General features: G+C 48.6%; 7 protein-coding genes across 17 annotated transcripts; 2 read left to right on the top strand and 5 right to left on the bottom strand.

Moving 5' to 3' along the window:
• Window positions 1–2,324: 2,324 nt before the first annotated feature.
• Window positions 2,325–12,327, bottom strand: WDR4 (WDR4 tRNA N7-guanosine methyltransferase non-catalytic subunit). Of its 2 annotated transcripts, none has more exons than XM_078856190.1 (11): window positions 12,179–12,327; window positions 11,553–11,612; window positions 10,553–10,687; window positions 8,644–8,875; window positions 7,674–7,786; window positions 6,868–6,928; window positions 5,387–5,473; window positions 4,139–4,203; window positions 3,500–3,704; window positions 3,189–3,255; window positions 2,325–2,723 (listed from the first exon to the last, which is right to left on the bottom strand). In XM_078856190.1, the coding sequence occupies exons 1-11, from the start codon at window positions 12,325–12,327 to the stop codon at window positions 2,614–2,616; spliced, it is 1,284 nt and encodes a 427-aa protein (XP_078712316.1). In that variant the 3' UTR covers window positions 2,325–2,613. The 2 variants fall into 2 exon arrangements, with proteins under 2 accessions (XP_078712316.1, XP_078712317.1); XM_078856191.1 differs by having other exon boundaries at window positions 3,636–3,704; window positions 12,179–12,278.
• A 17,321-nt stretch (window positions 12,328–29,648) lies between these two features.
• Window positions 29,649–39,128, bottom strand: LOC144932602 (uncharacterized). Of its 4 annotated transcripts, XM_078856835.1 has the most exons (7): window positions 39,088–39,128; window positions 37,282–37,534; window positions 36,431–36,512; window positions 35,968–36,189; window positions 32,947–34,697; window positions 32,004–32,904; window positions 29,649–30,848 (listed from the first exon to the last, which is right to left on the bottom strand). In XM_078856835.1, the coding sequence occupies exons 1-7, from the start codon at window positions 39,115–39,117 to the stop codon at window positions 30,590–30,592; spliced, it is 3,498 nt and encodes a 1,165-aa protein (XP_078712961.1). In that variant the 5' UTR covers window positions 39,118–39,128; the 3' UTR covers window positions 29,649–30,589. The 4 variants fall into 4 exon arrangements, with proteins under 4 accessions (XP_078712961.1, XP_078712960.1, XP_078712963.1 ...); XM_078856834.1 differs by having other exon boundaries at window positions 32,004–34,697; XM_078856837.1 differs by lacking the exons at window positions 35,968–36,189; window positions 36,431–36,512; window positions 37,282–37,534; window positions 39,088–39,128 and having other exon boundaries at window positions 30,725–30,848; window positions 32,947–33,303.
• Window positions 39,129–44,564: 5,436 nt separating this feature from the next.
• HPX (hemopexin) lies at window positions 44,565–59,606 on the top strand. The gene is made up of 13 exons (XM_078856840.1): window positions 44,565–44,718; window positions 45,694–45,779; window positions 47,905–47,933; window positions 48,315–48,442; window positions 48,818–48,998; window positions 49,802–49,888; window positions 50,747–50,892; window positions 52,780–52,933; window positions 54,133–54,339; window positions 54,857–54,973; window positions 55,739–55,869; window positions 56,526–56,679; window positions 58,476–59,606. The coding sequence occupies exons 2-13, from the start codon at window positions 45,712–45,714 to the stop codon at window positions 58,763–58,765; spliced, it is 1,692 nt and encodes a 563-aa protein (XP_078712966.1). The 5' UTR covers window positions 44,565–44,718; window positions 45,694–45,711; the 3' UTR covers window positions 58,766–59,606.
• Window positions 59,607–62,225: 2,619 nt separating this feature from the next.
• LOC144932329 (uncharacterized) lies at window positions 62,226–65,847 on the bottom strand. Its single transcript, XM_078856269.1, has 4 exons — window positions 65,742–65,847; window positions 63,918–64,043; window positions 63,090–63,193; window positions 62,226–62,379 (listed from the first exon to the last, which is right to left on the bottom strand). The coding sequence occupies exons 1-4, from the start codon at window positions 65,790–65,792 to the stop codon at window positions 62,226–62,228; spliced, it is 435 nt and encodes a 144-aa protein (XP_078712395.1). The 5' UTR covers window positions 65,793–65,847.
• A 1,292-nt stretch (window positions 65,848–67,139) lies between these two features.
• SH3D19 (SH3 domain containing 19) lies at window positions 67,140–92,961 on the bottom strand. Of its 4 annotated transcripts, none has more exons than XM_078856829.1 (19): window positions 92,839–92,961; window positions 85,578–85,617; window positions 83,498–83,538; window positions 83,130–83,184; window positions 82,670–82,751; window positions 81,437–81,782; window positions 78,731–80,470; window positions 75,945–76,007; window positions 75,122–75,198; window positions 74,865–74,935; window positions 74,206–74,422; window positions 73,739–73,807; window positions 73,467–73,625; window positions 72,845–72,884; window positions 72,172–72,305; window positions 71,698–71,729; window positions 70,516–70,712; window positions 69,480–69,550; window positions 67,140–68,441 (listed from the first exon to the last, which is right to left on the bottom strand). In XM_078856829.1, the coding sequence occupies exons 1-19, from the start codon at window positions 92,948–92,950 to the stop codon at window positions 68,334–68,336; spliced, it is 3,654 nt and encodes a 1,217-aa protein (XP_078712955.1). In that variant the 5' UTR covers window positions 92,951–92,961; the 3' UTR covers window positions 67,140–68,333. The 4 variants fall into 4 exon arrangements, with proteins under 4 accessions (XP_078712955.1, XP_078712956.1, XP_078712958.1 ...); XM_078856830.1 differs by having other exon boundaries at window positions 83,498–83,535; XM_078856832.1 differs by lacking the exon at window positions 92,839–92,961 and having other exon boundaries at window positions 83,498–83,535; window positions 85,520–85,585.
• Window positions 92,962–96,066: 3,105 nt separating this feature from the next.
• On the top strand, window positions 96,067–102,925 carry MRPL22 (mitochondrial ribosomal protein L22). The gene is made up of 7 exons (XM_078856828.1): window positions 96,067–96,159; window positions 96,291–96,327; window positions 97,872–97,995; window positions 99,091–99,156; window positions 100,053–100,130; window positions 100,983–101,052; window positions 101,568–102,925. Exons 1-7 carry the CDS (start codon window positions 96,138–96,140, stop codon window positions 101,828–101,830), a joined length of 660 nt encoding a protein of 219 aa, XP_078712954.1. The 5' UTR covers window positions 96,067–96,137; the 3' UTR covers window positions 101,831–102,925.
• Window positions 102,926–103,003: 78 nt separating this feature from the next.
• On the bottom strand, window positions 103,004–124,087 carry AADAT (aminoadipate aminotransferase). 4 transcript variants are annotated; one of them, XM_078856826.1, is made up of 15 exons: window positions 124,004–124,087; window positions 119,970–120,043; window positions 117,517–117,709; window positions 115,367–115,499; window positions 114,690–114,764; window positions 113,696–113,905; window positions 112,584–112,649; window positions 111,981–112,063; window positions 111,618–111,714; window positions 108,940–109,001; window positions 108,102–108,166; window positions 107,315–107,421; window positions 106,582–106,683; window positions 106,141–106,176; window positions 103,004–106,045 (listed from the first exon to the last, which is right to left on the bottom strand). In XM_078856826.1, the coding sequence occupies exons 2-15, from the start codon at window positions 120,034–120,036 to the stop codon at window positions 106,007–106,009; spliced, it is 1,335 nt and encodes a 444-aa protein (XP_078712952.1). In that variant the 5' UTR covers window positions 120,037–120,043; window positions 124,004–124,087; the 3' UTR covers window positions 103,004–106,006. The 4 variants fall into 4 exon arrangements, 3 of the variants coding, with proteins under 3 accessions (XP_078712952.1, XP_078712953.1, XP_078712951.1); XM_078856827.1 differs by lacking the exon at window positions 124,004–124,087 and adding an exon at window positions 122,416–122,454; XM_078856825.1 differs by lacking the exon at window positions 124,004–124,087 and adding an exon at window positions 122,005–122,032.
• Window positions 124,088–128,761: the final 4,674 nt, after the last annotated feature.

Genomic DNA, 128,761 nt, shown 5'->3' with positions numbered 1-128,761 from the left:
GGCTTTTGTTGTAGTTATTGGTAACCAACTCGCTGGTGGTGAGAACCTGGTTTCATCATGGGAGGGGGGGGGGGTTCTGGATTTTAACCCCCAGGGTCTTCGTGGTGCCAGCTGCGGTTTGACCTCTGCCTAAATGATCGTCTATAAAAAAAAACGTCACATTAAATACAAAACATACAACTTATTACAATCGATCCCCAGAGTAGTACAGACCGTTTCAGCCCATTTACTTTCAAATTCCTCCACAAACGCCCGCTGTTCACTGTGGGCCCCACGCCAATGTTCATCAGGGTGCCGAGTCAGTGACGTTCCTCTTGAGATGTTCCCGCACGCACTGCCCGGAGCTTAGCACCTCACCCTGGCGCAGTGCACGAGCTCCCTCTTCATCCTGCGCACCACCACCACCCTGCCCTGTGTGGATTCGCTGTCCCACTGCCAGCATGCGCACGACTCACGACCGTTCACACCCAGCGCCTCGGTCGCAGCTGCAACGGGTGACACAATAGCACACGTGCTCGAAATGTGCACGGTTGGGCATTGAATCTGGCGTTGTTCACCTCCCACACTCACATTTCTCTCCCTTGTGATTCTCATTTTTATTTTCAAATTCCTGGCGTGTGTTTCTACCAGTAACGCTATCATACACACCATGGATCATCTTCTAGAAAATCCAAATATGAAATACCATTTGTCTGGCCGTGTTGTAGACTGTGAAAAGACACTAGGTTTGGTGAAGACCGACAGTCATCAACAACTCTTACAAACCAAGACCTTGCTAAATACGAATGTAAAAACAATTCATAAATGTGTAACAGCTGCACTGAAATTACATAAACAACAAATGAGACCAGGACCCTGGCGAGAAGATGTGCTGGCACCCAACATATTCGCTGGAAATTGGGTTGGCGAAATAAAGACAGACATAACAGGAGAGAGGACCATGTAGAATTAAAACCCCGGTGCCATCAAAAGTAACGCTCCTCTACCCCTCAGGCCTTCTGTATCCACCACTTTGACAGGAGCAGCAGACTCTCTCTCACCTGAACTAAAGTAAACAAGCCTGAGGTTTTAAATCCCTCACCGTCCATGCAAATGTATTTCACCAATATCACCGACATTTAATGACCGCTCACAGGTGGCAGTCATTATTAACAGTTATTTCATTGCAAAACATATTTTAATCCATAAATTAGGCCACTTAAATACGATATTTTGATCTCACCATGTTTGAGGTCTATTTTTTTTTAAACACGTATTTATTAGGTGGCTTTAGGGAAACTGCTCATGATAGGGCATCTTCTTCCATTAGCGCGGGGGTGATCAGGGTGGTTCCCACGAGTGCTCAAACTGTCAGTTCACCCAAGTTGAGCGGTGACGACATTCGGGGAACACGTGGGGAAGCGCAAAAAGATCCCCCGTGTAGCCTTCACAGACTGTTGGGGCAAGTGCTGTTCGCGAGCACCTATGAAGGCCTGCACGGCACACGAGGGGGTGGGCAACCAGCACCACGCCCGGCCACCTTTGTCTCTCCAGTGGCGATGTTTACACACCACATCAGGTACCCATCTGAGGATGAGTCAACCCAGGGGAGGCTCAGGACCGGTTCAGATAAACGTCACTGATGGTGGCCGTGAGCGAGATTTGAACTTGGGTTGCTGGGTTCATAGCACAGCACACTAACCACTGCAGCACCCACTCCCCACAGAAAGACAAAGATCCCTCGCCTTAACCGATTTCTGGAGCAAGTGATGCTAGCGAGCGCCTATGAAGGCCAGCACGGCACGCTAACCACTGCACCACCGATCCCCAAGTACACACACACTCTCCCGCACGTGACCCACACGTACAAAGACCCCCCTAATAGCCTTAACAGGGTCTTGGGGCAAATGCTGTTAGCGATGTAGTGGGTGACCAGCACCATGCCCAGTCGCCTGTCTTCCCAGTGGAGACGTTTACACACCGCACCAGGTACTAATTTGAGGCGGAGTCGACCTAGGGGAGGCCCAGAACCGGGTTCAGATAATCGTCAGTGGTGTTGGCCACGAGTGGGAATCGAACTCGGGTTGCTGGGTTCGTAGCGCAGCCGCTAACCGCTGCACTACCGCTCCCCACGTGACACCACACCTCTTGAAACAGACGCCGAGGCAAACAGGAAGACCTCTCCTAGTGGACAGGGGAATTAAGATGGTGAGGGCTTCTCTCTGCCGAGCCGTATTCACGTGGGGGAAGGGGCCTTCCTTTCCTTGCTGCTCCGTCATGGCGTTGCGACCGTGTCATCGGACAACTCTGGTCATGGCACACTTGGGAAACCGTCATCAGCAAACCATCTCCATCGACGCATTTATTGTGAGCAACATCATACGGTAGTGCCACAGGGCGACAAGAGTTCAGTCGAGTCATTAAAAAACACGAGTTTTGGCGAGAAACGAATGTTTGTTTGACGTTTGCTCACACAGCCTAGGCATAGTCACGTGACCCGCGTCTTTGTGTGTCCGATTTGAAGTTTCCATGCCAGTTTTCAACGAGTGCGAGCTTTGGGGAAACGTAATCATTCACTTGGAGGCATCGGCGACCAGTGCCAGAAACATCTTCCGTTGGGTGGGGTGGCGGCCTCTAGTGCTTGCGCTTGCGCTTCTCAAGACGCTCCTCCTTGCGCTGGAAGTAGACCTCGGAGCCGTCGATCGGGTGCCGGTACAGCGCCGAGAAGCTCGACCACGCCGACTCTGAGAGCACACACCACGGGGGGGTAGGGGTCGCGGGCGAGAGGCCGCATGCTTGCGCGTGTTAATACAGCACACGTGCTCTCTGGCAGGAAGTCCCTAATGGGTAGCGATGGGGTCGATTCGTCGACTGTGGAAAGTATAGGTAATGAAAATATATACGCAGATAATGCCCCCTTCATATATCTGTCCTTTTTCATGAGGACAAACAGATAATATGAAGGAGACACTGTCTGATTACCTAGTACATCATTAAGCGGTGTTTTCAAGGTATGTCAAAACTATGCAAATGTGATATTTGTGCATCACAATAGTTCGGCTAGCTTTTAGCCAGCATAATCTCTCCCTAGAAATACAAATTAGAAAGCTTATTGCCTCGGAATGCTTCTGTGGGTCTTCAAACCTCACTTTCTGGGATAGTGGTGGCCTACTTAAGGTAGCAAACTGTGTCCAATATGTATTACGAACCTGGTAATTCTTCGGGCATCTGTGCGAGGGAGCGAGACAATGACTCCGCTTCAGACAGTGGAAGAAGCTGCAAGAGAGAGGTGGTGTGTCACCGTCACCACCGCTATCAATGCCACAAAAATCCAAGCTGTAACCACTCCCATAAATTACCAATCTAAATTACCAATATAACCTGTGACCAAGACCAACACACCCACCAAAACCCACCGTCTCCACCATCATCATCAGCAAACCACCATCAGCAACAACCCCCACCCACAATCGCACATCCGGGCGTGTGCCGTGTGGAAAACCCGGAGCCGGCGACGCACCTCAAATTTCCCTTCATGCCGTGCAGCGTAGACACGCACACAGAGGCAGGGGCGGCCGCCCAGCAGCCAGAGCCGTGATTGGCCGTCAAAGGAGGCACTCAGCACAGGCCAATCAGGAGCGAGCATCTCACCCAACCTGTGCATTGTGGGATCTCTGCCTTCCTCGGCACAGTTGACCAAGTGGAGGAGGTGAACTCCAGGAAGTCTGCGAATGGAAAATAAAATGAGAATCAGAGCGAGAGGTAAAGAGTGTGGGACGTGTATAAATCTATCGGACTTCTTCTGAGCTTCCCTTAGAATGACTTGGCATTAAGTTAGTACCAAAATTAGTACCTGAAGCAGTTTGGCCAATATCAGATCTGTGGGGCTGGGTGTGCAGCGATGGTCTTATAAGGTGCTCGCTAACTGCATCCACCATAAAGGGTTATCTTTGTGTATGTGGGCGAGTGAGTGAACTTAGCTTGGCACAAGCTCTGCGACAATATAACCAGCACTTGCAGGCAAACGGCAGCTGTTGCCGTGTGTGTTGCGAGTAAGTGTGGGTGAGCGTGGGTGAGCGTGGGTGAGCGTGGGTGAGCGTGGGTGAGCGTGGGTGAGCGTGGGTGAGCGTGGGCGAGCGTGCTTGATGCTGCTTCTCACCCTTCACAAACAGCGGCGATCATGTCCAACGTCGCCGTGTGCGCAACGCAGGACACAGGATGCTCCTGTACACATCAAAGACAAAGATCCCCTAGATAGCCTTAACACACTGTAGGGCAATGTACTGTTAGCGAGCACCTATGAAGGGCAGCAGGGCACACGAGGGGGGTGGGTGGCCAGCACCACGCCCGGCCGCCTTTGTCTCCCGAGTGGTGATATTTGCCTATTGCACCAGGAGGCCCAGGACTGGTTCAGATATTCGTCACTGGTGTTGGCCGTGAGCTGTAATCGAATTCGGGTCGCTGGGTTCGTAGCGCACCAGCGCTCCCCTGTACACACGACACAACCACCACAACACAACCACAAACACCACAACACAACCACCAACACCACAACACAACCACAAACAATCAATATTTTGTTACTGTTTTAGTGTTCCAACCTTATTTGCAGTTTGCATATCATCCTTATCATCTCCGATCTAATTAACTTTTTCTTCATTGGTCAAAAAGTAACGTCAGAGCATAATTTGCATATTATCCTTATAACTGATCGATGGCCTCACAATGCATAAATTCCATATAGCCGTTCAACCGATGAATCATGACAACCCTCGACCCCTCTTCGTGACTCTACGCGACAGGTTACATGGGGATGGCCACCAGGCAGTTCTCAGTCTTGTGTGCCACGTGATTAAAAGCACATGCCAAGCCCTGCTTTTAGTCAATGGACATCTCATATCCATCATTAACACACAACGGCTTCCCATTCAGACTTACGGCCTGTGGGAATTCGAACCAACACAGCCCATACAACGCACGAGGCGTGTTGTGGCCATCACCTTATCCGATATGTATTATGAAGAAGGGTCATTGTCTGAAATGTCACTTAATTTGATTTTCTTTAAGGCCGCAGTGTTATTGACGAGCAGTATCACCAAACGATTGGATGTAAAACAAGATGAGCATCGTGTGTGTGTGTACGTGCGTAGCGCTGCGCTGCTCATGGCCAACAGCAGTGACAATTATCTGAACCCGTCCTGGGCCTCCCCTAGGTTGACTCGGCTTCAAGTGAGTACCTGGTGTGGTGTGTAATCATTGCCACTGGGGAGACAAAGGCAGCCGGGCGTGGTGCTGGCTACTCACCCCCTCGTGTGCCGTGCCGGTCTTCATTAGGTGCTCGCTAACAGCACTTGCCCCAAACCTGTTAACGCTACGAGGGGGATCTTTATCTTTGTGTGTGTGTCACCTTGCGCTGCTCGTCAGGGCTTGGGTTGAGGTTGCAAGAGCTGATCTCCCGGCCAGAGGTCAAGTCCCACAGGCGCACTGTACCATCCTGTTCCGTGGATTCATTTCAGCGTAAAGTGCGAGATACATTTTAAAGTACCTTTTAAGACTTATTTACAAATACACAAAATCATTTCCAAGTTATGATTTTCAGGGGATCGGACAAATTGAATGGCAAGGTGACAATGTGATTGTTCTCCGAAACATCAATTCGTAGAACAATGAGTGCAATACATTTAAACATTTTGATTTCTAAAATACAGAAATGCGACTGCATCTCAAGGACACTGTGACCTGTACCATTACACAAAATGGGAAATCGGGGAATAAAAAGAATGGGGCGTAGATACGGGAATACACGCAGAGTGGGAACATTACAACGAAGTTTCGCTGCAGTGAGAACATGAGAATTGGGAATTTTTACATACAGCAAGGATGTGTGCCCACCATACACATAACGGTGTTATAGACGGGGACACGTTGTCACCAGAAGGCAATGCATTGTCGTGCTGTACGATGCTCTGCCTATACTGTCTGGCTTCACCAACCGACACTGACCAGCGTGTATTATCTGCCTTGACCACCCGAATGTGAAATAGTGGTTGTTGCTCTGCATATACATCAGCAGCCATACGAAACATAATTGTTGTGAAGTATGGTCAATTAACCCCCACAATCTGCACCACATGGGGAGGGCATCATCCAGCAGTAGATTGACAAATGGACTGTACGTGTACACATGTTGATCATCCACGGTGCCTGCATCTCAGCACATCCATTCTATCAGCTCACTGTCGCCCTCTGCACGCAAAATGCAGCATTGCCATTAAAAACCCTTCAAATGCCTTCACGGTCGTTTGTTGGAAGAGTGCACTAACCACAACGGGGTAAAACGATGAATTCACAAAGCACTAAACAGAGATAAAGCCGCATATTTTACATGGATAACCCATGATTAAGGCTATGAGTTTGTCACAAAGGTCACGGAAATCGTCAATTTATAATAATAAAATCAGTGAAATCAAGGAAATGGCAGTAAAAAAACGAATTAGTAGGGGAGGTGTTTCCATGGTGGTAATGGTGGGAAAAAACCAGCCCTGGCAACAAAGGTACAGAGAAAGACACGGAGACACACACGCACACACGCAGAAATACACACACAGAGACAGGGAAATACAGAGACACACGCACGCACAGAAATACTCGCCGAGACACAAACCCACAGAAATACGCATGTAGACACGGAGATATACAGACATGCAGACAAAAACAGACAGAAAGTAAAAAAAAAAGCCTATCATTTTTTTCTAAATTTTGGTGTGCCATCTCAGCCACAGAATGTCATTACATAGTCACCCACGTGCCATTGCTAGTGAAGCCCTCTGTGTACTATCTCACGCCATGGATTCACTTCGATCAGAGTCACTACAAAAGAGGTCTCACCCCAGAACCTGTGAGGAGCTTATCTGGGTGATTCTTCATCAGAGTCACTCGGCTCACGAACCTGAAGCGACACACGCAACGCACAACGCCATCGTCACACGCAGAGCACAGTGCAGTGTATTTTGCTGCGGTGTAGCATAATGTGGCGTAAGTAAAATGTGTGCCGAGTATGGTGGGGAATATGACGTCAACCGAAAGCTACTCGTCTCTAAAATGAATACGCAAGACTCAGCCAGGACAGTATTTTATTATCACTACTATTATGCTTGTTTACCCAGGAAAGATTCACCGAGTCTCATGACTCTATTTCAGTAGGGTTATTTCGCAGTAAGGAGGAGGTCATTGCTACGTAAATACCAACGGAGAACTTTACGGGTAATTTATCAAACATGTCAAATTTGGACCATGATGCCGGTGCACAATGGTCTACTCTTGCGAATGACGTCAAGGAATCATTAATGTCCAATAAAAAACGGGACGGTCTAAACGAGCAAAGCAACGAATAGATTATTAAATATTTGGCCACCTAGAGTCATATGTGGTGATGAGTAAGGTGGTGCTGTGGTGCATAGAGATGGATAGTGTGGTGGTTTTGCGATGAGGTAACGTAACGTGTGGTGTAGTGCGGTGTATCGGTGTGGGTTGTTACGTCACGCGGCGGTGTGGCGATGTGTACCGAGGCAATGTGGTGTGGGGTGCAGCGTGTTGCGATAACGCGGTGGTGTGGTGGTATGGTGGTGTGGTGGTATGGTGGTGTGGTGGTTTGGTGGTGTGGTGGTGTGGTGGTGTGGTAGTGTGGTTCCCACGCGGTATGGCCCAGGCAGAAGGTGTGGATGTTGTGAGGAGCGTCCAGTAGAGACACGCGCACTTTCTCATCGCGGTCAGACGTGACGACAAAGCGAGCATCCTCCGTCACTGCCTGTGGACACGAGGAACACGGGGGATGCGAGAGATGAGGAGACGTGAAGGTACGGGACACACGGGAGACATGGGGTATGCGGGAACGCGGGGACACGGGACATACAGGGAATGAGGGACGATGGAAGCAAAACGGACATGAGGGTTACAGACACTGGAACAGGCAGAATGTAGCGAGCATTCAGGTATGGAAGAGATGGAGACATGAGGACCGAGGAGACAGGAGTACAAGAGATGAGGTGAATGCAGTGAATATGACAAACACGTGGGCATTGGGAGAGTGGGGGCACTTGGAGAAGCACAGCACAGGGACATTTGAGACACCAGGACACAGGGAACGCAGGAAACATTGTAAAAAAAGCAAGTTGCAGGACACGCGGAAATACAGGGAGGACACGGGACAATCGTGACATGTGGGGAAACAGAAAGGTCAAGCTCACGTACACCCACTGCCAGCCAATCGCAATTGGATTGGTTAGTCGATGATTACATTTACACAATAAAACTCATCTTGCCAACGCCCACATTATCTGGTCTTCCTATTATCCACACACATGAATTGACCTCAATATCCAATGTATACATTGATCCTATAATCCACAGACAAACTTGGAAGGGGGGCCAAATTATAATATCTCTTAGAGTAGACTCTCATTGGGCAGTTAAGGTTCAACTATGACGGAATTGGTGGCAAAGTCATTCTAATTATCCATGAATAACCATACCTATAACGGGAGTAATTTTTTGCAGATAAATATGAATAACAACATCAGAAATGAGCACCCCCTCACATCGCCAAGGTGTAGTGAAGTTTTGCTGCAACTGTAAATGTGTGCGAGTCGGTGCCGCGTGTTTTACCAAATCTAACAGCATGGAAAGGTGTCCCAAGAGGGGTTGTCCATTGACTGCCTCCTCCGCGATCTGGGCCGGAGATCCCGGCGTGACTCGGAAGTGGTACACATCCCCGGCACGGTCAGCGGCCAGCACGATCGCCCCCCCAGCCGCGTCTCTGGCTCCGCCGTTCTCACCGCTGGGCGCCGGGTGCCCATCGGGAACCAATGCCAGTGCCGTGCAACAGCGTGGGACCGAGCTGCAGCGGGGGAGGGGCAGAGAAGTGGAGTGGCAAGTTTCATTGATTAGGTATAGCCCTGTGAGCCATGCGGCTCTTGAGTCGGGTGCAACCGCAACAAACAAAATAGGAACAGAGGAACATCTTAAAGCGACGACGCGCAACAGAAACATCCTGGATAAACCAGCAAATCTTCCGGGGAAAGCAGTAAGGGATGAGGGGTGGATTTGGGCGAGAGATGCGCATATCATATCTAAGAGGCAAGTGACGATGCAGAGATGTATGTTATGATTGTTTTCAATTTGTGTGAATTTTATGAAAATTATATGCAGTTACATTTTTTTTCTTTAACTTACGATTGATTCATGAGAGTACAATAAAGGCTCTGTTATTGTTCAAGTCTCCTTGCTCTTTTATGTACTTGCACCCATGTGTAACCATTCCATCACTGTAAAATTATTCATTTGTATCAAGTAGTCATCTGCAAGCAGCGTCCAGTACTGGGGCAACAGAGTTGGAGGGCATTCATCAAAGAACTGCGCAGATGTAGTGTGCCAGATCTGGGCTGTATGGGAGATGGGGCAGCAAAGTGCAGACAAACTTTGCAGCACTCTCTGATGTTCCCAGGCTCGTGTATGGCCTGGCATTATGATGTTAGAGATGAGGGGTTATTTTAACACACTTCACCATGCTGGTCAGTGCAGCTTGGCGAAGGTGGGGAGCACAGACAGGCCAGCAGAGAAGCACAGTACAATAATGGATTTTGAAGCACTGCCCTCTGTAACTTAGCACTGTAAGTCACTCAGAAGAACGATGATGATGATGAATTTTGGCTGACAGGCCTTTTCCATTAAACACGATAGAATAGTTCAGTGAATCAGACCAGTAGGGATACATCAGGCTGTTGCTGCTGTTCAAATCTTTGTGGTGCACGTGAAATATTACATTTTTTCCCAAACCCGTATTCTATGACAAAATAGAAATTATCAAGCAAAATCAATTTAGCACATTGCCAATCCATCTGTTTGTGTTTTGAGTCCGTGAAGGGAGGGGTTGTTTTCCACAGAAACTCAAATTTCCACCAACTCGCAAAACACTCTTTAAGGAATTGGCAAAAACATGCCAATGCACAATCCTCTTGCGGGAGTCATGAATCTTAACGAGGTTCTCCTGGATAAACAAAGGGAAGTTAGTCCTGCATCGCGTTGGGTACCAGCAGGTGAACCAAAGAGCCGGTGGGTTTGGCCTGCGTTTTGAGTGCGGGTCAGGTCGTGTTCATCACGGGACGCTCGCAGATGACTTGCGATGAACCACACATAATTTAGTTTAGATTTTGCGTACACGACTACTCGTTTAGAAACTGGGCACCACATTTTGAGCAACTTGAAATGTAGGTTTTACACTCTCACTTTCGTAAAAAAATAACACGCCATCCAAACATAAGACGTAAATTCTAGACATTTTTATTTTTGCATCGATTTCAGGTCAAACGGCGGTATTGAAGTGGGTTACGGATTCGGGTGAGGTCACAAAGTCGCGGGTCGGGTCACGGGTCGGGTCACGGGTCGGGTCACGGGTCAAAAAGTTCGACCTGAGCAGGAGTCTCGTCTACGGATACTTGCATGCAGTGCTGCGCACACGACCTGCGAACGATTGCTGTGCGCAGTCGACGAGTGAATGCGTGTGGTGTTAACGCACCAGGAGAAAAGCCTCTCCCAGGAGGACCGCACGCGGAACACGCTCAGCCGTTTGAAATCGTCGGCGATGGCGATGAGATCCCCCCTGGAGGAGAGGCAGGCGGCCAGGATCAGGCCCTGCGCGCCCGCACTCACGCTGTCGTCGGCACGTGCAGAGGGGACGCCACGAACATAGTATTAGAGCAGTCACATTGCACTGAATCGTCATATTGAAGTATTCATCACACTCACTATACTCTTTGGTTCTTTCGGTAAAGTCACGTAGAAAATAAAATCATATTTTCAACGGGACTTTACGGAAAGAACCAAAGAGTAATTCCTGCAGTCACGAAAGCTTCGAATCTAGTTTTACTCATTATACTGTACACGCATAATTGCGTTGAAATCGATCATTTGCTTTACACGCAAATTACATATTGTTAACTTTAAGCTGATGAAGTGGCCAAACTACACCAGAGAAAAAAAAGAGAGAAAACAATTCAAACAGATGGTAAAAATTAGACCAGAAATATACTTTAGAAAAAAATCATGGCCAATTCAACCTAATTGCCCTGGGGGGCAATCGTGTATTGCACTCAGCGAGGCTGGCACACTCGACTTGACGGGGCTATCCACGGAGTTATATCACACCGCAGACTCTATTGTGGAGTAAAATAGACGACTAAAAATTGCTACAGCAATTTTACTTGAGCAGTGACACCTGATGACGGAGGCTTGTGTTACATTTTTTACCTACGTGACTTTACCGAAAAAAACAAAGAGTATGAATCCTTGCAGTCACGAAAACTTCAAATCTAGGACTAAACTGAAATACATCAATCTATTGCAAGGTTTACTCACAGTGTGCTTAACCTAGATCTGAACCCATGATCCCAGCCGTGCCGGCTCTGCTCCCACAACCGATCCGGCTCGTGCCTTCACGACCAGACGTGCCCCGACGGCACACGGGTAGGGGGCCTGCCGCGGGCAGTACCACTTTGCGCTGCGGCGTTGAGACTCACGTGCCCGGCGCTTGCCCCTGCGTGTCCGAGCGTGTGTCGAACTCCACCACTCGAGCTTCCCTGGCACAAGACGGTGACACGGGCACATGTTCAGAGGTGCACACAGAGACTGATTGTTGGGGGAAAGTGCCGTTTGCGAGCGCGCACACACACGCGCAGAGCTTCATGGAGTCATGGGGTTGCAACTTTTGAGCTGCACCGCAGCCAAAGCCACCGCAAGCGACGCGCTGACGTCACCATGGCGCCTGTGCCAAGCTAGGTGCACGTTGAGACAACCAACGTAACAGACCCACGTACCCCCCACCACGTACCCCCCACCACGTGACCCCCAACACGTACCCCCCCACCCCCACCACGTACCCCCCCACCCCCACCACGTACCCCCCCCACCCCCACCACGTACCCCCCCCCACCCCCACCACGTACCCCCCCCACCCCCACCACGTACCCCCCCCACCCCCACCACGTACCCCCCCCACCCCCACCACGTACCCCCCCCCACCCCCACCACGTACCCCCCCCACCCCCACCACGTACCCCCCCCACCCCCACCACGTACCCCCCCCACCCCCCCCACGTACCCCCCCCACCCCCCCCACCACGTACCCCCCACCCCCACCACGTACCCTTCGCCGAGGGGGGGCGCGAGGAGCAGCGCGCGCGCCCCCGCGCACACGAGCACGCGCGAGTCGCGTGTCCCCGCGCACAGCGACGCCATGGCGTGGAATGACGTCACGGTGTAGGGATGACGCGATAGGCGCGCGGATGACGTCATGTCGCTGAAAGGTGTCGTCGCGCGCGCAGCGGCGTCAGAGCGGTCGAGCGACGTCTGACTGGAAGGTGACGTCACAGCGAGCGTGGCCGATAGTGACGTCATGCCGAATTGAAACATGTAAATAACAATACGTTTCCTTTTATATATACCTGTCTATTCACATTAAAATTAAAGTTTTTATTTTATCATTTAATGGTCGTAATTGACTATGATAATGTAAGTACTGTATATAGCATAGGGGCCGTCCATAAATGACGTCACGCGATTTTGGACGATTTTTGACCCTCCCCCTCGTCACACGGCGTCACAAAAAGTCAGACCCCCCTCAAATATGACGTCACAAAGCTCTGCCCCCCCCCCCCCAAAAATAAAACATGCTTCAAATCGCTTTAAACTATTGTCATTGTAGTGCGTATTTAATGTGGCGCTGCACTCTGATGTTGTAGGAGAAAACACGTATTAAAAAGGAGGCGTTGGAAAGCTGACATTTAGCATAAAATTAACTTGAAAATATTCATCGTCTAACTAAAACTGCAGATGTTCAGAATATTATATTGAAATTCTCCTATAATTATCATATATTAAAAGTAATTATAAATATAAAAACATACTGTACTTGAAACTTTATAGTAGAATGAAGCAAAATGGAGAGTACAATTATAACAATCAAATATTCATTCTACAGAATGAAAAGCCTTGGTAGAATCATTAAAATAAAAATGTTGAATAACTAAATTTATGCTTCTCCATTCTCTGATGGAGAAGCAAAATTCTCCTTCATGGAATAAATAAAAGGTTACCTTAATAAATTTAAATAATCAAATAGTTAATAATCAAAATTAATAAATAAAAATTGTGTTGTTATATTTAATTAAGTTGAACGTGTTGTTTATATTTAAAGTTGCGCATTTTGATGCGACGTCACATTTCTCTAACCCCCCCCCTTCGTCACATATCGTCACAAATGTCTGACCCCCCCCCCCCTAAGGTGCGTGACGTCATTTATGGACATCGGGTGTGGTGGTAAGTTTCTTCTTGTCCAGCGTTTTGGAGGCAGGGGTTGATAGATCAACGCAGATCTTGTGAAACTCCCAAACCCGCTGTGCTACCACACCGCCAGAAGATGGCAGTACAGCAAGTGCGGTTTCCTCCCATCTGTGCGGACCATGGAGTGTTATCCCCTCGAATATGTCGGGATTTTTTATTTAACAACCCCGGCAGTCCTCGACTTGCGAACATATTCAGTTCTTGACGCCCGTTCGTAAGTCGAATGCGTCAGTAGTCGAACGGTTCGTAAGTCGGAATACAACACTGCAATTTGATGCATTTAAATGCACATATGGTCAGTGTTGTGGTTCAACAAAATAGGGAAGCATTGTTAAACTCATAAATAAGAAGAAATATTGTAAGTTGTCAAGTAATAATGTAATATATACTGTATAGTAAATAAAGCATAACGTAAAGTAAGATAAATAGAAAAAGTCATTATACTGGCTTGCCTGCCGGAAGAAGCGTAATGAGTCCCCACAATTGCACACACATGGGGGGGGGGGGGGGGGTGGAGGCACGCACACATTTCAACGACAACGATCCCCATGTAGCCTAAACATTATCCTAAACAGACTGGTGGGGCAAGCGCTGTTAGCAAGCAGCGGCTATGAAGGCCGGCACGGCACACAGGGGAGTGGGTGGCCAACACCACGCCAAGCCGCCTTTGACTCCCCAGTGGCGATGTTTACACACCGCACCAGGTCAACATTTGAGGCTTAGTCGACCTAGGGGAGGCCCAGGACCAGTCCAGATAATCGTCACTGGTGTTGGCCGTGAGCAGGAATCGAACTCGGGTGGCCGGGTTCGTAGCGCAGCGCACTAACCGCTACACTACCCTCCCCACTACAGATGTACAGATGCACACTCACTTTCACATGTGTGGTGACACAGCGCCGACTGCTGTACAGCAGCAGCAGCAACTGCAGGTGGACACAGCGCACATGCCGTTGATTTATATACACGGGTGTGCCGGCAGGGTGGAGGGACTGGGACAAGGGTCACGGTAGACCTCATAGGGTGCCCCCTGGAACCCTCTGGTGGGTTCGAGGAGGGAGGCGCGGCTAGGGCGGAGCTAAGCCATGATGACGGGAATCTCAGCAGCGGAGAGCGAGAGCTCCTGGCTGCCGGTTCTGGGAGTGGACTCGTCTCGTCGTCGCTGTCGTCATCGCCGCCTCCGTCGCTGCCGCCTTCGCCTGATTATTGCGCGGCCGGACAGTAGTTGGCTGTCTCGGTTGACACCGCCGGTGTAACGCGGACAGGGTTGTGTCTGGGCCGGGTCGTACGGCAGCGTGGTCGTGAGAGAGGAGGCGGTGCCTCCTGCGACTACCTCGTCTCCGACTGAGTGTGTGCGCCGCATGCCACACGCACGCACATGCCTCGAGGGAGAAAAAGAAGAGAGCTCCAAAACTACAATTGGTGTCAGGAGTGGGGTATTAAAAAACCCACCTGTAGTGTCGTCGGGACGAGGACGGAGAGACGGTCATCCCTCCGACAGCCCCGGGACTCGGGACCCGGGACTCTGGTTACGAAGCCCGTTGGCTGCGAGGCAGCGCAGAGCCACCGCGGATCGGCGCGGCAGCCGCTACGCATCTGTGGGACAGCCGTTGCGATTTTGAGCGAGAGCGGCTACACACAACGGCGAGAGCAGCTACACGTCGACGGAAAGAGAGCGGCTGCACATCGACGGGGAAAATGGCTGAGATTTTCCCACGGTCACGCCCCGACCAAGCAGCATGGCGGAGGACCACCATGTGGAGAGGGCGCGGGCGGCACGAGGAGCGTACCCCAGGGCACGGTGGGGAGGAGAGCGGGGAAAATCCAGCGGGAGCTTCCATAGGAGCGGGAGCAAGGGGCTCCGCACGGGGGTCCGCGCACATGGTGGGTGCCATTTTGTCTCCGGAAGACCTCCCGTGGCCAGCGGGCGCCATTTTGAGGCGAGCATGGGAACGCGCAGAGGAGGTGCTAAGAGTGACGAAGTTGCAAGAAGCTGCTCCTGAACTGGCACAGGAGGCTTGCACAAGATTCCTCCAAACTTTACCTGATCTCCCATTTACATGCAAATTTAATCTCTAGCCCCTCCCACTGACCCTTGGGCTACACCCATCCCAAACCTTTATAACTCCTTACCTTAGCAGTGCTCCCACCATATATTCTCAGCAGCTCTCCCGCGATATTTCTCACCTGATGACGATTGCTTGTGTTGCGATCGAAACGTCGTGATATTGTAATTATTTTAATTATTTTTAATTATTTGATCTATCTACGTGGCTTTACCGAAATACCCAAAGAATATATATAACCTTATACTTTACTTTAGTCAGGGCAAATTTCATCTCTCTAGCCATGTTGACGGTGCCGGCATTGTCACCACGCATACGTATATGTCATACATATATGAGATGATGTGTTAACATAAGCTCAAGTCTTACCACATAGACGACTACTGGTGTAAATTATTTTTCTGAGAAGGGACTGCACGCCGAATGTTATCCTGTAGTCTATAACTATCCAAAAATATATAACATTTAATTTTTTGAGTTATAGCCCAGAAATCGATTGGATTCACTCTTCGGGCAGGCTCATCCCAAAGTTCTAAGCTGTTTTACATATTGTATTGTGCTAAAACATCTACAAACATACGATCACCACTATCAGCATACACGTTGCCTAGCGTGTAAATGTGCCGCTAAAGTCAGTAAAAGCGTATGAGGTCTGATACAATAATTACCCGCGTGTAAATACATCCAGCAGCGCGTGCAACGTGTGCACGCGAAGAGCGACACCTTCCGTAAACAAGACACAATGGGTTGCCCGAGGAGAATAAGGTTATTAGTGGGGCTGTCTGTTCAGACACATGCAGCGTGCCGTCTAAAACAAATACGGTGGCCGGGCTTACCCGCCGGCGCCGCTGCCGCTCTCAATGCTGGCTGCATTGTCGTCATGGCATGAATGTTGAACTCTAGGAATCAAAAAAAGGTGCCCCCCTCTCCCCACTTCATTCCCGGTCTACGCAACCAGTCGCAGGGATTCTACGAATTGTCAAGATTCAGGGTCTAAGATTCGATTCTAAAATCGAGTCTGGAAAAAAGCCACGGTTACTGACTGCAGCGTCAAGGATCGCAACACACCTGGTAGCACGATTGGAATTGGGTAGAACACAACGAGAATTCGCCCTGTTTGGATTTGTGTAAAATCTCATCTAGTATTATTACAGACCATTGTAATGTTCACTGGACTTATTTAAATTATTGCGTTTAATTCAATGTATACTATTATTTTCGTTGTTGTTGTTAATGCATTGAAAGCTATTTATTTACATTGTGCTTTGAGATGTTATTCGGCGACGGAAAGTTTTACGTCATACAAGGTTTACCAAACTCCAGTAATCGCGAACCACCACAAGACATCTTTCCGCATTTAGTAATTTAACCCGCCCTATTCAAATACGAATGCACTCGTGACACGTAGGCGATTGTTAAACACAGGGGACGTAATGAGTGTGTGTCATGTTATTTGATACGACCAGATGCGGTCAGCTAACGGGCAGGTGAACCCACGGAGCTCGAAACATGACCAGGTGATTATATCCGTCCGCCTCGGGCTACTCCACACGGTCGCAGGGGGCCGGGTTCCAGTTCCCTCCGCAATGTTGCCCCTAAAAAGCGGGGCTCCCTCGCGACCACCCGCGCTGAGCTACTCGGACATCAGACACGAGGCCGTAAGCTCAACTCCCCCTCGTGCTGCACGGGTGAGTGATGGCAACAACGTCATCATCAACAGTGGCAGCGGTTGCAACAGCAACATTTCAGAATCAGCAAAAGCGGAATTCGTCAGTAGCAAGCAGTTATCGTCATCAAAACAGCAGCAGTTATCATCACCATCAGCAGCAGTAAAAGTAGCAGTATTCATCATCATCCTCATCGCTATTTCACCACGAATTTTCATCTTTACCACCATTTTATCGTCATCATTGGCATCCGCGCCACCAGTAGCAGCAGCTGAAACAGCAACACCATTTATCGTAATCAGCAATAGCATCCTTAAGCATTGCCATCAGCCAGGGTCAACTCCGTTTTTAGAAACACCAACACAACCATCAATATCGTTACGATTATAATATTATTTGGGTCTTTCGGTAAAGTCACATAGATAGGTTCAAATTAATAAAAACAACATTAACAAAAAACCACGACGTTTCCATCAGAACACAAGCGATCGTCATCAGGAAAGATCTTATAGTTAAGTGGAGATCAATGTTTAACCGCCTTTACGGGGAGGGTTTCCACTAAACTATAGGATCTTTCCTGATGACTATCGTTTGTGGTGTGATCGAAACGTCGTAGTTTTTTTGTTTATTTGATTAATTTTAACCTATCTACGTGACTTTACCGAAAGACCCAAAGAATATGAATTCCTGCAGTCACGAAAGCTTTAAGTCAAGATCGTTACGATTGCCAAAGTGAGCACGCCAATACCAAAAGACCACAATCATAGCCGTTTGCTGGACCCATTCATAGGTCATGATTTCATGCTTTTCCAGTCGCGTAGACGGCTTTGGCTCGCTCAGATCTCAAAACCTGTCCAAGTGTATCGTGTTACATAATGCGTCTTGCAAGAGTATGTACGAATGTACGTGCTTGTGTTTTTGCTTTGTGTGGTTTGTCTTTGGTATAAGGCAATGTAGGTAGTGTAGTGGTTAGCGTACTGCGTTACTAAATCGAGTTTGATTCCTGCTCACAGCCAACACCGGTGACGATTGTCTGAATTTGTCTTGGGCTTTGCCTAGATCGACTCAGCCTCAAATTTGTAGCCTAGTGCGATGTGTAAATATCGCCACTCGGGAAACAACAAAGGCGGCCAGGCGTGGTGCTGGCCACCCACCCCCTCGTGTGGACCGCGCTGCTGGTCTTCACAGGTGCTGCTAGCTAACAGTGCTTGCCCCAACAGTCTGGTAAGGCTACACGGGGGATCTTTGTGTTTTTGTACAGGGAATGTTTGCGTGCTCTGCAGGATCATCCACAATGGGCGCCACGCTGCTCTGGCTGTGCGCGTTGACTGCGGTGTCTTGGGAAGTCGTCTCATCCCAGGACTCCGTCTGTAAGCGCCTCGCCCTCCCCAGGCACCAACCACCACGCGCACATCATACGGGCCGCGCGTGACGGCACTGGGGATTAAACGCCATCAGTGAGGAGGTTGAGGGGGAACACACAGCGAGCAATCCGGCTAGCGCAGTCTATTCTAACGGAGCTTGTTCATTGTCAAGCGTGTCCTTGAGTTGTATCGATACACAGGCACTGGACAAATTCGTACGTGCGACGTCTTGACAGCCCAGAAAACAGCAAGTTTCAATCAATGCACAAATATAATATAGTTTTTTTTTTATTAGATCGCGTAAATATATAAATGTGTCGTTAAAACCCGTCACCACCTGACAGCCAACTAGTGACGAATTGGCACGTTCTGTTTACGTGACAACCCTTACTAGTTGGTTGTGTCGGGTGGTGGCGGGTTTTAACGGCACATTTATATATTTACACGATCTAACCCAAAAAAAACTCAATTATGGATGACATTGGTCGCGAAAGCCGACGTGTTAATACACAAATATTCTGGAAAGAGCACTCAAAAGCAAAACAATAATGCTTAACCGGGAGTTTTTAACGCATCCTCGTGTTGTTTGTAACTTACATTGTATTTCGATTTAAAGCTTTCGTGACTGCAGGGATTCATCTTCTTGGTTCTTTCGGTAGTCACGTAGAAGGGAGGTAATAAAATAATAAAAATAAAACGTAATAAAATTATTCTCACGACGTTTCGGCCACAACGCACGCAACCGTCCTCAGGTGAAGACCAGGTCTGTCGGACGCTGTCTCCCCGACAGACCTGGTCTTCACCTGAGGACGGCTGCTTGCGTTGTGGTCGAAACGTCGTGAGAATAATTTTATTACGTTTTATTTTTATTATTGTATTACCTCCCTTCTACGTGACTTTACCGAAAGAACCAAGAAGATTACATTGTATTGGCAAGCAGCCTGTTACGTTTCGTAGTGATGAGTTGGGGCAGTTTTTGGGTTCATGTCCAAGACGGGATCATTGTGTGCGCGGGACACCATCCTGCATGGTAGCCACGTTCATTCGCGAGGCATTGGAGCAAGTTGGTTGTTGGCCTATCGGGACAGACTTTTAAGTTTCACTTTAAGATGTTTTTTGTTCATGTTTTTGTTTTTTGTTTGTTGCGGTTGCACCCGATTCAAGAGCCGAATGGCTCACATGGCTATACCTAATACATGAATTGAACTTGAAGTATTGTCCCCCCGTATGTGGGTATTGGCTTCGATTTCGACTACGTGCACATAAAGGAATTGGTCAGTATTCACAACGCAGCACCCTCCAGAACGAGACTTGAGTCTCGGTGAGGCCTTCATCGGCAAACAAATACATTGATCTAAATCAATAATTTTTACTCGAGTAGCGTACAGCAGCCCTTCGGGTTTAACAATCAAGGTATTGTGTTTTTTTAGGTCGTCCCATAGATATCCTGGCTCCCGCCAAAGCAATGAGGGACTTCCACTATTGGTGCTGGTCTGCTAACAGATTTGACCACGGTGGCCCAGTGTCCGTTTGGACAGTGCGAATCTCTTGCGCACCGCGATTTCAAATCTCCGGGAAATTGTTCGTGATCGGTATAAGCAATGCACGTCAATTCAATTCGCGAGTCCTTTGTGTAGCCACTGCTCAATGAATACCTCTTCGCGCCATGTCGGTCATCGGGGTTGTTTGACCATACATCACCCATGACCGGTAGATGAAGGTTAAGAGTAGAGCTGTAACCCATCGCCTGCCACGCTCACAATCCAAGGTTGCAAACTTTATCCAGGAATGTTTGTTTTATTACATCGTGGTAAATGTAGAAGCAGCTTCTAGTGGCCGCAGGGGGTCACAAACACATTACATACGACATGTACATTGAAAAACATGGATTTTAACACACGCAATTCCATGCATGTACCACAAACTTAAGAGTTGACATTGATTAATCGATTTAAAGCTTTCGTGACTGCAGGGATTCATCTTCTTGGTTCTTTCGGTAAAGTCACGTAGAAGGGAAATAATAAAATAATAAAAATAAAACATAATAAAATAATTCTCACGACGTTTCGGCCACAACGCAATCAGCCGTCCTCAGGTGACGCTGTCTTCCCGACAGACCTGTTCTTCACCTGAGGACGGCTGCTTGCGTTGTGGCCGAAACGTCGTGAGAATTATTTTATTATGTTTTATTTTTATTATTTCCCTTCTACATTACTTTACCAAAAGAACCAAGAAGATTGTTGAATCGATTAATCGTTGCACCCGTCGTCGCAGAACCTCGCCTCCAACGAGCGCGATAGCGAGAACTCACCGCTCGCCCCTCTCCGTGCGCCTCCCAAACCTCCGTGCAGATCACAACGTCGCACTGGGAGCTCGGGCCACGAGCACCGTCATCACGGACGGGGACAAAGACACGTGCTTGCCGATGAACTGGAAAACGACGGACATTCTGCAAGTGGATCTGGTCAACTCGACCGCCGTGCACGCGGTGTCCATCGTGTGGAACATCAACAACTTCTTTTACATCACTCCCGTGGCCTCTATCCACGTGGGCGACTCCCTCGGCCAGCAAGGGAGCAACAATTCCAAGTACCGTGCGCGAGAGGGCTGTTACACCACGACTCGTGGTCCTGAATATCTCGCGCAATTACAATTTAACCTCTTCTTTCGTACGGCCGATGTAGATGCAGAACAACAACTGCAGTTTCACATTCAGGTGGTCAAGGCACAATTTAACTTCAACATATATAAAATATTCTCCAAAACTTGATTCCACTTATGTCGGTTGGCATCAAGTCGTTACACGAGACGAGGTAACCATTTTGAGCTTTCACACAGCTCATGCGACCACCGTGTTAGAGGACAACCCCGCAGAAGTAGATTTCATAGCACTCCTTCCGAGGTCCCTTTCCAGTGACAAATCTATCGGGAGCTGGGTATTAATTAATCGATTCACATCCACTATGTCACATTTCAAATTGAGAATAATTAATAAGTCACCATCCGGGTCATGATTCAAGATTTGTAGGTTTTATCGTTGTCGCGAATGTCGGGTTACTAATTACTGAAGGGGTCAGGTCAACCAGTTCTATGTTGAACTTATAATGGTAGGAACCACCTGGTTCCACTAGCCCACAGGGGATTATTGTGTCCGTCCGTCGTGCATCCAAAAATGGGAGGGGTGGGGCTGGGTGGAGAGGGGAGGGTGGGGAGGGGCTGAGTGGGGAGGGTGGGGCTGGGTGGGGGGTGGGAGGGGTGGGGCTGGGTGGGGAGGGAGGGGCTGGTCACCCCGTGGTGCCCTTATAAAACTCAACGTTTAACCTACTCACGCCGGCTTGTGCCCGCCCTCACAGTCGGCCATATTTGCGGAATACACCACGCCGCAGTTGACCCTGGCCATTGACTGAGCAACCCAACGTTCCTACCAGCTCCCTCCGCAGCAGGAATGTGTTTTCGCACCGGACGCAGCCAACCGTGCTAATCGGAGGTTCGAAATATGTTGATACTATGACATTGTTCAATGTAAGGTCCAAATAAATATTATACGTAGGCTTTCACGACCAATATTGTGATTCGCAATATCCCAATTTATCCAAGGTTCATAATTTGTTTATTTTGGGTTAAATCGCCGTGTAGGTATAAGATCCATTTTAATTATAACCGTCCATCACCCGACAGGGCCCATCAAATCAAGTTGTCACGTGGGCGAACATGCCAATTGATTTGTTTTTTTAGCAAATCCGAAGGAGTGTTTAAATGCAAGTAACATTTGGAACAATTTTATACAACGTTTCGCTAGAGATTACAACCAGCATTATCAGATATTTACAAAAGTTCAGCTCTCGAAAAATAACATACAAGTAATAAATCATCATTAAATACGAAAGTTATAAATAAATAGCTCTTAACCATTAAATGAGTGCTTTACAAAATGTGTTTCGGAGTATTTGACAGCATGGTAGCTCAATGACCGAACAATTTGCTTAGTTTAATGTGGTTTAAATCTTCACTTAAAGCTTTCGTGACTGCAGGATAGGTAAATAGAAAATTACTAAAAACTACGACGACGACGTTTCGATCGCAACACAAGCGGTCGTGTTTTACAGTTGTGTCTCTCTGCTTGTGTTGCGATCGAAACGTCGTAGTTTTTTGTTATTTTTTGTACCTATCTACGTGACTTTACCGTCAGAATGTGTGTTATAAGCAATAACAATTTAAAGGTGCAATGGTTGGTTGAAAAAACTAGTAAGTGATCTTCATTAGCACCGGAAGTACAGCATAGCACGAAACAATAAAATAAAAAGAAAATGTGAGGTAGAATCATGTTTTGGGAAAGTGATGATGAATGTCATATGAATGAAAAAATAAAAAATATATTGTACGGTTTTGCGAAAAATGATATCACAGCAACCCTCTGAAGTGGTTGCCCTCTCTTGTGCCCTCGGAGTCGGTTCCCTCCTTTGGCTTCCATTATATCATTAGTCTCGACCATCAACAAAGTCTATGTCCTACTCTTAGGTTTTTTCGGTAAAGTCACGTAGGTAAAAATACATAAATAATAAAAAATACATAATAAAAATAAATGTAGGTCAGTTATTTTTTATACACTACAGTTATTTTGATGTGCCTTTTTACACCTGATGAAGGAAGCTTTGTGTTGCCTCTGAAACGTCGTGATTTATTATTTTATTTCTATTATTATTTCTATTATTTGTATTATTTATGTTTGTTATTTATTTATTTCTACCTACGTGACTTTACCGAAACAACCTAAGAGTATGAATCCTTGCAGTCACGAAAGCTTCAAATCTAGAAGTCTATGTCCTGCCCAAGCTAACTTACTTGTCTTCGTCAACATGACGTCTCCAATTTTGTATTTGGTCTCCAATCATTGTGTTCCTCCTTTGATCCCATGAGTGGAATTCCAAGCATGCATATTTCACTATGCTTCTTCTCTGTGCACTTTTCAGCGTTGGTTCCATTTTCTTTGTCAGTGAACCATGTTTCTGATCCTTATATCATCTGTGGCAATTTTCAATGATTGAAAACTTTCTTCTTTTAGGTACGTTGGTATGCTAGTTTTCATTATCAAGTTTTTATTTATTTTCCCAACAGCACACAAACCTGCTGTCGCTTGCCTGTTAATATCATCATTTTGATTCTGGACCACCTTCAATTATTGTCGCGTGTTTTACAGTTGTGTCTCTCCAAAAAAAAGAATTTCGTTTAGCGAACTTGATGTTACATGACCTTTGATTTTCTATTCATCTAGACTCTAATTTTGCAGCCTTCGCTGTCAAGTTTAACAATCCAGTCATTATAATAACTAATACAAATTAATTGCATCAATTATTTGGAGAACTTACAACAGACACGAATTGAAAATTATTTAGTTTTACGCTTGTGATTCAATGAGTGTATGGCAAGTAATTTTAATTGGCGAACTGATGCGTTGTTAGGCACGATTATTACATATCTTCGAATGTTACAACAGACCTATGGAAATCTCAGAACCTTATAGACCTCTTAGATCTCACAGAATCCACATGATCTCCTGATCCCTCAGAATCCTCAACATCTGCAATCTATTTGTGCAAATGTGCTCGTGTCTCTGAGTGCGCAGGTGTCAGGACATAAAGATGGATCAAGGAAGCAGTATGTCCACCTACAACTGTGGAGGAATAAATGGCAGATATGTGACATTGAATTTAGATAGCATTGTGACGTCTTACATTTGTGAAATCATGGTATCAGCGACTCCACTGAAAGAGGGAACTCGTGAGTACTAATTATGACTTCATAATAATCTTGTGAAAGTATTGTAATGCCTCATGTGCTATTGCAGTATTGATAATGAAAAGTCTTAACATTTTTACAGAGGGTACTGCATTGGGACATTTGATCAGTTGTGTATTGAGAGCGCCATCGCCTGGATTATTCATGGGGCATGTATTTCATTCTACAGCCATACTTATCCATAGTGGGGTTTATATCTGGGTGAAAGTTGAGAGGCGGTTCCACCAGGGAGGCTTCGGGAACGTTCGGGAAGGTTCCACCAGGGAGGCGTAGCCAGAGGCGGGGCTTAGACCTGGGTAGGGGATATAAGCGGGACACGGAGCAATGCGAAGGGGTCGGTGTGTCGAAGACTGAAGAGGAGCCCCGTCGCTGCTGCTCCGCCATCTCCATCAACCACGTGGCTGCTCGTCCTTCAGCCGCCCAGCCGCTCCTTAGCGCAGCGTCAGCCAGCGGTGTGCTGGAGAGCGGGTGAGCGTCACGTGGCGCGCGGCAGCGTAGCTACGCAGAGAGTGGAAGCCGCAAGGAGGAAGACGGAGACGTGTGGCTGTACCGAGCTTTTACTAAATAAACAACTTAGCTCCTTACCTTGTCGGAGACAACTCATTTCAGTTGTATTAATGGACGTTTGGCACGAGGGAGAAGAAACCCCACAGATAAATGGGGAGCTCAGCGAAGTGATATTCAGCCCATTGCCGTAGCGGAATCTCCCGGCCACCTCACAGCCCAAATTGACAACACCTGATATGTATGTATGTGTGTTTAACTTCTTTGGCACCGTACGTAGCCAGCCGTGCCAATCAGAGGTGCGGGAGAAGGATGACACACTAAACACAACAATCGGTTGTAAAGAAATTCGTTTTTCAATTTCCCCAACGATCTTCTACTCACAAACTCAGCGGATTGTGGAAGTAGTGGCCCTGGCGTTAAATAATCATGCTAACAGCCCCTCCTGGTTGGATGAGAAATCCACCTGCGTCACTGTACTCTAAAGGCTTCATCTCATTGGTAGAGAAAACCGAGCTGCTCCACTCGACTCTCTCAACCCCACATTCCCTTACAGTCACCAAATGGCAGCCCAATTGGTGAAACTTCTGTAACCACTCGACCTGGCCACAAATGATCGCTCAACGACGTGGCTTATTACGTGGAAATTTAAAGCAGCCAAATACTCTAAACGCATGTTTCCAAATGTGGAGGGAAAAACCGGAGGACCCGGATACAAATCCACACGACCACGGAGAGAGACTCGTAAACTCCAAATATGCAGCAGACGTCAGGGTCGGGATCTAACCCACGACCTCCTGCATACCAGGCAAGGTAGTTAACACCTCGCCACCGTGGCGCCCATATTAGTATATGAATATTCTTCGAATAAATGTCCAGCGCCGGCTGTGGTGGCTGCCTTGTCTTTACTGAATGCAGAGGTGCTGATGTACGGAGTGGCGTCTCAGTCGAGCAAAGTGGCGCCTGGTGCAGGGCCCTGGAAGGCCCTGGACAGCCGCGTGGACAATGACTCGCCCTCCACGCTCTGCATGACCTCAACGGCGGTGACCACGGGACACGGGTGCAGCATCACGGACATGGACTGGGAGCCATGGTGGCGCCTCGACATGATGCTGCTGTAGGTCATCCTGACTCGTCACGCGTTGCCCTGTTACACACTCCATTTGTGCCATCAGTGGGATATACTGTAAATAGAAAGTACGTGTCGTTTTCAAAGATTCGTAGAGCTCCGCTGTGTCACGAAAAACCCTAGAAAATGTCACACCTACTCCTTAAGACACCTTAATGGGCAACTTTATCAACAATATAGCAGCATACCTTAAACAGGTACCTGAGAAGTGCATTCAGCGCATGTCAATTAAATCATATGTTTAAAACTCACAGCTGGAATGAGCCAAATTAGGTGAACGCCTCCATCACGGTTGCGCATACAGCCACGGGCGGCTGCGCTCGTCTTCCCCTCTGTCCGTCCTCGTGCGTCCTCTTTCCATCTTGTGCCGGTTCCGTAACTCCTCTCTGTGCCCTGTCACCTCGCCCAACGGGGCCTCTCGTTTTAAGCCCCACGCCTCCTCGCGCCGTCTTCTCTCCCGCAGCTACAGAGTAAAGAGCGTCACCATCGCCGGTCGTGGGGACATCAATGGCCTCCGTCTGTTCGGAGCCGAGATCCGCGTCGGGAACTCGATGACTCGGGAGGACAACGGCATGTGAGTTGTCCCACGTTACGAGGCGGTGTGGAGTGTATTGTTCCTTATTAACCTCCCAAATCTGCTTGCTTTTCGACATTCCGGGTCGCTGTGAAACCAAATCAATTGGCATATAATTTGCCCACGTGACCACTTAATTCGATTGGCTCTGTTGGGTGGTGGAGGGTTACAGTTACAACCATTGAAATTGTAGGTATATGACGGCCTGAGCCCAAATAAACTCATGATCAATGTAGGTCGTGAAAGCCGACGTGTAAAATGAACTCCACTGCAATGGTGTCGTGTCCTGAGGTGACGGGCGGGATTTCGATTTGGAACTTCCACAGCGAGCAGCAGCAGCAGTTCAGCAACCTCTGGCGGAGAACAGCCCTGGAAGATCACGTCACAGAATTGCTTGTGAATTGCTCACAACTGTATACCCCCCTCTTTATCCCCACGAGGGGCACAGTTTAAAAAAAACCCAACAACCCAAGACGTGCTCCACGCTAAGATTTCTGAAACTCCACTCATCGCGGTACTCTACATATCTGTCACATTCACCATGTTTACTTTCCTTCAAAAAGTAATCAAGTGCAGTCTACGTCATGCGTGACACAGGAGAATGCATACACAAGATGTCTGCCTGAATTTGAATGAGCGCTCTCCGAGTTATGCGGGACGTGTTTAGCAAGCGTCAGATGCGTGCAGCATCTCACCACCTCATCATGATTGTTTGAGCGTATTTGGCATTTTTTTTGCCATTCTTGTAACGCAAGGCTTTTCGCGATGGAGGACGTCGTGTTTCACAGAGGCGGTTGCTTTTGTGTCGTTCCAATTGAGTATTTTGCAGGCCATTTTTAAAATTTGGCAAATTTGGATTTTGACGTCAGCAGAAACTGGCCAAAGTGTTTCGAATGACATCAGGGGATATTTAACGCCCGTAGTAATAACCAGGGCGGCCTGCCGTTTTCAAACCACGAACCTCGTCAACAAGCGGCGAACGCGCGGCCGCTGGGCCCACGTCATCGCCAGGTGACTTCATTGGTATTCGGTCACCGTCACGAGGGCCTTGCTATGGGAATGGCGCAAATACCAAAACTACTTGTCTTTAGAGGGAGGTAGATTGGTGAACACGTGTCCCTGTGGTCAGGGAGCACGACTCTCAATCAGAAGGGAATTATATTAAGGGTGTTGGCATATCTCATTTTTCGCTGTCGAATCCATGCAATGCAGAGTACAACTGAGTAAAGAGTGGTCGCCTCATGGGCAGCCTGGCCGCGCAGTGGAGCGGCAGTCAATGGAGAGGACTCGACTAAGGAGACGACCGCCTGCAGAGATGAAATCCGCTCGCACAGCAATGAAGCGGATTGTGGGGAGGCATTCATCCAGCAGTGGATATACTCTGGCCGATGATTCAATTGGTGATAAATAGGACCAAGACAAACGACGGCCTTGCCCATAATGACGACCAATGGTAGTGTTGTGTTGTTTATGATGTCATGATTGAAACTGATATCAATGAAGTATTGCTAATTAATTTATCAATGTAATATTTTAAAGAAAGCCAATGATGATGTTTCACGGCGCAGATGTGACCAGGACATATTCGTGACTTCTGGACAGTCGATGGAGTTCCATTGCCCGCCCTGGCTGGTTGGCCGCTTCCTCACGGTGGCCTTGCCTGGGCGGGTGGACAGCCTAGGCCTCTGCGAAGTCTCCCTCCTGGCTAACCCCATGCTGAAGAGTAGCATCCTCTGGAAGAACGGCATTATCAGCACCAGCGATTCCACCACACCCAACTGATGCACCTCCATGGGGCGGTTTATTCATTTAGGCACCACGTAAATGGTGGCCATTTTGTCATCATCAATCTGTAATAAAGCTCGTTGAGGCGACTTCTGGAATTTGTCTTTTATTCAACTTATCTTACAGTTTACTTCACGCTGCTGATAGGCAGCGTGAGAGGGACAGATGTAGAGAGAGAGACGCACTGCCACGTGGCAACTCGGTGCCCTGCTCCCGCGTGGCCTCCCCCCTTTGTTCGTTCCCGTTCTGACCACGTGTCGTTCGTCTCCACCCTTATTTAATACCCGGGTCACGTGGTACGTTTCCGCCAATCGTCGTTAGCCTGCATGGAATCTTCCATGCTCCCTCATCATCTCCCGGGACCACGCCCCTGACTCATCTCCCCATTGGCTGTGGCCAAAGCCAGCAGAACCAATCCTTATAGCTGTCACCTTTCCGTCACGTCAGGGCCATGCCCCCAGGCTTCCCCCCATTGGCTGTAAACCAGGACCGGCAGAGCCAATCACCATGACGAGTTGTGATACGTCAGTGAGCCGGATATATCCTCATATTACAAATCAGTACCATTTTCATCCACTGGAATGTGTTGTCATGATAACCACCGCGACCATCATCGTCGTCAGAAAAATCTGCGCGTATAACCACTTGAATCCCAAACAGCACGAGCAGCATCATCGTCATTGTAAGGCCAGTTAACAGCAGTGTATTCAACTGAATGGTAGCATAAGTATACTTGACAGCTTTATCGTTGTCATCAACATCAACAATACAATCACCGTCATCATCAAGATTCATCATAATCTAATATATTATATAAGACTTCTGTAGAAAGCAATATTGATAACAGTGAAAAAAATTACTTGGAATTATGCTACATATAAATCATATGGATATGAACAAATTGGAATGCATTCTACAGCTAATACAATATTACGTGTGCGGATTAATCGATAACATTGTATGGTTTTATACATTCTTCATCATCATCAAAACACCAAATCATCATCCGCAATCACCCACAATAAAGATGTTAAACATATACCACTACATTTTCTGTCACCAACAGCGCCACTATGAGACCTCCTTTACCAGTGGCAAAATATAGTAGTAGGTTTTTACCCTTTAAACTTGTACAAAACTGACACCTTTATACAAGTCATCATGTTTGCAATAACCGCAACACAAGCAGTCAAAATGCAAACAAAAATAAACAACTCTGATAATGGTAATTATCAGAGAGAAAGCTGTCTCGGGTGTGGACCAATCAACTTCAAGGACAGTGCATATCATTACCATTATCAGAGTTGTTTCTTTTTGTTTGCATTTTGACTGCTTGTGTTGCGGTTATTGCAAACATGATGCCTTGTATAAAGGTGTCAGTTTTGTGCCAGTTTAAAGGGTAAAAACCTACTACCATGTATGTATATTGTATATATCGGTTTCGTGCAGTGGGCGTAGATTGCCGAGTGCGCAGGCGGTTCAACTGCTCCGGGGCCAACGAGTCGGAGGGGTGGCCCAGGCGCCGGGCTACACAGAGGGGGGCGGGGGAGGGGGGAGCGATTTGGACAGAAGGGGCCCCCTTCATTCCTTGCACCAGGGGCAATGGCCCACCACGCGATTTGACTGCTAGAGTATTTGGCTGCTATCAATTTCCATATGATAAGCCACTTCATTGGACGATCATTTGTGGCGATGTCTGTTGTGCAAAAAAGAGCTCTACTGGATAGCTCAGTGGGTCTTACATGGTAACTTTTATTTTTAATCATAACCAAGTACGCAGTCGATGCGGTGGGTAAATTATATTCTTACGTTACGGTAGCCCGTGCATTGATAGCCACTGTGTGTGTGAATGGACTGGGTTTTTTTAATCCGAACTTTTCAACTTTTGTAACATATCGTGACGGGTCGGGGGGGAGGGGGCTGGCACAAACACCCCATCACACACCAAAGACAAAAATCCTCCGTATATATTCTGAACAAACTGATAGACTGATGTGGTAAGTGCTGTTAGCGAGCACCTATGAAGGCCGGCACGGTACACGAGGGGGTAGGTGGCCAGCACCACGCCCGAACGCCTTTGTCTTCTCAGTTGCGATCTTTACACACCGCACCGGGTGTTACGTTGAGGCCGGCTGTTAATTTGAGGCCGAGTCGACTTAGGGGTGTCTCAGGACTGGTTCACATATAATCGTCACTGGTGTTGGGCCGTGAGCTGCAATCGAATTCCGTGTTGCCGTGTTCGTAGCGCAGCGTAGCGCTAACCGCCACACTACCACTCCCCCGCCACACTACCACTCTCACTCACACACACACACGGGGTGGTGGGGGGGTGTTCACACGTATCGCTGTGTGGTGTGGTAGACCCCGACACAGCCGCGGTCGCACACACACCTCCCATCCCCCGGCTCCCTCCCGTCGCGCCCCCCGGGGAACTGGCCCAGGCTGTAGCTGTGTCTGCCCAGCCCCCCCAGCTCACCCCGCGGCCCCGTCGCGACCTCTCCTCGTCCGCCTCGCTTGCGCCGGGGACCCCGCGGGCTGTCCTCCAGCTCCACGGCCGTGACCCTCAGGGTGACGATCATCACCCGTCGCCTCCTGGAGAGGGGAGGCACCAGCACCATTTTGGTGATTTCGAAAAGTGTATTGGTTTAGCCATGTTTGTTTGTTGTAGTACAGAGTTAGACTGATGGCCTTAATCTATGTTGTCTTTCGATTTAAAGCTTTCGTGACTGCAGGGATTCATCTTCTTGGTTCTTTCTACGTGACTTTACCGAAAGAACCAAGAAGACTAAGTTGTCTTGTGGTTGTTATTGTTGTTGTTTGACTTGCATCCCACTGGGATTTTTGCACACGGTGTTTTTTCTGCAATATTTTGCTGTCTTTTCTTGGATTTTCTGTTTGCACTTAGTCACATATTCACTTTAAGATGTTTTTTGCTCATGTTTTTGTTTGTCGCGGTTGCACCCGATTCAAGAGCCGAATGGCTCACAGGGCTATACCTAATAAATTAACTTGAACTTGAACCACACGCGCGCACGCACACGGCTCGGATCTACGAGCTCGCCGCAGCCGCAACACAATGTAAAGCTTGATTTGAAGCTTTCGTGACTGCAGGAATCCATAGTCTTGGTTCTTTCGGTAAAAGTCACGGAGGTATATTGGCTACACCCAATTTTCAAACCTTTTAAAACAGTCTGCTTCAGCAGCAGGCCATGCTGTCCCAGCTGATGACGGACGCTTGTGTTGCGCCCGAAACGTCGTGATTTCTTTTACTTTATACCTACGTGACTTTACCGATAGAACCAAGAGTAACAATGTAAACCTGCTCAACACGCGACCAATATCATCCATAATCGAGGCTTTTTTGGGGTTAGATCGCGTAAATAAATAAATGTGTCGTTAAAACCCGCCACCACCCGACAGCCAACTCGTAAGGGTTGTTACGGCAAAAAAACGAATCCTCACCACCGCTATCACCAATATTTGCATCAATAGTTACTCTTCTAAGAAGCAGAATAGTTAATAAGCCTTCGTCATAACCACTACAATAACTATAATCAACATCAATTATCTGGCTTGATCACCTGCATGTGAAATGGAAGTTGTTGCTCTGAATCTACATCAACCACACTAAAAAAGAACATCAATGTCACCACATCTACCAGCTTCACACCACCACCATCATCATCACCACTACATTACAACCTTCACCCTCGTCGCCACCATCTTGGCCCACCGCTATTGCCGCACCTGTGTACACATCTCCTGAGGATGAGGATGGCGAGAGGCGTGAGGAGGAGACACAAGACGGCCGAGACTCCCAGGGCATGCGGGGGAGACACGGCTGATCCAGCATCTCTGTCACCTCCAGCACCACCTCCAGCAGCTCCTCCAGCAGCAGCTCCACCATCACCTGCAGCAAGTCTACCACCACCTCCATCAGCAGTGCCAGCAGCTCCACCTCTATCAGCAGCTCCAGCAGCTCCACCACCTCCATCAGCAGCTTCATCACCACCTTTAGTAGCTCCACCACCACCTCCAGTAGCTCCACCACCACCTCCAGTAGCTCCACCACTACCTCCAGTAGCTCCACCACCACGTCCAGTAGCTCCACCACCACCTCCAGCAGCTCCACCACCAACCCCAGGAGCTCCATCACCACCTCCAGTAGCTCCACCACCAACCCCAGGAGCTCCATCACCACCTCCAGTAGCTCCAGCAGCTCCACCACCACCTCCAGTAGCTCCACCACCACCTCCAGCAGCTCCACCACCACCTCCAGCAGCTCCACCACCACCTCCAGCAGCTCCACCACCACCTCCAGTAGCTCCACCACCACCTCCAGCAGCTCCACCACCACCTCCAGTAGCTCCACCACCACCTCCAGCAGCTCCACCACCACCTCCAGTAGCTCCACCACCACCTCCAGCAGCTCCACCACCACCTCCAATAGCTCCACCACCACCTCCAGTAGCTCCACCACCTCCATCAGCAGCTCCACCACCACCTCCAGTAGCTCCACCACCACCTCCAGTAGCTCCACCACCACCTCCAGCAGCTCCACCACCACCTCCAGTAGCTCCACCACCACCTCCAGCAGCTCCACCACCACCTCCAGTAGCTCCACCACCACCTCCAGTAGCTCCACCACCTCCATCAGCAGCTCCACCACCACCTCCAGTAGCTCCACCACCACCTCCAGTAGCTCCACCACCACCTCCAGCAGCTCCACCACCACCTCCAGTAGCTCCACCACCTCCATCAGCAGCTCCACCACCACCTCCATCAGCAGCTCCACCACCTCCAGTAGCTTCGCCACCACCTCCAGCAGTGTCCACACCTCCAGTAGCTCCACCTCCAGCGGTGTCGTCACCTCCAGCAACCCCATTACCAACTCCAGCAGCTCCACGACCATCTGCAGCTCCAGCAGCTTCATCACTGTCTACAGCAGCTCCACCATGACCTGCAGCAGCTCCATTACCACTTCCAGCAGCTATAGCAGCTCCAGCAGCTCCATCTGCCTCTCCATCCCTTGATTCTGTGGTGTTGATGTCATTAGGGTTATTAGAGGAGTCATCGCCCCTTGCCGCCTCGTCATTGCCTTGAGGATGGAGCAGAGTGTCTCCATCATCCCCAACATCAATGTCACCATCACTACCACCTTCACCATGGCCCACCACTTTGGCATCTCCATATGCATTGCTGCGACCACCGCTGTCAATGTCGCCACGGTGGTCGTAGACATCAACATTGAAGGGGATGGAAACATCCTCCTCGTCCCCTCTTCCGATGCCATCATCCTCATTCTCCGGAGCTCCATCCGCTCTTCCACCTTCCCTAGAGTGTCCATGCGCTTCACTCAAATCATCATCAGCATCATCATCACTAGCACTGCCACCACCACCCAAATCATCACCATGACCACCACCAGCGGCTAGTTCATGATCATTAGTGTTTTCTGTGACTTGTGTTACTGCTGATCCAGTAGTCGACCAGCTGTTGTTATTCATCACGCTGGCTGTTAGGGTATTTGCAATTGTCACTCTCTGTCCATGTGGTCCTGTTACTGAGGTCACTTCAGCTTTATTGTGAGCTCCTATCTGTGTCATGCCTTCTTTTGGCAATATTAACTCTGTCGATGCTGATGGGGAACTTTCTGGTAAAGTGGACCAAGACATCGTTGATGTTGCTGATAGAGAAGAAGATGATGGTGATGATACTTCTGCTACTTCTGCTGATGATGTTAATGTTGTCGCTGCTGCTGGCGATGTTATTGTTACTTCTGATAATGATGCAGCTACTGTTGCTGCTTCAATTTCTGCTGCTGATGATGGGGATGACGCTGGCCGTGTCGATATCCACACGGTAGACTTTTCCACTGGCCACGTTCCACCCGTGGTCAAACCTCCTGGAGTTTCACCACTCGTGAACTCATCATCACTCCACGCCAAGGTGGGCACCTCCTGGAGATGTCCACCTTCAACTGGACCACCTCCTGCAGCTCCCTGCTCCGCGACGTCTGCAGTCTGAGTTGCCTCGCCCAGCTTGTGGGTGACGAGTTCAATGACTGCGCGGGGTGAGTCTTCACCGACTTCCCCAGTGGTTGACGGAGAAGTCATCATCAGTGTCGTCACCATCATCATCGTAGTCATTGTCACTGTAGCTGTGGTCTTCGCCTCGTCTCCCCATCGTTGGGTGGGAGGCGAAGAGGCTTGTAGGTTTTGGTGGACGGGTAGTGACGACGCGTTGGTGGTTCCTCTTAACAGAGTGTAATCATCACCATCATCGGCTTCACCATCACCTTTTCCGTCACCTCCGCCATCATCAGCAGCGAGGTCGATCTCGTTTTGGACGCTGTCGTCGCCGCTGGGGTCGTGGTGAGCGCGCAGGATGGGCGACTCCACGTCGGACCAAAACACGAAGTAGGACTGCACAATAGAGGCCCTGCCAGACAGACGTGCGGGGAACCAGAGTGAGCCGAGAGTACAAGACACGATGATGATGTTGATGATGATGAAGGTGAATCACTATGTCAAGAAACTCTGAATAAGTCTCTATCCTATGTCAGTGTAAACTCGGTTTTAAATATAAACAAATTTTGGCAAATGCAGCATGATTCTGGTGCCCATGTGCAATGTTTGCTTCCAAAGTTCTACAACATTAGCGACAAATGACAGCCCAATGCACCCGTCCTTAACCGTCCACCTGATCGGCGATGGCATGGATTTGGATTGAGCAAATTAAACTACGGGAACATGGGATTCTGACGATTCCAAGCTCCGCCAACTCTTCTCCTTACATTTTTGTATCCCTGTTCCGTTCATCTGCCGATAGTGGGGCAGTTTTAACAATAACCCCTTTGCAACTGGCACATCCGAGGCTGCTGGTGTCTTCGCATCACGGGTGGTTTTCCACCGGCTATTTCTCGTGCCGAGTCAGAACCAAACCATGATATACTGGCCTCACAATACATCTGAAACCGTCTCCGGGCCAAGCAGTGCCATGCACAGGGTTAATGACGCGTTCATTGCATGTAACATCGGTCAGTACATTGTGATGACAAAGCGCCACCGTGTCGGATATTTCATTCCGTGTGGCGTAGGTGGCAATGTTCGGCTCCTGCGGTGGAAAAAAATCGATCTGGCGCCTCGAGAATCAGGCAAGGGTTGGCTCAGCACGGCCTCGGCACGACTTGATTGCAGAGTGCATAGAGACGTCAAAGTAGATTTTTTTTTCCAACAGTACCACAATGGATGGCGATGTTCCTCCAAAAAATATCGACTACAACAGACGACAGTGGTCATTCATTCCGTATTTAAACAACGCCGAATATCATTGTTTCTAGATTTGAAGCTTTCGTGACTGCAAGGATTCATACTCTTAGGTTTTTTCGGTAAAGTCACGTAAGTAAAAAATAAAATTAATAAAAGTAAAATAAAAAATCACAACGTTTCGGAGGCAACACAAGCTTCCGTCGCTGTATTACTTGATACAGCAATCGTGCTGTGACGGTTCCACCTGAAGACGGAAGCTTGTGTTGCCTCCGAAACGTCGTGATTTTTTATTTTACTTTTATTAACTTAATTTTTTTACCTACGTGACTTTTACCAAAAAAAACTACGAGTATGAATATCATTGCGTTTGTCCACGTGGATTTGACACCACCGACGACTGTGGCCCACGGTCCATCCCCGGTCTCATCCCCGTCTCTCACATGAACCTCACGTCTCCGTGTGCGCCGTCCACGGGCGCTCGCCACACGAACGACAGGTTCCTCTTGAGCGACTTGTCCGTGTGCGTGACGCTCGCCCCGCCCTGCGGCAGCTGCGGCTGCCCCGCGTCTCCCGGGGGCTGCCCCCACGCGGGGCAGCGCAGGAGGTGCGTCCCCGCGGGGCGGTGCGTGAACGTCCCCACCAAGCGCACGTCTCCCGGGCCGCTGGGGACAAGAGAACAGCGCGAGAGACGGGGAGAGAGCACCGGAGGATGGTTGGGTGTCAGCGATAGGGCTGGTGTTAGTAGTGTCTGGTTGGCGAGTGTGCTAAGGGGATGGGGTTAACGATAGGCCTGGTGTTAGTAGTGTCTGGTTTGCCAGCGTGCTAAGGGGATGGGGTTAACGATAGGGCTGGTGTTAGAGTACATGTCCATGCCAAGCAGCTCCGAATCACGGGGCAACTGACCTGTCTCCAGACACACGGGGCGTGGGAACGCTCCTCGCCTGCAGCAAGAACCCCATGAAGTCCCGCGAGCTCCTGATGATCACTGAGTGGGGGGGGGCAGCGAGCGGAGACAAGGGGGACTTCAGCCACGATGGAGCAGGCGGTCTTTATGATCGTCGTCTTGAGGCACTGTCTCGCTCCAGGTGTGTCTCGGCCGGTGTGCTTAGCTATGTCTCACCAGGTGCCTATGTGGCCAACGGTCTCGCCGGGTGTGTGTCTCCCTGTGTGTGTGTGTGTATGTTTCCATGCGTACCTCGCCGGATGTGTCATTGACCACGTGTGCCCCGGCGTTCCACCATTTGTGTTTTAACGTTATACTCCCAAGGTGTGTATGTGTGTGTGTGCAACCACGTTGTGCCTGTCACCATGTGTGTGTTTCTGTGCACGCAATCCAGGAATTTGGTACAGTGAGGAGCGCAGATGGTACGTCTTCCAGTCCTCTCAATCGGTTAACTCATTACACCTAACCGTGTCCCGTGGCATCACGGCAGTGAGCTTTTGATACTTCATATGGGCTCAAAGTGCACCTAGCCTGACAAAGGCGCCGTGTTGCCGTCACCAGCACTTAGTGGGTGCTAGGAGGTTGCTTTCATCTCTCCGGGTGTGTAGCCCCACGTGTCTCTCGATGTGTCTTTCTCTGAGTGTGTGTCGCCAGGTGCAGTGAATGACAACTTGAGCCGAGGTGTGTATGCTCACGTGACTTCGGACATTGTATGAGCACGTGGCTCCAGGTGTGTGTCTGCACACGTAGCCCCACGTGGTGTCACCGTCCCGTGTGTGTGTCCCCAGTGACGCGTCTCGTCTGCCCCCACCCGGCACGTGTTCCCCGGGCCGGTAGCGCGCCTTGCCCAGGACGATTCGAGCGGCCGCGGTGCCGGGAGGCTGGGTCCGCGCCCCGACGTGCCGAGGCCTCCCGTCCATGCAAGCAGCGGGGTCAGCTCCGCGTGAGAAGGCGAGCGCGGAGGGCAATAGCTGCAGCAGTAGCAGCAGCAGCTGCAGCAGCAGCAAGAGCTGTGCCCACAGCCAGCGTGCCCCCACCACTCGCTGTCTCTCTCCTCCTAGTTGCTGCGGGTAGAACTCCCACACAAACACAAGGATATCTTGTGCAGACCGATCGCCTGTGTTGTAGTTACAAGTGCAATATTGACTTTGTCTCCCCAATTACATGTGTTTATACAACGCACCAGCTCGTCATTTTAGACTGACCCAACCTAGGGGAGGCTATGGACAGCGTCAGATTCTTTGTTACAAATCGCATCCAATTGTATCGCAATGCACGAACCACTGCACGCCCCACCGCTCTCCGCCACGAATCATGAAGTTGGTGAGATTTGTCAAATTTCAAATGTTGGGGGGGGGGGGGGGCGAGACAAAAAATATTTTACCAACCCGGAATGACCAGTGTGAAGTATGGTCAAATAGACCCCACGATCTGCACGGCATTGATACACAAGAACGGACGCGTTTTGCAATTATCGTTGTGTTTGGACGTGTGGACGGTGCCCTATACGTATAGCTAGAGACGATCATTACTGAGTTGAGTAACTTATAATGTTCTAGAAGGGCTTAAAAGGCAGTTATGTTACACGAGGCAATGCTGATACTTATTATACAAATCATACATCCAAAATGTTTGAAATTTTGGCTCGAAAAATATATGCGACAAAAATCTTTAACTTTTAAGGTTTTTTTTGTTTACCCAAGCCTACGCGAACGATTGTGTGTGGGGGTTGTTTGAAGGGAGCTGATGCCAAATATTAACATCGCGAGGGCAGGAGAAGTCCGTCACTGGTCACCGTGCAGGGATAGAAACACCGCGGCTCCGTGACCACTCACTCACAGGCAGAGGGGCACGTGATGCTGCTTCTGCTGCTGCACGTCAATCATAGGGAATTGCGTGACCATACTTCACCACGATGGTCGGTGCGGGTTTGTCAATTGGGAGTCTCAAGACCGGTTCAGAAGTCAATGTTCGCCGTGCCCGCGAATCGAACTGAAGGCACCGGGTAAATAGCGCAATGCGCTAATCACAGTGCCACCACTCCACCCCGACTTGCACTTCATAGGGATGTAAAGACGATGCTCACTGTTCAAGTGTTAATCAAATACCTTTTCAACAACTCGACACATTCGTCAATAACACCGTGGCCTTAAAAGGAAACATCTCTAATATGCGACATTGTGGGCAAAATGTCCCTTCTTCATAGCACGCAATTCGAGAAGCCAGAGCGATTCTGAAGACAAGAATTGAAGACTGCACTTTGCACGACGGGTTCAGATGAAAAGCAGTACATTTTACAAACGTCACCCGACGAACGGCGTTTTAACTCGGCGTATGAAAAATCTCCAGAGTTTGCTTGCCATGTACGTGTTGACACCGATTGTGGGAAATACCAAACAGCGTAGGTTACACAAGCCGAGTCGCCAACATCCACAAATCTCACGCGATCCGACGGTCAGGCACGAGCACACGACGTTCTGAACCAGCGCACGGCGCGTCAGTATCACACGCGCGTCAACATCACACGCGCGGTTATTATATTCCCCCCCCACCCCGAGTTTATGAGTTGGGGAAAACCAAAGTGCGGAATGTTTGATGATGTTGCAGCAAGACTTACGAAAAATGCCATTCCACCGACGAAGCGCATGCGTGTGCTCGCGTGAGAGAGTGTGTGTGTGTAGGCATGCGTGAGTGACGACGGGGTGTGTGTGTGCGTGTCGGGGAGGGAGCGGTGTGTGTGGCTGTGTGTGAGAGTGTGGGGAGCGGTGGCTCTGTGGTTCGCGCTACGCCGCGCTACGAACTCGGTGACTGGAGTTCGATTCCCGCTCACGGCCAACACCACCAGTGACGATTATCTGAACCAGTCCCGGCCCCCCCCCCCCCCAAGGTCGACTCAGCCTCAAATGTGTACCTGGTGCGGTGTGTAAAAACACCGCTACTGGGGAGACAAAGGCGGTCGGACGTGGTGCTGGCAACCCCCACCCCCTCGCGTACCGTGTCGGCTTTCATAGGAGCTCGCTAGCTGCACTTGCCCCAACAGTCTGTTAAGGCTAAACGGGGGATTTTTGTCTTTGTTTACGCGTTTATGCAGAGCAGCGATGTCGCAGTGGTGAACGCACGGCGCTACGAACCAGGCTACCTGATTTTAATTCAAGGCAACAACTGACAGCGAGCGGTGTCTTATCCTGAACTCGTCCTCCCCTAGGTTGACTCAGCCTTAAGTTAGTCCCTTACTGGTCTATGGGTCAGAGAAAACATTGGCACCACTAAAGGTCGCCAAGGTTTCGTGGCACCGACGCATTTATATGGCTAATAAGAGTAAAAGATTACATAACACACTCATTTGCGATGGTTATCACGTGATTCACTGCCATTGGCCACATCAAGAAAGTGGAACCACTAACGTTGTGCCACCCTGGATGTACCAAAAGTGAAATCTGGTTTGGGCACGTTGACTACTGGGATGCGTGAGGACCTGGAGCAGTATTTGTGTACGAGCACAACACCCATCATGTATATGGATAACTCTTAATCAAATACAATATTTTGTGGAAGGAACGCAACTGGAGGACACTGCCGTGATTAATATCTATGGAAATGATTCAAGGCGGATCGGGATCTAATGAGATGGCCGAGGTTTAGAGCGATTTTCTTTTTACAATTGGATTAATGAAAAGCACCACACGACCAACGTGTTTAAAGAAGAAAGTTTTCAATCAGTGCATATATTTCTGCTGCTGCATTTGTTGTATGAAAAGGATAATAGCCTGAAACGTCGCCTGTTATATATATTCCGTGTAAGGCCACAGTGTTGCTGGCGAATGTGTCGAGTTGTTTGTGATTGCTTACGGATCGCACACAGTTTCACCGACAAAGAAAAACATAGCAAAGGCTGAAAAGTGTGCGAAGAAGATTGCGAGCGATTCATGCTGGGTATGACACTGAGAGACGCAATGAGGAACGCATGGATTAGAGATCTCGTGATGGGGGTTAAGGGAAGTGAGCGCTCGCTTGGGCAGGACACGTCGCTCGAATGTGCTCGAGACTAATGAAGGAGTGAAGGAGCAATGGAGAATGTTGGTGCGGGAGTGGGAAGGACTGTGGCAGGCGACAGTTTGGGGAGGGCTTCGTCCAACGGTTGATACATCATGGCTGATTATTCACTGTGTAACAAAACATGTTTTTGTTCCTGGGTAATAAGTGTTATTTCCTAATTGCGCATGCCTCAAAAGCACAGGAAATGGCGATTATTCCCTACAAACTTTGCTTTTGTGACCAGGACAGCGATATTTTGAAATGTACCTATTTTCAATGAGAAAACGTGGTGTGCATTTGTGTCATTCCTTCACGTAAAGTCCTGGTCACAAAAGCAAAGTTTGTGGGGAATAATAGCCATTGTCTGTACGTTTGAGGCATAAGCAATTAGAAAATAACACTTACTACCCAGGAACAAAACTCGTGTTACATAGTGATCTGGCCGGTCGTGTGTGGGAGCGTTTGTGGTGTGTTTGTGTGTGCGGACGTGCGGCGCACATGGGAGGTGGACTCATGAGTACCTGGTGTAGTGTGTGTACCTGGTGTAGTGTGTGTACCTGGTGTAGTGTGTGTACCTGGTGTTGTGTGTAAACTTCAGCACTGGGGAGACAGTGCCGTGCCCGGCCTTCATAGGTGCTCGCTAACAGCGAGGAGCGAACAAAAGTGCTGACAGCACTTTTTCCAACAGTCTATTTAAATGCTATACGGGGCATCTTTGTCTTGTGTGTGTGGTGTGTGTGTGGCGTGTTTGTGTGTGAGAGGAAGAGAACGGATGTTTATCTTTCGGATTCTGGATTTCTCTTTTCACCAGCGAGTGTGAGGTTGTCTGTGAGTGAAAACAGCGAATGTCGTGTACGCTCCCACACACACACGCACCCACACATACCCACCCACAACAACCCACCCACCCACAACAACCCACCCACACATACAAAGACAAAGATCCCCCGTATAGCCTTAACATTATTTTGGGGCAAGAACCGTTAGGAGCATCTATAAAGTCCGGAACGGCACACGAGGGAGTGGGTGACCAACCCCACGCCCGGACGCCTTTGTCTCCCCAGTGGCGATTATTACACACCGCACTAGTTACTAATTTGAGGCTGAGTCGACCTAGGGGAGGCCCATGACCGGCTCAGATAATCGTCACTGGTGTTGGCCCCACACATACCCACCCACCCACACGCTCCCACACAAACTCACCCACCCACACACTCCCATACATACCCACCCACACACTCGCACACAAATCCACTGACCCACACACTCCCACACATACCCACCCACCCACACACTCGCACACATACACACCAACACGCATCTCGTCTCTAATCGCGACGCTCATAGCTACCGTGGTCTCGCTCTAATCGCGTTAGACTGTTAAGATCCCACTGTCTCTCTCTCTCTTCTTTATCCCTCTCATTCCCCTTCTTTGCCTCTCGTCTCTCTCCTCCTTCTCTCCCATCTCCTCTGTCTCTTCCCACCTCTCCATCACATTCTCCTCTAACTTTTCCCTCCATCTCTCGCACCTCCTCTCAGTTGAGTCACCCCGGAATTTCCGTCCAGCTCCTCTGTTTATTCTTCTTATCGACGATATCAAAATGCCACCAAATATTAGCTCTCGATTTTCTCTGTTTTTCCAACTCTCTTCCACTCTCTCCCTCCATCTCTGGTTAGTTTCCTCCCTCTTAGCGCCTCTATCTCTGGCGATGTTTCACCCTCTTCATGTTGTATGTCTGTACTATGTTGAACTTCTTTTGCATAGTACGTAGCCAGCCGTGTTAATCGGTGGTGCGGGGGAAGGACAATAAACTAAAACACACGAAGCAGTTCTAAATAAAAGAGTTTTCGATCTAGATTTCAAGGTGCATAGCTCCAGTGGCTTCCTAATATCGTAAGCAGGAGCGTTCCAGACGGCCACAACGGCGCTTCTAAAAGCGCAATGCAGTGACCGTTTTTGTTCGATGGTGAGCCAAAAGCCGCTACGAGGATGACCGGAGTTCACGTGACGGTTCATGCTCCGAGACGAGAGAATAGAGAGATCGACGATTCTCTACCAAGGTCACTCGTCCAAATTATACCTCATCCTGGTCTCTTTGGTTCTTCCCATCTGGCTAAACAAAATAAACTTGAAACCTTTGTTTAAACCCATGCAAGAGCACAACTTGGGACGATAATTATCTATTACCCGCGAGCCCGCTCTTTCCCGTTCCCTCGCCATTCTATCAAAATTATCCCCTCTTCCCACTCCCCCTACCCCCTTCGCTGCTCTCTCCTCTCATCCCGGATCCGGCCCCGTCGGGGAAGGGTGGGGTGGGGTCGCCAAAGTCAAACAACACAAGAGAGGAGAGAGCCCCGCTGAGTCGGTTACCACGGGGCGAGGGTTCGCACCCCGTCACAGGCACGCGCGCGCGCCGCACAGTGGCGGCATCGGCAGCCGCGTGACCAATCTCATCCCAGCCGCGCGACCACGCGGGGGGCAGATTCGTCTCCAGAATTGTTTTTTTTTTCGGGGTCTCGTTTGCGCTGCGAAATGTTCTTGCGTGGAAATATATATAGTGTGCACTTAGTGTGCATGACGTGTCACACGTCACTGCCCTAATCCACTGCTGGATGATGAGCACCACCCACCCCACCACCACGCCGTCAGGGGTCGTTGTTTGACCATACTTCACCACGTTGGTCACTGCGGGTTTGGTGAGGGCGGAGAGCAGGTGACGTCGTGTGCGCACACAGGTTTAGTGCAGCGATTGAGTTCGCTGCACCGCCCCCTGATGTTGTTCCCGCCACGTAGCCCCACAGCAGCCGATAGCAACCCGCCCTTGCATGGCCGTCACACCCATCGTCGTCATCAGCATCAGCGTTCAATCTCTCTAGAGACATCGTCACCCATCGATCTACCCACTGCTGGATGATGGACTCTCCAAGCCGTTGCCATGTCTCACAACCGATTAGCATGCGTGTGTAGTGTAATAGCGCCGCCTGGTGGGCAGACAGCGCACACGCGGGTGAGGGTGTGCGCGGTGTGCTGCCAGAGGGGGGATCCAGGGTAAGCGTCACGGAGGCCCCCGTCTGGAGGCCCCTGGAACCTGCTAGCGGGTTCGAGAAGGGAGGCGCGGTCAGGGCGGAGCCAGGCCGCGCTGGGGAGCATAAAAGGAGCCGAGAGCGGGGAGCTCCAGGCTGCCGGTTCTGGGAGTGGACTCGTCTCGTCGCCATCGTCGCTAAACGTCTCCGCTAGATATTGCGCTACTTAGGATAGCACCGTCAGTGTTAGACAGCGAGTGTTGTGTACAGGCTACTGTGGAGAGTGTGTGGACGAGACCGTGAAAGTTGCCTCCTAGACACTGTCTCTGAATCGTGGACACTACACTCGTATCAATATGTACAAAGATGTCCATATAGTCTTAAACAGGCTGTTGGAAGTTCGCTAACAAGCACCTATGAAGGTCTGCACGGCATGCAATGGGCTGGGTGGCCAACACCACGCCCGGCCGCCTTTGTTTCCCCAGTACTGATGTTATCCCATTGCACCAGATACTCATTTGAGGCTGAGTGTCCCCAAGGGAGGCCCGAGAGCGGTTAAAATATTCGCCACAGTTATCGGTCGTGAGCGGGAATCTAAATCAGGTTCGTAACACAGTGCGCTAACCACAGCGACACCGCTCCCCACAATATGTACAAAAACAATGACCCCCCCCTCCCCCGGCTAAACCTCAGCAGACGCTTCGTGAAAGTCCTGCTAACGAGCAGCAATGAAGGCAGGCACGGCACACGAGGGAGTAGGGGGGGGCAGCATCACGCCCGGCCAAGATGCAGAAATAAAACACATACACACCCACACACACAGACAAATAGCTAAACTTCCAGAGAATGAGACAGCTAAGGCAATATTTGCGCGAGATTGTGCAGGACACACAAAACGCGCGCAACCAGGGTCACGTGCCCGCACGCACGCCCGCACACGTGCGCTGACGCGCGGCGCTCGCTTTGAGAGCGCAGTTGGAAATCCCACATCACGTGCAATTTTCCCGTAAACGCCTCTCAATGTCCACCCCACCCCTCTCTCCCCCGACCAAGGCCATCTCTGGCTGCTGTGATGTTGACTTTGGAAGGAGTTGACGCCAGCCGAGTGCGTTAAATAGCGGCAGCGACGCCCGGCGCAAGAGAGGAGAGAGACAGAGAGAGAGAGGCAGACAGCGGCACGCGTTCTCTGGTGAGAGCGCCCTTGCTGATACGAGAACCTTCGTGATTCGCGGATGAAAGTGAACTAAAACTAAACTCTTTTAATGTCTCCACTGAGCTCTGCAGCTGTTTTTCAGAAGCAGCCTGGCCATCACCAATTACACAGCTCGACGAAGTGGCTTGTCATGTGGAAACGTATAGCGGCCAAACACTCTAAACGCGTGTTTCTAAATGTGGAGGGGGGGGGGATTAAAATCGACGCGACCACGGGGAGAACATGCAAACTCGAATTGTACGGGCGTCAGGGCTCGGGATCGAACCTACGACCTCTTGCAAACCAGGCGAGGCAGTCAACATCTCGCTTATGGCCCGTGGACATCGATCTGGAATTCGAGCAGCTTTGGTGCGGCAGGGCGGGCCTCCTACGCCGATGAGACGCTGTCGGTCGTCATAGGTCTGGAGTTTGATGTTTGTGTTGAGCCAATGGTGCTGATAGGATGCGTAAAAACCAAGTGCATTGTTGTTTCACGCGAGAGAGGTGTATTGTCTGAGTGGTTTCTTATTTCGTGATTGTTTTGTACAATTATATTATTACGCTCACGACACAATGATGATAACGCGCGTAGCATGAATCATTTACGATGTATGCACATTGCAACTTTAAGCCGATGTGTCAATGCACACACACACACAGATAACATTTGCATTGCAGTCGCCTGAAGTACGTCTTAAAGGAAACCACGTGATTGTCGGGGTTTTTAAGATGTGCGAGGTCGCAGCTCACCGTGATCTGCGCGCGACCCACCAACCCTGCCTCTAAAATCTGGGGATTGCAAAGGCGCGCGTATCATTGCTGTTGCGTTATTTGCGTTGCTAACAGCTTGTACGCGTCCTGACCGTAGAAATGTGGGATCTCCGTCACAGATTCTGAACCGCCTGTTGTCGTTGGGGCACCACCATTGTGCGATGTGTTGACCGTGGTCATCGTCTCCCCTCCTCCTGACAGGGTCTGCACAGGCTCGCAATGGCCACCTCTTCCCACCTGCTGCTGATGAGCGCATGCCTGGCACTGGGGGCGCACAGCTTTACAAGGTAATCTAATGGACACGTAACACTGCGTAACAAACACATGTCTTTTGTTCCTGGGTAGGAAGTGTTATTTCCTAATTGCTTATGCCTCAAAAGTACAGAACGTGGCTATTATTCCCCACAAACGTTGCTTTCGTGACCAGGACAGTGATATTTTGAAATGCACCTAATTTCAATGAGAAACGCGGTGTGCATTTGTGCCATTCCTTCACAGAAAGTCCTGGTCACAAAGGCACAGTTTGTGGGGAATAGTAGCCATTTTCTACACTTTTTAGGCATAAGCAATTAAAAAATAACACTTACTACCCAGGAACAAAAATTGTGTTACATCGCGTGATCAAAATAAGAATGTCATCGTAACTCTTATCATCGTCGCTGTTGCGATACGTGGCTGGCGGCTGGGCACGAGCTTGCCAGGAGGGCTTTGGACGCCGACACCGACAAACTACTGCTGCTGTCCCCGTGAGAGACGCGATCGACGCGGTTGTCCCGCGGGATGACCCAGCCGTACGCGTCCTCCCTACACGTGCGCGCTGGGGGCTTGCGGAGCAGCAGCCTCGGGGGAGTGGTCGTTGTGAAAGAAGGACGTGGGAAAAGTGTCAACTGTTAAGCTCATAGACTGCAAATGTCTGTAACGTTTTACCCGAGCTAATGTACAACTGCTGTACTTCGCAGAGGCGAATGGCCATAGCTGCTGTAGCCGAATCCACCGGTTAACGAGAGAACAAGAAGCAATTGCGCAAGATCGCCGCCCCATGCAGGGGACCGGCTCTGTGCTCCTGCCGTGGTGGCGAGATGTTAACTGCCTCGCCCGGTATACAGGAGGTCGTGGGTTCGTGGCTTCGATCCCGACCCTGACGCCTGTATATTTTGAGTTTGCGTGTCTCTCTCTCTCTCTGCGTGGTTGTGTGGACTTTTCTCCGGTTCCTCTGGATGTTCACTCCACATTTAGAAACATGCGTTTAGAATTTTTTGGCCGCTACAACATTTCCACGTGATAAGCCACTTCGTTAAGCCATCAAAAGGGTCGGCAATGAAAATAACAATTTTTTTTTACAATTCAGTAAAATCTCGATTATTTCAAGAGCCGCAATGCACGTGAATACGAGACGGTCCTTGATGAACAGCGTCACGAAGCGATCCTCAAAGAGCAGCAAGCGACTCCGGAGCCGCAAGTTGCCGACTCCCTGAGCTGTTATTGGTGGCCAGGTCGCTTCTGAGAAAGAGCTGCATAGCTCAGAGGGTCCTTACCTAGTAAACATTGTAAAAAATATTGTTTCATAGTTTTAGTTTTTAGTTTACCCAACGCTTTGAAGCCATTATAGAGTTTTTTTGGGTTATATCGCGTAAATATATAAATGTGTCGTTAAAACCCACCACCACCCGACACAGCCAACGAGTAAGGGTTGCCACATATACAGAACGTGCCAATTCGTCACTAGTACAGCACTAACCGGTGTGTTGGAAAGTCAAGCCACAACATTTACCATCTGAGTACGACGTTTCGCCAGTAATTACAACTAGCATCATCAGGCGACAGCCAGATTTGTGGAGAAGTCAAACTGCACTGTGCTCTGTATTGACATAGCCACCGGGGGGGTGCCCAGGCTCGCCCTTGGCTAGACAATGGAGGAGGACCCCTCTCTGTGCCCCGATGTACAACTTGCGCTTGGCAGTCGCTGCACTGCAATGCCCCCCTCGCCAACTCCTCCTGGACCCCCAACCCCCCATCTCCTAGCTTGCCCCAACCCATGGCGATTCTGCGTCTTACAAATGCATGTCCCCACTGACCCCCACTCTTGTTGTTATTGTTGTAATCTATTCGTTTGCGTTGTGAAGAAGGGCCATTGCCCGAAACGTCACCGATTTTTTTCTTTCTTTCAAGGCCACAGTGTTCATTCTAGATTTGACCACAGTGTTGTTGACCAGTGTGTTGAGATTTCATTCATTCATTCGGAAGTGCGGCGCAGTGCCCAGAGCGCTTGGCTTGAGTCTGCAGGGCCGTGCAGGGTTCAAATCTCGGTCAGGGCCAAACTCTTGCCCATTCATCGGAAACTACAAAAAATGAAGTTCCACGGAGATAACGAACATTTGTTTTAACAGTCATTGTCATTTTATATCATTACAGCAGGAGATTGATGACAGAAGTTGGTTCAGGTAAGAAGCCACGTTGATCCACGTGTGATTTTGTGTAGATACAGGATGTTATCTTTGTGACCAACTTTAAGTTCATTAAGACCGAATGTCTGTTTATAAAGGCAGACCCAGGAGATTAACGTGTATGTGTATAGACTGTACGGCAGCCAATAATACAACAATGTTGCCTACCAAAAAGGGCCTCACAGTGCGGAGAGTTTGAGTCGTCTCCTGAAATTGCGATGTTTGGCCAATTCCACTTCTAATGAGTGGCTCCATGTGGAGAGAAAACCACAGTACCCAGAGAAACCCCGGCACACGCAGGTGTGGCCCATTTATGCCTCCTGTCAGTGGAGCCATGTCGCCACCGCAGTCACGCCACGTGGGGTTGTCCCTCTGCAGGGTTCACGGTGCGCGTGTACGTGGATGGAGACCGGAGTGAGCGTGTGCACGGCGAGGGGGTGAAGGTCACGTGCTCCGTGACGGGCCCGACGAGCGCCATCCTCGTGTGGCATCACCCAGACAGCGTGGTGCGGCGAGCTGTCACGCCGTGACGCACACGATCATGAAATATATCATGACGGGCATCCTCACACACACCCAACTACCCACCTAAATCCCACTCACCCACCCAGCCATCCATCAACACGAACACAAACCCACCCATGCACTCACCTACCCACTCATTCACCTGCTAAACTACCCTGTCACACACCCACCCACCCAAAACCCACTTATCCAATTACTCACCTGAGCTATACCCTCTTCACACATCCACCTTGAGGCATTCACGTTCACCAATACACATCCCCAGAATCACACACCCACCCACCCGCCTCACCGTGACTCGCCCATTCGTCTGCCTCTCCTGCGTCGCCCGCCGCCGTTCTGCGCTCTGTTGGCAGACGGGGCGAGTGACCACAGGTGCCAGGACGGAGCAGGAGGTGGAGGAGGAAGGCGTCGTCAAGAGCAAGGTGGAGGAGGTCCTGCAGGTGGGGAAGCTGAGCCTCGGAGATGGAGGAGCCTACGGGTGCCACGTCCTGGACCACGATGACCTCAAGGGCAACGTCGATATCGTCGTGCGAGGTTGATTCAATAATTTGACATTCCCCCCCCCTCCCCCCAAAATGTTACGCATATCGTGCTGCCAGTATAGTGCCACGAGATTAAAGACACATTCAGAGATCTCACCGAGGAGCGCATGACCACATGCACCCGAGAATGGCCCGCAGAAGTTGATATCTCCGAATTGGTTATGAAATCCTTTAAATTGCCAAGTTGGAATGTTTGTCACATTAAGCACGAGCAATATGTTTTTTGTGCAGCCATCGGTGACCAGGCTGAGCCCATCAACTCACTCGACTTGAGATGCTGGTTTAATCGCAGGGGCCGTGGCCCTGAGTCAGCACTGCTGAGGTTCTGTGATTTAACGCGGAGGGTCATGACACAAAATTGTGTCGGTGTTGATGATGGTGGTGGTGATGGTAGTGGTGATGATGGTGGTCGTGGTGATGGTGTTGATGATGGTGGTGATGATGGTGGTGGTGATGGTGGTGGTGGTGATGGTGATAATGGTGATGGTGTTGATGGTGTTGTTGGTGTTGATGATGGTGGTGATGATGGTGGTCGTGGTGATGGTGATAATGGTGATGATGATGATGATGATGGTGATAATGGTGACGATGATGGTAGTGGTGATGGTGTTGACGATGGTGGTGATGATGGTGGTCGTGATGATGATGATGATGATGGTAGTGGTGATGGTGTTGATGATGGTGGTTATGATGATGATGGTGGTGGTGATGTGTGTAATAGTGATGGTGGTGTTGGTGTTGATTATGGTGATGATAATGGTGGTGGTGGTGATGATGGTGACCATTATGTTCCAGAGCACATCGACATCCCAGACCGATGTGAGGAGGGAAATCTGGATGCTGTTGCCAGCTCCTTAGATGGGATCACGTACATCTTCAAAGGTGAGGCAATGCAAACAAAGATGCTTCCTCGCCTCCTGCCATAGCACTGTGGAGTTTTCACCATGGGGGTGGGGGCACAGGAGCAACAACAGAGACGATGGCACCACCCAGTGTTTAAGATGAACACTCTGAGGACAAATTGAATCTTCTCGTGGTTACTACCGTCCGGTGCGTGTAGGTGTCAAGGTACTGTGGGCAATGATGTAAACTGATGGAAATATGCAAGTGGGTAAGAGCACAGTGAGATTCATCACCATCAGGTCTTGAGGGAAAAAAACGACAGTCTTAAGGATTTCATTTTTTGGTAGTATTCTACGAGGCGGTCCCAACCTGTTTTATAAGCTTTACCCTCCCTCTCCCGGTCACCTTTGATCTCAGCGAGTTTTCTCAATGAATGAACGCTATATCGCATTGTTGACCTTCAACCTCCAGAAGTTGTGTTTTTCCGCCACCACTGCTGTTGAAATGTACCCAGAGAAACCCCCACGTGCAGTGGGGTGCAACAGTCCGTTGCTGTACTACTATCTGCCAGGTCAGCTTGCAGCCCAAACCTACAACACCTGCCATTCCCAGCAATCTCCTATCCGAGTATTAAACCGAGCTCAAATATCGCATAGCTGCTAAGATCTGGCAATATATGGTGCGTTCAGGGTGAGTAGGTGGTAGGCATGATGATGTGCAAAAATAATAATGATGAGAAAGGCAACGTTGACGACGATGATGGTCATGTTGACGATGTTGATCATCACACTGACTGAGATTTCATGATGACCACGACGATGCTGATGCTGAGGGCGATTACAGCGATCATCAAGAAGAGGGAGACGTTGTTAACGACGACATCTTTTCATCCTCCAGGCCCCGTCTACTGGAAGAACTTCGGGCCCAACGCTTCCATGGGGTTCATCGATTCGGACTGGAAAATCCCGAACGGCTCGATTAGCGCGGCCTTCAGGCGGCACTCGAAGGGCGACGAACATCACTACAAGACCTACATCTTCAAGGTGCAGCTCGTTTGCCACGTGTGCACACGCGTGTCCACGAGGCTAATCGGTGGGCTTTGCACGTTTGATTGAATCGCAGGATACCAATGGATTTGACAAAATATCTCAATGCGGGACCCTCCTGAAACCAACGTTTTGAGACTCCATGTCATGTGTGTGATGGTTTTTACTTGGGTTGTAATGTTTCCTTCCACATGAATCCAAACACTCGTTAATTGGAATGGCCAACATCCCAGTGATGGATCTTCTTGATAAATAATCTTGAGACTCAGTGAGGCTTGCTCGAATTAAAATGACTATGTTATTAGTAATCAAGTAACGCATCACGAAACAGCGGCACTTCACCTTCCGCCATCGCCCGCCCTGGTCTCGTCACTGTGCAGCGCTCTCCCTCTCGGCCGGCCGTGTTCACCCCCATGTCTCAATTTGGATGTTCAATGCACGTACCTTGGTCTCGGCCTACCCGTGTCTCCATGTACCCGTGTCTTCATGTACCCGTGTCTCCATACACCCGTGTCTTCATGTACCTGTGTGTGTCTCCATGTACCCGTGTCTTCATGTACCCGTGTGTGTCTCCATGTACCCGTGTCTCCATGCACCCGTGTCTCCATGTACCCGTGTCTCCATGTACCCGTGTCTCCATGCACCCGTGTCTCCATGTACCCGTGTCTCCATGCACCCGTGTCTCCATGTACCCATGTCTCCATGCACCCGTGTCTCCATGTACCCGTGTCTCCATGTACCCGTGTCTCCATGTACCCATGTCTCCATGCACCCGTGTCTCCATGTACCCGTGTCTCCATGTACCCGTGTCTCCATGTACCCGTGTCTTCATGGACCCGTGTCTTCATGTACCCGTGTCTCCATGTACCCGTGTCTCCATGTACCCGTGTCTTCATGGACCCGTGTCTTCATGTACCCGTGTCTCCATGCACCCGTGTCTCCATGCACCCGTGTCTCCATGCACCCGTGTCTCCATGCACCCGTGTCTCCATGCACCCGTGTCTCCATGCACCCTTGTCTCCATGCACCCGTGTCTTCATGCACCCGTGTCTCCATGTACCAGTGTCTCCATGCACCCGTGTCTCCATGTACCCGTGTCTCCATGCACCCGTGTCTCCATGTACCAGTGTCTCCATGCACCCGTGTCTCCATGCACACGTGTCTCCATGCACCCGTGTCTCCATGCACCCGTGTCTCCATGCACCCGTGTCTCCATGTACCCGTGTTTCCATGTACCCGTGTCTTCATGTACCCGTATCTCCATGCACCCGTGTCTCCATGCACCCGTGTCTCCATGCACCCGTGTCTCCATGTACCCGTGTGTTCATGTACCCGTGTCTCCATGTACCCGTGTCTCCATGTACCCGTGTCTTCATGTACCCGTGTCTCCATGTACCCGTGTCTCCATGCACCCGTGTCTTCATGTACCCGTGTCTCCATGTACCCGTGTCTTCATGTACCCGTATCTCCATGCACCCGTGTCTCCATCTACCCGTGTCTCCATGTACCCGTGTCTTCATGTACCCGTGTCTCCATGTACCCGTGTCTCCATGCACCCGTGTCTCCATGTACCCGTGTCTTCATGTACCCGTGTCTCCATGTACCCGTGTCTCCATGTACCCGTGTCTCCATGTGCCCGTGTCTCCATGTACCCGTGTCTCCATGCACCCGTGTCTCCATGCACCCGTGTCTCCATGCACCCGTGTCTTCATGTACCCGTATCTCGACGTGCCTGTGTGTGTCTCTGCGTACCCATGTCTCCATGTACCTGTGTGTGTCTTCATGTACCTGTGTGTGTCTCCATGTACCTGTGTGTGTCTCTGCGTACCTGTGTATGAATGCGCATGTCCCCCCTCGACCCTCGTGTGTGCGCGTGTGTGTCAGGGCGGTGAAGTATGGCGCTACGTGGGGACGACGCTGGAGCCCGGCTTCCCAATGGCCATCTCGGCCGCGTTCCCAGGGGCTCCGGCCTCGCCCGACGCCGTGGTCGAGTGTCCCGCCGAGGACTGCCGCTCCGACTCCGTGCTCTTCTTTAAAGGCACGGCCCGACGACAGAAAACAACAATTCTAGATTTGAAGCTTTCGTGACTGCAAAGATTCATACTCTTAGGTTTTTTCGGTAAAGTAACGTAGGTAAAAAATATAATAAAATTAATAAAAGAAAATAAAAATCACGACGTTTCGGAGGCAACACAAGCTTCCGTCTTCAGGTGGAACCGTCACAGCTCGATTGCTGTATCAAGTAAAGCAATCGTGCTGTGACGGTTCCACCTGAAGACGGAAGCTTCTGTTGCCTCCGAAACGTCGTGATTTTTTATTTTACTTTTATTAATTTTCATTTTATTTTTTACCTACGTGACTTTACCGAAAAAACCTAAGAGTAAGAAAACAACAACCCAACCCTGAACACGGGCAGCACACACAAAGGGGGAGCAGGGGGTCTCTTGCCCCCCATTTGGCAGACTGTTCATGCGAACAATTTACTGTAGGCCCCCACATCATCACCGTGCACAGTTGAGTCAAGTAAGACAATCGTCCTTTAACGGCAGAATTTCCGTGAGTTGTGTTGACGTACACGGTTTCGTGTTCAGTAGCATCCCTGGTGCGGCGAACTTGTCACACGCTACCAATCACTTCCGTTAAAAACAGGGTCGCGGGTCCCTCAAACTGCCAACGACTCTTCTGCTGCCGTCGATGAGCCTCGGGACGAGGCGAGGCAGAGAGGTCATCACAGATCAATGCAGTGGACTCCAAAAGTGGTTCAAGCAAATTGATGAATGCTGGTTGGTTGCATGAACACGTGCATGGATTTCCGTAAACACGTGGATCCATTGCCGTAAACACACCCCTATCAATGAAGGTCAGCGGTAGAAACTGAGCGTGCCGTTTTATGCAATGCAAACGGAATGATGCATTGGGCCCTAAATTATTTCAGTAGACGGGGCCTGGAGGATTAAAAGATATCATCAATAACATCTCCCTCTGCATGATCATCGCTGTAATCACCGTCAGTATCGTCGTGATCAGCATTTAATCTTAGTCATTGTCATGATCGTGTTTTTTATCAACATTGTCAACATCGTCGTCAGAATCAATGTTTCCTTTTTCATCATCATCATCATTGCTCATCAACGTCATGGCCGTTTTGTGTAATGCAAGCGAGACTCTCCCCGGTGTCTCGAGACTGCGCGCGGGGGCCAAATGGAGAAAGCCAAACTCCTCGTGTCGCCCGCTCAGGTGGCGAGGTGCTCGCATGCGACCTCTTCACGGGCGCGTGCAAGCGGCGCTCCTTCCCAGCCCTCCCCGCCTGCTCCGCAGCCACTCGCTGGCTCGGCCGCTACTACTGCTTCCACGGACACGAGTTCTACCGCTTTGAGCCCATCACGGGCCTCGTGCCGCCCGGCTACCCCCGCGACGCCAGAGTCTACTTCCACCACTGCCCGGGTACGAATGAGGTGGATGGCTTCGTGCGTACGTGGTCGCCCACTGCTAGGCAAGGGGCCTCCCCGCGCCGTGCGGGTCGTGCCCTCTGCTAATCGGAGCTGGGCCGCACCTGTAGCTGCCGTGTCAAATGAGCATCGTGATACCACCACGATTTATATTTGCCACCTTTTTTCCTCACTGTTTTCACAAAAACTAAAATAACTACTATGACGCTCATAGGGTTTTTACCCACCCTAATAATTCTCAATTTGCATCTCCCACACGTCACCCGGGAATCTGCGAGTCGCAGCTCTCTCATAACCTCCCACTGATTGGCATGTCGCACTCCATGCCCTTGCCGTGCACCACCTGCCATGAAACTCATGACATCTCCACCATACGATGAGGCTATTGTGAGTGTCGTGTGGGTTTGTGCCACCACTCCTGCTCCCCGGGTGGTGGTGCTGGGTGTCACGGGCACCCAGCAGCGGGGGATGGCGGTTGGGGGGTGATGATGGAGCTGACCGTGTCCCCGCAGACCACGTGCACAAGAAGGGGAGCAGCCGCGACCCGTGCCACGACACCAACGGATGCAGCGGTCGCGCCCTGGACGCCCTCTCTGTGGGCCCCGACGGGAGGAGCTTCGCCTTCCGAGGTCCACACCGCTCCTCCTCCTCACACCTCCTCTTTCTCACGCCTCCTCATCAGGTCCCGAGTCTAGTCCCTGCCATGAGGCCAGATGGAGCTGCAACACGACCTGCTTACGGAGACAAGGACATACTTTATTCAGTTGAACACGTAGGCTTTCGCGACCAATATCATCCATAATAGAGGTTTGTTAGGTTAGATTGTGTTGGAGAGCCAAGCCACAACATTTACAATCTGGCTTGGCTCTCCAACACACCGGTGTGCTGTACTAGTGACGAATTGGCCACGTTCTGTCTACGTGACAACCCTTACTAGTTGGCTGTGTCGGGTGGTGGCGGGTGTTAACGACACATTTATATATTTACGCGATCTAACCCAAAAAAAATCTATTACTGACATACTATATTGTTTTCAGAATCTTCTGTGTGTGTGTATATGTGTCCCTCTATGTCTATGTGGGGAGCGGTAGTGTATCGCGGTTACCGCACTGCACTACCAACCGGGCGACCCGAGTTCGATTCCCGACCCCCGGCCAACATCGGTCACGAATATCTGAACCGGTCCTAGGCCTCCCCTAGGTCGACTCAGCCTCAAATGAGTATCTGGTGGACTGTGCAACCATCGCCACTACGGAGATAAAGGTGGCCGGGCATGGTGCTGGCCACCTTCCCCCTCGTGTGCCGTGGTGGTCTTCATAGGTGCTCGCTAACAGCACTTGCCCCAACAGCCTGACGAGGCTATACGGGGGATCTTTGACTTCATGCCTGTGCAGGAGCGTGGTTTTGGAGGCTGGACACCAGGCGGGATGGAATGCACCCATTCCGGATCACAGACTCCTGGCCCGGAACACCTCCCAACCCGGACTCGGCCTTCGAGTGGAACTCAAACATGGTGTTCACCAAGGTGTGACGTCAACAACAACAACAACTCACACCAACGTATTTGTGTGTACATGCGCCTGCGGGGAGTGGCAGCGTATTGGCACAGTGTGCTACGAACCCAACAACAATATTGGTGAGGAATTCCTGAACTGGTCCTGGGCCTCACCTAGGTCGACTTAGCCTTTCAAAAGTCGGTGTGGTGTGTAAACATCAGCATTGTGGAGACAAAGGCGGCTGAGCTTGGTGCCGGCCACCCTCTTGTGTGCTGTGCCGATCCTCAACGGTGCTCGCCAACTGCACTTGCCCCCAACAGTCTGTTAAATCTATGAGGGGGTCTTTGTCATTGTCTTTGTATGTATGTGTGTCACATACACAATAGTGTAGCGGTTAGCGCTACGCTGCGCTATGAACCCGGCGACACGAGTTCGATTCCAGCTCACGGCCAACACCAGTGACGATTATCTGAACCGTTCCCGGGCCTCCCCTAGGTCGACTCAGCCTCAAATGAGTACCTGGTGCGGTGTGTAAACATTGCCACTAGGGAGACAAAGGCGGTCGGGCGTGGTGCTGGCCACCCGCCCACTCGTGTACCGTTCCGGCCTTCATAGGTGCTCGCTAACAGCACTTGCCCCTACAGTCTGTTAAGGCTATACGGGGGATCTTTGTCTTTGTCCCCAGGGCGAGCTCGTGTGGATATTTAAGGGCGAGGGTTCCTTCGTGCTGCTCTCCGGGTTCCCAAAGCCGATCTCCACCGAGTTCCCTGGGCTCCCTGCATCCTGGGACTCAGCATTTATCTGCAGCGCTCACCCCAACATCCTGACCGTCACCAAGGGTGAGTTGCACACCCCTCTCTCCACACCCCTCTCTCCACACCCCTCTCTCCACACCCCTCTGTCCACACCCCTCTCCCCACACCCCTCTGTCTACACCCCTCTCTCCACACCCCTCTCTCCACACCCCTCTCTCCACACCCCTCTGTCCACACCCCTCTCTCCACACCCCTCTGTCCACACCCCTCTCTCCACACCCCTCTCTCCACACCCCTCTCTCCACACCCCTCTGTCCACACCCCTCTCTCCACACCCCTCTCTCCACACCCCTCTCTCCACACCCCTCTGTCCACACCCCTCTCTCCACACCCCTCTCTCCACACCCCTCTCTCCACACCCCTCTCCTCACACCCCTCTGTCCACACCCCTCTGTCCACACCCCTCTGTCCACACCCCTCTCTCCACACCCCTCTCTCCACACCCCTCTCTCCACACCCCTCTGTCCACACCCCTCTCTCCACACCCCTCTGTCCACACCCCTCTCTCCACACCCCTCTCTCCACACCCCTCTCCTCACACCCCTCTGTCCACACCCCTCTGTCCACACCCCTCTGTCCACACCCCTCTCTCCACACCCCTCTCTCCACACCCCTCTCTCCACACCCCTCTGTCCACACTCCTCTGTCCACCCCCTCTGTCAACACCCCTCTCTCCACACCCCTCTCTCCACACCCCTCTGTCCACACCCCTCTCTCCACACCCCTCTGTCCACACCCCTCTCTTCACACCCCTCTGTCCACACCCCTACTCTCCACACCCCTCTCTCCACACCCCTCTCTCCACACCCCTCTGTCCACACCCCTCTCTCCACACCCCTCTCTCCACACCCCTCTGTCCACACCCCTACTCTCCACACCCCTCTGTCCACACCCCTCTCTTCACACCCCTCTGTCCACACCCCTCTCTTCACACCCCTCTCTCCACACCCCTCTCTCCACACCCCTCTCTCCACACCCCTCTGTCCACACCCCTCTCTCCACACCCCTCTCTCCACACCCCTCTGTCCACACCCCTACTCTCCACACCCCTCTCTCCACACCTCTCTCTCCACACCCCTACTCTCCACACCCCTCTCTCCACACCCCTCTCTCCACACCCCTCTCTCCACACCTCTCTCTCCACACCCCTCTCTCCACACCCCTCTGTCCACACCCCTCTCTCCACACCCCTCTCTCCACACCCCTCTGTCCACACCCCTACTCTCCACACCCCTCTCTCCACACCCCTCTGTCCACACCCCTCTCTCCACACCCCTCTGTCCACACCCCTCTCTTCACACCCCTCTCTCTACACCCCTCTCTTCACACCCCTCTGTCCACACTCCTACTCTCCACACCCCTCTCTCCACACCCCTCTCTCCACACCCCTCTGTCCACACCCCTCTCTCCACACCCCTCTGTCCACACCCCTCTCTTCACACCCCTCTCTCCACACCCCTCTCTCCACACCCCTCTCTCCACACCCCTCTGTCCACACCCCTCTCTCCACACCCCTCTCTCCACACCCCTCTCTCCACACCCCTCTCTCCACACCCCTCTGTCCACACCCCTCTCTTCACACCCCTCTCTCCACACCCCTCTCTCCACACCCCTCTCTTCACACCCCTCTGTCCACCCCCTCCACACCCCTCTCTCCACGCCCCTCTGTCCACCCCCTCTCTCCACACCCCTCTGTCCACACCCCTACTCTCCACACCCCTACCCTCCAACTCACCAGGTGAATCATCACCCCTCAGATAATTCCACCTTGTAACTTTGTCATGCCACTGAAGAGCATCCCCGCTGCGCTCTGCCTGCAGGTGGAGACGTGTGGATGTACGAGCTGGCCTCGCGCACAGTCACCTGCCGGGGCACGGTGCCAGGCCTGCTGGGCAGGAACTCGGCGAGCGCGGCGTGGTGCTCGCACGCCTCTGTGTCGCTCGCGCTGGGGGACGAGCTCGTCGCGCTCACGCACAGCGGGGCGCGTCCAGCCGAGCCTCACTGCGGACTCGCCTTGGCCCCTGGCGCAGCCACGGGCTCCGTGGCCAAGGAGCTATTCCACTGCCCTGCGGACGCGGCGAGGTGCCCGGCCCCCGTGGGCACGGCGTGATGTAGCGATATGAACCTTATGGCGGGATCTCCCGGGGGTCCCGAATAAACGAAAGTAAAAATCGTAATTAATTCATTTATTTTTGGCGACTCCGTCCCACCGCGCACATAAACGCCGCCACCCAGCAGAAATCAATCCTCTCGTTCTTCACCAAGCACCCGTCGTTGCCAACATTGCCGTAGTCATAAACAAAACTTTGAAACTTTGATTAGCGCATCGTGTAGAGCTCGTCGAGAGGAACGGATTGCCGTATCGTTCGCCTTCAATAGACATAAAGTGACGTTGCAACGCAGTTTATGCGAGAGCCGGGGGATTATGGGACCCCGGGGTCCCGCCGTGAGGTTCATATGACGACATTGGGTGCCGCCTTCAGAGTGATTTCGTCAGAGACAATCACGTCAGCCACCAGAGAGTCATCATCAATTACCAGCGGCACTCCCAGCAACACAGTAATTACCACCAGTATAACATCATCCTCAACGACACCAACAGCAGTATCTGCATCATAATCCCTCAGCTGCAACAGAACGGGCATCATCACTGTGATCTCCGTGGACATCACCACTACCATCACTTGAATTCTATGGCCACTGAATGGAGTTTTTCTGCAGAGAATACAAGGATTCGATGGCAGGATAGGGTAAACGACTTGGGAATTTTGAATACGTGGTCAGGATTTATAATAACGCTCTCCCTCCCACCGGACCACCACTCGTCAATCTCACGCTCCCCACGAGCCACTCTCACACACTGCATCTAACTTGCGATGTCTGTACGCACATGCATGTATATCCATTGTGTGGGATAGTTTGTTATCATTAAACGCTTTTCATTGCCTTGATTGATAGATATATATTTGTTTGTTCTTTGCATTCGTGTGACTAAAGCACATAAAATAAAATGCACACTTGCTTTACAAATTACCCTTCATCATTTGTTTCATCACCCCAAGTTGTGCCATCAAAGTGGAGTCAAGATATGATAAAAAACCTCCTGGAGCTCCCATATTCAAGGGGTACGGGCCAAAAAAGCCAAATCTACTGATTAATCTCCAGTGGTTAAAATTGAAATCTAGAAGTTGTAGATCAACCTATTCGTCCAGTAAGCAGCTCATGTTCACTGCGGAATCGCCTAGATTTGAAGTTTTCATGACTGCAGGAATCCATACTCTTTGGTTCTTTCGGTCAAGTCACGTGGGTATAAAATAATCAATGATGATGATTGCTTGTGTTGCAATCGAAACTTCGTGATTTAATTCATTTTTATCTTATACCTACGTGACTTTACCGAAAGAACCAAAGAGTTGCGGAATCGCCGTAAGATAGAAATTGGGATAATGAAAAGTGCCGGTATGACGTGCAATAGAACACCGGCCAATTTTACCACTTTAGATCCCACAATTTGTGGTTTCTCTACCAGTTATTGGCCCGTGCTAAAAAAGCAGATTCTCGTTGTGGTAGTCTTGGGTGTTTGAGACCAGTCCTCGGCCTGCAGGCCATCTTGAAGATATTTTCTCAGTTCTCTTTGACCTTGGCCAAGACCTCGGCAATCCTCGATCCCGAAACCATTGGTGATTTGGGTTATACCATTGGAACCTCATTTGCCAGTAAAAAATATGATAATTGTTTTTTTTTACCCTTCTATCTGGCAACAAAACTGACACCTTGTTTACAAGGAGTCATGTTTGCATAGACCACAATACCTGCAGCCATAATGCAAACAAAAAACATAACGCTGATAATATATGCACTCTCCTTGAAGTTGATTGGTCCACACCCGAGACAGCTTTCCTTAGAGCCTTGTCTCACATGGGTTGGACCAGATGACGCCAAAAGGCGTCTGGACACGTGTCATGTCCCATAATGATAACGCTCATAACATTTCTAAATATCGTCTGACAGCTCATTTTTCTTGAAAATTTTTCCCAAAAGTCAATCGTGACAAAGTGAAAGAGATGTAACTGATTGGCTTTGTTTCAAAGTGTTTGGCAGTTTCCTCAGGGCAACACAAGCTTGGTTCACTGTTGATCATCAGTCAGCTTCGAGGATTCGGCCTTAACTGGCCTTGTCAATGGCCTCAACCTAAAACACTCCTGGCCCTGACTTTGTAACTCCCAGCCTCATGGTTCCCAACCGTGAATCCAAGACTCAGTCGCAGGCCCCTTGCACGTGACCAGCAGCTCGTGCCAAGCAGGCAGTCCCTCAACACAGCTCAAGATTGAGTCGCACAGTTTCTTCCAAAGATGAATGAATGAGCGGTTCAGCCGTGGCATAGCTCAGCTCATGAAAATCCTGAGCGTCGCTGGGACGATGGTCAGAGCCGGCTCGAGATAAGCATGGCGCTTTTATCTGGCTCACCTGCGCCAGAGCCAGACCTGCACAGAGCCGTGACTAAGTCAATGGAGCCTCTGAGATTGGCGGCGGCATTCTGCTCCCCCCCCCTACTTCTGCCCACACCATGCAAGGTGCAGCTCCCTGAGAATCGGCAACAACACAAAACACAATGGGGCAGGGAGGGGTATCAGAGATCAGGGCGAGTGGGAGTCAGAAGAGGAGCAGGTCGGATCGCGGCAGTGTCCGTGGGTAGCACGAGTACTGTGCTGCGTCTTGCCGTCACTCTCTGGCGCCAAAAACCAGCAGCCCTGACCTCCTGCTAGCTTCCACACGCGTGGAGGGGAAGCAGCCAGAACACGTGGCGATCTGGCACACTGGCAGATCACCTGACCCTACTCATTTTACCATAAAGCCACTAAATTACACATGTTCTCTACATTGGTTCATGGGTGCTCAAAGGAAGAATTTGGACTTGTCTTTTGTACTCTTCATTTTTATTGCTTAATTTTAAGATCACAAGAAATTGAACAAAAGCTGAAATATATGCAAATACGTAGGGAGATGTGCATGCTGGGAATTACAGTGATTGACGAAAAGATAAATGCATGGATCAGAGAACAAATAGCTTTCGAGACATCATGTTGACTATTGAGAAAAGTAAGAGAGCTTGGGCAGGACATCGCTCTAAGGGATGGTGGACGTTTGTCAAGACTCGTGACAGAACGCCAGCCAAAGCAGAAAACACCTCAGGACAATCACCACAGAGATGGAGGAGGCATGATATTGACATCAGAAAAGTAAAGTGGACTTGGACAAAAGACTCATCGCTAGAATGAATTATGGCCGATGGTCAAGGCTTGGTGATGAAATGGCAGCCAAAGGAAGGATAACGCCCAACAGGAAGACCACCCAGGACATCGAGGCATGAGATTAGCTCGTGTGCAGAAGCCGCATGGATTGTCGCATCGTAGGACTTAAGAAGACTTGCATCCAGCAGTGGATTACGGATGGTGAAGTCTCCTTCATAACTTCATTAATTCATTCTTGCACGCATGACTCTGGAATAGAAATACAAGTGCAATGAACAACGAAAGATACTTAGATAATTCTGCCATTTGTGATTATGGTCAAACAAATTCATATTGATTGGTGCATGACCCTGGTACTTGAGACATGGGGGTCAGGAGGTTGCGTTCAGGAGTCCGTATATCCCAGAACAGGTTACCTCCATGGAGGTTGCTCATGGGCTTAGCGTGGTGAAGTGTCGTCTTGAGGAATATCCTGAATGAGAAGCCAACATCATCATGAACACCAAACACCATATCCTCATTCACATTACCACCGCCATCATCATTACCATAGCCCACATCACCAAGAATCAAATTTCCAAATTCTCAACGTTCTGTTAGTATATTGGGTGTCCATAATATCCATGCTATTTGTCCCAGATGCACGTCCCAGGTCAGTGCTAGTATTCGAGATTTCTGCAATTGTCTTGAGGGCTACACGACTCCTCTGGTCATTGCAGTGTCAGGTCAATTCTTTAAATCAGGTCTCCCCTAAATGCGCAAGTCTCCAAAATATCAACGTCGGTGGCGAAAGTATCTACTACGTGCCCATTCTACAATGTGATCAAAGTGTCCACCGATGTATATATGAAATCTCAGAATGGCCCAATGTATGTGGTATAATCCCAGATCATTCACTGTGGTACAGGTCTTCACTAGAGACCCCTGTATTTAGTAATTCCCAGGTCTCTGTTAGAAACCCACTCGATGTCTGAGGACTGCACTGTGGTCTCGGTCGCCAATATAGCTGCTTGCCTCTGGTAGTGTGGGTTCTCTGTGAGAGACCTATGCCTCGAGTACAGACCCTGTCTCCAGTAGATATCCATGTCCCCGCTGGAAAACTCAACTCTCCTGTAGAAACCTCGGTATCCGATAGAGATCTAGGGCCCCGCTGAAGACCCACATCTCCGGCAGAGCGCTTACTCAGGGGGGTGTGGCCGGTTGCGCGGGACTGGGCCGTCCTTGATGCCCTCAGGAACCCGGAGAAGCTCGTCCACTCCGATTGGCTGATCCCACGATGAGCCGTTCTTCATTGGTCGAGCAGGCATACGCATGCGGAGGTTAATCAAAGAGTTTAAAAATTCTATATTTTATGTGGCAGTGCCCATAGGGATATTGAACCGCTACATCAGATTGCAAGTAAGGTGTGCTGATGTAATACCATTATCAGTAGTGCTTGGCAGCCTGTGCTGCAGGATCAGATCAATTCCTTTTGACAACTGAATTGGAATTTTTCTCATAAAGGTACCAAATAGCTGCTGAGAGGCTCAACCGGGACACATGGCGCACTGGCATCCCCTCCCTCCGTCAGCCCCACCCACTTCTGTATGACCCAAACCCACGCGCTCACGAGCCACACCGGAGACTGCGAGTGGCCTCCCTCTTTCTGATCTTGGCTTTGCCTCCTGCTCATAGGCCCCGCCTTCCAGGCCGACAACTCCACCCACTATCAAGGCAGTGGGCGATATCTTGAGACCCCAAACCTGGTCGCCATTAAATAACAGCAAATAGCAGCGCAGCAAGTAGGTCGCCCACCTACACAGATGTGTGTTCTTCCCGAATATTCCTGGGTTTCATCTCACATACAATCCTCCATATGGAACACTCTAAAATAGAGCTGGCTAACATCCCAAACACCATTGTAAAACGTCTCAAGATGCAATGAGGCTTTCCTAGGTAAACCAATATTACTCATCACGTAGCATTCAGAACGAGGAACGGTAAGCACGTGGCGTGAACAAAGGGACCGACCGGTTGTGGGACGGGCTGCAACCAATCGCGAGCCCCGTGGGCAGCGTCATGTGACGTGGCGCTCTCGCGGGAATGGGAAATTTCGCGGGACCAGAGGTCACGTGCCGCCCGCCGCGTGGTGTCCATCTGCGCTTGGAGCGACAGCAGTGGGAAAGAGAGCATTGAGACAACAATTATATTCCTTTTTCATTTTAAAACACAATCTATGCCTCGAGTTTCCTGGCTGGCTGCTGGCTGGCTTCCTCTCCACTCCAACAACAAACAAACAAAAATCTGTATTGTTTGTGGCTGCGGGCCGTTGTCACCAAAAGTAGTAAATGGCTAAACGGGATCTTCCGTGTAATGAATAAATGTTGCATTGGAAAAGTGGAAGAAGTTCGGAAGACATATCATTGACAGCGACGATGAACAGGTGGGGATGTAGCGAAAACAGAAGACGTGACACGGTTCATTTAAAATTTCAAAACATTTTCAATCGATCCTCGTAAGTCGTAACAATGTAAGTATTTCGCCATGTTTTGGAAACCGTAAAGTATATTAAAATAAACCTCACAATACATAGTATTTTTCGATTTAAAGCTTTCGTGACTGCAGGGATTCATCTTCTTGGTTCTTTCGGTAAAGTCACGTAGAAGGGAAGTAATAAAATAATAAAAATAAAACATAATAAAAAAAATTATTTCATTTTATTATGTTTTATTTTTATTATTTTATTACTTCCCTTCTAAGTGACTTTACTGAAAGAACCAAGAAGATGAATACATAGTAACTTGGTAAGCAGATTACTTTCAGTGCTCCGAGTGCAGGATTGTGAAAGAGTTTAAAATTACTGCTGTATCTTATCTTCCATTGCAGAGCAACAGGTTATCTCCTCTATGAGACATCTCCTTTACCAGTGGCAAAATATAGTAGTAGGTTTTTACCCTTTCAACTGGTACAAAAACTGACACCTTTATACGAGGCATCATGTTTGCAATAACCACAACACAAGCAGTCAAAATGCAAACAAAAAGAAACAACTCTGATGATGATAATGATATGCACTGTCCTTGAAGTTGATTGGTCAGTTTTCTTAGACGATTGACCGGGATGAGCACGTCGAGGCACGACCGCGCGCGCGGTGACAGGGTCGAACCCAATTCATGATACGCGTGTGGGGGAGAGAGGCACGGCGACGGATGATAAGACATCACCTGGCGACACCAGAAGCTTGTGTGCGGCCCAGGAACGGACAACAGAGAGGGGAGCGACGTTGATGACGCGGAGCGGTGAAGTGGGTGCGCGCGTGTGGGCGCTCGAGGTGAAAGATTCACATCGCAGGGTCGTGAAAGGTGGGGGGGACGGCTGGGTGAGGCCTTCATCGAGCAGTGGATATTCCGTGCCTGACGACGATGATATTTAGACGCGCACATGCAGAATCGCAGAGCCACACACTCATAGCTTGTACACGCTATGCATATAAAAGCTCTATATTTTTTATTTTACCACGCAAAGCCCACGGAGCTCGAGAAATATGTTTCAGAAGCGACCCGGGCCACAAATGGTAGGCCAACGAAGTGGCTCGTCGTGCGGAAATATAATTTGCCAACAAATACTCCAAACGCGTGTTTGTATAGCGAAGCGCGCCGCCTCGTCAACTTAATCGGCTTCAGCGATTCCCGTCACCACGAGCGGCGTGATTACAGATGTCGCCGCTCGAGGTGTCACCAGTCGTTATCGGTCGAGGTCCCACCGACCGTGAATCCGTGTGTGGCGAGGCGCTCGCTCTCACCTGTCACCGGGCTCGCTCGCAGGTGAGTCGCCCCCAGGGTGCCGCGTGCTCACCTGTTGGGCAATCTCACGCGGCGCCGTGGTAACAGTGACAAACACAAACATCTCGCCAACCCCCCCCCCCCCCGTATAGCCTCACAAGACTGTGCTGTTAGGGGCCGTCCATAAATGACGTCACGCGATTTTGGACGATTTTTGACCCCCCCCCCCGTCGTCACACGGCGTCACAAAAAGACAGACCCCCCCCCCCTAAAATATGACGTCACAAAGCTCTGCCCCCTCCCGCCCCCTAAAACCATATTTCCATTTTGAAAATAAAACATGCTTCAAATCGCTTTAAACTATTGTCATTGTAGTGCGTATTTAATGTGGCGCTGCACTCCGATGTTGTAGGAGTGTTGTAATAACAATTCTATATTTATTTAAAGTTGCGCATTTTTATGTGACGTCACATTTCTCAAATCCCCCCCTCTCCCCTCGTCACACATCCCATCACGTGAGCCACCAAACTTTAAACTGCTGCACGAAGAGGCACAAACCACCCACACACACGGGTACCAAGACTATAGTGACGTTTATTTCAATGTTAGCATTAGTTTTGTCTTGTAATTTATAGCACAACTGTCCCCATTGATATTGTTCATGTTTGCTTTGGGTAACACAATGCCCGTGGGGGGTTTCAAGTGAAAAAGACTCGACACTTGTCAAAAGCATTCCCCACACTCCCGTAACGTTCACCAAGACTGCTTTTTTTTAATGTACAAATTATCGCCATTTAAACCCAAACACCACCATAACAAAAAAGGGCAGATACTGCAATTGTAAAAGCTTGTGTGCACCGTCGTGCAGTGTCCACGTCTCTGTGTATGCGTGCTGTGCGATCACACTCTGTGCTCTTGAGAGACGTAACACGAGGCTGCGGGGCGAAGAGAGGTAGGGGACAACGCGAAGTGGAGGAGTGACGGCGACGTGCAAGTGAACGGAGCAAGCGTGGCGACACAAGGAAAGGAGTGCACCGCAAGTGGAGGAGTAAGGGGGAAGTGTCCGGGGGTGCGAGCAGATGTGCCGAGTGGGGAAGAGTGGAGGGGAAGGGGTGGTTTGTGCTGTGTTGAGAGACGTCAAAGGTTTGTGAGATTGAGAACGAGACTCCCGAATGGGAGAGGGGGTGAGGGCGATTTTCGGGGCTTGGATGAAGCTCAGTCGACAGGCAGTTCTCATTTCAGTGCCGGCTTCAGAAAGTCGGCAGCACCGTCTCACTCAGCGCCGATTCAAGAATGAGCAGCTCAACACCGGCAGAGCTTAACATGGGAATGTTCACTGGATAATTAAAAAATTGTGTCATTCTGTTTGGTGCCCTGCCCCCGGGCCGTGACATGTGCTGGCGGTAGCGTGTTGGCTGTTTATTGCCGATTCACGGTTCGAATCCAGTTGCCGCCCTGGTTATTACCGTGGGTGTTTTATGAAAACATGAACCATTTGCTTCAAAACGGACGTTAAAGATCCCGTGACGTCCTTTGCAAGAGTGGGGAATTGTGTGCAGGACATGATGATTCAATCTTGCCAATATTGATAAAGTAATAACAAATTACTCAATTGAGAATATTGATAGTAATTATTGCCCCCCGACTATGAAAACCTGGCAGGACCCTCCTGAAAAAGAGTCATGTGAAGCAGCGAGGCTCTCCTGTGTAAAGAAATTGTTATTACAAATTACGTGCTAAATCTATTGGTAAGTTATGATACTTCTCTACTTTTGTGGAATTGCAAAGGGCAATGGTTATATAAAATTACTGATTTAAACGGGCAACACTACGGATGGGAACCATGGTGCGTCAATTCGTAAAACATTCCCAAGACTGGGCTCCAAACGTGTCCAGCGCTGCTCGTAATTAAGACAACAGATTCATAGCAACATCAAAAACCAAAGATGCGTGCGGCAGCAAAAATTAGTGTTGAGTTTTAAAAGTGAAACCGAAAGGCAACAACGAATTCCATTTGAAATAGCTCGGCAAGAATGCACTCGACTGGTCGTGCCTTCTCTACTGCTGGAAGACTACCTCGTACCCATGCCGTAAAACATGTTTAGTCGTGTTAAGAAATACGTGCGTGAGTAAAAATTACTTAGCAACCCACATTAATGACTTAATTAATAATTGCACTTAACGTTTTACTCGCTTTAAGAATTACTGCGATTTTTGTTTCATTTAAATGTGAATGTGGTTTAAAATGCAATACTATGAATGTAACCAAACAACGAAGAAGCGTGCAGACCACACAATTTTTGAAAAGTTGGCCCGTCATTTGTCAAGCCAACTACTTAAACTGCCTCCTCTGGTATCAGCCACTCCCCTAAGTTTGACTCCTCTTCATAGGATAAGCTGACCCCACTCCAAATGGGATCAGCTGTTCCAGCTGAGATCAAGTTCTCCCGGTCAGGATGTGAGTTTGGTTGTTCGTAGCAATACTTTCTATTTGGATCATCTTGATTAGATTGCTGAAACCAATTCTCGTGAGATGGACCATGCGTTTCCAGTTGAATCAATAGCCTGATCTGGATAAAATCCTTGTGAAATCAGCTATACTTTGCAGATTCAGCTGTGCTTGGTGGGATCAGCTGTTCCTTTGAGGGCTGCGTGTCGTCCTTGGTCAGATTTCGGTGACGTAATTTTTTGGGAATATCCCGACTTTGCCATTTAGTTCCCCTTTGAGCCACTCCAAGTCCTCAGCTCCGAGGATGGTCAGCACATCACCAGTCTGTGAGAAGAACACAACCAACATCACCTGCACTGCCATAGTCATCGCCATAAACGGAATCACCACCATGGCCAATTTCAGAAAAATCAGTTACCACATCCCCAAGAAATGTCAATAGCATCACAACCTCAAGTGATTTTACTACCACCACATGTAACATCACCTTCAGCATAAACACCACTCATATTACTGCCAGCAACACCACCACTGACATTGTCACCACCACCTCCTTCTTCTTAAGCTCATTAGTTAAAGATAATTCACAATAATGACTTAAAGCTTTCGTGACTGCAATAATTAATCGTCTTAGGGTCTTTCGGTAAATTCACCTAGATAGGTTCAAATAAAATAACGTAGTTTTTAGTTATTTTTTTGTTATTTTCTTTGAACCTATCTATCTACGTGACTTTACCGAAAGACCCAAATAATATAATCACAATAAGTCCAATGTCAACCCACGACTGACTGATCCCTCCACCTTCAAGAGGTTAGCTCATGTTATACAGGTCAGAGGTTCTCAAGATTTAGCGTCACGGAAATAGTGTCGGAGGAAATAACAGTTGTACGGAATACTGCGGGCTTCAGACGAAACTTTAAAAACTGTGTTGGCAGCGTCATTCAAGCAGTCTAGAGCAGGGGTCGGCAACTAAAATGATGAGTCATTGCGGCCCTTGAAATATTGCATCTGAAGACGAGACAGTCCTTAATAAATAACATCACGAAGCAATCCTTAAAGAGCCACATGCGGCTCCGGAGCCGCGCGTTGCCGACGCCTGCTCTACAGTAACAAGGCAGTGATTGCGAGCGACGTGTTTCTGGACCATCCTCACTCCACCGTTTTATTCCAGATGCCGAGTGCGGAGGCAGGCAGTTGAGCAACCCTCGGTCACAGGCAACCACACTGCACATTGCGGACCCCCCCTATGGGTCCCCCAAATCCCATTCGAGATCCCCTGATGAGGAGTGCTGCTCCTAGGCGTCCACAGACACCAGTTGAGAGGCCCTGCGGTGGACGTGCAAGGCAGGCTCGGTCGTTACCTTGAAGCTGAGCTCCTTGACATCTTGGCCAACGAAGTCGTAAAGTGCCTGAACCCGAGGCTTCTCCTCACCTGGACAACCATACGCACGGTCACGCGCAGACACAAGTGTACACACGCGCACACATGCACACAGCCAGTCACGTGCAAGTACACATGCATGCATGCACGAGGTACTAATTTCAAGCCAAGTTGACCTAAGGGAAGCCTTGGACATGTTGAGATAGCATTCGCCACTTATAAGCTACATTGGCAGGAATTGAACTCAGGATTCTGAGATCATAGTACAGTTTGGGGAGCACAGCACCACCACTACCCACACACAGATACATGGCTACAACAAAGAACCCCCTTGTACACCCAACATGGACTGTTGGGGCAAGTGCTGCTAGAGAGCATCTATGAAGGCTGGATTTGAAGCTTTCGTGACTGCAGGAATCCATACTCTTTGGTTATTTCGGTAAAGTCACGTAGGTAGAAAATAAAATAAAGCCAGCCTTCATAGGATCTATGAAGGCTGGCATGGTGCTCGTGGAGTGGCCCGACAATGCTCAGTCACCTTTGTTTCCCCAGTGTTGGTGATTACACACCACCGCACGAGTCACTTGCCTTAAAGTCATTGCCCGAAAGAAACTAGTTCAGAACTCAGGTTGCAAGATTCATGTACGGGAACCGCTTTCCACGGAGACAAAGATCCCCTGTATAGCATTAACAGAATTTTGGGGCAAGTACGATTAACAAGCACTTATGAAGGGCCAGCACGACACACGAAGGGGTGGGTGACCAACACCACGCTCGGCCGCCTTTGTCTCCCAAGTGGCGATGTTGACACACCGTACCAGCCCGAGGGGAGGCCCAGGACCGATTTAGATAATCGCCACTGGTGTTGGCCGTGAGCGGGAATCCAACTTGGATTGCTGGATTCGTAGCGCGGGGCAATAACTTCTGCATGACTGCTCCCCACACACTGTCACGCACACCCACGCGTGAGTGTAAGAATCCCCGTTTCCATGGAGTGGCGTTGCTCAGCCGGGTACCTGCGCCGAGCGGGAGGTCCTCTAGAATCTCCACGAAGTCGAGCGGGAAGAGGCCCTCGCGGCCGTCACGGAGCCGCCCGCGTGCCCACTCCCCGCCAGGGTCACGCGCACACAGCGCCACCACAGCGCCTTCCTCCAGTGCCAGCTCGTCCTCTTGGCCCGGCTCAAACGCGAAGCGCACCAAGCAGCGTGGCCCACTGGCACACACGCACATGCGCGCGCACATACACACACGTGGATGACCCGTGTGAGTAAATAGGGGCGCACACAGGTACACGCACTATTAAAACAAACGCAAACGGATGGTAGTGCCCTCCTCCAGCACTCGCTCATCCACATGACCTGGCTCACATGGGAAGCACACCGTGCATTGTGGAGGACTGCGAGTCTACATGTACACGCATGTAACAAACGCACAGACGAGCAGACGCAGAGGCAGGATAGCGCCCGCCCCTAGCACCAGCTTGACATTGTGCTGCAATGCAACAGAGCAGCCAACCAAGCACTGTGAACCGCCCGCTAGTGCACACACACAATACACACGTGTTCTTTTGTAAAGGGGTCTACGTTTTGCGAGCACAGAGAAGAGAGAGCATAATTCTGGAGCGACAGGCTAGGCAACTTCCACACGGTGTCACGCAGCCGATGAAAAGACAATGATTTAGATTAAGTCCTCCTTCTGCCACATTCGAACTTTGCTCTTTTCCTGCGATTTATCATTTCCTCTGTGTTACCCATGGCTTGGCCATTGCTGCTGCTACGCACCCACACTGGCCACTGGCGGGAGTCGTGCAAACCCCACGCGTCATCCCCGCTGTTGACGTGTGGTCTTGGGGCTGGCGGGAGAATCGAAACATTGCTGGGAACGCGAGGAGCGCCTCTCCTCCATGCTCCAGTCACGAAGAAACCCTCCTCCAGATTCACACACAAAAACTGAGCTCTGGTGCGGAGCTCACACAGCCGCCCGGGCGCCAGGCTCCAGGTGTCAGAGAAAACCGAGGGATTCCTGTGCGAAGCGCCACGTGATCCGTGACGCGGAGCCCCAAAAGTGACAGGCGTTTGCCCCTGACAAATTGTGGTTTTTGTTAGGACTTGTGGTGTGAGCTGGGCATGGGGTCATGTTAAAAATGTATGGAACTTGCCAATGGCTGCTGCTGGTTAAAGTATTATTCGTGTTCTCACCTGGAAATTTCGTCATTGTCTTCTACATCCACCTGCAAAAAAGACACGGTCAAGCATGTAGACTGGCATCAGTTTCTATTATCTCTTTACCAATCGGATCCCTACCGTGCTACCGGAGTCAAACATGAGGCATTGAAGCTCTAGTTAGAATGACTCTAATGAGGTCGGACCCACAAGTTGAAGTCACCGTCGCTCAGTGGGGTATGGCGAATGCTGTTCACGTTGTTGCTGTGGCGTTGTTGTTGCTGTGACGTTGTTGCTGTGGCGTTGTTGCTGTGGCGTTGTTGCTGTGGTGTTGTTGCTGTGGTGTTGTTGCTGTGGTGTTGTTGCTGTGGCGTTGTTGCTGTGGCGTTGTTGCTGTGGCGTTGTTGCTGTGGTGTTGTTGCTGTTCACGTTGTTGCTGTGGCGTTGTTGCTGTGGCGTTGTTGCTGTGGTGTTGTTGCTGTGGCGTTGTTGCTGTGGTTGTGTGCGTACCAGCACTCTGACGTAGCATGCGGGGAAGATTCCGGTCTTCCCGCGCAGTTCCCCACGGAGCCACTCCCCGCCTGGCTCACGGCCAAGCATGCGCACGGTGTCTCCCACCGCCAGGGACAACTCTCCTGGGCCCTCTGATACCACAGCACACCAGTGAGATTAACACAACGGCACGCAAGCAGGATGACCACCACGCCATGTCACACAGTCAAGATGAACACCATATTATGCCTTCAACATTAACACGTCACAATGCACCATACGGCCAAGATTAAAGCCATGCAACATTAAGATGAACACCACATATCCCGTCTTGCCATATGCCGTCAATATTAACATCACGTCAAATAAGGCCATCAAAATGATCACCACGCCATCAAAATTAGCAAAATGGCATGTCTCTTTGGACTCCGTGTGGAGTTCAGTTTCTCTCTGGTTTGGATATGGGTTTCTCTACTTCATTCTCCAACCCACAGTTTCTCCACACCCCGTCCTCTGATGTCAACAAGTCTCCAGCTCTCTCTAGGGCAAGGTTTGGTTTGTTTCTGAATGGTTCCAAGAAGAGGCACCATCTCCCTCACTCTCTCTTGTCCTCTGGGTCTCGTCCACGCCCTGCCGCGAGTCTAAGAGGGTCTAGGGGAGGGCACGTTGCAAGGTAGTGCCTGCCTCTCACCGGCAGTGAAGTCGAAGAGCACCTCCGCACATGGGGAATTCTGAAACCAAAACAGGAACTTTAAGACAAGAGTTCGATATCAGATGAGACAAGGGTGCTGCATCAGATGAGACAAGGGTTCCATATCAATTGAGATGAGAGTTCCTGTATTATGTGTTTGGGTATGAAAGTGTGCACGAATACACGTGTACACACACATCTGCTTGCGGATACATGTTCATATGTATGAGTGTTGTGGGTGCAAGTGTTTGTGGGGAGTGGTGACTCAGTGGTTAGCGCACTGTACTCTGAACCCAGCGATCCGAGTTCACTTCCCACTCATGGCCAATAACAGTGGTGGATATACGAACCGGTCCAAGGCCTCTCCTAGGTAGACTCAGCTTTAAATGAGTATCTGGTGTGGTGCGTAGACATCAGTGCTGGGGAGACTAGAGTGGCCAGGCGCAGCGTTTGGTCACCCACCCCCTCGTGTGCCACGCCGGCCTTCATCGGCGCTGCTCGCTAACAGAACCTGCCTCAACAGCCTCTTAAAGGCTATACCGGGGGACCTTTGTCTGCGTGACCGAATAAGAAGGGAGGAGGCTGTGCGTGGCTAGGGAAGGCAGCGTGGTGCACTGCTCACGCCTGGCGCCGAGCCTCTCCCGTCGTCGCCCCCGTCGCCGTCGTCGAGCGGCGTGACAATGTTCACGAGAGAGCGGCGCACGCGGCCCACACGGTCACCACGGCGGCACTCCAGCCACACGCCGTCCTGCTCCGCCACCAGGGGCAGCACCTCGTACGGCTGGGAAGCACACCACACACACACAGACTCAGACAAAGATCCCCCCCCCTATGATGGCAATAGCAGTGACGATGACGGCAGTGGCGGCGAAGTGATAGTGTGGGCGACGGTACCTTAAAAGACAGCTCATTTGGTGCCTTTGCTTGGTTTTCCACGCGTGTGAGCACATGGGGCATGGGAAGCTGTAACGCACAAAGGCAAACACACCCCATGTAGCCTCAACAGACTTGTAGGGAAAATGAGCACCTATGAAGGCCAGCACGGCACACGAGGGGGTGGGTAGGCCAGCACGACGCCCAGCCGCCTTTGTATCCCTAGTGGCGATGATTACACTCTGCAACAGGTACTCATTTGAGGCCAAGTCGACCGAGAGAAGGGCCCAGGACCAGCTCAGATAATTGTCAATGGTGTTCGCCATGAGCGGGAATCGAACTCGGGTCTGTAGTGCAGCGCGCTAACCGCTACAACTACCGCTCTCCAAACGTAAACCAACACTACACACACACACACGGATCCACGCGCACGCACTCACGCACGCGAGCACACACTCGCGTGCTCACGCACACGTGCTTGCTCTCACCATGTAGGTATTGTACAGGGGGTGCCCCGGACCCGGTCTTGGGGGCAGGTCCCCCTGTTGATCCTCGGAGTTGTCGTTATTCACGTCGTTGCCCCTCCGTTCGCGGCTGCGCCCCCTTGGCGCTGCGTCGGTTCGGGCCGGGCCCCTCGTGTTTCCAGGCAAGTAGTTAGGCCGTGGAGGAGGCGGCTTCTTAGGAGGAACCTTCTGGGTGCTCGGCCTGAAGTACACACACACACAGACGAAGATTTCTCGTGTAGCCTTAACAGACTACTGAAAAGAGATGTTAGCGAGCACCTATGAAGGTCAGTGTATTGCACAAGAGAGTGAGTTGGCCAACACCACAACCAGCCCCCTAGTGCTAATGTTTATACACAATACAAGATGCTAATTCAAGACCGAGTTGAACTAGGGGAGGCATGGGAGCAGTTCTGATATCAATCCCCACTGATCTTAGCTGTGACTGGGAATCAAACGCATTTCACAATTGAAAGCACAGTCATCTATTTTATTTTATTTCACACACAACACACATCCGAATTTAACACACGTGAGGGAAACTTTTAGAATTCGTGAAATTTGAGGTGAAATAAGTGAACGGCTGATAACGCTGTTGATTCTGGTCAAATGTGAGCAGATCATTATCTTCATCATCATCATACCTTTTGAGGCACTGGGAAAGGTCGTCTGTAAAATTTGCCCGGCTTTCACTTGCTCGATTGTTATCTCCAAGCTGCACACACAAAGACAAAGATCCCCCATGTAGTCTTACAGACTGCTGGGGCAAGTGCCATTTGAGTACCTACAAAGGCCGGCAAGGTGCACGAGGGAGTGTTCTTGCCAACAACCAGGACCCTCCTCAAAAGAGTCAACTCACAGAATACATGTGAAAATCAAATGCAAATGTACAACGACCTACCTCATCCAGTGAGCGCGAAGACCCGTACCTCGTTGACGCCTGGAACTGAGATGGTTTCCTGGGAACCTTTGCGACATCTGGGGTCGATCAACATCACCATCAACAACCACCACACATCAGCATCAACACTTCAGCACCAATGCTAGGATTGTCTACATTAATCATCAAGGCGACACCCCGGCATTAAGGCCGCTATATCAAAAACAATAATCAGCACCATAGTGGAGAATATAAATAACACAATAAATAAGCAGACAATAATGTCTCCTTCACATATACATTTCCACATAAAACACATTTCTTGCACAACCCATCAGTCGCAATGCATTCTGGGTTGTGTAAGAAATTGTTTGTTTTACTTGGAGACGGATATGTGGAGATATATTGTCTGCTCAATAATTATGCTGCAATCAAACACAAGTAATTATCATTATTAATATCAGCACTAAACATCGGCATCATCACTGTAACATAAGATCAACACGAGCATTAGTGATGCTATTTACTTGTCCAACAATCACTATTAATAAAACACTCAACAACACCTCATCATGATCATCAAAGCAGCAAGTTGGCACAGTGGGGGGTCCATAAGTGGTGCATTTGTCAGTCACCTCAGTAAGTCAACAGATTACACATGGGTGTCTGTCCCGTGACCTCCTGCCAGTAGCGAGCCTTCCACATTTCACGTGGCCTCAAAGTGCACTTAGCCTGGCACTAGTGCCGTGGTGACATCACAGCCACTTAGTGATAAATGCCGGCCGTTGTTGCTGCTGTTTTTTGTTCACTTGTGTGTGTTTGCGTATAGAGGCGTGCGTGTTACCTGATGCCGTTGGCCGAATTATGGTCGGTTTCCTCAAAGGCAGAGTCTCACTCGTGGAATATCCTGAACGGAACACACAGCTCGTTTTTTCCTCGTGGCATTATCAGCGCAGCAATTGACACACGTCGCCCGCTGTGCAGTGCACGCTAAAGACCACGTGACGTAATCATTCGCAAGAGTCGGCCATTATGAGCCACCGATGTCAAAGCTAACAGCTAAAGTGGGTAAATGCTTTAGTCTGAAGTCAATGGGATAGTCGTTAGAGGCAGAAGAGAAGTGACCTCCCAGCTTACCAAAGACGTCTTGGGTTTTAGGTTTGCAGAGCTGAGGAAAGGGAGGGCTAATCCACATGGCAGCAAGGCAAGAGAAGGTGGATATACAAAGGTGAAATGTTGCAGTAAATTACAGCAATTACAATCATTACACCACAGAATCATGACAATAAATACCCTATCTACAATATCACAGTCATATAGTATTTATCTTTATCATCTGCACCACGACATCTTGTGAGATTACTCATTTTTCTCGTAAAATCATTCAAATTATAAATGATTGATGGTCGTAAATCATTACCAACACAATTGCCTTCACAAAGACAATCATAGTCCTATCTACGTGACTTTACTGAAAGACCCAAAGAATATGAATTCCTGCAGTCACGAAAGCTTTAAGTCAAGATACAATCATCGTCATCATGTCAGTAAAATCAGTGTCTTCATAGTAATTAAGATAGTAAATGATCATGTTTACAATAGTGCTATAAAACTAAATGTTGTATATGCAGAGTAATGTATTTCTTTAATCAAGAAATGCTCGTAGAGTTATGCTTCTGATGTTTTGCTAGGTCCTTTAGTATGTGCAGTACAGGACGAAATCGGAACGCTTGGAGAAAACCCACACTTCTTGGAAATATTGATTACAAGTCACACGCTTAAACCGAAAAAACGTGTTCTCCGGTTAATTCCAAATCCACGTGATCCCCTCTATAGTACAGTAGTTGCATATCTTTACAGCAGTGGGCAGTTTGATTGATTTTTAAATCCTTTATATTAAGTTCACTTGCTTGCGCGCTTACGACCGTGCAAATCTTTCGGTCGTTTTTTAACCCACTTCCCGTGATCCAATCGAGCTGACATTTTGCACACAGACTCGTTGTGCGTGACAATTTATTTTCGTGAAAATTTTTTTCCAAAATTTTACACTTTTTGGAAAAAATAAATTATATTTAATTACCAATTGCTTAATGGTAGCAGGCAATCATCTGACCCATAGGTGGCAGCCATCTCAAGCCAGAGGACGAGAGGACTCTAGCCGCCACGCATATAAAGGATTTATAGTGAAAAACTTTGTTTTTACGGGTTAATTTTTTATTTCCATGGCTCTGCTATCCACTTAGCGGGTGGAGAGTCTTCTGCCCGGAAGCAGGAAAGTGTTATCACTGAGCACGCGCATCGATCGGTCCATCGTTAGTATTTGTTCTAAATCGTCATTTGTGCTTCACCGAGTGATTTATCCGATAATTTATTTTGTGAGCTCTAATTGACGAAACTGTGCGATGGCAAAGAAACTTAAACATCATTTATACCTACATTTGTTGTTTTTGGCATAGACATCCGTAGAAAATGGATATTTTTGGATTATCCGAGAATTTGAATTATCCGCGGCCGTCATGAATAAAATATTTCATTAATAAAATATTAATAAAAAAATACATCAGTAAATATTATGTACTGTACTCATGAGTGCATTCTACTTTACTCCTCCTCCAGGGCAGCCATGGAGGAGCTACTTGCACTCCCAATCCGGGTCATTTTTAAATCCTTTATATTAAGTTCACTTGCTTGCATGCTTGCGCGCTTACGACCGTGCAAATCTTTCGGTCGTTTTTTAACCCACTTCCCGTGATCCAATCGAGCTGACATTTTGCACACAGACTCGTTGTGCGTGACAATTTATTTTCGTGAAAATGTTTTTCCAAAATTTTCCACTTTTTAGGAAAAAAAAAATCATATTTAATTTAAAATACCAATGTGGTGAAAATGAAACTCTTACTCAAGAAAAACAGAAATTAATAATAAAATAAAACCGATGCCACGCATAGTGAAAAACTTTGTTTTTACGGGTTAATTTTTTAGAGAACTCCAGGACCCGCTTGATCTTAGTGATGCCCTCAGTCTAATTTTCTGTGGTGAGCTTTATTTTAGGCGGATCCTGAGACTCTATCCGAGTGCCATGAGTTCGCACCTGGCTAAACAAATAAAATCATTTTATATTATCGTGACTACAAATCTTGAAAATCGAATCACCCGGGGTGGGGTCTGGTTGGCTCGGCGTACATCGCTCTCATCGGCGAAGTGAATGATGGGAATGGGTAAATTTTCTCGGCCAGCACTGCTGGCGTGTTCTCACTCATAAGCGCTTTTAGATTTTACTTCATTATTTTTCCCTCCAGGACAAAGAGCGCTCTAACAAATCAGCATTCGACAGGGACGTGCCAAGCGAGGTCTTCCTGTAGCTTACATATGCTAAAACACCACTACTACAGTCTATATATGCTACAGCCCTTTTCAATTCCATGTAAATAACAAGGGCAAGGAATAATGAATTCATAAAACGAATCGTCACTGAATTTTGACAAGTCAAGTCATGTGGAGAGTGAACTTTCACATTGGTAGCATTGGCTCAAAACAACAGCAGGGCCAGCATTGTTGGCATCGAACACGTCGAGCAGTTGGTGAAGGGCGTAGGCAGCAGAATAACAACAACAGACATCCGACACTCACCTTCCAGTGTCTTGCGCAAAGACGCATAGTCGTGTTTCGTTCCTCCACTGGCACTATCACCTTGCTCCTCATCTGACCATGATGCGGGATCCACCTGAGGCCGCTCCATTGAAGCGGCCGCAGCCACTGCCGCTCCCACTGACCGCTTATTCACGACAGCGTACAAGTCCGCAGCACCGCCACCTTGCGTTATCGCCGCAGCTGCCGCCGCCGTTCCGGCTGGCCGCTTATTCACGACCGCGTACAAATCCGCAGCACCGCCGCCTTGCATCGCCGGCACCGCTGAGCCAGCCTGCTTCGCCCCGGGCTTCGGAGGCGGCAAAGGCTTCGACGGCAGCAGGGCCATGGGCTTTGGCCCTTGAGGCATCAGCGGGCGACCGCACGAGTTCGTCGATGCCATTGCCGAGAAAGAGGAGACGGCGTCCGCGACCGATGACGGCGGAGCGGACGGACGCCGCGCGTCGTCCTCACGGCATCCCTTGGCACCGCCTCCATTGATGCTGGTGCCATCCCCCGGGGGTAGCACCAGCACACAGCTCTTGGGACGGACATTGGGTTTTGGTTTGAGCGGCGCGGCATCGCCGACACGAGATTCACCATTGCCGAACCTGGTTTGAGATCGGGGTCGTGGCACGGGCTTTGGTGATGGTGATGATGATGCTTGCTGTGCAAAAAAAGCAGCCCTATCCGCCACACTGCGGACACCATCCGAGCTCATTGTTTGAGTTGGCGATACTGGCGACGACGTCGGTGATGATGCCGATGATGGGGGGGAGCGAGGAGGAGGAGGTCGTGAGACCTCCCTGTGACGAGGGGAGGGGACTGGGCAGGCACGAGCCGGGAATTGTCTGCTTCGAGGAGACGAAGACGATGTTAACGGTGGAGACGACTGCAGGTGGGAGACGCTGGTCACGAGGGTTGGCGGTTCGGGTGAGGTTGATGACTCCGAGGTTGAAGTTGAGAAACTTAAAGGAGATGCTGAAGATTCCAAAGTCGACCTTGATCTTGAAGATGATGCCAAGGAGCCAAGTCTTGATGTTGGAGAATCGAGTGTTGATGTCGAGGACTCCGAGTTTGATGTTGAGGAACTTAGTGTTGATCCTGTGAATCCTAAAGTCGCCCTTGATACTGGAGGTGATGTTGAAGACTCTGAGATTAAAGTCAAGGATACTGGTATCGATATTGATGTTGAGGGATGTAAGGTGGACTTTGATTCTGAAGACCTGAGTGTTGACGTCTGGGTCCCAACAGGTTCTAAATCAAATGACACGGGAAAGAGGGATAGGGATGCCGGGATGTTGGAGGGCGACTCCGGCAAGGTCCTGGCGGCCACTGACGGTCGTGGTCGCGGTCGCGGTCTAGGAACAGAGGTCACTACAGGAGGAAGAGCAGGTGATGCCAACACTGTCGAGGTGGTTGGCACGAGGGGTGGAGTAGCCTCCGAGTCCTCCGAAAAGTTGATGAGCCACACGCTGCCACGGTCACCAACCGGACGGGCGCTTAACAACTCGAGCGAGGAGGCAACTGGTGCCTGGGAGGCGACGGTGGTGGCAGGGAGAACGCCGAGGTGGTCCTCCGCCTCTAACGGCAGGTCCAGGAGGCAGTGATCAGGGCTCCGAGGTGAGGTGGCGGCGGGTGGGGGCGGCAGCAGTGGCGTCACGACGACCGGGTCAATGGTCAGGCGGGGAGGAGGTGGACGCGGGGGTGCCGAGGCGGTAGCGGTTGAGGATCGTCGGAGTTCTGGTCAAATATTGGGATAAACATTGTTTTAAAGTAATTGCCTATAATATATTAAAATTGCATGGGAAGTGTACAGTAAAACGTTTCATAACCTCGCAAACCAATAAACTTAAGGTAACATTCATCCGCTACCACGAAAACTATTGTCATCATAACCCCCCAAAGGCCATGTACAACAATTTAGCAAAAAAATTAGAGATACGCGGTCAGAAGGATAAAACTTTACCAAGCAGCAGGGTACACGTACCTGGAGACAGCCATTGAATGTGAATCAAAATAAACCAAAACGGTGTATTAAAGGGGCAGATGTTATAGTAGTGTGGAGTGATTTTTAAATTCTGATCCCGATTTTAATGGAACAACAATGTGACGAAAAAAGACATTCATCAGTGCATTCTACTTCCTATGACATACGGTTCAAATATACTGTGGTCATAATTGAAAATAATGGAACAAAAATTTAAATTTTTTAATAATAGCATGGCGTGATGCATGCTTGAAATAAGAGAAAGAAAGACGAATGGATGGATTCGACAACATAGCAGGTTAATGACATCATTTGTACTGTTTAGAAAAGTGGGCTTGAGTAGGACATATCGCTACAAGCAATGCACCACATACCCACTTGAACAGACCTCTCATCTAACACCAAAAATGAGAACTCTTCACCATGTACCAATCATTAGATATATTTATAGAGCTTAGCTCTGAGAACTAGGCGAGGCTGAATTAAGTGAAACCCACTATAAGATTAGCGATGGTGGTTAAATGGAGACCTTCAAACTCAACTCACTTCACTGCTTCAAAGCATGCCTCAGTGCTACGAGAAAACCCTTCATCCCCTGGGCAAAGAGAGAGACACCCAACTGCAGGTGTTGCATTCGGAATTTTTTCTCTTGGCACTCTTACAAGACATCCATTATGATTCCCTCGTGGATGGAGTAAAAGCGATTTACATTTTCTCACCTCGTTCCTGTTCGCTGATATCTTCTGAAGCAGTCTGCGTTGCTATGGAAACCAAGCCGGACCTAGGAACGGCACTATCATGTGTTCGTCCAGAGGTCTGCTGCTCCTCAACGTGAGCCTCGGAGGGTCTGGGGGCTCGTTCAGGCCTGCGAGCCTGCTCTCGCCTGGGAGAATGCTGCTCCGGCAAGTCAGCCTGGATCTGCCTGGAGGCCTGGTTGGGCTGGAGAGCCTGCCTCTGCCTGGGCCGGCTCTCTGAGATCGCCTCGTATTGCAGGGCCTGCGCTCCCTGCTGGAGGTCTGGCGTGGGGAGGACGCCAAACACGGCCTCCTCGTACGATGGGGGCAGCTGAGTGTGCGTGCGTGCATCAGAGATCGTGTGTGTGTGTGTGTACACAGTAAAGTTAGGGGACGTGTGTGTTTGTGTTTAAGTGTGCATGTGCGAGGGTGCACACGTACAAAAGTGAAAGTGCGTAATACAGTTTTTTTGGGTTAGATCGCGTAAATATATAAATGTGTCATTAAACCCCACACCACCCAACACAGCCAATTAGTAAGGGTTGTCACGTAAACGGAATGTGGCCAATTCGTCACTAGTACAGCACACCGGTGTGTTAAACACGTCGCGAAAGCCTACGTGTTAAACTACATGTGTGTGTTAGAGGATGTACGTGTTTGAGCATGCAAGTTATGGGGGACATGTATCCATGTGTACATCGAGAGTACTGGATGTGGACAGGTTATGTGATTTTCAACACAGTGCAAAACATTTGAATACATTATTTTTTTATGGAAAGTACTTTTCTGCCAAATCATTACATGGAAAAATAGTTACATCAGACTACAAAATTATAATGAATTGGCTATTTTCCACCAAATATTCCAGAAAATGCCTTTCCACAAATACATGAATTGGGTCAATAAGGCCCCACATGTTCTTAAAGGCAACATTTTGCGATGTCTTCAAATTGCACTTTTCATTAAAATGTTTAATTAGCACTCCATAAAAAAGCTACACATGTTTTCAGTTTGTGCATTAAGATGCAATGAACATACAGTATTGTACTTGGTGCTCAATTTCAATCCGAATCATCTTCAGAGAAGCCCAGGCTGAGTTTAGATTACAATAGACACTCATGTTGTGCATGACTTGAAATTCAACCTAAATTTACACAGTTGCAGTGCTGCATGCGAGTCATTATTCCGTCACTGCACACAAACACACATCCCACTCACTTCAAAAGGTGCGTAAAATCCTTCGTAATCTTCTCTCGAATAGTATGTTTGAAAGTCTGATAAGTCAGGTGTGTCCGAGTTCCTACACAGACACGTGCACGCACATCCATCAACGTGCAAACACATTCATAAATACGAACGCACACACACTCATTCACGCATCCATATGTACACAATAGTAAGTATGTGCACACAGACACATAATTATTAGACACGTGTCCAAGCAAGGCTCTGTCATGAAAACACGTAATACTCTGAATTTAAAGGTCACAAATTTCAATTTTGGTATGGGGTCAATTCAACGAATCATAATTTTTGATTCAAGAAAGTCAGAACCAGTTTTTATTTTACAAATAAACCAGGGTGAAGCTATGATAAACCCAGGCACCAGCAGCAGTGGCCACCCAAGTAACTATTTTGATCAAGGGTAATTGTTGCTTTGACACATGCTGGCACTCACCTGTGAGGCGGGTGTGGGCGCCTTTCTGCAGGCGAGGGAGCTCTATTTGACGTGCCTAGAGGGAGAGACGACCACATACAAACCTTTTCATGGCACCGTCTCCTGAGAATGTGGCTAACTCCTTCATAAAGGTTTTCATTTATATTGCCTCTTACAGGTATCAGCACCATATTTCCCTGCACGTGAGTGTCTTGCACAGATTCCATCCCAACGCAATCCGCCAACCCAGTCTCCGAGCCACCGCGTTTCAGGTGAGGCACCGCGTGGCCGCCGCCGGAGCAGGCATGCAAAACGTGGGCGAGTGAGCGCGTGTGTAGGTGGGACACCATGCGACATTTATGGAGGTCACGAGAGATTGGCGATCTTACTTCTCTTCAGAGCCGCTCGGAGGGATGACAGTGGTCCACTGCTTAAACAAAACAAATGACACAACATTGGAATCTAACAAAATTAGAATTTTCATAGACATGTTGGAAAAACATTACATTTTCACGTGTGCTTATCGGTCTACGTGTGTACACGCACATCTATACTGCAAAGGACCTGAATAAATATTGCACTGACCAATGCAAGCGTATCCACATTAAAACATCTACCCTGGGAAACACTGCCACTCTAAGGCACACACTCATTCCCACTACCATTCTAAGATGCTCTCAATCACACTCCCACTAAGATACAGAGGACGTGCTTGGCATTGAACAATAAATATGAGACAGCTCAGGGGTGAACTCAGATAAGGTGGCAGTTATCATTGAGGAACTTTCTGTTTTGATAATTAAAAAAAAGCACAAGGGACACTCCACTGTAGTCAACGCCAAAGTGCCAGTGCATTTGACTTTGCCTTTATAATTCCTGTGAATGGGAGAAAGAAAACTAGCCCTCGGGTTCAACCCAGCGTCTCTGTGATGGAAGGATCGGTGACGGTAATGGTCATTCAGAATATCGCACAGCCATTATAAATCTGTCTCTCAGATGTACATTTTCAGTGATCATTGAATAAAATCAATTACCCAGGAAAACCTCAGCAAGTCTTGGTGCCTTATTTCCAATGGTGCTGTGTGCATCTTGTCAAAGATAAATTATCATTGCGAACTCTCGCAGCAGGCAGCACACACACTACCTTGTGTTCGAGAATGGCCTTAGAGGATATCATCGCAACTGGTTACAATGTCCCTTCAATTGCTTTTTAATCCAGATCAGGGTACAGATCTTATATATTCCCTGCAAAGAGAGTTATTGGTATGCTAATAAAACCAAGTTTTAAAATTCTCAAAACTTGAATATGTAGAGTTTAATTCTTTTTGCAACTGGTGACAAGACTGAGATAATCAACTTTCTACGCTTGAGAATCCACTGGTGGCTACCCGAAATTTAGCACAGGATATTAGGAGCATTCTGCTTTTACCTATTAAAGTGGAATGCCCAGAGAAATGTTAAACCAAAGTGCACATATATACATGTGTGCCTATCCGTGCGTGTGTCGGCGAGTGATAATTTTGTGTGTGGGTACATGCATGTGTCTGTGTGTGTCAGCCATTGTGGGTGAGTGGGTAGTGTAGCAGCTAGCGTGCTACAATACAAACTCGGCCACCCGAGTTCGATTACTGCTCACGGCCAACAGCAGTGAAGGTAAGCTGAACAGATTCTGGGCCTCCTCTAGGTCGACTCAGCCTCAAAATGGCTACCTGGCACAATGTGTAAATGTCGCCACTAGGGAGACAAAGGCGGCCGGGGGTGATGGTAGCCACCGACCCCCTCATGTGTCCTGCCGGCCTCTTCATAGTTGCTCGCTAGCAGCACTTGCCCCAACAGTTTGTTTAGGCTAAACAGGGGATCTATGTCTTAGTTGTTTCAGTCATCTCAGTAAGTTAATCCCCAACTCCTGTGCCTGCTCCTGTGACTTCCTCCCAGCGAGCCTTAGCCAGTTCACGTGGTCTCAAAGCACTCCAAGCCTGGCACAAGCGCCGTGGTAACATCACTGCCACTCTTTGGCAAATCACCATTGTTGTGTGTACACATGCAAAGGTGCTCCCGTGCGTCTGCACAAAGTGTCTTCAATGCCACACACAAGGCCCCCAGTGTCTGCTCGTTGTGCATGTGTCCACTGCCACAAAAAGCTCAATAACATTGACACTGGCCAACGTAACCGGCCGCTGCAGGGCTGAAGGTCGCCCTCTGTTTAACTACTGACTCCCTCCGCCGGTTCAGTCGCCACCGCTCACTGCCCTCTCCTCATGGCTAGCAGACCTCGACATTAGCTCCTGAACATAATGCCATCCGCAACAGAGAAATTGAAAAAAAGCTTCTTAGCTCAATGGGCGTTACCCAGAATAAACTGACAGACTGAATTTGGGATGAAGATAAATGATCAAAACTAAAGTCTCTACCTCCTTGTCCTCCATCCCCTCCCTCTGTACAAGTCGGGCCTGTGTGTGGAGGTTTTACCTGGATGGCCTCGCGTTTTGATTCACATCTCGCTCCGCATCTGTGAAATGAAACACAGTGAAGGGTCAGCATGAGGAGACGCCTTTCGCACCTTTAAATACGCGAGAGTTGCAGTAGTATTACTCTCCTGGAGAGGAGACCTGGTGTAATAGCGTCCTTCCTTTATTTACCAACACAAGAACAGACATGCTCACACCAAGGCTCAAAGTTTGTAGGTATTCAGTAACAAAACAAACCTTCCCATTATCCTGTAAAGAACAATAACCATGCCACGAATCCTAATGATATAAACAAATTTTAAGTTACCAAGTAAAATGATCACTCGTGATTTTGTCCGATGAACTTTCTGAAATGGCAGCCGCTGAATTCGGTTAGGGGCTATATTAATCCCTGTTTGCAACGTCAATATTGATGCTGTTAACGTTCATATTTTGGTAGTTCGTTGTTTACATCCCACTCTAGTCACATGGCCATTACCAAAAATGGCAATAGTCCCAAAAATAATTAAAAGTATTTTCTTAAAAAAAAGAGTCAGTTTTATTAAACTTTTCAAGCAGTGTTCTAGTTGGCATTGTTCAGATTTTTTTTGGCATTTTTTCTCACTGTGGGAGGAAACCAGAGGGCCTGAAAACAATATTGGCCAAGAGCATAAAACTCACGGCACATGTTGGCAGCTTTGATAAGTCCTGGCTCAATGTGTTGGCTTTATTTTTATGAACCCAATGGATTCAAAAAATTTTTACAAAAAAATCCGAGAATCCCACAAGGAGAAACGTTTTTGGTATAGACCAGTTGTACTCAAGTTTTCTGGAACTGGGGACCATCTCGCATTTTTTTGGCAAACCACCGTGCCCAAATAATACATTTGTCGAAATTAAACTACTCTAAAAGTACTGTAGAATGTATGGTTAAGATGGTTAATGTTGCATTTAAATGTGTGGTGCTTTGTGAAAAACTATTTTGGCATCTGCAACAATTACGCAGACCACTTCGCATGGTCTTGTGGACCAAATGGGATTCAAGCCTTTACAGCCTGTGGTCCGGAGCACAGAATTATGGTAAGAGAGCACTCACAATCACCGTGACAGCACACGCACAGCACTGCAGTTTCAATTCCAACCACATGCAAACCACCCATTGGCAAAACATTCCAAGGGAGTACCCACCAGAGGAATAGTCTCTGGACTCAATTAAGCATTCCACAATTAACACAACTCAAGATAGGACAGATTCGCAACTTAAAAATGTATTATAGTCAAGATTTTCGATAAACATGAGACATCTCCATTACCAATTGGGCAAATATAAAAAACACTATCACCTTTTTCATTACGATGGGAGTCTGGCCCCTTACACTTTGTTATTAAATGGCTACTGTCTCTATATGATGCTTGTTAAGCAAGTCATTCGTTCATTTCCCATCCCCCCCCAAAGCATCTATAAATGTCACAAATCAGTCGTGATTCAAGTCAAGAATTGATTAATATTTGTTTTGTGTTTTGGACAATGTTTTTTAAAAATATCCTTTATATTGCTCTGTTGTTTCGTACACACTTCCATATTCTTGCGTAGTCTAAACAATTATTTCGCACCTGCACAACTGAAAGCATGATACCATAAGCAGAAAATGTTATTGTAATTTATGAATCAATACTTGTTTGCATGCCTGATATATCTGAACACAGATTATCTCTTCTTGGTAAACTAGGATTGTTTATGTTTGTGACCCTTGATATAAAAAGCCTGCCGCTTCTTCTTTTGCATGACCAAATTAATAGCGCTTACCAGATATTCAGTTCTAAGGTGATTTAGCCATTCAATTACTTTGTTTAAGAGTTGGTGTATTGCTGATACACTGCATTCGAATTTATATTTCGGGCAGGGCAAACTTTACGGTGCAAAGTTTGGTGTACTCAAAACAGGGTGGCACCATTTGCACGACGATTATTTAAAATCACGCAGAAATATTCTGACTCAAGCGCCCCAGCACAAAAAATCTTGAAAAACTGGTTCCACCTGGTGTACGTGAAATGTCAGGAATGTCTTCGTTACCAAATATAACTCTGGAAAACAATGACGTTCTTCCTTAGATGTAGCTTTTAAAAAACAAAAATCCCGTGCACATAACTATACCAATCAAACTTTAATTATTAATATATCCCGGCTGTGAATGTAAAAAAATTCAGCCCCTAAACCTTCCCTTCACCCCATCAGCCTCTGCCAAACAACACGCTCGATCCCAATACAGAACCTCTCATCTCATCCCATATAGAACCCCTCATCTCATCCCATACAAAACATCTCATCTCATCCCATACAGAACTCCTCATCTCATCCCATACAGAACCTCTCATCCCATACAGAACCTCTCATCTCATCCCATACAGAACCCCCTCATCTCATCCCATACAGAACCCCTAATCTCATCCCATACAGAACCTCTCATCTCATCCCATACAAAACTCCTCATCTCATCCCATACAGAACCCCTCATCTCATCCCATACAGAACCCCTCATCTCATCCCATACAGAACACCTCATCTCATCCCATACTAAACCTCTCATCTCATTCCATACAGAACCCCTCATCTCATACAGAAACCCTCATCCCATACAGAAACCCTCGTCTCATCCCATACAAAACCACTGATCTCATCCCATATAGAACCCCTCATCTCATCCCATATAGAACCCCTCATCTCATCCCATACAGAACCCCTAATCTCATCCCATAGAGAACCTCTCATCTCATCCCATACAGAACCCCTCGTCTCATCCCATATAGAACCCCTAGTTCCATCCAATAAAGAACCCTTGCCTCAGCCAATACAAAACCCCCGTCTCTCCTAATACAGAACCCGTGCTTATTTTACCATCCAATGCAGTTGTGTAAGCTTATAGAATAGCAGCAGCTTCAGAAATACTCTCTAATGTACTTACAAAACACTCACACTTGTACGTTCACACTTAACCCTACAAAAAGACGAATTCTTCCCTGAACACATCTGTAAACACTCAACTGCAGCATGAACACACTGTACAACCAAATCTACAAAACCCAACACCTTGGCGAGACACACCTGTCTATAAGCGCCTGTAAAAACTCCTCTTACACCAAAGACGATTGTACAAAACTATGCAACACAAATATACATCACAAACGTATCAAGATACACCTGCAAACACATACTGTACATTCCACTAAACGCACATGGAAACAACAACACACCAATACACAACGTACAGTCTGTACACATCTCTGTACACAACCCCTGTACACATCCATCAGACCACTCTCATCAACACCCATGCTCTATTCACTGATGGATGAATGCCCCCGCAAGCTGTCTCGGTCACGCAGTGTAACAATCCATTGAGCTCCTGCACGCAATGTAATCAATCTCGTGGTTCAATGTAAACGATGCACGACTTCTCGAGCATGTTCTCACCTTTGGCTGCTGCTCCTTCCTTAGTCTCAACCATTGGCATTCGCCTGTCTTTTCTAGCAGTGTCTTGCCTAAAAACACATTTGTATTCGTATTGTAGTCAATAGTGTGCGTCTCTGACTCGTACTGCTTGTCCTCCGATCCAAGTTCCTCGTTCTCTCCGTGTTCTTCCAAGCACGCACTCACACCGATTCAACTTTATTTACACTATCGAATTAAACGTCGCAAACTTAAGTCAGTTAGTGTACATCTTCACACACCAATTTCTAAATGTAAACATAATAATACAGATACGGACATAAAATATATTCAGAAATGTAAAAGACGTATTTAGCTGCCATGTCGAATGGACTTCATGATGGGCTGGGATGACCTCTGATTAAGATATCATCAATGCAGACAAGTATGCATCGGTATCATTACAGCATGCTGGGGGAGTAATGCTGCATCGATGAGTCAAATGAAATCGATTCAAAGACACACAAAATAAGAGGAAAGAGTCGAAATCGATTTTTTTTATTTACTCCATGCTAATCATACCACACACCCTGGTAGCTAGGTGACAGTGAGAGGCTCGCAGTCGGAGGTTGCAAGTTCAAATCTTGTTTGGGGGCTCAACCTATTATCCCCCTGGGGTCGATAAAATGGAGTACCCCGTTTGTGGGGAAGTCAAAATGATTTGTCTTATGGATAGACTTGCCCTCGCCATAGGAACGAGGGATTTCCATCGCTGACTCAGCGCTGTAAACTGGAGATGAACACCACCCCACAATGCCCATTTAATTGAATACGAACGCTCAAGTAACGTTACATTCATGCTGGAGAAAGAAGACAAAATTAACGAGCTCGTGAGGCACTAAAAACTCACAAAATAAATAACCGAGTGAAACCGCGGCCATGAATAACACCAAGAATAATCGATAAAGGTGACTTCATCACACCATTACGATGGGACCGTTTAAATGTTTACACACCACTATACAAGCACAAGTCCTACATACAGTACTCAAACGTTCACATAATTGTGCAGAACCGATACAACTCTACAAGGTGCTCGCAGAGCTGCATTGGCTTCTGATTGCTGAACGAATACATTATGAGGTCGCACTCGTGATCATACCTGTCAACCCATACGGTTTACCTGTATTCTTGAACAGGCAAATTTAGTTTTCAGGTCCATACGGCATACAGCCGTTTCAATACGGGCAACATTTTTTTTGTCTTTGTGTTTCTCCCTTGTGATGGGACTTTGTAGAATGAACGTTGAGATTTCTAAGGGAACGGGGTGACCAATAATGTCTGAATTGGTCTGTAAAAAGGTAGGCACTGATAAGGGGTTGACAGGTATGCATTATATACAAAATGCTTGCCACAAATTAACCACCATACCTTGCTATCTCGTCAATGAGCAAAACTACCAAGAAAACTCCGGTCATCCTCGCAGCGGATTTTGGCTGGCCATCAAACAAAGACGGTCACTGCATCGCTTGCTTTCAGATGCGCTTCTGCGGCCGTCTGGAGCGTTGCTCCTTCCGATATTAGGAAGCCACTGGAGCTATATGCACTTATACATCTAGATTAAAACCGAATTTGTTTATAACGCTTTTTGTGTTTAAGTTTGTTGTCCTTCCCCCGCACCTCTGATTAGCACGGTCGACTTCGTACCGATGTGAAATAATTTCAACATACAGTACACATACATCTGAACACACCTAAACATACCTGTAATTACCAAGGTGACTCATCAAACCAATAAATACCGGTATATACCTTCAACACACACACGTACAAAACGTAATTCACCAGTACACAGCTCTATATACACCTGCACTTTATATATCAATATACATCTGCCACACACCTGTATCTACACCATTGTACATCTACTTGTACACACAAGTGTAGATATATATACTGTATACCTGTTCACACACCCCTGTGTACATGTACAGAGCAGATATTGGGAATAGCGTCTTGATAACACTCATTTCCAATGGTTATCACATAACTCACTGAAATTGGCCACATTTAGAAATTGGAACCACTAAAGTAATGCTACCTCTGATGGAACCAAAAGTGAAAGATCTGGTCCGGGCTCAGACTACTCCTAGCTTCTAAGATCTGACAATCCGGCACATTTCTGGTGACAGGGCGCACACACAAACATAAATATACATCAACATCCCTCTGTACAGGAATGTGTACAAACTTAATTTAATATTAATAACTTATTAAATACACCTGTACACACACCAGTCGACAAACCTGTACACACAGGTATGGACACACTTGTTCAGACACACCTGCATAAACACCCCTGTACACGCACACCTGTACACAAAGATCCCCCGTATAGCATTAACAGACTGTAGGGGCAAGTGCTGTTAGCAAACATCTATGAAGGCCGAAACGGTACACGAGGGGGTAGGTGGCCAGAACCACACCCGACCGCCTTTGTATCCCCAGTGGCCATGTTTATACACCGCACCGGGTACTCATTTGAGGCTGAGTAGACCTAGGGGATGCCCAGGGACCGGTTCAGATAATCGTCACTGGTGTTGGCTGGAAGCGGGAATCAAACCCGGATCGCCGGGTTCATAGCATAATGCGCTAACCACTACACTACCGCTCCCCACACACCTGTACACGCACACCTGTAGAGACACACCTATACACACCTGTACAGGTACACCTACACGCCTACACACCTTTACAGGCACACCTACACACACACCTATACACACCTGTACAGGTACACCTGTGTGAGCACGGAAAACCTGTAGAGACACACCTACACACACCTGTACAGGCACACCTGTAGAGACATACCTACACACCTGTACACGCACACCTGTGAGCAGGTCTACCTGTACGGACATACCTGTGTAACCACGTACACACACCTACACACACCTGTACACGCACACCTGTGAGGTCTACCTGTACTGACATACCTGTGTAACCAGGTGCACACACCTGTACAGGCACACCTGTAGAGACAGACCTACACACCCTGTAGAGGCACACCTACACACACCTGTACAGGCACACCTGTGAGCAGGTCTACCTGTGTAACCAGGTACACACACCTGTAGAGACACACCTGTAGAGACACACCTGTAGAGACACACCTGTAGAGACACACCTACACACCTGTAGAGACACACCTACACACCTGTAGAGACACACCTACACACCTGTACAGGCACACCTACACACCTGTACAGGCACACCTACACACACCTGTACAGGCACACCTACACACCTGTACAGGCACACCTACACACCTGTACAGGCACACCTACACACCTGTACAGGCACACCTACACACCTACACACCTGTACAACAACAACAACAACCGCCATTCGCCACTAAGTGGCGGTGACGTCACCACGACGCTTGTGCCAGGCCACCTGTACAGGCACACCTACACACACCTGTACAGGCACACCTACACACACCTGTACAGGCACACCTACACACACCTGTACAAGCACACCTGTAGAGACACACCTACACACCTGTACAGGCACACCTGTGAGCAGGTCTACCTGTGTAACCAGGTACGCACACCTGCACACACACACGCGAACCTGTATAGGACGCACACCTACAGCCCCCACCCTCGGCCCTTAAACCGCACTACTTCCCACCCCCACCCCAGAACATTAAAACAATGGGGGGGGGGAGAGGGTGTGTGATGGGGGTAAACAAAAAAAAGTCCTCAAGTTAAAGCGCTCTTCTCGATCCGCGTCGCGTCCGCCACCGACCACCAACTTCCTTCCCGCGGAAGCGGACTCGCCCCGAGCTCACCGCGGGAGTGATGCTGCTGCTGCCCGCGCTGACCGCGGGTGTCGGGCCGCGGAGGGCGGGCGCGGCGCCTCCGCTCGGAGGGACCGAGCGCTGCGTCCCGCCTCTCCGCCATCTCTATTGGAATTCGACGCGCGGCGCCGTTGCGCGTTGACGTCACGCGGCCCTCGTCCAATCGCGAAGCCGCGTTCGAGGGTACGTCGTGACGTCACGCGCCGGCTTGTTGCAACGACACCTCCCTCCCCCTCCCTCGCTTCACTGCTCTCTAGGTCCATCCACCGCGGGCGTTGTGACGTCATCGTGTCTACGTGGGTTGGCGGGGTTAATGCGCTGTGACGTCATGGTGTGGAATAATGAGGTCACGCGTCGTGCGTGGGTGTTTTGTTGTTTCGATTTGAAGCTTTCGTGACTGCAGGGATTCATCTTCTTGGTTCTTTCGGTAAAGTCACGTCGAATGGAAATAATGATGTAAATAATAAAATAAAAATATGTATTTTATTTTATTATTTCCATTCTACGTGACTTTATCGAAAGAACCAAGAAGATGTTTTGTTGTTATTTATTATTTTATTTCTATTATTATTATTATTTATTTTTATTATTTATTTTTTCCTACGTGACTTTACCGAAAAAACCTAAGAGTTTGCTGTTAAACCGTTACCTGGAGGCATCCGATGAGCTGCAAAGCTCTTTGCACAGATGTCCAGTCGGGACCGGTCAGAACATTGCGACAACAAATAATACAAAACAACAAAAGAGCGCACAGAATAGGAAAAGTAAACAAATCACTTAAAAATAACTTCACGCAGTACCAAAATATGAGAATAGGTTTTCCCATTTTTTATGGCAACAAAACAGGTGTTAAGATGTTAAAACAATAAACTGAAACCCTTTACAAGGAATCATGTCTGCATTAACCACAATATTTGTGGTCAAATGCAAATAAAAAAAACATACTCCGATAAGAAATGCATTCTTTGAAACTGATTGGTCCACACCAGAGACAGCTTTCTTTTGAGCCTCGTCTCAAAAGGTGTTAGACCAGAGGACGCCAAAAGGCGTACACAGCACAAAGACAATGCACTATCAGAGTAATGAGAGCTCTGGTTGAGCATCTACATCATGGGACCTCCTTTGCCAGCACCAAAGATATGAGAAAAGGTTTTCCCCTTTTTTCTGCCAACAAAACAGGTGTTAAGATGTTAAAACACCAAACTGAAACCTTTTACAAGGTATCATGTCTGCATTAACCACAATACTTGTGGTAAAAATGCAAACAAAAAACACTCCACACAGCTCTCTCATTGACATGCAAATTTCTCTGCTCCAGCAGACCCACCTCTCTCTCTCTGCACCACCCCCTCTCTAAGGCCACGACAGAGGCATTGGGTCTCTGTGCATCTATGCTGTGTGTCTCTCTGTGTCTCTGTGTTGTCTCTCTCTGTTTGTGTGCCTGTCTGTGTGTCTCCGTGTCTGTGTTTTGTCTCTCTTTGGTTCTTTCGGTAAAGTCACATAGAAAGAAAAATAAATTAAATAATAGCATACGATGTTTCTATTGCAACACAATCAATCATCGTCAGGTATGAATGAAAGAGAAAACAAACCTAGTAAACTTCGAAATATAATGAAATACAACACAGAGAGTCGGCTAATATAACAGTCAACACCCTTCCAAAGATTGCTAAATTTGAGAAAAAGACAAAACACAGACACGCAGACACATAGACAGACACATAAGTAGAGAGATAACACAGAGACACAGAGACGCATAGGCACACAGAGAAACAACGCCTCTGTGTCGATGCCTTAAATACACTTTTTTTTACTTTTAAACAACTTTTATTGCCGCCAGCAGCAACAGCACTGGAGGTGATTCCAATACGAAACACACAAAGTCACCAACAAACAAATAAACAAACACGATACATCCACGCGCTGTGGCTCTAAATGCGCCGCGCACGACACAAAATAAAAGCCACGTGGTGGTGATGGTGGTCATCGCGTGCGTAACGGCGACGAGCGCTTCAGCAGGTGACCACGTGGGTGCCGTCCACGCTGGCACAGAGAGGGGCTTGTCCGGCCACCCCCCCAGCGTTCGAGGAAGACGCGCACATCGCGTGCGAGAGATGGAGAGACTTTGACTTTTAAACAACGTTTATTGCCGCCAGCTGCAACAGCAGCACTGGAGGGGTATTCCGATACGAAATACGCAAAGTCACCAGCAAACAATGAAACAAACGCGCCTTAAATACAGAGAGAGAGGGGGGCAGAGAGAGAGGGGGGGTAGAGAAATTAGCATGTCAATGAGAGATTTTGGAGCTTTCGTGATTGCAGGAAATACTAGAGCGACAACACAAGGACACAGAAAAAGAGAGAGAAAACACACTTCATCAAACAAATTTAGTAAAATTTGGAAATGCAATGCAACACAGAGAGTCGGTCAACACACAAATAACGCATAGCCTGGTTGATTACGTTCTTCCAAAGATTGCTAAATTATAAGTTAAATGTGAAATTTGAGAGAGAGACACGACACAGACACGGAAACACAAAGAGAGACACACGCAGAAATAGAGACAACACAGAGACACACAGAGAGATAAAACACACTTAATCAATCAAACTGTCTGTTTCTAAGTGACTTTACCGAAAGAACCAAAGAGTAATTCCTGCAGTCACGAAAGCTCCTAATCAAGTTTTGTCTCTCTCTCAAATTTAGTTCTACCTGATGACGATTGCTTGTGTTGCAATCGACACGTCGTATTATATTAAATTAATTTTCTTTCTACGTGACTTTACCGAAAGAACCAAACAATACTTTGATAATATATGCATTGTCTTTGAAACTGATTGGTCCACACCAGAGACAGCTTTCTTTTGAGCCTAGTCTCAAACGGTGTTAGACCAGAGGACGCCAAAAGGCGTTACACAGCACAAAGACAATGCACTATCAGAGTAATAAGAGCTCATTCGGTGGTTAATGTTGTCGTGTGGAGATAAAAAAAAAAGTATTTTTGTTTATGGTAAATGTCGTGTGGAGGTAAAAAAAACATTTCTTATTTTTGTTCATGGTAAATATCCTGTAGAGGTAAAAAAAACATTTCTTATTTTTGTTCATGGTAAATATCGTGTGGAGGTAAAAAAAACTATTATTTTTGTTCATGGTAAATGCTGTCGTGTGGAGGTAACAAAAAACCTATTATTTTTGTTCATGGTAAATGTTGTCGTGTGGAGGTAAACAAAACCTCTGTTCTGACAAGGGGGGCCGCGCGCACTGCACGCCGGGCCACCCGCAATCCAACATGGCGCTCCCCATACGGCGAGGTAGGCGCAGGTCGCGAGCACAAATTCACAGTGAGCGGCCGAATCCATCCACGACTCGCGGGAATTCCCTCCCTCTCACAGTGCTCATTACCCCCCCACCCCCGTGTGTGTGTGTGGCTTCTCTCTTGCAGGTCTGGACGCCTTGGCGAGGCTGGCGACGGCGAGCGGGTGAGTGAGGGGGTCACCGCAGGCCGCGCGGGACGTGGATTTGCATTGTGATGTGATGGTCCGAATCGGCCGCTGTGAGCCCGGTGTGGTCGTAAGCTCGGAAAGTAGACAGGGTTGAGCCTGGGTCGTGGCGGTCATGTGTAGCGTGGGACCGACACGCCAAGTGGTATGGGTCATGCAATCCCCATGGCACCCGCACGGTGTGGGAAGGCCTGTATAACATGCATATTACTCAGTTTAGCACCTAACATACATAATTGCAACGTTGAGATCGTACGTTTAATGTAACGCAGTGACATCGCTCAAGTGATCCTGGAAGATTTGACGGAGGAGATGATACTGTATATCCAAACGTGTTCTAAATGGCAAGTGTAATGCCAGACCTCTCCCAACTGGATTTGAACTTGCAATCGTCAGTGTGCTTTGTAAAGATGCTGTTTCATGGAACTTATGTAGTGCTTAATAAACATGTCAGATTTTTACGTCACTGAGGAAGAAATTTACATTTTTGACAATTTGACTTAAGGTACTACAGTATTTTAAGTTTGCAATGAGTCGCATCTTTTGGGGACACGTTACCGTATTATTTAGGCATCGGGTACTGAACCAGTACGACTGATATACGAGAGTGTGGAATCTGGGGTTCAGCCACCCCTTATCAATCTATCTTTATTTTACTTGACAATATTGCCCTCAATAAAGTAGGCATCGGTGCACATTACAGCAGAATGGGAACTTGACAGGGGGCATGGAGCAACAGGAATGAAAAAAATAAACTCGTAACTCCCTCAGCGGCTAACACCGACTGAGGCGCGGTAAATTGAAACCGCGCAAATTGAAACCGCGCAAATTGCAAACGTGCACTTTATTTCGAAATGTTTTTTTTTTATAAAGTGCAACCATATATAGATGGTCTCAGCCTGGTTTTCACGTAATGTCGCTTGCTTCAAACACTTGAGATTGTAGATACAATACAGGACTCGACTGTTTTCGCTTTTCCTGCAGAAATTGCGTGGGAAAGTGCGCCCCCTGCTGTGTTTAGACCCGAAATTGCACTGGTCCGCGATATTTCTCATTTCAGAATTAAATTAGTTGGGTCGATGCTGTGAGCAGGCGGTGGATATTGTCTTGTAATCTTGAGTCACTGCACCACCCAGTCGGATTGAAATCCGCGGGATACAAGCCCATTCGTGACATGATTAGGTCACGAGGTCAAGTGTAGTCTTTCATATTGGTACAGGGTTGGGTGGTGGTGACGTGATTAGTGCCTTGCGCTACGACCCCAGCGACGTAAGTTGATTCCCGACCACGGCCAGCAATAGTGTCGAATATATGAAGTCGTGTTGGGCTTCCTATAAGTCAATTCAGGCATAATGACGTTTCTGGTGTGGATTGTAGAAGTCAGCAATGGGGAGACATGTGGGCAGGTGTGATGCTGGCAATACCACCGTTTCATGCACCAAACCAGCTTTAATAGGTGCTTGCTAACAGCACTTTCCCCAGCAGGCTGGTAATGTCTAGAGGGGGATCTGTGTGTGTATCAGTGTGCTGACATCACCATGGAGATGCCTACACGTGGGTGCTGTGCTGTCAAGGCGAAGGAACTGGGAACCGCTGAATCGCGTGGTCTACCCACCCCAGCAGCCCGGGGAGGAGAGGAGGCCGGCAGTAATGCACACACAGCAACGTACACTAATACCCACAAACAGTACACGAACATACTCATACCACGCATACACGAGTTCATATACACAGCAATTACATATATATTTACTTGCTTGTAGGAAACAATCAACATACCATAAATCCCACATGCAGTTATATATTCAATACCATACTTGTACATAAAATAATAAACCGATACTAACGCACGAGTACTTACATATATATTAGTGTATGTGTATAGTACACATATACACGACATTTTACATGTAATACACCAACGTAATTTTAGGCACTTTACATACTGATTTTATACCTCCGGATTCCCTCACCTATAATAAAACACAATACACCTTTACATACATATAAGGCATATACACAATAAAACACAGTACACTAATATTATAACATGGAATTATACACATTTACTTATACACCAGAACATAATGTACATAATTCTTACAGTATACTCTTTAGCAATGCAAAACATGGATACACAAATTAGTGCATGCACTAGCCTAATATACTATTACTCAATTATGTAAACTATTATACACACTAATACAGCCGGCCCCGCTTTTACAACACAATGCATTCCTGGAAACCCCATCGTCTATGGGATCATTGTAAATCAGACCCTATTTTCCCATAAACAGTATAAACATCACTTGCCGATGTGTTTTTCCTTTTATCAGCCATATTTTACAGGTTTTAATATGTAAACATCTACAAAAACACTTGAGAATAAAAAAAATCTCCGTGCTAAATCACATTGGAAACCAGACTGACTCTTCAAATGTGTTTTGTAGTCATGTGGGAAGAAGCATCATAAATCAAGTTTCTGCGTCGTAAATCGATCCATGGTGGCGTTATATTAATGTCGTAAATGTGGATAGTTCTAAATCGGATCGTCGTAAACCAGAGACCACCTGTACACCAAAAAATACAAACACCATTATACATATCCTCTGTTTAACATACACCCCTACACTCAAATGCACACACTACAACAATATACATACACATTAACAAGTGTATATCACAATCACATACACATCAACCTGTGCAGATAGACTCAAATTATTCCTTGTGTGTGTCCAGGAGATTTTTCATTGCCACAGGCAGATCAAATACAGCAAAGACAAGATGTGGTACCTGGCAACACTGGTACGTAGCACTCGCATGGATACACCCACACCTACACAGTAATACTAATGCACTCTGTTTTCACGGCCAATGCAAATCAGACCCAAGCTGTGCAGGACCTTACCAAGAGCCACCAGCACATCTCGTGCATTCTCCGAGTGCTTAAAGAGCCACGCAGCTCTTCCATGTGCTCAGCCCCTCCTGCTAGATGGCAGTGAATTTGCATATATGTGTAATGGGTTCCGGAGACACTTGTAGAGGTAACTTCTTTATTTACAATACCACACTCCAACAGTCCTGATACTCTGTTACAGCCTAGGGACACAGCCTAGGGACACAGCCTACTCTGGCTACGCTCTCGGGTCCTCCGGCTACAATTACCCTTGGGGAGGCTACCTGACCCGACCCAGCCAAGGTGCGGGTCTGGACTCTGGCTTCCTCGGACCTCGCCCTTACAAGGACGTAGAGCTGGGAGTCCCAGAGTCCCACCACTGGCCAGCACAGCATCCCGGCCCTTACAAGGACAAGCGGGACGAGGGGGTCCAAGGTCCTAAGCTGGCTGGTCTTGGGTCTTGGGTCTTGAGCTGCGACTGGCCCCGATGGGCTGGGGAGGTCCCCTTTTATGCCCCTTTGCCCATCGAGGGGAGGCGTTGCGTGGGATCATAGATCCCCCGCAACCCTCCCCGTTGGTGGCGCCAAGGGGATTAGCTGTCTGGGGTCCCCATCGAGGGGTGGCGTTGCGTGGGATCGTAGATGCCCCGCAGCCCCCCCCTTGGCGGTACGGGGTACCCTTGCAGATGGATCTCGTCTACCACTGCCGGTAAGCGTGGTCCATCTACGGCACTACATATGTGTATGTGACCATGTGTGTATGTAGCCCATGTCTCTAACCCTGAATCTGTTTTTGTGACTGTCAGATTAAAGGTCTGTCTGTGGATGAAGCCTTAGCTCAGCTGGAATTCAGTGACAAGAAAGGAGCTAAGGTCATGAAGGAGGTGCGTTTTTACAACGTGTCAATATAAATAACATGCATTAATTCATCATTTCATATAGAAATGTTCATTGCATTCGGTTTGTTTAACACGTAGGCTTTCGCGACCAGTATTATTCATAATAAAGATTTTTGGGTTAGATCATGTTATTTATAAATGTGGTGCAACCCTCCACCACCCGACACGGCCAATCAGTAACAAATGTGTCACGTTGACAAAAGACAAATAGTTCACTACTTTAGCCCACCGGTGTGTTGAAGAGTGGATACACAACATTTACAATTTGAGTGCGACGACGTTTCGCTGGAAATTACATCCAGCATCTTCGGGTGATTTGCCAGAATAGTGAAGCCATACACCTGCTTCCGGTCTTAAATAGTGCAGGATGACGTCATCATTGTTGAACCCCATCAGGATTCGAGATGTGTTATGTATTGCTTAATAATACGCTTCCAGGCTCGCTGAGTCTGTAGCTATCACAGCGATGGCGACAGACTCGGCGCAGCCTGGAAGCGTATTATTAAGTAATACACAACGTATCGCAATTCCTTGCAGGTGAGTCACATACTAAGTGGCTGATTACTGATCTATTGCATAATTGCATACACCTCCGTCCCTGATCTCGAATCCTGATGGCAGCAGAATGAGCATCCATGAACACGGGGAGAGAGGCTCCTCATGGTGAGGGATGTTGTTTTGCAAAATCTCGTTGATTTGTTTTTATGATGGTGACATGGTGGTGGTAATATCTACAGTGATGGTTGTGTTCGTGATAGCAATGATGATTGTTACGTGTGATATATTTATTATGATAGTGGTGGTGAGGCAAACGAGGTGGTGTATGTGTTCTGCTAGGTTCTGCTGGAAGCCCAGGAGATGGCAGTGAACCATCACAACGTGGAGTTCAGATCCAACCTCTATGTGGGTAAGGGAGCCCCAGATTAAGTTTCTCAGACTCAAGTCTTAGTATCTGTGCTGTCAATATCCTTTATTCAAATTCACGTGAGAGCTCAATGATTTATGAACCTGATTTACTCATGCCTCTTTGTATGTTATTTATTTTGATACTTGTACCTCGTGACACATCCTGGTATCTTCTCCGATGCTCTTCCCATACCTTGTTGCTTCATACTTTTGTGTGCCCCATTATGCCGTCATGTCTTACCACATTTTGTACCTCTCCACAGCTTAATCTGTTTCCCTCTTGACCTCTCATCTTCCTGTAAATCTCTCTTTTCTATGCATCTACATACATGGTCCCATATCACCCTGATTGCTTCTGTATCATCCCATGCATTTTTCTAATTTTCCCCCATACATACGTGTTCCCATTGCCCCCCACACCTTTCCCTTCCCTGCAATTTATTGAACCTCCCGATACCTTATGGTACCTCCTAACCATTCGTTCCGTCTCTCTGCATGTTCCACACCTATGCCCAGCTGAGTCATTCGTAGGCAAAGGCATGTACCTGAAGCGGCTTCGCTACCACGGCCGGGGCATGTTCGGCATCATGGACAAGGTGCGCTGCCACTACTTTGTGAAGCTTGTGGAGGGGCCGCCGCCCTCCGCCGCGGAGCTGCAGCGCGCGCGTTACCCCGTGGAGCATGCACGCTCGCCGCTCGCTCACCTGCGCTCACCCATAGAGCAGGCGCGCCTCTACGTAAAGGAGCTGCGCCAGCGCACCGTCCCGCACTCCCTGTGATGTGCAGAGGTTTAGAGCGCACCTTCCCACACTCTGATGTGCGAGTGGGATTTAAAGAGCACCGTGTGTGCAATCAACTCTGCTCCCTCCTGTAGTAGAAGTTGGAGTGCCCTTGTTTGCAGTCAAATCTGACTAATTGGGGGCAGAGCCTCCGGCTTACCCCAAAGTCCAGCTTACTCGTGAGGGTTAACTGAAGTCCAAACGTGCAATGCATAGGCGCTCGCACAAGTGCACCCAACAAAGCCGGTATGGTTTGCTGCATTCTCAGATGCCTGTGTTTCTTTATTGCTGACGTTCAGACACACAGCTGGTAGCAATTGTGAAGGGCTGAATCGATCTACGACAGGACATGGCCAAATTCCAAATGCCAATTGAAAATGGTGTATTTTATCATAGCCCAAAATCTGATCATGGGTTGTCTGAAATGTTTTGTACAGTATATGAACAAATCAATATGGGCACCGCGGTGGCGAAATGTTAACTACCTTGCCTGGTATACAGGAGGTCATGTGTTCAATCCCGACCCTGACACCTGTATATTTGCAGTTTGTATGTTCTCCCCGTGGTCGCATTTATTTTTCTCCGGGCCCTCCGGTCTTTCCCTTCACATTGAGAAATGTGTAGAGTATTTGGTTGCTATAAATTTCCACAAACCACTTCATTGGGCTGTCATTTGTGGCCAAGGCACTTCTGAAAAAGTTATACAATAAAACCTTGGATTGCGAGCATACTTCGTTCCGGAAACGTGTTTGTAATCCAAAGCAATTCGTATATCAAAGCACTCGTATATCAGTTGTGATCACGTGAGGCTCGGCAGACAAAGTGTAAACACGTACTACTCGTATTGCAAGACCTCGCTCGTTTATCAAATTCATATTAAATTAAACAAATTGCTCGTCTGGCAAAACACTCGCAGACCAAGTTACTCGCAATCCAAGGTTTTACTGTATAACTCAATGGGCCTGACCTGGTAAAATAAACATTGTTTATATGCCACAGCTCCTCCTTATGTGACACACACGCGTGGTTTTGTTAAATCTATTTTATTTGATAAATTTTTGTACAGTTTGCACTCTGCAATAATTATGATTCATCACAACATTAAAATCAAACTGCCTTTAAATAACAATTGCTGTTGATTTATTTTGTGTACAAAATCGAACACGCCACATTGTCTTCATGAGTAATGAGATGGTTTATCGTCGTGCAATTCATTGCCACTGCTGGTTTGGCAGCAGAGGTCTCAAAAAATCAGTCAAGTGGCATCACTTCACCTCTGCAATGCTCTGGATTCCCTTATGGAAACCCCTGCTCTGGCTTGAGACATTCAGGCTGACCCTGAATGTCTCGAGTAACAACAGGGTCCCCCTCTGATGGGAGGTCAGAATAAAGTACATTGGCTGCATCATGTATCCAGCATGCCCAGCCACTGCATGTCCTGCTAATGTGGGTGCAGTTAGACTAATGCGGCACAGGATGAGCTTGCAGCTCAGTGAATTTGCTGAAGGAAACTTGCCAGCAGTGCTAAGATTGTGAAAGATGCCACTGGGTGGGCTTGGTGGTAGCCACCTTCCAGAAATGATGGCAAACAAAAAGCAACACCAGCAATATGATAATGTAATGTCACCACTGTTAAATGGTGAATGACAGCCATGGTCCTTGTTTTGTGTACAGGCATATCTGTCATAGTGCTGCCTTTTATAATGCTGTTTCGTTATTACGCCATGTCCTAGAGGAAAATTACTGAGGATCAGCCCATATATATGGAAGTAGGTGTGGTGCTGCCCATAGGGGCATGTCTGTGGAACCAGCATCGAGGTCTATTGTATTCATTCTGCTCAGTCGATTTGACACCTATGCTAGAGTATCGATTCATCGAGGGTGAATTCATAAATTCATTGACAATCCATGTATCGAATAATTCCATCGGTTAGTATAACTTCCCACGGAACGTGTGATTACGGCAAACAGTTAATCTTACACGCAAGCTCCCACCCAATTTGCTGGAAAGTGCATCACTTATTGGATTTTTTAATGTCAGTATTAAAATGTATTTGAATTAATGAAATGATTTTATATATTTATCATGTGCAAAGTATCATTCAGGTCATTACCGATACTCCAATGAAGCCCTCATATCGCTCATAGGTAAAACAAATTGCGCTGTCAGTACGCATCTCCATTGGAACCATGTTAGTGACCTATAGTGCCGCTTCGTATCGCGCTCCAATTACCAAGTACGCATCCTGAGCGCTATAAGAGGTATGCTTGTACATGTGTGTTTGAGCATATGTACTCTACTGTGTATACGTGTGAAAAGAAAACAACTGCATCAGCCCTCCAAGATCAATAACATTTGTATGAAATTAATGGCTGTCCTGTGCAGTGCCAGCCATATGAATGTGGAGTTCGACCACTGGCTCAGGGTCACCAATGGAGATGTGCACTCTACATTATTGATCAGGAAGACTGACTTTCTGTATCTGCTGATATGCACATATATATGTTTTGCACATGCACGAAAGACTGGTTTTGCACACGTCTGATGTGTTTACATGTTGTGAATCTATACATTATAACAGCATGTGTGATACAGTATGTCGGTTTGTGCCTGTGTGTCTGGCAAGAACAATCCCATATCCTCTCGGTGGTGCCCGATGGTAACCCTGTGGTGGCTGGGAGCAATGCCATGGGGGGAGGGCCAATTCCAATTGGCTGTCCCCCTCATGGCGCTCGTCGCCACAGTGGCCAACGGGCACTCTGGATGGGTATGAGGGACTGGTAACCCCTCCACCTTCATTTAAATTACTACGAAAACATGCAAAAAATAACGAACTTGTTCCGGACGCCTCAGGGGAACAGGTTTCTACGACGTCTCCTGACCAAACCCCATTTGACGGAGCCAGAAGACTCGACCCGTACCCTCGGGGTTCTTCCAGCAAAAAGCCTATGCAAGTGGCCACGTGAAATGTACGAATGTTCACTGCGGAGGAGAGGCTCCCGCCTAGATCTGCGATTGTCAGGAGGTCCGGTGGACTGGTTCTGGCAGCAGTCACTGAGGACTAGTCAGTCCTCTATTCAGGGAGGAAACAGCCAAACAACATGGAATGGCTCTTCTAAACAAAAATGAAGGGAGTGTAGGAGCGTGGCGGTGAGGTGTGGGAAGCTGTAAGTCCCCAGCTACTGTGGGCTCGCCTCCCCTTCAACAGGAGGCGGAGTGGTGGTAGTGGTTTACACCTGGGTATTTTGTGTCATCAAACACTCCACCCTCTCAACAACTTCCCATTGGTGATGGGGAGTTGTGGAGAGAGTGGAGATGTTCCCATACCTGGGCACTGTGATTATGACTGACTATGGTTTTACAGCAGAGGTCTCACTCCCAATCAGTTGAGCGGCATATTTTCATTGGCTGCATAACGCTCTGTGGAAGCTACCTGGTTTGTCACTCCAAAGGAAGCTTTAAGTGGTCTTCTCAGCCACAGTCATGCCCTTACCTTTTCTATGCTTGCAAATTGTTGACCCCTTATTCAAACATCTTTGGCGGTTAGAAACATTCAGGCTGGCCTGCCTACAATCCATCCTGGGTTTAACCAGGCTGGATTGTGTGAGATCACAAATCCTTGAAAGACCTGGACACAGTCCCATTGGTGAGCTCCTTCGGCAGGCAAGGCTGCATTGGCTGGGTCATGTAGCTTGCATGCCGAAACAGATTTTATTCGGCCAGATAGGACTAAATGGGCGTGGCATTGGCGAGAGAAGAGGTGGAATTATGTGGTATGAGAGGATATGGAGCTGAGTAGACTTGCCAATGACTGGTACCAGCAGTAAAAAAAATTATTTAAAGCTTTCGTGACTGCAGGGATTCATATTCTTGGTTCTTTCGGTAAAGTCACGTAGAAGGGAAATAATAAAATAATACATGACCCAGTCAAGATTGGCCTCTGTGGAGGATGCTCGCGAAGGACGCGACTGGGGAGTTGAAGGGAGTCGCCGTCCCAAAACAGCAGAGGGCACAGGAGTGACGCTCACAACAACGAGCAGAGCGCCGGGTGGCGGTCGGGGGCATAGGTGGTGCATCTGCCAGTCATCTCAGTCAACCCATGACTTGGCAGTGAGCATTCGACACGATGCGTGGCCTTAAAGTGCACATAGCATGGCACAAGCGCTGTGGTAAGATCACCGCCACTTAGTGGAAAATGCCGGTTCTTGTTGTACCTGTGTGGATATATGTTTGTGTGAACATTAAGGCACGTTTTTATTTGTGTGCGTATGCATGCACGCTCGTGCACAATAAATCACGCTTTTTTTACCTCATCTCTAACAAGCTCAGCCAGTCTTTGAAGACCCTGGGGACAGAAACACAATTACACTTACACTCTGCAATTCGTGTCAATACGTGTCAAAGCCACTCCTAGTATAATCTCACCCGTTCTCTTTTGTGTGTAAAGACACAAATTGAGAGTTGAATATCAGAGGTCGGAGTTGAAACAGGGACACTAGTGTTTCATCCACACTTGTGATTACCTGTCTCCCTGTATTTTGATTGCCGACCTGCACCTCTGGCGTAGGGGTTATAAGGAGGGAGGGGGGGGGCAGGAGGACCAGAATTGGGAGGGGCCCAGTGGTCGTGCTCCCCCACTGGTGGAACGTTTCGGCCACCATGCCACCGTGTCTCTCCCTGTGTCCCCATGTCTCTATGATCCCCTACACCCCCATGTCTCCCTGATCCCTTTATTGCTCATGCTTCTCACCGTATCGATGAGCTTTGGGCTGGTGATTGAGAACGACGCACGCAAGTGTGAGGAAACTGCATCCAAGCCAGGGTAAAAATCAGCTCCAGGCACGAACAACACCTGCAGCGTAAATCCAGGTGAGTGACATGTGTAGATGAACGACTTTTTGCTCCATAAGTAAGATCTGCACAACACCTGCAGATGTCATATCTCATGCACAGCACAGCTAATCGACAGCCTCTGCATGTTGTGTGGATCATGGGGGCGAAATGACCATAATTCACCGTGATGCTCAGTGAGGCTTGAAGATAAGGAGATTAAATGCGGGAGCATAGAAAATACAGTACAACAATTTTGCTGCTGCCAAACATTGCATCACAACTTTGTAGCCAACAAGGGCAACCTGGCATGCATGGTCGTTGCCCATCTAAACATGAGCCAAGCTCCATCTTGCTTTTAGTTTCCAAGATATGATTAGATCAGGGGCATCTCTTGAGATTTAACCATGTGTGTCAAAATATATGTGGAAGAATACACGCGTGTGAGTGTGTATGTGTACGTGTCGACTTAGCCTCAAATAAGTACCTGGTGGATTGTATAAATATCGCCATTTTGGGTGACAAAGGTGGCCAGTTGTGGTGCTAGCCACCACCCATTTGTGTACTGTACCGGCCTTCATAGGTGCTTGCTAACAGCACTTGTCCCAAAAGTCTGTAAAGGTTATAAGGGGGATCTTTGTATGTGCGCGTGCCTCTTTTGCCAGGGCTTTCTTCATGATGAGGTCTCGCGAATTTTCCACCCCCAGTAATTTTATCCACAGGAACATTCCTGCCTGGGGCGAATCCCACTCGGCCAAACCTGGACACACACGGAGACATAAGGAAAAACGGTGAAACAGCGACACAGTAAGATGAGGAGAAACGGTGACACAGGGGAGGCATGCGGAAAAACGGGGTTGCACGGGGAGGTACAAAGATGCAGAGGGACGTGTGAGGAGACGAAGGTACGCAACATAAGGACTCAACAAGGAAGGTAGAGGGATTGTATTCTGAGGTATGGGGATGTATGAGGAAGCATGGGGACATAAGCTGCCAGGTTGGCAAAGTAAAATTTCACATCAGACAAATCGCCATTAATGTAATAAATTTCATCAGATCTTCGAAGCGAGGCAGGCATGAGCCTGGTTAGTACTTGTGTGGGAGACTGCCTGTGGGCTTGGGCAGCAAGGTACTCAGGGGGTGGTCGTACAGCAATGGATTCTTGATTTTGTCTGTGCAGATTTCTCGTGTTACCCCCTCATATATGTGTGTTTTCTCCTGATACTCCAGTTTCTTTGCACATGCAAAACACTCATAAATGTAATCGGCCAAACATCTGTAGGCAGGTCCCTAAAAAAAGTCTTAATAATTTAAGACTAAAACAAAATACATTAATGTTATAGAAATTGATAAGGCACACAAATGTCATTCGTTACCAGTAGTGTGTGTCCGCATACGTGTGTAGATGCGCATGCCACCGTGAAGCTTCGTGTGCCTTACCCGTGAGCCATTTCTCGGCGGAGGAGACCATTGCATCTTTCTGAGAGCGGTAAAATTCCACCACACTGCAGCAGACAGAGGAAGTCACAGTGTCACGCACTTACCGACAGGTGACAGAAATGTCAACAACATTTTAATAAAGAGACGCACTGTTTATTTGATTCTAAAATTTGCCAAGTGAATATATTTGCTGAATCCAAAATGTCTGATTGAAAAAAAACCCATGAAGAACGTATACATTGCATCTCAACTATCAATCTTTATTGGCTCAACAATTGCCTCCTCCAGGGTATGGACTTTTTTTTTAAATGCAGTCTCTGACCATGTCACCGGGAGTGCGCTCAGAAGCTAAGCTGGGTTGAGAGCCTGGATGTAGTGCTTGAATAGGAGGCCACCATGCTTACCAGGGTGGCATCGATTACTTCGAGGCTGTGCAACACATTGTGGTAAGCAAAGGACAGTGCTAAAAAATACATTGTTATTCGGCCATTCTATGCTCCCCACCTTTAACCAACCCATGGTTACCAGTGTGGTAAAGTATGGTCAAATAACACCTCTCCAGACCTGAAGTGTGGGGAGGCCCTCTTCCAGCAGTGGATTGACAAAAGGGCTGTACGAGTACATTCATGTGTGTTGGTAACGCATTCCGGTTTAGTGGCAGCTGAATGGTTTACCGTTGTGTGTGGAGGATTGGTTAAAGGCTGCACAAGACTCTATGCGTAGCAGAGTCGCGGGTCTATCCCTGGTCTCTCATTCACACCAGGGTGTCATCAACCATTACGGGTGCCACTGGCACCGGTGTGAGTGTAGCGTGGGTGGTATTGTGCTGTCAACACACCTGTCCACGTGGTCGAGAAAGCCATCGATGCCCCATTGCTCCAGAAGCTTATACACCAAGATCTGCAGAGGCACATCGTCATCTGCATGATTACCCTCATCATCGTCATAATCTACATCATTACGCTCATCATCATCTTTACCACCACCAAAATTATCATCTGTATCACCATACATCATTATCCTTGTCACGAGTCAGACCTCCTCTTATCCATGTTGACACGTGGGTCGCTATTTTTTTTAGCAAACAGCCACGTATAAATGGAGAAGATACACACGTAATTTGCTACCACTACTACTCGTGGATAGCAGGAGCTATCCCGCACATAATTGGAGCTTCTGCGGACCGATCATGTCCAAGGTTCACAGGATTCATGGATAATAGGGTTGTGAATAAGAAGGGCTCCACTGCATTAACATTACTATCACCATCACTATAAAAATCAACACCATTTGATAACTGTCACTGCTCTCATCTTCATCACTTGCAAAATCGAATCATGTTAAACATTATCATCGTTTCATGCTGCTGACATTATAATTTTCATTATCAACATCACAATCACCAAAATCAACACCATCAAAATAATCTAAACTCTCATCCCAAATCATCTTAGACACCATCATCATTGCCAATTGTCACAAGCAGAGGGAAACAAGTTATGTGCCGGCCAAATTGATGTATTGGCGGTACACCGGTGCAGCATAACACACCGGTCCTCATAAAACAGTCTGAAATCAATATTTTTACCATCAAATCTGTTTATCAGTCTTTAATTGGCCCTACTAATTTAGTTGTTTTCATTTATTTTATTTTATTGTTTACCTACGTGACTTTACCGAAAAAACCAAAGAGTATGAATCCTTGCAGTCACGAAAGCTTCAAATCTAGAATTTAATTGGCCCTGTTACGATTCAAAAGTTTATTCAGTCTTCTGAGACTTGCTAAAAAGGGTCAATATTGACCGTTGATTTGGGTCAGGGCCAAGCGATTTTTAGACCGACCAGGAGGGCGAGCACCTCGAGGAACAGCAGCAGCAGCAGCTTTCTTGAGAGCCTCGGGTGAGACTGGATCATCATCTTCGTCGTTTGACCTAAGGTCTTCGTTCATTTATCAGCTTCACATTCCTTATTGCCTTACAAATACTGGAGGAAGGGCCTTTGCTATTGATGCCCCCAGGATCTGGAATGCTATCGCCAATAAACTGCAGCTTGGATCACTACCTGTGAGATCTTCACTCAAAACTGCTGTAGAGGAGTTGTACACCCCTAGCTGCCACTGCTATTCAGTGGCCTGAAATCAAATGTATCGCTCCGTATGACCGCTGCAAAGTATGATCTTGAGTTTTGATTATAGTGTGCTGATCTTTAAAGGTGTATTGAAAAATTGATACTCCTACTGATACTCCTGCTGTTATGGAGTGACTCATGCTGCCAGCTATGGCTGCAAAGTTTGGTCGTACATGTTATGTGTATCGTTTATACAGGTAGGAACAACAGTTCCACACTGCCCACTAGGGATTATTTGTCTGTCTGTCTGTCGTGCATAGCCGGGCGGGCTCAGCACCACGTGACGCGCCGCCCCACGCAGCTTGGGCCGCGTGACACGGATCGCACAAATGCGCTGTCCAACCAAGTTCCTACCTGCCCACTCCAAAGGAACGTGTTTGTTACATTTAAATCACAGTTCTATGATCACTGTTACATTGTTTTTATAGCTTTATTTTGGTGATTTCGAAAACGTTTTGGTTTAGCCATATTTGTTTGTTGTAGTGCAGAGTTAGACTGATAACTTTAATCTAAATTGTCTTATGGTTGTTATTATTTTACTTGCATCCCACCGGGATTTTTGCACACTGTGCTTTTTCTGGAAGACTTTGCTGTTTTTGCCTGAATTTTTCTGTTTCTCGTAGTCACTTTAAGATGTTCCTTGTTCATGTTTTTGTTTGTTGCGGTTGCACCCGATTCAAGAGCCGCATGGCTCACAGGGCAATACCTAATCAATGAAACTGAAACTTGAACCGACGATGGACAGTACGGCAAGTAGAGTGTTGGGATCGTTAGGGTTAGATTTGGGATATTGTAATGGAAACAATAAATGAGGAGAAAATCTAAATCCCTCGTGAACAACCAAATACTATTGAAGGTTTTCTCTTATAGGCATCATTATTCATGAAAGGTCAGTGCTCGTATTTCTCCAACCTTAACCTCACCATAACCGTCCGACCAAGTCTAAGGCAACAGTGAAATCTGTCGAGGGGCACGAGTCAAAACACGGAGCCAATCGTCATCAGGCTGGGTGCTATACGGCAACAGACCGTGAAGTTTTGTGTTCAGCTGCTCATAACATTCGTCTTCCGACTGCTTCGACATCACGAGAACTGATTTTGACGAACCCCACAAGATTTTCTGATCGGGGTTGTGAATCGCGGGAAAAGAAATAAAATTAACAATTATTGCGAAAAATGTGCTTTTTCATACCGCGCATCGGTGTACCGCCAATACATTCAAATTTGAAAATGGACTCGTGTGAGGGTGGATGTGTGTAAAAGTGGATAAGTGAGGTGAGTGTGAAGATTCACCCGTCAATGGTTGACCTGTTAAAATATGGATGCATACATGTTGGACATTGTGAGCGGGTGGATGTAAAAGACGGTGGATGTGTGCATCATGGTAGACCTGTGAGAAGGTGGACGTGTGCATGGTCGATGTCTGCATGTGCAGGATGACTCGGTTCACCAACTTTTTGGGTCCCGTCAAGAAACCCAGACGCAAGCTGTCATCGGCAAGGACAGCCAGAGACACAGGGCAATAAGGGGACAGAGCGACACACACACACCCAAGTCACCTGTAAGAGATTATCACTGAGAAAAAGATAATGATTTAAGAGAAAAGGAAGAGATGACAAGTGAAGAGAGAATTGCTGAGGTGCACTTGATGATTTTTGAGGAAAAAAAAGATGCTAGTTAAGGATCAGGTTATAATTTTTATAATCAAGAGATGTAAGTTGAGGAACAAGAATGTTGAAAAGGGTTCTCTCACCCAGAGGAGATGATCTTGGAGAAGGAATCTGTACGGATGACCCTTCCATCAACATCCATAGAGAGGAAAGATTCACTCCAGGGCTGGGACAACAAAACAATTGCCATTAACATCATCACCTCTATCACGTCATCTCCATCAAACCCAACGTCATCACTACATCACCACAATCACAGCCAACATTATCACTACATCACCTCCATCACACGCAGCATGATCACTACATCATCATTTCTCCACGTCCATCACAGCCAACGTCATCACTACAACACCACCATCCCAGGCAATATGAATTATCACTACATCACTTCCATCACAGGCAAAATCATCGCGACATCACAAACACCCCCACCTCATTGCTTCAAACACAAGATCACCTCATCATCTGTATTGCAGGCAACATCAATATGCGCCTGACATTACCACATCATAACCTCCATAACATCCAAAATCACAAACATTGCCACCACATCAAGGACAAAACAACGACATCACCGGCAACATCAGCACATCATCCCAATCATCACCAACTCCTCCATTACAGGCAACACATCACCGACAAGACCGACTTGCACAGGCCTCTCACATTCCGGGTCATCTCACCTTTTTAAACTGCAGGTAAAAGTAAGGGTCGTCTTCGATGATGAGGAGATCATACTCCTGTGCAATCTGAGAACACAGGTAAGTGGTTGAGAGTAACAAGGCAAGTGGCTCTGTGCGTGAGCCCAAAGAGAGCCCACACGCGGCTCTGCTCGTTTCCACCTGCAGGCCTCAGCAGCCAGTTGGTGGAAGTCCCCACAGGAGAGGCGGGTCTCCGACAGAAGTGCGGCAAGCAAGCATTTTCAGGACTGCACCTTTTACCTTTTAACTGAGAAAAGAGGGAAAATGTACCGTGTGGTTTGTACGTTCACACGTGCCAATCAATTAATTCATTACTGACATTACCCCGGAAACAATTACCGATTCCTGAAATTCGGAATCGGTAATGGAACCTGATAACGCGGACTGATTCACTATCTTTTTCTTTGTGTGTGTGTGTGTATGTCTTTGTCCTGTGGGTAGCCGTAGTGCAGTGTTTAGCAAGCTGCGCTATATGAACCCGATCACCCGAGTTCAATTCCCACTCACGGCCAACACCAGTGACGGGTATCTAGTGTTTGTAGGTGTATGGGCACATATTTGCTTCGATGTGTGTTGGGTGGATGGAGCAGTGGCTCATACCGCGGTCCTGGATTCCCAGGGTTGCTTCTTGCTCACGAAGATCAACAGTTACAATTGGAATCTGGTATATGCTGGTGTGTATGGTTATGGGATGCGTGTGTTGTTGGGGGGAGCGGCAGTGCAGTGGTTAGCATGTTGCGTTACGAACCCAGCAACCCGAGTTCGATTCCTGCTCATGGCCATCACCAGTGATGGTTATCAGAACCAGTCCTGGGCCTCCCCTAGGTCGACTCAGCCTCAATTGAGGATCTGGTTTGGTGTGTGTGGGAGCCAAAGGTAGCCGGGCACAGTGCTGAAGCACCCACCGCCTTGTGTGCCGTGCTGGTCTTCATAGATGCTCACCAACAGCACTTGCCCCAACAGTCTGTTAAAGGCTATAAGTTGGGGGGGGGGGGCTATGTCCTGTTGGCACTCAGCGAATCTGCGATGGGGCTGTGTAAAGTAAGTTGCATTTACATATGTGTGTATGTTATGTGTATGTGCATGTGTCTCACGCGGTATATTTCCCGTTTCCTGTCGGTGCTCAGCGAGGCTCCAGTGGGGTTGCCACCATTGGGGACTGTGCAGAGCACACGGGGGATGCCTGAGGCAGGGACGCGGGCGTCTGCTGGAGACCACGGCGAGAGCACGCGACGCAGATCTGCCGGGATCATCCCCTGTGCATCGCTCGCTACGCTCAGCACACGCGCGCCGAGTGGCTCCACCTGGGATGTTAAGACACGGAGGGACACGGGGGGTACAGGTTTGCACATTGGAGGATATTGAGTCACACAGCGACAGGGGCAGAATACAGATTTCAAGCAAGAATGTTGCTCTCCCCCCTGAAATGACGACCCTAAATTCATTATTTTTTAGCTGCTGTGCTACAGACCACAAAGTCATGTGGCTGACAATGCAAGTCAGTGGATTATCCTCTCCCAGCTCTCACGCCACCACTAGGCAATATCGTGCACTACACAGTCCCGACCTCGTGACCGTGTGCTACAACAGCTTTGTCTAATATTTATTTCCTTGCCTACTTTGCATGTACGTATGGTTTTCAAATAAAAGCAGAAACTCTGGAAAGTAGTCGGGTGGCTCAGGAATCAGAGTATCTGAAATGGCACCACTGGAATCTTGGGGTTTGCATCTGGGTCTTAGCTGCCTGTGATTAAACCAGGTTCTCAAGTGGGTGAAGTCATCAATGCCTGCAAAAAATACCCATAATATTAAATTTGGTTTCGCACTCAATTTGACATTATTCTAACTCCGAGGACGACAGATGTTGGTTGGTTGACAAACAGACAAAAACTCCATGCAGGATATATTAAAGATGTGGATAAAGAGGTCTCACAAAGAGATCTTAGAAAGAGTGATGTGATGATGGGACCGTTGTCTGATCCAGGGTGGTGCACTCCTATCTGTAGAAGTTCTGAATGTACATTTTTCATCGTGTGACAGAATGCTGATAGCACAATTGGGATACAATGTGGAAAAACTAAAACTCACGGCGATGAGGGTGCCCGGGTATGTTGGCGTGTCCATGAGCACGTAGTCGCCTCGGGTGATGAGCATCTCAAACACCTGGGCACAGTCATACAGACAAATATACAAATATACGCATCTTATTCATCTCAGCCAAAAGACCCATTACTGTACGGGGTCCACTGCTCAGGTTTTCTTTCTCCGTAGGCTGCACCTCTTCCCTAATCACATCCATCGTCCTCATATCTCGTTCCACCACATCCTTCCATTTCACTCTCGCTCTTTCGCTACTCGTTCTTCCCTGCACCGCCATTTCTACAGCCCTTACACTGTTTCACCTTCTCGAAACATAGACACCTGCAAATACAAAACAATCTCCAACTAAAGTCACGATGCCGGGACGAAGGTGCACTTTGAGGCCATACGCAGTGGGGAAGCCATGCGAAGAGGTTACTGATCAGACCGAAATGCATGGGTTAGAAGAAGACAACCCCATAAACACTGATACCTTGTTAGGTGTCGATACATACCTGGGCTGTGTATCCCAGGCTCTCCCACGTGGGTTTAAAGCTTCGTAAATAAAAATAAAACATTATCGAGGCCTGAATGTGTTTAGCTTCTTAGATATGGAGAAATCGGGGGCACTCCAGGTGGCTTGGCCATCAGCATGTACATGGTATGCCCCTGTGCAGTGTGCACACCTTGCTAATCGCCTCCTGGCTGCCTGTGGTGATGCACACGGTCATCTCGGTGTCTGCGGATTCAAATTTGCGCGTCGGGGGGTTGTGAACCCTCGTCTGCAGCTGCTTGAACCAGTCAATCAGCTCAGGGATGCTGCACACAACCACACAAATGACAAAGATCCCCCATATAGCCTTTAACAGACAGTTGGGGCAAGTGCTGTTAGCAATTGTCTATTAAGGCTGGCATGTGACCAGTACCATGCACGGTCACTTTTGTCTCCCCAGTGCCAATGTACCCACAATGCATCAGGTACTGAGTCAAGCGAGGGGATGCCTCGGATCGGTTCACATATCGCTCACAACTGATGTCAGCCAACCATGGAAAGCAATCGAACTTGGGTCATCGGGTTTGTTGCGCAATGCACAAGCGAATATGCCGCTGCAAGCACGTACAAACACACTCACATATACAAATACAGTGCATATACGCAAACACACATGCATTTATCCCTCCACATACACACGCACACACAAAGACACACGTAGGTGAATGCACACACACCAATACAAATATATATGTAGTGAGTCCAACTGAGTCGCAGACCTTCAGAAGCAACACATTAATTACACAACACGTACAGTATATACACAAGGGGTAGCTGCCCCTTTACCAGATACAGCCTAGGGTGGTGACCACCCAGTTAACTACACTACCATACAGGAGTTAGGGCTACGACGGACCGGACCCGTACTCGGGTCCCGGGACACGTGTTGGTGCCTTTTCAGATGTACAACGTGGAGCTTCCAGCTTGCAGAACGAAGCGACCCCGGTCCCTCCCGGGGACCCACCTTATATCCTCCCGGGTCAGGGCTGCTCCGCCCTTGGCCCCGCCCACCTTCTCGAGCGTTCTAGCTCCCTCTCGATCCCTCTCGAGACGTGATCACCCCCTGGGGGCCTCCCTATGGACACTCCGGATCACGTGCCTATGGGGTCAACCAGAGTGCCATGGCCCGGGGCAACCCTGCCCCTGGGCTGACACTCTCCCGCTCCCTCTAGTGGGAGCCCGCACTGCACACTGTGCGTGGTGCCCTCGCTATCCCAGCGCTCACCAAGCCCCGCTAGGGCTGGTACTACACCCGCCTACGGGGCGTACGCGATGACAGTGCTTCGCACGCCATGGCCCTCCAGGGCCGGCACCATACAGTGACATCCCCAATGTCACTACACATACATGCATGCATTTACGCATTCATTCAAGTGTGCAAACAGCTCCCTGTACACGTAGGCACACACAAAAGAAGAAGATCCCCCGTGCAGCTTCTGCAGGGGAACATTCCGTGAAGTAAGCACCGACATGGCACATGAGATCTTTGGTCTCCCTAATGCAAATGACAAAGCACCAGGTGATCATTCGAGGCTCAGTTTACCTTGAGAAGGCTCAGGCCAGGTTGAAATTCCAATTGCCTTTGATTCTATACATCGTGTCCAGGAATCAAACATGGATTTTGAGACTGTAGTGCAATACCAAAGCGACTATAACCACACACACACAGCTGAGAGCATTCTCCCGCATGCACACATTGCATCTCCTGTTATCACTTGTGTCTGTGGGCATCCGTGTATCCCACAAATGGCCTGTACATGTCCCCATGTCACCCCATGTCTCTGTGTGTGTATTCTGACATGTTGTGGGGAGCGGTAGTGTAGCAGTTAGCGCGCTGCGCTATGAACCCGGCGACCCGGGTTCGATTCCCGCTCATGGCCAACACCAGTGACGATTATCTAAACTGGTCCTGGGCTTCCCCTAGGTCGACTCAGCCTGAATTGAGTACCTGGTGCGGTGTGTAAACATCGCCACTGGGGAGACAAAGGCGGTCGGGCGTGGTGCTGGCCACCCACCCCCTCGTTCCGGCCTTCATTGGTGCTCGCTTACAGCACTTGCCCCCTACAGTCAGTTAAGGCTATACGGGGGATCTTTGTCTTTGGCATATTAGCACGTGTAGTCATGTGTCGTGTGTCCCTGCGCCCCTGTGCACATGCCCTTGTGTGCTCACTTGTCTCTTTCTGTTTCCTCTGCCACGTTTGTGGCTCCAAGCGTGTCCCTTAGTGTCTCTGTGCATGTCCCCTTTTGTCTCCATGTGTGTTCCCATATTGCGAGTCTACGCACCCATCCGTGGGCGAGTACTGCAGCATCCTCGCAACGGTTTTGGTGTCGAAATTCAGACGGGATGGTCCGGGTAGCTTCTCCCTGTGCAGGGGCCGTGTCTCCACGCTCACCCCAAGGAATGGGAACGTGTTGGGGTTTGGCATCCCCGTAGCTAGGGAGATGAGGCTCGGTGGAGCCTTCAGCTGCAGGTCAGCTACGATCGGACAAATGGGGACACACAGGGAAGCAAGTTACAATGAAACGTGGCGTTGCATGTGCACGTGTCGATATCTGTGAAGTGTAGATACAATATCGATAGATACGCAGCCCTGCAATTACTTGCTCACGCCACTACTGGTAGAAGGACCTCCAGTAACACATTCCTGCGGAGGGAGCTGGTAGGAACGTCGGGTTGCTCGGTCAATGGCCATGGTCAACGGCGGCGTGGTGTAGTCCGCAAATATACCCGACTGTGAGGGTGGGCACAAGCCGGCGTGAGTAGGTTAAACGTTGAGTTTTATAAGGGCACCACGGGGTGACCAGCCCCTCCCCACCCCGCCCCACCCCTCCCACCCCGCCCCACCCCTCCCGCCCCGCCCCGCCCCGCCCCGCCCCTCCCGCCCCGCCCCTCCCGCCCCGCCCCTCCCGCCCCGCCCCTCCCGCCCCTCCCACCCCGCCCCTCCCACCCCGCCCCGCCCCTCCCACCCCGCCCCGCCCACCCCGCCCCGCCCACCCCGCCCCGCCCACCCCGCCCCGCCCCTCCCACCCCGCCCCGCCCACCCCGCCCCGCCCCTCCCACCCCGCCCCACCCCTCCCACCCCGCCCCACCCCTCCCACCCCGCCCCACTCCTCCCACCCCGCCCCACCCCTCCCACCCCCAACCCAGCCCCACCCTCCCCACTCTCCCCTCCCCACCCAGTCCCACCCACCTTCCCCACCCAGCCCCTCCCTCCCCACCCAGCCCCTCCCTGCACGACGGACAGACACAATAATCCCCTGTGGGCTGGTGGAACCATTGGGTTCCTACCAGTATCAGGAGCTCTACAGAGCTCCTCTCGAGGATATGTTGTTTTACTTTTCCACACTGGCCAGAAGGGTGGGCATACCAACTTTACTCCACCACACGCGACCTGGCGGCGGACTATGGTGTACACTAAGTGATCGGGTTGCGGAAGAGCCAACTTGCGGAAATCCGACTTTACGGAAATGCTCCCATAAATCGTGTTTAAAAGAAATCAATGAGCAGAAATGTTTGCGTTACTTACGTAAGCGCAAATAGTGCAGCACTGTGAGGTTGCGGATGAATACCGCAAAACGCCGCCTTCATCGAGGATTAAGGTAAACTAAATTTTTTGTCACGTTATGTCATTTTTTACTTTTGGAGCATTACATAATTGTTGGATTTATATGCTTAGAACTATCTTTTTTTCCCATGTTTATATTGCGAGTTTTCTTCATTTTAAGTTTATTTCATGAGTTATTTGCTGGATGTACTTTATTTAATATAATTACACCTCGATTGCTTATGGTCTCAGCCAACAGCGATCGGAGAAGTCTAGGCCGAGTCTAATGCACGCTAAACGAACACTCGGAAGTGACTGCTTTCTGTTAACAATTAATATTCAAACGTTTCATGGTATTCATAAACAATTGGATACATTTCGATTTAAAGCTTTCGTGACTGCAGGGATTCATCTTATTGGTTCTTTCGGTAAAGTCACGTAGAAGGGAAATAATAAAAATAAAACATAATAAAATACAATTCTCACGACGTTTCGGCCACAACGCAAGCAGCCGTCCTCAGGTGAAGAACAGGGCTGTCGGAAAGACAGCGTCTGAATGGATGGATTCCCTTCTATGTGACTTTACCGAAAGAACCAAGAAGACAATTGGATACAGTATATGTTCCATTAATTTGCACCTGGGAAGTTGGAGGCAGCGACCCACCAACAACTAGAGGGTGTATGAGCAACTTTCACAACATCTCTTAGACACACTTAAGCGGTTGTTCTTTCGCTGTGTCTGTCCCCACCTGAAGACGGACGCTTGTGTTGCGCCCGAAACGTCGTGATTTAATTTAGTTGTTTTCATTTTAACTTATTTTATTTTTTACCTACGTGACTTTACCGAAAAAAAACAAAAAGTAACGAGCAGAGCGCCAAGTAGCTAAACCGCAGCAAGGTGGCACAGTGCGAAATTATCTCAGTTAACCCATAACACATCGGCCTATTTTGTAACCTCCTGCTAGTGATCCTTCATTAATTCACTTAGCCGCAAAGTGCACCTAACCTGGAAAAATCACTGTGGTGATGCCACCATGGCGTCGTGGTGAATTACGGTTGTTGTATGTCTACGCGTCAGTCTTCATGTGGGTATTTGTAGTGTATATGTACGTGTCTTTATTGACGAGTGTGTGGTGTATATACAGTATATGTGAATGTATGCATGTAAATGTATGCACGTGCATTCCTTACTCAGAGCCCGGATGGGGGACGTGCGTCTCGCAGCGCTCACTGCATTGATGAAGCGCGAATAATTCATCTCCCGCCTTCTCCACACACACACAGGGCACACACCAAAGGCATCGAACAAAGATGGTCAGTGCATCACGCGCTTTCTGATGCGCTACTGCGGCCGTCTGGAATGCTCTTCCTTCCGATATTAGGAAGCCACTGGAGCTATGCACTTTTAAATATAGATTGACAACTAATTTAGAAAGAAATGCTTTTTGTGCTTAGTTTGGTGTCCTTCCTCCGTACCTCCGATTATCACGGTTGGCTACGTACGGTACGAAAGAAGTTGAACATACATACACACATAGCATACATACACACAGCACACACATACACCATAACCATGAACAAATACGATAACCATGCACAAACAGTACGCACATGCACATAACATAACCATACACACAAAGTACACACATCAAAAGACAAAGATCTCCACTATAGCTTTAACAGACTGTTGGGGCAAGTGTTGTTAGCGAGCACCTATGAAGGCTGGCACGACACACGAGGTGGGTGGCCAGCACCACACCCGGCCGCCTTTGTCTCCCCAGTAGCTATCTTTAAACACTGCACCAGGTACTCAATTGAGGCCGAGTTAACCTAGGGGAGGCCCAGGACTTGTTCTGATAACCATCACTGATGTATGCTACAACATTATTTATAGTACAGTAAACCCTTGCTATACGCGAGTTTTGGATTTGCGGGTTTCGCATATTCGCGATTTACTAAATGTACACCAATTTGCAATTCGCGAGCCGCTGGACTCCAGTATTCGCAAGTGTACGTGCCAGACCATCGACACCAAAAGTTACGAGTTTGAGTGAAAAGGTAAAAAGTGTTAGATAGGCGAGATACCGGTGGGAGTGCGTCTGCGGTAGGCCGAAATTTCGGTATAAAGGAGTCGAATGAGATCCATGAAAAATAACGCAAATGCAAATCAGGGAGGAGTTATCCTCCTTAATTATTCACCATCACCACCATCGTAGTCAAATCATCATCAAAGGTAATACAAAAAAACACATTGTCCTTTATAACATATTAGTTATTATTGTAGTCGTTATTAAACATCTACCATTTCCCCCCTTAATTTCACTCCTACCATTTTTCGCGTTGAACAAGGTTTCTTCATACTCTTAGGTTTTTTCGGTAAAGTCACGTAGGTAAAATAAATAATAAAAATAAATAATAATAGAAATAAAATAAGTTTTATTTTTTATTTGTATTATTTATTTTTACCTACGTGACTTTACCGAAAAAAAACTATGAGTATGAATCCTTGCAGTCACGAAAGCTTCAAATCTAGAATTAAGGTTTCTTCATTTGCGAATTCTACACGCGAGCGTTTTCAAAAACGTAACCCTCGTGAATAGAAGGTTTACTGTATTAAAAAAATAATATATTCCTCCAGTTTCCTGGCCGATTGCTGGCTGGGCTTTCTCTCCATCCCATAAATAACTCTGTTGTTCGTCGACCTGTGGGGCACTGCCACGTGAAGAGTATAAGACGTTCAAAAACATATCATTGATTGTGACACCGAAGAGGTGAGAATAAGGACGACAAGAGACTGACCCGGTTCTTTTAAAATTGCTCAAATTTTTTCAATTTGTGCTCCATCAAAATATGTATTTTTCCAGAATTATAATAAAATCCTACAGAATCCAAAAAGCCCTAACAAAACATAATTATCTTGGCATTTTATTTTTAAATAACCGAGTACAAGATCGCGAAAAGAGTCTTAAAATCGCGTTTGCTTATTTTATGTTGCAGAGCAAAGGTTTCTCTCCTCGTCGTAAAATAATGTTACAACACTTTGCCAATACGGTACATTCCTAAATCAAGGCGGGTTTTGGTGATGGGTGGTCGCCACTGGCATTAGCAGTTGCCAAGAATCCAAGTAATTTCGCAGGGCTCATAATGCCACCACTCCCCATACTATACAACACTGTACTACAAAGCATACACGTAACCGCTTAACAAGCATACACAATTCGCATACCTCTCCATCTTGAGCAAGCACAGATACACACAGATCCCACTGGAGCCTCGCCTGGTTAAGTAAAGGACCCGAATAAATAATTAAACATGAGATGAATAAACCTGTTATTGATTACGTGGAGTTTCTATTAATAGGTCAGTATAAATTCGCTAATTATTCATGTTAGTATTTTCAAAATGTTTCAGACAATGAACCTTTATGACATTCTAGTGGGTTTTAATGTCTAAACTAAAAGTTGTTTGTTAAAATGTTTCTGTTTTTGTACGATTTAATGTTGTGGTCAAATATACAGAGGAATAGAAAGATCAAAATTCGTGCACGAAAAATTAAGTTTGCAGGGAGTACATACCCTGACCCACTCACGAACATCATTCATATAAATACAACGATACCCCCCGTGTAGCCTTCAACCTGCTGTTGTTGAGGCAAGTGCTGAGGACCCAGAAAGGTTGGAACGGCGCACGAGTGGCCAGAACCACGCCCGGCCGCTTTTGTCTCCCCAGTGGCGATGTTTACACACCGCACCAGGGACTCATTTCAGACTGAGTCGACCTAGGGGAGGCCCAGCACCGGTTCAGATATTCGTCACTGGTGTTGGCCGTAAGAGGGGTTCGTAGTGAAATGCGCTGACAGTCTACATTGACGCTTCCCCGGAGCTCCGAATATCACGATTTGGCTACGTACGGTGCGAAAGAAGTTCAACATATATACATTGCCACTCACACCAATCATACAAATACCATTTACACTCACACCAATCCAACACACCACTTGCACCACGACACTCGCCATTCGTGGCAATGACGTCGCAACGGCACTTGTGCCAGGCTAGGTGCAATTTGCAGCCACGTGAAGTGTCGAAGGCTCACTGACAGGAAGGTCTCGGGACATACCCAGCTGGTGCCATGGGTCTGCTGACTGAGATGACCGGTAGATGCACCACCAGTTGTATCCCCTACTGTGTCACCACCACGTTCATCCACCACCACCACCACGCTCACCCACCACCACGCTCACCCACCACCACGCTCACCCACCACCACCACCACCACGCTCACCCACCACCACCACCACGCTCACCCACCACCACCACCACCACGCTCACCCACCACCACCACCACCACGCTCACCCACCACCACCACCACCACGCTCACCCACCACCACCACCACGCTCACCCACCACCACCACCACCACGCTCACCCACCACCACCACCACGCTCACCCACCATCACCACCACCACCACGCTCACCCACCACCACCACGCTCACCCACCACCACCACGCTCACCCACCACCACCACGCTCACCCACCACCACCACGCTCACCCACCACCACCACCACCACGCTCACCCACCACCACCACGCTCACCCACCACCACCACGCTCACCCACCACCACCACCACCACGCTCACCCACCACCACCACGCTCACCCACCACCAGCACCACCACGCTCACCCACCACCAGCACCACCACCACGCTCACCCACCACCACCACCACCACGCTCACCCACCACCATCACGCTCACCCACCACCACCACCATCACGCTCACCCACCACCACCACCACGCTCACCCACCCACCATCACCACGCTCACCTACCACCACCACCACGCTCACTGATCCCAACTTTTTTTTTAAATCTCGGCAATCGATTCTCGCGAAAGGAAATCAACTCCGTAGATTCGAGGCCGTCGATCCGACTCGCGCGCCCCTTATTGGTCCACTCGCTTCTTCGGGGTCGATGCCCCTTGGCGCCAAGTCAACGTAGCACAGCTTACGTTGAACTATAAAACACCGTCTTTGCTGCAGCGACGTGTCGGAGCGATACTGTGCATTACCAAACCATTACACGGCGATGGAAATAAGTAAATAAAATTACACGAAACTTGCTCGGCCCAGATTTGTAATATTCGCTGCGAAGGTGATGTTGTTTTATTTAAATCGACCATTATTGTGGCAACAGTGGTCAATAGCGACATCGGCAGCGTTTACCTGCGATTGAAGATGTGTGAATGTTGCTGTTTGCTGCGCGGCGTACGAGCTAAATCCTCGTGTGAGTTGTGAGCGGCCGTTGCGTGAAACCCAAGAATCCCGGCGCCAGGGCTGGGGGTGTGTCTGTCACGTGACCGCGTTCTGCGTTTGCGATTGGTGAAGAGCGGTGGGGGCGGGGCTAAGCGGGGTGTCCCCGAACTGGGTGACAGTGACTGAGATGATGCATGGGGTGGGTGACTGAGTGGGTGGGTGACTGAGTTGGTGGTGGGTGACTGGGTGGATGAGTGGGTGAGTGACTGAGTGGATGAGTGACTGAGTGGGTGAGTGACTGAGTGAGTGGGTGGGTGACTGAGTGGATGAGTGACTGAGTGGGTGAGTGACTGAGTGGGCGGATGACCGAGTGGGTGGATGACTTTGTGGGTGGGTGACTGAGTGGGTGAATGACTGATTGGGTGAGTGACTGAGTGGGTGAGTGACTGAGTGGGTGAGTGACTGAGTGGGTGGGTGACCGAGTGGGTGAGTTGGTGGTGGGTGACTGAGTGGGTGGGTGACTGAGTGGGTGAGTGACTGAGTGGGTAAGTGACTGAGTGGTGAATCAGTGACTGAGATGATGAATGGGGTGGGTGACTGAGTTGGTGAGTGACTGCGTGGGTGAGTGACTGAGTTGGTGGGTGACTGAGTGGGTGAGTCAGTGACTGAGATGATGAGTGGGTGAGTCAGTGACTGAGGTGATGAGTGGGTGGGTGAATAAGAGGATGAGTGGGTGGGCGAGCATCTCAGTGGGTGAGGGAGTGAATGGGTGGGTGAGTAGATGGGTGAGTGGGTGAGAGAGTAGGTGGGTGGACGAGTGAATGGGTGAGTGACTGAGTGGATGGGTGAGTAGCTAGGTGAGTGTGTGAGGCAGTATGTGGGTGGATGCGTCAGTAAATGGGTGAGTGAGTAGGTAGGTGAGTGATTTAAAGGACGAGCAGCGTGGTTATTTAATGATAGCTCTGTGCCACGTTTCTCATTCCTGAGCGGGTAAAATCATTGCAAGAGCCCTAACTGCACAACAACCATCACGGTTCAGTCGTCCGACCCTGCCAGGGAGGTCGTTTTCACGAATCCGTCCCAAGGTCGCTTCACCTCCCTCTCGCCTGGACCACGTCAACACATTTTCCTATCACTCAAATCACCCACTAACACCTCCAACAGCATGGTCACCTACAACCCTTCCCCTCGCGTCCGATATCCCTCAATTTACCTCATATCGGACCAAACTCCCCATGGCCCCTCCCCTCACCCCCATTATCTCCATGCTTCATCAGAGTCCCTCCTCTCACCTCCTTCAGGTGTGCTTCGCGGTACGGCCCGACAACACATCGGAGCGCTGCATTGCATAACTCACATGAATCGTAAATAATGATCAATGATCACGCGTAAAATACGATCCGTGTATCTTGATACGGTACAAGTCCAAGTGACGAATCGTCAAATGGCAAATTGATAGAGACAACGGCTCTCGTCCCTGTCCGAATAAAATGCTACAATCACCACACATTGGCCCTCCATTGGCTAATTTTGATGACAGTTGTAGCGATATTTTAGCCCAATTTCGCCACCCAATGGCAATGAGTCTCGATGTCAGCCAATTTGAAGGGGGACACCCTGGCCTTGATTCATCGGCAGGTGGAATGGGGGGGCGGTGTGGAAATGGGGAGGAGCCCGAATCATGAATGCAGCAGCAACGCGGGTGGCACTTTGGAGTCGAGAGTTTCCTCTGTTTACCGCAATTTCCCTTCCTGATTTTGAAGCCCCGCACTCCTATTCTGTCCGGGGAGAGAATCAGCAGGCAAAATTTGACATCGGCGAGGCGAAGGTCTCGCCGTACAGCCTTCAACACACTCTTGGGGGAAAGCTATGTTAGCGAGCACCTATTAATACCAGCTCGCCACATAGAGAGGGGTCACCAGTACCACGCCCGGCCCATTTTGTCTCCCCAATCCTGAAGTTTACACATCGTACCAGGTACTCATTTAAGGCTGAGTCGACCGAGAGGGGACCCATGACCGGCTCAGATATTCGTCACCGATATTGACCGTGAGCAGGAAATGACCTCGGGGCGACAGTTTTTATAGCTGCAGAGCGCGAACCACTGCACGGCCGCTCCCCCCCCCCCCGTGCATCGCACGCACGCACACCGCTTGCTCCAGCGATGGAACCGTGAGCAGCTGCTATTTCTAGATTTGAAGCTTTCGTGACTGCAAGGATTCATATTCTTAGGTTTTTTCGGTAATGTCACGTAGGTAAAAAATTTTAATTAATAAAAGTAAAATAAAAATCATGACGTTTTAGGAGGCAACACAAGCTTCCGTCTTCAGGTGACGGAAGCTTGTGTTGCCTCCGAAACGTCGTGACTTTTATTTTATTTTTTATTTTATTAATTTTAATTTTTTACCTACGTGACTTTACCGAAAAAAACCTAAGAATACAGCTGCTATTTATTGTCTACCCGGGTGAATGGCACGGCACTGACTTGAGGGAGGTTTGATGGATCACGCTACGCGAATGGAGGCGGTGTGGCCAGTTGTTGCTAATTCTAGATTTGAAGCTTTCGTGACTGCAAGGATTCATACTCTTAGGTTTTTTCGGTAAAGTCACGTAGGTAAAGAAAATAAATAAATAAATGGATAAATAGATAATAGTTAATATAAATAATAATAGAAATAAAATAATAAATCACGACGTTTCAGAGGCAACACAAGTCTCCGTCATCAGGTGGGACCGTCACAGCTAAATTTACTGTATCAAGTGAGGCACAATTCCAAGAGACAAGTTCTTAAATACAAGTTAAGGTGGGAGGAGGGGGGAGGGGGCTTATCTGAATGTGGTAGCCAATGAATGGAACGTGTTGGGGGGGGGCTGAAAGAGAACAATAGGTGTACAAGTTGTCGTTCTACCCGGTGTTGGTTGACAATCCAAATATATGGTAGCAGTTGTTGCTACCATATATGTGTCGCGTGGTTTTTGTGATATGTTGCTGCGATCAATGCGGAGGTCATTTATCAGAGCCCATTTGCGCTGCATGCAATTTTAAATGTGGCTTTGATTCAACGTTGATTCATGTTTGTGATACATGTCGATTCCTCTCGTGATGCATTGTTCGTTTTTGTGCCGACTGCTTTACTTTATTGCTGTATTGGACTTTGTCTTGGTTTTTGTCATGTTGGTGACGCAGTTTGCAAACGAGACTCATCCTGGTCTCTTGAATTCTCGCCTGGTTAAAGGACATCTGCTGAATGCTGGACATGTCTTAATATCGCGTCGGATTCCTCCAGTCTAAATAATGATTCTGAGAAAGATTCCAAAGAAAATAAACTCTTACTTGAACTCGAAATATATGCGTGGCTTTGTGACTTCCGACTGAGGAGACATGATGTTGATGATGATGAGGGCGAGGGTATGGTCATCGGAGTGAGTGGCATGTATTGTAAGAGTAGCTGCAAGGTGGCTGAGATGTAATGCCATGTATTTTCAACAAGGACGTTTAAATCACCAGCAGTGGTGAGTGGAGAGGAGGGGCCCAAGGTCAAGGTGACATCAAAACGACACCATGACAACTCTATTCTTTTTTTCGTTAAATAAATTAAACAAGTTACGTTTATTGATTTACATTTCGGTATGTGCGGTAAACCGGTAACTGATTATTACCAGGCGTTTTCACGCGATTACCGAGAATTACAAACAGACGACACGCCTACTGCATGACAAAGCCTAATATCCCCCACATAGCTTTTAACAAACTGTTAGGGCACGGGATGGGGATGGGTGGCCAACACCAAGCGCGCCCGCCACAGTTCTACTCACAGACACGCAGTGAAACAACGCACATTATGTACCGTACACAACAACAACGATCCCCGTGTAGCCGGAACAGACTGTTGGGGGCAAGTGCTGTTAGCGAGCACCTATGAAGGCCGGCACGGCACACGATGAGCTGCGTGGCCAGCACCACGCCCGGCCGCCTTTGTCTCCCCAGTGGTGATGTTTACACACCGCACCAGATACTCATTTGAGGCTGAGTTGACATAGAGGTGGGTGGCCAACACCAGGCCCGGCCGCATTTGTCTCCCCGGTGGTGATGTTTACACACCGCACCAGGTACTCAGTTGAGGCTGAGTCGACCTAGGGGAGGCCCATGACCGGTTCAGATAATCGTTACTGGTGTTGGGTAAATCTTGACTTAAAGCTTTCGTAACTGCAGGGATTCATATTATTTAAGTCTTTCGGTAAAGTCACGTATATATAAACAATTATAATAATAAAATATTTTCTAAATGAAAATAAAGTCAATAGAAACAAATTGTATTCACTTTATTTTGATTTTTTACTTTCATTATTTTATATATATTTTTTTTATCTACGTGACTTTACCGAAAGACCCAAAGAATATGGTGTTGGCTAGCCGGGGTTCGTAGCGCAGCGCGCTAACCACTCTGCCACCGCCCACCACATCCACTGTATACCACTCACTCACACAATGCCCATGACCGCAACACTCGGAATGCGCTCGATCCAGTCAAACCTCGGGAGCTCAGTAGGTTGAGCCTGGATAGTGCTTGGATGGGTGACCACCTGGCATCAAAAGAGGTGGAGCTCGCACCGACCAGCGTGGTGAATGAAGTATGGTCAAGTCACCCAGCAGGGCGTGATGAGGCCGTCATGCGGCTGTGGATTGACACACGGGCTGTACGTGTGGGTGATAGCGCGTAAATAAAT

This window comes from Lampetra fluviatilis, chromosome 5 (assembly GCF_964198595.1).
Source record: "Lampetra fluviatilis chromosome 5, kcLamFluv1.1, whole genome shotgun sequence".
Lineage (NCBI taxonomy): Eukaryota > Metazoa > Chordata > Hyperoartia > Petromyzontiformes > Petromyzontidae > Lampetra > Lampetra fluviatilis.
This window is presented reverse-complemented; position numbering and strand designations above follow the sequence as displayed.

Excerpts from the sequence above, each read along its gene's own strand:
- WDR4 (XM_078856190.1), bottom strand. The coding sequence starts at position 12,327 with ATGACGTCATCCGCGCGCCTATCGCGTCATCCCTACACCGTGACGTCA. Across the intron at positions 10,688-11,552 it reads CAGGGGCAAGCGCCGGGCAC|CGTGAGTGCGGGCGCGCAGG; the intron begins GTGAGTCTCAAC and ends TGCCGACGACAG. Across the intron at positions 3,256-3,499 it reads GGCATGAAGGGAAATTTGAG|CTTCTTCCACTGTCTGAAGC; the intron begins GTGCGTCGCCGG and ends TCTCTCTTGCAG.
- LOC144932602 (XM_078856834.1), bottom strand. The coding sequence starts at position 39,117 with ATGCGCTTCGTCGGTGGAATGGCATTTTTC. Across the intron at positions 34,698-35,967 it reads CACGGAGACGTGAGGTTCAT|GGCCTCTATTGTGCAGTCCT; the intron begins GTGAGAGACGGG and ends TCTGTCTGGCAG. Across the intron at positions 30,849-32,003 it reads CTCAGGAGATGTGTACACAG|GAGGCGACGGGTGATGATCG; the intron begins GTGCGGCAATAG and ends TCCCCTCTCCAG.
- HPX (XM_078856840.1), top strand. The coding sequence starts at position 45,712 with ATGGCCACCTCTTCCCACCTGCTGCTGATGAGCGCATGCCTGGCACTG. Across the intron at positions 55,870-56,525 it reads CAAACATGGTGTTCACCAAG|GGCGAGCTCGTGTGGATATT; the intron begins GTGTGACGTCAA and ends CTTTGTCCCCAG. Across the intron at positions 56,680-58,475 it reads CATCCTGACCGTCACCAAGG|GTGGAGACGTGTGGATGTAC; the intron begins GTGAGTTGCACA and ends CTCTGCCTGCAG.
- LOC144932329 (XM_078856269.1), bottom strand. The coding sequence starts at position 65,792 with ATGTTTGTGTTTGTCACTGTTACCACGGCGCCGCGTGAGATTGCCCAA. Across the intron at positions 64,044-65,741 it reads CGCGTGAGATTGCCCAACAG|ATGGACACCACGCGGCGGGC; the intron begins GTGAGCACGCGG and ends CTCCAAGCGCAG. Across the intron at positions 62,380-63,089 it reads AACCGGCCACACCCCCCTGA|GATATTCCTCAAGACGACAC; the intron begins GTAAGCGCTCTG and ends CTTCTCATTCAG.
- SH3D19 (XM_078856829.1), bottom strand. The coding sequence starts at position 92,950 with ATGGCGGAGAGGCGGGACGCAGCGCTCGGTCCCTCCGAGCGGAGGCGC. Across the intron at positions 82,752-83,129 it reads CGCCCACACCCGCCTCACAG|GAACTCGGACACACCTGACT; the intron begins GTGAGTGCCAGC and ends GTGTCTGTGTAG. Across the intron at positions 81,783-82,669 it reads GATTTTACGCACCTTTTGAA|CTGCCCCCATCGTACGAGGA; the intron begins GTGAGTGGGATG and ends ACGCACACTCAG.
- MRPL22 (XM_078856828.1), top strand. The coding sequence starts at position 96,138 with ATGGCGCTCCCCATACGGCGAG. Across the intron at positions 99,157-100,052 it reads TGTGGTACCTGGCAACACTG|ATTAAAGGTCTGTCTGTGGA; the intron begins GTACGTAGCACT and ends TGTGACTGTCAG. Across the intron at positions 100,131-100,982 it reads GAGCTAAGGTCATGAAGGAG|GTTCTGCTGGAAGCCCAGGA; the intron begins GTGCGTTTTTAC and ends GTGTTCTGCTAG.
- AADAT (XM_078856825.1), bottom strand. Across the intron at positions 117,710-119,969 it reads GTCCCCCATCCGGGCTCTGA|CTGACCTGCAGCTGAAGGCT; the intron begins GTAAGGAATGCA and ends GTCCGATCGTAG. Across the intron at positions 107,422-108,101 it reads CGCCGAGAAATGGCTCACGG|GTTTGGCCGAGTGGGATTCG; the intron begins GTAAGGCACACG and ends GTGTGTGTCCAG.